At 39.5% G+C, this 136,542-nt stretch overlaps 4 protein-coding genes across 6 annotated transcripts; 2 read left to right on the forward strand and 2 right to left on the reverse strand.

The window, feature by feature from the left end:
- Nucleotides 1-4,164: 4,164 nt before the first annotated feature.
- On the forward strand, nt 4,165-33,820 carry gad3 (glutamate decarboxylase 3). Its single transcript, XM_017705980.1, has 15 exons — nt 4,165-4,251; nt 7,014-7,155; nt 11,360-11,602; nt 13,457-13,547; nt 14,083-14,195; nt 16,968-17,083; nt 17,288-17,367; nt 17,448-17,502; nt 20,434-20,550; nt 20,665-20,729; nt 22,090-22,168; nt 22,266-22,415; nt 29,854-29,961; nt 31,001-31,090; nt 32,723-33,820. Exons 2-15 carry the CDS (start codon nt 7,029-7,031, stop codon nt 32,900-32,902), a joined length of 1,614 nt encoding a protein of 537 aa, XP_017561469.1. The 5' UTR covers nt 4,165-4,251; nt 7,014-7,028; the 3' UTR covers nt 32,903-33,820.
- Nucleotides 33,821-49,758: 15,938 nt separating this feature from the next.
- rnf152 (ring finger protein 152) lies at nt 49,759-65,139 on the reverse strand. 2 transcript variants are annotated; one of them, XM_017705981.2, is made up of 3 exons: nt 64,900-65,139; nt 54,988-55,075; nt 49,759-53,538 (listed from the first exon to the last, which is right to left on the reverse strand). In XM_017705981.2, exon 3 carries the CDS (start codon nt 52,025-52,027, stop codon nt 51,449-51,451), a length of 579 nt encoding a protein of 192 aa, XP_017561470.1. In that variant the 5' UTR covers nt 52,028-53,538; nt 54,988-55,075; nt 64,900-65,139; the 3' UTR covers nt 49,759-51,448. The 2 variants fall into 2 exon arrangements, with proteins under 2 accessions (XP_017561470.1, XP_017561471.1); XM_017705982.2 differs by having other exon boundaries at nt 65,032-65,134.
- A 9,055-nt stretch (nt 65,140-74,194) lies between these two features.
- buc (bucky ball) lies at nt 74,195-81,544 on the reverse strand. Its single transcript, XM_017705983.2, has 7 exons — nt 81,427-81,544; nt 81,276-81,332; nt 79,164-79,319; nt 76,063-77,607; nt 75,826-75,942; nt 74,859-74,972; nt 74,195-74,784 (listed from the first exon to the last, which is right to left on the reverse strand). Exons 2-7 carry the CDS (start codon nt 81,280-81,282, stop codon nt 74,753-74,755), a joined length of 1,971 nt encoding a protein of 656 aa, XP_017561472.2. The 5' UTR covers nt 81,283-81,332; nt 81,427-81,544; the 3' UTR covers nt 74,195-74,752.
- A 1,529-nt stretch (nt 81,545-83,073) lies between these two features.
- LOC108432260 (E3 ubiquitin-protein ligase RNF31) lies at nt 83,074-120,545 on the forward strand. 2 transcript variants are annotated; one of them, XM_017705984.2, is made up of 23 exons: nt 83,074-83,218; nt 90,249-90,449; nt 91,412-91,558; nt 92,095-92,250; nt 92,956-93,012; nt 93,111-93,258; nt 96,658-96,829; nt 96,952-97,097; nt 98,681-98,823; nt 99,967-100,200; nt 101,044-101,376; nt 104,186-104,371; nt 105,273-105,479; nt 106,118-106,291; nt 106,977-107,075; nt 108,399-108,488; nt 109,975-110,089; nt 111,093-111,205; nt 111,731-111,841; nt 114,060-114,108; nt 116,186-116,282; nt 117,831-117,996; nt 118,347-120,545. In XM_017705984.2, the coding sequence occupies exons 2-23, from the start codon at nt 90,252-90,254 to the stop codon at nt 118,395-118,397; spliced, it is 3,192 nt and encodes a 1,063-aa protein (XP_017561473.2). In that variant the 5' UTR covers nt 83,074-83,218; nt 90,249-90,251; the 3' UTR covers nt 118,398-120,545. The 2 variants fall into 2 exon arrangements, with proteins under 2 accessions (XP_017561473.2, XP_017561474.2); XM_017705985.2 differs by having other exon boundaries at nt 93,114-93,258.
- The last annotated feature ends 15,997 nt before the right edge of the window (nt 120,546-136,542 follow it).

The raw sequence follows: 136,542 nt of genomic DNA on the forward strand, positions 1-136,542 counted from the left end.
TTTGTCTGATTTTTTTTGCGTAACTCGTTCCCAGTTTTCAAATTATTAACACCTGTTCAGTTTCCAGATTGTCCAGTGTAATTGTGTGATTCAGGCTTGTATTCCGCTTTTTGACGGGATGCATGGATTTCATACATTCTTCATTAAATACTGTTTTTTTTCCCTCAGGAATGAATGGGGTGAAAAATTACACAACCATCTATTGTACTTCTGCTAGACCAAGAGCAGGGTTCTGATAGCTACTGAAAAATTTGTGGTTAGCTACTTTGTAGCTATTTTCCCAAAAGTTGTAGCTGCTACAATGTAGAAAGTCAATCATTCCAGGTTTTTCCTAACAAAAATCAACAAAAATAACAATACAAACCAGAGAATTTTGTGCAAAACATTGTCAACTGTTGAAATAAAACTGCTCCAATTTAACACACAGTGTTACTGCAGTGCTGAGAATGATCCACCACCCAAATAGTACTTGCTCTCCATGGGGGTCCATGGGGGTCCTGACCACTTAAGATCAGGATAAAAGGGGGCTAACAAAGTTTTAGAGAAACAGATGGACTACAGTCTGTAGCTGTAGAACTACAAAGTGCAGCTATACAGTAAGTGGAGCTGACAAAATGGACAATGAGCGTAGAAACAAGGATGATAATGTTATGTAGGATTGGTTTATGTACAGACATGACATTCAGAGTCTTTATTAAACTTCAGCCACACTTTAGCCTCAAAATCCTCATCAGTGACTTTGGCTCTGTTTGGGTTGAGAATCAGGCCTGAATAATCACTCCACTGCTACAGAGCTGCTGCAGCTCCACAGCAGAACTAGATTTCTAGGTAAAATAACAATAAATGGTCTTAAAAGCTGGAGTTAATGCATCACTGCTAATTCACCCTTTAATGCTGAAGACTGACGTGCAGACTGCTTGTCACCATAGCAACGGAGATAATGAAACTGCAAAGAGAAAAAAGACGAACATTGATAATTTGGAGATTAATGGACTTATTTACATTTATAATCACTCAGCTGGTTTCCTGATATGTTTAATCTGCAACAATGCGAAACTGTCGCTTCTCCTTCTCCTGCTTCTCGTTCAAATTCTCCCGTTCCACCTTAAATGATCCAGCAGGACAATCTGGCCTCCATTTAAGGTGGAACAGGACAATTTGAACAAAAAACAGGAGAATGAGAAGCAACTTCAACCTCATAAAAATTCAAACAATGAGAGACATTTTACAAGAAGGGCGCAGAGAAGTTTCCTGAGATGCGAGAAAAATGGCTACAGCTGAGTTAAAGTATAAAGCAGAGCAAAGTGAGTTGCGTTGATATTTCTAGCCTGTATCAGCACATCTTGAAATATACAGCTTCTTCTTCTTCTTTCGGCTGCTCCCTTTAGGGGTCGCCACAACGGATCATCTGCCTCCATCTTGCCCTATCCACTGCCTCCTCTACTTTTACACCAACCATCTCCATGTCCACCTTCACTACATACATAAACCTTCTCTGAGGTCTACCTCTTCTCCCTCTACCCGGCAGCTCCATCTCCAACATTCTTTGACCAATATATCCACTATTCCTCCTCAACACATGTCCAAACCATCTCAACCTAGCCTCTCTGGCTTTATCTCCAAACTGCTCCACCTTCACTGTCCCACTGATCTGCTCATTTCTAATCTTGTCCAGCCTGGTCACTCCCAACGAAAATCTCAGCATCTTCATCTCCGCCACCTCCAGCTCAGCCTCCTGTCTTTTAGACAGAGCCACAGTCTCCAAACCATACATCATAGCAGCACTACTGTCTTGTAAACCTTCCCTTTCACTCTTGCTGCTATCCTTCTGTCACACATCAGCCCTGACACCCGTCTCCACCCACTCCATCCTGCCTGCACTCTCTACTTCACCTCTTTTCTACACAGCCAAGACGGTAAAACAAACAGAAAATGTCATGCCTGCCAAAGTTGTTTAATTATTGTTTAAATGACAAAATGGCCCTTCTTAACATTTCGGTTATGACCCCTGAGTTAAGGCCGCTAGTAAGGGGTGATCAGCGCATGGGACCCACATGCCCATCTGCTTGAGCTGGCCCTCAGTCAGGTTTGCACAGTTGCCACCAGCCCAGTTACCGACTGCATTCTATGGTTCATTTGTCCTGCATTGACTAAAGCATACCAACCACCTAGCAACCAACACCTAAAAATTTCGTTATAGCCATGCAAAAATTTGTAGCAGCTACAGCTACTAAAATGTGTCGTTAGCTACAGAAAAGTAGCGCTCTACTTACCTACTCCCCCATCCCTGACCATAACACATAATTTCATACATCCTATCTCAGGGCTGGCACCCAAGCACAAATTAAATTTTGATCTGTTTCTCTTTTGTTTTTCTCTCCCTCATTACTCCCACTGAATCCCATTTATTTTTGCCACCACACAAACTTTGTTATTTAATTTCCCTATAGCCTCCAAACTAACTGTAATCACTAAAGGTTAGACTTCAAACTGTACTGCACAGCCATACTGACCCGTACTCCTCTATGTGTCATTTTTTCATCCCTCGTTCCGGTCACAGAGTCCCATTTATTTTCACCCAAACCCCAGCCCAGTTTTTGCCTTTGCCCAACAGATTGCAAAATGCATGTACTCACTCAGGGCAGGTCCCCTAGCTCTACTCCACATCCATCCTTACCTGCACTCATTTTTTCATCTCTCATTCATCACATAGACTCTCATTCATTTACAACACTTTGCAACTCCCTACAAACAGCTAAATAAACCCCAATCTAGCAAGAAGTGGGAACCATTTAGGCTGTGCAACCATTCTGTGTTTTCTTCTGAAAATATATGTTTCTAGTTTTATTTGACTGTTTATTACAGTAGTGAACAAATGTGTGCAATGACTACATATTTTCTTATCCAATTCTTCATACAACCAGACATCTCTGAGAACTCATCTTACTTCATGTATCTTGCCACTCTACTCAGAAACATGCTTGGGGTGGGGGGGTTGGTGCTATTTACTGACTGACAGCAGTCCTGGCTACAAGCTGAACTGGTAAACCTGGACACACAACATCATGGTGCGTATAACAAAAACACATAAAATACAGCCAGCCTGAAATTCGAGCATGAGAACATGCTTTGGCACAAAAATAACATTACACAATGAGAATTAATGAAAAAAGTAAGAATTCACAGAGCTCAGTAAAACCGTTAAGAATGCTGAGAAGCTTTTTGGGCAAAAGAATCTTCAGTGTGTAGGACCAAATTCATTTACCTCAACTAGATTTACTTGGGATTCTATAAGAAATTGTGTGTTGCTAGATTTGCATTAGTAATCTTAAGAAAGCAACCAAAGTAACCAAAAAAAATGTTTAAAAATGATGTTACATTGTTACGTTTTACAGTGAAAGTGTTTAAAACAGTGTAATCTATCTGTAATTTTTTGCACAGAATTCAACACTGGATGCTGTATAAAACTGTAAAAAAACAAAAATGTATCATACCAGCTTGAACACATCACATTATTGCAGAAAAAGCAGAAATTCTGAATGATGTGCTTAAGTGGTTTGTTTCGTCAATATTGTTTTGATGTCGGCTGGTTGCCCAGAGTCAATGCACATCTTCTAGTGCTCCAAAACAAATTCATAAATATGTATAAGCTAATGTGTGCCAAAATAATGTTTATTTTTCATGTGCTGTTTGCCTTTTATTCATTCATTATTTATTTAATTATTTGTTTTTTTGTATTTGATTGTTCTCAGCTTGGTTGGCCCGTCAATACACCACTCCTAGCCCCTTTAAACACATCCATAAATGCTTTTTGAACTCTTTTCTTCAGGATATAGACTGTAAAATATGCAAGGAGTGATTTTCTGCAATGAATAGAGAAGAACACTTTGATCCTACCAGGGAATAACAAAGCTGATAAAAGCATCTTTTGACTTTCAGCTACGCTCCTTTTTCATTGCTCTTAGTCATCTGTCTGTAGTGAGGAAGGACAGAATATGTACACAAACCCCACATACAAACAAAAGGACAAAACGATGCGCAGGCTGGGGATGCGTTCGGTCTTACGTCAGAACCTGTTTGAGCTTCACATACCAGGTGAAGGCCACGCCCCATTCTACTGCTAACTAAGGTCTCAGGTCCATCCCAGACGAAAAGGCATAAAGGTGTAACCACAGACAAGCATGATCACTTTTACCTTCGCCCAGCTGTAAAAGGTGAGAGAATATTCAGGAGGTGCTTTCAGCTGACGAGGTAAGTAGCACAACGATCTTGCTGATTTACTTCTGTGTTTATTTATTCATCTGATTCTTAGAATTCCTTATTTGTCCTTGGGCAGGATGTGAGATAAGCCTGGGCATTCGCTTACTAACTTATTACTCACTCCTAGAGCTATTACTGCCGTTTTGCTGTAAAAGTACAATTAATCGTGTGATTACAAGTTAATTACACAGTAGTTTCATTTTAATTACATTTACATTCAATTATATTTTAAAAACTTTAAAAAAAAAGTTAGGTACGGGGCTGCTGTAAAACATTTAAGGCAATCCAGATATTAACTTTTTAAAGTTTTTTTAAGGTGTATTGACAGGTTCAAATACGTACTTTCATGCTTTTGTATTTGGTTCAAAAAATAAACAATAGATATAGAAAAAAAAGCTATAAATGATCAAAACAAGCTATAAGTGATACTAATATTAAGTTACAATGCATCATGTCAAATCACATCGACTGGGACTCCTGCTGGTGAAATTGTATTTCAAGGTCATTAAGTGTACAGGCTACAATGAAACTTATATAAAATGCTTAAGTACTAAATATTACTATTTTTTAGAATTGACTTTCCTTTACACTGTAAAGATATTGCTTCTTTTCCTGGGTGCCTAGAATTTCCACAATGTAATAAATAATAAAGAATTACCTTGACTTATTTTGTCTTCTCTACCAACAAATATTATCTAGCACCTGTGAGACTCTAAAAGAGTATCAGGGCTGCAGTGCTGTTGAAACACTGGTGAGGAACATGCTGTAACCTGCACTGTAGTCAGAGGAAAACTCTACGTGGGTTCAGGATAAGCTGCAAAGATTCCTCAGATCACATGTTTGATTTGAATCTCACAGGAGCAATAAGTTTTTAGTTTTTTTGGGTTTTTTTTTTTGCCATTTTTGAAATTAAAAAGTGGATTTTGTTCTAAAACATTTCCACATAGCAGTTACAGCTGAGAAATGCACTGTCACTGCTGTCAAAACAAAACCTTGTATCTTTAAAATCGTAACTGTACAGAAGAAAGAATAAACCTACTTTACTTTTCATGGAAGTCAATGGAATCGGGTGTTTTTCAAAGCATATTTTGGCCAATTCCTTTGGTCCATTCTTCTTTAAATTTATACACAATGTAAAGGGCAACAGGTATTTTTGAATGACGTCAAAAGCTGAAACCAACAAAAATGGACATTTTGTTCCGACAGCAGCATTATGTAAGAGATGGGAGCTGTAGACCTTTTCTTGCTCCATCCACAGTCGTTTTTAGAAATGTTTTTCTATTATTTTTGTGCAACAGTGTCACACTATGAGGATAGAATGAGTGTAGATTATTGCCACATTATCAAAAAAGCATTAGTATATTGCCAAATTCATTGTTACTTCCAGTCTGTCTGGTTTCACTTGGCTATAATAATGTAATCTAGCTTGGTCAGGCATTTGATGGGTCTCATTGCAAAACATATCTTGGACCCCTTTTTTTCATTCTATATGAGTGGGCTTAACACATGCAGTTGAAAGGTCATGATTAAACCACCTTTATTAGAGAAATCCACAAGAAGATGAGGTAATAAAGGAAAAATGGAGCTGCACATTTAAACAGTTGAAAACAGTGGAACTAGTAAAATTATTACTGAGACCAAGGAATGCAAATTAATACTGTTGACACTTCAGAGCACACAACAAAGGAAGAGCTATAGACACACCAAAAATAAACAACATATAGGTACAGGTGGTTAGGAGGGGGTAGGATCAAGGGCCAGAGCAATAACCAATCAGGAGGACATTTGGAGTGTTTTAGGACAGAGACAAGATATGAACTTAGATTAAACGAAACTGCTATGTAGTTTTTCCTATGTGCTCTTACCAGAGATGTTTATGGGATTCTGCGTCAAGTCTCGAGTCTGTGGGGTTTTTAGTAGAAGTTTTAGTCCTTTTTTAGCTACAGGCACTGCGTCTACTGCAAACCTGTCAGATTTGACATGGCCTTAAATAATGAGCCTATTACTAAAGAAAATCCCTCAGGCTGAAGGAAAGAAATGAAGCTCTGTGCATTCAGTACTTAAAGGAAACAGCTCAGAGCAGCTGGTTAGCGTACTTGCTATCCAAACTACATGGTAGCAAGTTCTTTGCCTCTTTTAACAATGCATTTACTGCATCTAGTACTTTGTTCTGTGCAAGTCTAAGTCAGATCATGAGTCAGTTAAATATGAGTTCATTAGAGTCATGAGTCTTTTAAGCACAAGTCACTTATGGGTGAGTTTGAGTCAAATCACAAGTCAGTTAGGGGTGAGTTCAAGTCATGAGTGAATTAAGGGCAAGAAGAAGTCAGTTCACAAGTCAGTTAAGGGCAAGTCGAAGTAACAATCAGTTAAGAGTGAGTCCAAATTCAATCGCAAGTCAGTTAAGGGTGTGTCCAGTTGTGGTCCTTAAGGGGAGCCGCAAGCGACTTGAGGATGAGACTGAATTTTCACTCAAACCAGTCATTGAGTACTTTGACTTGCAAAGTTTCTTCTTTTCTTGGTTATTCACTTCTTTTCCTTTTACATTCCTCTTCTTTGTGTACATGTATTATCTTACATCTAATCTAATCAGAGGTATCTCCTGAAAATGAGTAAATTGTGGATAATATCCTTTAGTCTGGCAGTTAAATAAGTAATGGGGGGTGAGAGTAACTTTACCACTACTGTATAGATTATGTTACATATGCTATAGTACTACAGTGTGTATTGTGTGTCTGTATATTTCTATGCAGATTGCAGTGAATTCAATGGAAATCAAGCAGGATGACAGGCAGCTGATTAGCTGGAGCAAACAGGACGGAGGTTCTTTTGAAAATGCTGACAAACCCAATGGACAGCACTTAGCCAGTGACTTCAGCAGCCTCCACAGCAAAGGTGAGGCACTGTGCCAAATTCGGAGATGAAAAGGTGTTGAAATCTCAAAGCCTTTCCTATTCAGCATTCAGCAGCAAAACAGAACACACGTCTGCCCAGAAATCCCTCTCCTCCACCATAATTATGCTTTTTCTAACTCAGAGACATGCGGTTGTTCCCAGTAGAGATGCTTCACGAGGTTGCAGGAGGATTCACATAAATCATTTGGACATAAACAATGTTTCATAGTTTTGACAGAGAAATGCACTTTTTACTGGGCTGCAGTGGTGGACAGTGACAAAGTAAATATAGTCCGTTACTGTACTTAAGTAGTTTTTTTGGTGTATCTGTACTGAAGTTTCTCCATTCTGGGCGCCTTTTTCCTTTCACTCCACTACATTTCAGAGTCTAATATCAGACTTTTTCCTCCTACATTTTGAGAAATCTGTCCTTCCTTTTGGTTTCTGTGTGTATAAAAACGTAACGTCAAAACGAAAGAAGCGCAAAGCCAGAGCACCAATCAGGGCCCAGCGGTCACTTTGTTTAGAGCTTGTTTTGACCTGTTGGTCATACCGACCCAGTGCAGCACACGGTTCAACGTCAGCGCAGCAGCGTCAAACTTTGGGAGAGTCTGTTCAACATAAATGATGAACTAACCTAACTTTGTGTAAATAGAGCACAATATAGAAATATGTCCACATATGCAGTCGAGACTGACGCGGCTTTTTTCTGAATTTCTACAAACACCATTTCATTTTATAGTAAATTAGTTTGGGCTGGTTTATGTTTCTGAACAGAGGCCTACAGATCAACATAGTAAAGGAGCTCATCTGTGATCCTGAGTTTAAAGCCAGTTTTTATTCAACTTAAACTTGGAACTAAGTTGCAAAAACCTCTTGAACTGAAACTTTGCTTGTCTGTAAAAAGTGATTTCAGAGCCACTCAGATCTACCTGATGGAAATTACCAAGTGTTTTGTGTTGTTTTAATAGACATCAGCACCAGACTAATTAATGACATTCTATTAAAAGATTTGGTTTACCAAGAGTGACACTAGAGTTAATGAAGCAAGAGTATTTTTACAAAAACAGTAATGGGACATTAGTCATAATTAATATTTTGGTACTTTTACTTTTGATACTTAAGTACATTTGAAGACAAATAATTTTGTGCTTTTATTCAAGTGGAGGTCTAAACGGAGGAATGTTTACTTTAACTGGAGTAATATTTTACCTCAAGTATCTTTACTTTAACTCAAGTACATGATTTGTGTACTTTGCCCACCACTGCTCGGCTGGTTTCTCTCTAAACAGTTGTTCAGTCCACTCTGAAGCCAAACAGCAGGCCTTATGAACACCCTCAGTGATTTTTCTGTTCATGCACAGTTGCTCTAAAATGTACTTTACAGGCTATTGAAAATCTAGATAGCATAATACAAATGAAAGCATCATTTTTTTGTTAACAACCAAAGACAATTCCTTTGCTGTCTCTATTCCTTTTTAACTAACACTTGCACTTGAGAAGCTTTTATTGCTGAGTCACTTTTAATAAACAACATTGCATTGCGTGTGGGTGCATTTCAGAGAATGGGCAGCACTTTCCACCAACTTCTGGTCACTAATTCAATTAAATTATTTTAAATTTTATATATATATATATATATATATATATATATATATATATATATATATATATATATATATATATATTGCGCTATCTGTGTCAAACATTGACTCCCTGTTTATGCGGAAGAAACACTGAGAGGAAGAAAAGTTTGAAAGAAACCCTGTGCAAAAAAACGTGAGAAAAAAAAGCTGAGAGGAACCAAGACCCAAAAGAAAAACTCCCCAAAAACTTGAGGAAGAACCATAGACAAGAGCCTGGACTCAAAAGGGAACTCTCTAACCACTGAGGGAGGAACCGAGATTCAAACGGATACACTTCGCAGGAGAACGCAGAGGAACCAGTAAAAGGAACCAAGACTCAAAAGGGTAAACTGACTAAGGACATGAAGACGAACCACTGAGAGAAACCAAGACTCAAAAGGGTAAACTGACTAAGAACATGAAGAAGAACCACTGAGAGAAACCAAGACTCAAAACTCCCTAAGATGGTGAAGAAGAAGCACTCAGGGAGGAAAAAAAACTTCCCAAGAGAATGTGGAAGAACCCACAAAAGGAACCAGGACTCAAAAGGTAAAAATCCCTCAGGATATGAGCAAGAACCACTGAGACACCAAGACTCAAAAGGGGAAACTTCCTAAGAGAATAAGGAAGAATGCACGAAAGGAACCAGGACTCAAAGGGAAAACCTCCTGAAAGTATGAGGAAAAAAAAGCCAGTAGAGGAACCAAGACTTAAAAGGAAAAATTTCCTAACCATTGCGGGAGGAACCGAGACTCAAACGGAAACACTTCCCAGAAGAATGCAGCGGAACCACCAAAAGAAACCAAGAGGGAAAAACAACCACAAAAAGAACTCAAAAGTGTAAACTTCCCAAGAACATGACGAAGAACCACTGAGTCTCGCCTGGCTAGTAGCTAACGATAAGGCAAAGAGAGAAGTCTAAGATGAACATTTGAAGACGAATGGACTTATTCGCATTTATAAGCAGTGCATTTGTTTTCCTGGAACATTAAACCTGCAATGAGAGGCTTTCAAACACTAAAACATGGCAAAGGTGAAGTAAAATGTAGAGTTTTTCTGTTCCAACTTGTTGCGGCATTTACATTCTAGCACCTCAGGCAGAATTTAAGTTGGAACGGGAAATTTTGAACAAGAAGCTGGGAAATGAGAAGTGACTTCAGCCTCATAAAACAGTTGAGAGACATTTTACAGAAACGGTTCTACTTTTGAGGAAAAGTTTTCTGGTGGAGAAGGGAGGAAAGCGGTTATAGCTAAAACTTAAAGCAGAGTGAAGTAAGTCTGCATTTTCATTTATATTGTTTATCCTATACTAGGACATTAACACATACTGAGACATACTAATGTTGTGGCTCCCAAGGTGGTTTGATCTTTCTTGAAAGGACAAAATGACTCTTCTAAACATTTGGGTTGTGACTCCTGACCTAACCTGGCTTTTAATGCAGATGGTGCCGGTCGGATTTCTCACTCATTCAGTTGTGTTTTGGTTATGTGGCGTCACAGACTGTCCGTGTGCTACACTTCCACACGTCCAAGTTCCGCCTTTTGTGTTGCGTCAACATTACGCTAAAAATAAAAATTTAGAAAATCGATTTTTGACAGGGCGGCACGGTGGCGTGGTGGGTAGCGCTGTTGCCTCACAGTAAGGAGGGCCTGGGTTCGATTCCCTGGCCGGGTGACCGGGGTCCTCTCTGTGTGGAGTTTGCATGTTCTCCCCGTGTCTGCGTGGGTTTCCTCCCACAGTCCAAGACATGCAGTCAGGCCAATTGGACATGCTAAATTGCCCCTGGGTGTGAATGACTGTCTGTCTGTCTGCCCTGCGATGGACTGGCGACCTGTCCAGGGTGTTTCCTGCCTTCCAACCAGACTGCTGGGATAGGCTCCAGCACCCCCGCGACCCTGACGGAGAAGCGGCTTAGAAAATGCATGGATGGATTTTTGACATTTGTGAAATGATTCAAAATCATCCACGTCTGCATCGAGATGCAACAAGAATCATACCCCCCCCATCCCCCATGCTATGTGGATGCTGTGGTGTAGTTAGGTGTATGTTGTGTGGTTGCCATAGCATCCCATATGGTTAGTAAGGTGCTGCTAGTGTACTTGAATCATTGTGATATATGTGGGGTTCCCACTATTCAATCTTATGGAGGAAAAAGGTCATTTAACGATCATTATAATATGATAATGAACGAAATGGTTCTTTATCACTAGTGACTGTGTGAGGAGCCCTAATGAATTGACACCGGAGTTATGAGCTCTAGCAGCATTAGGACACAATTACTTGGAAAATGCTGTTATGTAATAGCTACTGACCTAAATTCAATCTTATCTGAAGTTGTCATGGTGATTAAACAGATTATAGATTTCTGTAATGCGCCTCCTGATCTTCTTCCTTTATTACGAAAACCACTGGGGTGGTGGGGGGGTGGGGTGGGGTGGGATGGGTTTACACAGCACAAACATTGGCTTTAAGTCTTCATCTATCTGCAGACAGATCCAGCAAGCACTTGGAATATTCAAAATGGAAAAGGAGCCCTTATAAACATCAATCAAACGTAATCTGTTCTTTTCTTCGTCTAGATCTTCTTCCTGCAAAGAACGGGGAGGAGGTGACCAAGCACTTCCTGCAGGAGCTGCTCAACATTCTGCTGGCGTACATCAGCAAGTCTTTGAACCGCAGCTCCAAAGTGCTCGACTTCCACCATCCCCACCAGCTGAAGGAAGGTCTAGAGGGCTTCAGCCTGGAGCTCCAGGACCAGCCAGACAACCTGGAACAGCTGCTAGTAGACTGCCAGGACACCCTGAAATATGGAGTCAAGACCGGTTAGCATTAAAATGCAGCATAATAATAACAATGATAGCTTAAAGGGGAATATCACAGACCACAATCTCTGCAGATGTAAACAAACTCTACATTTTACAGAGACTAATCAACTCTGATTTCATTACAGTGGTGGTGACAGGAACCAGAGGTTGTGATGTCCACAGCACAAACATATCCATTTTATGTATGAACCACAACAATCAGTGAACCTACATGTCTTCTGAGTGTTATATTGTAATGTTAATAATGGCAAAATGCTGGTAAAACTGAAAAAAAATATGTTACCTTTAGGGATTATGTTGCCTTGTAACACCTTGTTTGTACCTCTCCACCCTGCATACATTTTAAAAGTATGTTCTAGGTCAAAAACCTCTCCTCTCAAAAAATGTGTCTGACATTAAGCACTATATAGCTAACCATTATTTGTACTAACATTCTGTGAGATAGCTATTAGACACCCTTTGGATGTCTGGTTCCTATCACCACCACTGTGAACAAGTTTCTCTAGAATGAAGCAATTCACAATAAACACACTTCAAATCACTTTGTTTACATCTTAATAATTTACTCAGTTAGAAATTTCCCTTTAATTACAAGATTGCTTCAAATGCTCACATCATAGAAATCCAGTTTTACTTTACTTTACAAAGACACCATTCAATATAGTCCATACAGTCCAAATATGGAAAATATGGAAAAATATGCAATATCACCTTGCTCTGAATTAATCATAGGCTTCGTTTACACAGCAGGTAAAAGTGGTCCAAATCTGATTTTCTCACCAAAGCCGAGTTTTTTTTATTTTACTGTTCATATTATCTTTTAAATGTGATCTGTCTGAACAGATCATCTCCTAAACTGACCCGTTTGCACAAAAAAACAGTGCTTCACGTGGCTCGTCCAGAGGTAAACAATCGTGATGGCCAGCGAACGCCTGTCGCTCCCAGAGGGTTCAGTGTCGTCTTCACCAGCATCACATGAACGATTAGTTCCAATGGATGACAGCTGGGCTGATCACCCAGAACGTGTTTGAATTCGCCCCTAAAGAGGTCACGTTATTCGGCCTTGGCAACTTCTTTGGCTCGTGTCCTCTTTCTTTAAACTGTTCTTTGACACTGTGGCCTCGGTCTTCTTAGGCCATGTTCAGCTGTTTCATTCGAAACGTCTTTGAACACTTTGAGTCTCTTCAAATTTTTTGGTACAGAAACATCAGCCTAAATGTTTATGAGTCTCAGCAGCGTGAAATGATGACGAATGTCAAGTTGGGCTGTCACATTGCAGATTGGATACATATCAAATTTAAGTACCACTCAAATTGGAATTGAAAACGTCAGATTCAATGCGTTTTTTGTCATATATGGAGAAAAGGATCGGACTTGGGCCACTTTTACCTGCTGTGTAAACGTAGCTTTGGTTGTGATGTCACATATGATGGTCTTACTGTCTATAGCAGTTTAGCCCCACCCATTGACGTTGTAGTGATGCAGAGTGTTGTTACTGCAGACAATTTGTAGCAAAGTTATTTCAGCGAAATATGTGGTGAAAGCAGTCAAACGTTGCGCTGTTCTTAGCTGTCAGGATGCAAGTACATCACTGCAACCTTCCACTCATCTGAGGCACGATACAGACCAGCCAATTAAAATAGAAAGGATTCGGTCTTCAAGGCACAGTAACAAGAACAGCCTGCTTAATTTTAAGGGATAAAGAAAGGTTGGAAATGTAAAAATGAATTACAAAGAAAAAAAAATACAAGCACAAAGTAACCCATGGGCTTTTTTTTAAGTTTTTGTTTGTTCCATTTGTTAGATTGAAGTATAGAGGCCTGTCTTGACCTTTTTGTTCTCAACCACCAGCTCACCCATGCTTCTTCAACCAGCTGTCAACTGGACTGGACATCATTGGACTAGCAGGGGAATGGGTCACGTCAACTGCGAATACAAACATGTCAGTAGATGCTTAGATGCAAGGCTTCCCTAATTGTTTTACACCACTTGAGCAGGTGGTCTATGTCTTGTCTTTCTGTCTGTTGCTTGAAATAATTTAGATCAAATCAAAATTGACATAAAATGAGTTAAAGGTAGTTAAAGGTAGCAATCATCACTGAATATTAGGCAAATACTAACCGCATGCATCGTACATCTGTAGACTACAACCTTAAAAACGATGCACAGAAAATGGTTCTATATAGACCCATGAACACTCAAAAGAACCTTTGCATGATTAAAGGGTGCTTTGCATTGTGAAAGGGTTCTTCAGATTGATGGAGAATGTGATGGTTCTATACAGAGCCTTTTTGAAAGGGGTTTTTGCTTTGAAAAGGATTCTTCTACTGTGACCAGACTGACATCGTAATAATAGAAAACCCCTTTTTGGTGCTATATAGAACCATTTTCTTTTCTAAAGAACCCTTGAAGAACCATCATTGTTTAAATGTGTGCATAAACATGTTTCTTTAACGAACAAATGTGTGCGCTGGCAGATTCACCTATGAGATTGCACCAGTGTTCATCCTCATGGAAGACATCATCTTCAAGAAAATGCATTCTATTATTGGCTGGTCTGAAAAGGAGGGAGATGGCATCTTCTGCCCAGGTAATATACTCATAACATCCAAGCGATGGTTATGATAAAAATCTAATTCACACACATTTTTCCCCTCACTGTAAAAGTCTTTAGTTTTGTGCCTGGGCTGTGAGGTTAATGTAGCTAACAAGTAATACAATATAACCACAGGCAACCCTAGCTCATTCCGACTCCCATACCATCAAGGACTACAGAATCCCTCTGTCAGTCACAAGACTCTTCCAACCAATCACAAACCAGCGAGCAGATCACAGTCGCCTGAGTACTAATCATCACCACCTGTTTTGCTTTGTATGTACATGTGTGTTTGAACTTTGTTTTTGCAAAGTATTGTCCTTGCTTAGTCAATGCATACCAAGCCGTTTGTTTGTTCCGTGTTTGGACTTGCTTGTTTTTTTCCCGTTTACGATTCTTGCTCCTGTTTCGTTTCTGTGGATGTGTTTTCTCTGGTTAAGACCCTCACCTGTTTTGTCGACTATGCTTTCATCTATTTTTGAATGCTATGACGTAAATTATTGAAACATTCCATTTCATCACTACCGAAACTTTACCAAGTGTTTTGGTTGTGACTGTTGATAGTCAGAATTTTGGCTAAATTTGAACTCAAAAACATGACTAGCAAACTCAGCTTTGAACAGTTATACACACATAAAACAGAATAATTTACATTAAAACACAAACGGTTTACTTAAATACAGAAAGTGTGTTTCAGTAGTGACAATTCTTAAATGTTCCAAACTGATTTTCAGACTTTGGGACATGTTTACTTCAAAACAGTACTGCTCACCATGTGACTTCCTGCTCTAAAATGAAGGGGCATGGCTAAAATAGGGTCCTGCCTATGAAATAAAACTCATGTTTCTCCAATGATGGAAAACACATTGTGAGACAGAATTTTCTAAATTATTATTATTATTTTTTTACAAAATGAAGGTCATGATAAATCTAAATGCTTTGGAAAAAAGTGCAAAAATAAATGTAAGTACTTTTTTCACAAGTTGAAATTTAGGGGTTTGGGTTTGGACAGACAGTTCCAGACAGTGCGCTATAAATAGTCAGTCATTCTACACACTATATTGCCAAAAGTATATGTATATAACAATCATGTTGGAACAGGAAGGGGCCATCAGTAAACTGTTCCCACAAAATTGGGAGCATGAAATTGTCCAAAATCTCTTGGTGCTGAAGCTTTAAGAGTTCCTTTCACTGGAACTAAGGGGCCGAGCCCAACTCCTGAAAAGCAACCCCACACATAATCCCCCCTCCACCAAACTTTACACTTGGCACAATGCAGTCAGACAAGTACTGTCTCCTGGCAACCGCCAAACCCAGACTCGTCCATCAGATTGCCAGACGGAGAAGCCCCGCTCTGTCATTTCACATGGCCTACAACTTCATGACTGAGTTGCTGTTGTTCCCACTCGCTTCCACTTTGTTATAATCCCACTGACCATGGACTGTGTTAGTAGTGAGGAAATTTCATGACTGGACTTGCTGCACAGGTGGCGTCCGATCACGTTACCACGCTCGAATTCACTGAGCTCCTGAGAGCGACCCATTCTTTCACTAATGTCTGTAGAAGCAGTCTGCAGGCCTAGGGGCTCGGCTTTATACACCTGTGGCCATGGAAGTGACTGGAACACCTGAATTCAATGATTTGGATGAGTGAGTGAAAACTTTTAGCAATGTAGTGTATTTAGTCTATTACTGTTCCACTTAATGCCCTGAGTTCGATCCATATCAATAGTATTTTAAGGTAGTTGCTATGGCATTGCCACAAGGTATCCTAGCTTCTTGTTACGTCATAGCATGGTGGTTGTTAGGTTGTTGCTAAGGTGTTGCTAGGCCCTTGCTATGCTATCCCAGGTAGTTGCCAGGCCATTGTTATGTTATTCAAGGTGGTTACTAAAGTGTTACTAGGCCATTACTACAGTTTTCCAGGTGGTTGTTAAGGTGTTGCTAGGCCTCTGCTATGGTAGCTCAAGTGGTTAAGGTGTTTTTAGGCCATTACTACGGAAGCCAAGGTGGTTACTAAGGAGTTGCGAGGCCACTACTGTGCCATCCCAGATGGTTTCTGTTGGTTGTGTTGTTTGTCCATTGCTATAAATGACGACTGAAAACATTAGGCCTCCTGTAAAGATCTAAGATGCCCAGAGGGTTCCTTTCTGTTTGATTAAAGAACGTCACACAGTATGTGAACCTCTGTTTGAAGATATTTGAGTCTATATGATGTATTTTGAGTCAAGCGTGTGATGATTTTATCATACAGTTTGCACAATGCTAACTGTTATAGGCTTTGTTTACTTGTTTGCTATGTTATGCTTGTAATTCCAGTGCAAAATTAAACTCTTAGTTGATTCATTACATTTGAGGTGAGGGGAAATTTATGTACATTTTATTTATTTATTTATTTTGCCATATAAATTGTCTATTTTAATTGGAAAATTACATTTTGTCATATCGCTGCTGTCACAAGAAAACCTCATATCTCCATTTTTTGTCGGTTTTCAGTTTTTGACATAATTTGAAAAGTCCTATTGCCCTTCACATTGTGTGTAAATTTCATTCTGAAAGGATGAAAAGAAATAGCCTAAAATGACTTGGAGAGAGGTCTGGTTCCATTGACTTACATTAAAAGTAAAGCAGGTTTTTTCCTTCTCCTGTAAAGTTAACATTTTGGAGATACAAGTTTTTTTTTTCCAACAACAGTGATGTTCTTTGCTAAACTGTGGGAAAGTTCCTTTTTCACCCCTTTCTATTTTACCCATTTTATTTCGTCAGGAGGCACAATGTCTAATCTTTACAGTGTGTTGCTGGCCAGATATCATTTCTTCCCAAGGGTGAAAACTGCAGGGATGCTTGCCCTGCCGCCTCTCGCCCTCCTCACCTCCACACATGTGAGCTCACTCCTTCATTATCACTGCCACGCAATTATCTTTACCCTGCTGACGCACAATGAAGCATATTGTGCATCTGTGCCTTTTATTCAAATATTATACAACACTAATCTGCTCTCTTTGATGTGAAAGGTGGGGGTCTCTAAGTGGCATTATTAATATTTCCCAGCTGAATAACATTTTTGATGTCTGCCCTATTTCCAGAGTCATTTTTCGATCAAGAAGTCTGCGGCTGTCCTCGGGATTGGCTCTGAAAGTGTGTTTTTAGTGAAGTGTGATGAAAGGTAAAAATGAGAACAGTGTTTGCAACATTGTGAGGTTATCAGCATTGCATTAATCCTAATGAGTTGTTTTTTTTTGTAAGGGGTAAAATGATTCCAAAAGAACTAGAATCCAGTATCAGAACAGCAAAGTCCAAGGTGGGTCAAATATCCAATAAAGAGTTTCATATTAGTTCTCATACCATACCTTAAAGGGACACATCACAGTGCTAATATGGCTAAGTAGAAAGATGGGAGTCCAGTTAGCAGTAATTATTCAGGTTAAAAATCAATAGACAAAAATCACTCACGGAAAATCAGTGTACTGTTGAACTCAACATAAACTGGAAGCTCATTTTCCATAACATATACACTGACCAGGCATAACTTGTTTCTATGCTTACTGTCCACTTTATCAGCTCCACTTACTGGATAGCTGCACTCTGTAGTTCTACAGTTACAGACTGTAGTCCATCTGTTTCTCTGATACTCTGTTACCCTGTTCTTCAGTGGTCAGCACCCCCATGGACCCTCACAGAGCAGGTGCTATTTGGGTGGTGGATCATTCTCAGCACTGCAGCAACACTGACGTGGTGGTGGTGTGTTAGAGTGTGTTGCGCTGGTCTGAGTGGATCAGACACAGCAGTGCTGCTGGAGTATTTAAACACCTCAGTGTCGCTGCTGGACTGAGAATAGTCCACCAACCAAAAATATCCATTCAACAGCGTCCTGTGCGCAGCATCCTGTGATCACTGATGAGGGACTAGAGGATGACCAACACAAACTGTGCAGCAGCAGATGAGCTGTCGTCTCTGACTTTACATCTACAAGGTGGATTGACAGGGTAGGAGTGTCTAATAGAGTGGACAGTGAGTGGACACAGTGTTTAAAAACTCCAGCAGCACTGCTGTGTCTGATCCGCTCAGACTATCATAACACACACGAACACACCACCACCACATCAGTGTTACTGCAGTGCCCTCCGTGAGGGTCCATGGGGGTCCTGTTCACTGAAGAACAGGGTAACAAAGTATCAGAGAAACAGATGGACTACAACAAGATGGTCTGTAACTGTAGAACTACAAAGTGCAGCTATACAGTGAGTGGAGCTGATAAACTGGACAGTGAGCGCAGAAACAAGGAGGTGGGCATGATGTTAGTGGTGTGTCTAGTAGGAGGGGAAACATATTATTAATTTATATGAAATATTCCTTTCTATCCAGTACATGGTGTCATAATCAAAAGTCAGAAAATGTTTTAGTGACAGACAAAAGTATATTTTGATGGACATTTTCTGTTTTATTTTTTTGGTATCAGCTCAGTGACACATAATGGTACTCCACAGTGTTCTCCTCTGTTTCCCCTAACACTTACAGCTGTAACCAGTGACAATTTAGCAAATTCTTTACTCTTCTTGGTAAAGATAAAGTCACCAAGCACCACTGCACCAGCAATAACAGCACCCGATTATCAAGTAGAGTATGCTGATGTGTCAATTGATTATCAATTGAAATGATTACTTTTTAAATAGCTCTGCTATTCCGTAATGTGAACTAGTTATTTAACCATGTTTATGCAATATTAGTTTGATTCTACACATGATTATCCGTAGTTGTTGACATATGCATCAGTTTAAGTGCCAAACATGTTATTTCATATCAGCACAACTAATCTTATGCTGTCTATCCTGCTATAAAAAAACAGCACAGGCCAGTATGGAATTGAAAAGCTGGTCTGGTGCTGGTTTAGCTAGTCACCTAGCATGGTCATACTAGTTGACCAGCATACCAGCATCCAAAACACAAGATATCGCTGCTGTCAGAAGAAAACCTTGTATCTCCATTTTTGTTGCTTTTTCGGTTTTAGACATAATTTGAAAATGCTGGTTGCTCTTTATATTGTGTTTAAATATGATAAAGAATGGACCAAAAGAAATGGACCAAAATGACTTGGAAGAAATTCTGGTTCCATTGACTTACATTTAAAGTAAAGTAGGTTTTTTCCTTCTGCTGTAAAGTTACCATTTTGGAGATACAAGGTTTTCTTCCGACAACAGCGATATTCTGGTTTTACTAATGACCAGCTATGCTTGTCAGGGTAGTCATGGGCTGGAGGTTAGGGAACCAGCCTCATGACCGGAAGGTCGCCAGTTCGATCCCCAGAGCCAACAGCACATGAGGTGTCCTTGAGCAAGACACCTAACCCCCAACTGCTCCCTGGGCACTGTGGATAGGGCTGGGGGCAGCTCTATCCATGGCACCCGGGGAGCAAAAAACAGTAATTGCATAATTAATTGTGATTATGAACAAGGATAGGAACCGTTCCTGTTTGGGTTAGTTCTTGTTTTTGAATGTGCAGTGGAAAAATGTCAGGTTGACTTCACTTTGCCCCGGATGCTAACATGGCTTACTCTGGAGTTAAACTGAAGCATTAGCTAAGTCATGCTAAATGGCACTTCAGATCAGTGGCTCTCCGTACTGCGCTAAGGCATCCACTTCAGCTCAGGAACTGCTTACTGATGAGCTGATGAGTTGAATGAGGTCTGTTGCAGGCAAAACATCAGAGTGTGCAGAGAGGTGGAAGCATAGGACAAGAATTATGATCCTCTGATCTGAAGGGCCAGTCAATGTTATACTACTGGGCTCATCTTTTTATTCTATAGTTAGCCATATTAGTATTTTCTTTTGTAAAGTACTGCTTTGATCTCTAAGGTATATATAAAACATTATGACCACCTCCTTGTTTCTATACTCATTGTCCATCTTATCAGCTCCACTTACTGTATAGCTGCACTTTGTAGTTCTACAGTTACAGACTGTAGTCCATCTGTTTCTCTGATACTCTGTTACCCTGTTCTTCAGTGGTCAGGACCCCCAGGCGGTCCTATTGTTATGCCTAATCGGTGTATACTCCCGTCTTATCCCTAGGTTTTTTTACTTTTTTTACACAATTGGGCCTTAAAACAATTATTTTACACGGTACATTTACATTGTTTGTGTCTTGATGAATGAAAAATGTACCTGCATAGACACTTTTCAGACAGTATGTAGTAACTACATTGGAGAATATAACCTTGTTTTGTATCCACAGGGTCTGGTTCCATTCTATGTAAACGCCACTGCAGGGACCACCGTGTATGGAGCCATTGACCCTCTCAATGACATAGCAGACATCTGTGAGAGATTTGGCCTGTGGATGCATGTGGATGTATTTACTCATTCTATATTATTCTCTATTCATACACACTGTGCCAGACTGTATGCATAACAACTATGAAGACTATGAAGTGTGGATTTCAGGCTGGCTTTCATCTTCTCACAGGCAGCTTGGGGAGGTGGCCTGCTCTTGTCTAAGAGGCACCGGATGAAACTGCAAGGCATAGATAGGTAAGTGAACTCAACAGTACCACTAATTAGAGATGGACTTTTAAAAATTATCTTTGCTATTTAAACCTCCACATTTTTAAGGAACCAATATTTGAATAGCCAGCAAGATAATGCTTTACACTGTTTATGCTAGCCAGGTTAGTCCTTTAAGAGACAACCTGTGCTAATATTGGCAGAAATGAATAAAGCTTATTAATTATTATTAATCAACCTAACAAAATTAAAATATTCTATTTTCAAATGACATTGAGGCCTTCATCACTTAATGTCTCAGTGATTCCGCTGTTTTCAGTAAGCTATTACAACGTACATCAGTAAAACAGTAAAATAGAAGCACTTGAACTTTTGAATGTGTTTAATGAAATAGCTTTTATATTATATTAAGTCTAATCACAATTGCTTATTGTGAATGTAATTAATATGTAAATTCATATTACTGTAACACTACAATACATACATTCAAATTACATTTATTATTATCGTTATGGGTAGTAGAAGTATCAATAGTAGCAATAGAAATAGTAATAGAAGTCATAATAATAGTAGTAGTTACGGTAGTAATAGTATTAGTACTAATGAAAATATTAGTAGTAATATTAAAAGCAGTAGTTGTGATAATAATAGTAGCAGTAATACTAGTTGTAATAATACTAGTAGTAGTAGTAATAATAGTAGCAAAATTAATAGTAGTGGTAATAGTACTGCTAATAATAGTAGTAAAGGCCATAATAACATTAGTAGTAATAGTAATAGTGGTAATAATAGTAGAAATAGTATTTGTAGTAGTAACAGTAAAAGTTGTAGAAATAATAATAATAGCACTAATAAAATTAGTAGTAATTGTACTAGTATAAAAAACAGCAGCATTTAACATTTAACTAATAATTACAAATAATTGGTGTGTATTAAAAAAATAAATCAGATGTGGATGTAACAAAAATCTGCAAACCCAACTCCAACAAAAATAGTACCTAATTCTGGCTAACAGTCATTATATCTAGCATGTATCCAGCCAGCAAGTGAGTAGTATTTTAAATGTAATATGCTTGAGGAGGCTTTTCCTCAAAACTAAAGGTATTGCTCATTCTACTCACATCATAATGAAAACTCTGATATGACATATATAGCGTAAATGCATAAATCGCTATTATCCGATGTCAGAAAGGAATGCCATAGTCCATAGTCTTTAGATTTGGTGCTATCAATTGATCAGTAGAAAAACTAAGAGCGTGGGAGTCTTCTTCCCTAAGGCTACTCCATATGTGGTCATGCAAATTGGTGTCTACAAGATTTTACTCATTTTTATGCAAAGTTAGTGACTCTGGAGTGAGGAATTCCATTATTTTCCATTCCACTCCAGGGCCTCATCCATCACCTGGAATCCCCACAAGATGATGGGCGTCCCTTTGCAGTGTTCAGTCATTCTAGTGCAAAAGAAGGTCAGTGAAATCACAATAACTCAAAATGCATGCAGTGAAAACAACACATATGGATCCAGCTGTGGGTAAAGCTGCCGACTGTTTGTGTGGCTGTCAGGGTCTGCTTCAGGAGTGCAATCAACTGTGTGCCGAGTATCTTTTCCAGCCTGATAAACACTATGATGTGTCCTATGACACTGGAGACAAGAGCATCCAGTGTGGGAGGCATGTGGACATCTTCAAGCTGTGGCTCATGTGGAAGGCCAAGGTAATTTGCAGATGTATATTGTAGTAATTCTCTTATTTCAATGTTAAGTTTTGGTTGGAAACAAAAGGGTTAAAATTTTGAAGCAGTCTGTGGAAGACAGTCCAATCAGGACTTTTTTAACATACTGGAAAAAATTAAATGTGCACCACCGTTAGCTTAGCACTAACATACCATTTGAACTCTCATAGGGGGGCTAGCAGAAATTAGTATTAAAGTCCTAACTCTCTTAGTCAGGATTTGACTCAGTATACACTATGGTTCAAAAACGTGGAATCTCTTGTCACAGTTTTTTTTGTTAATTAATGTTAATACTATATTATAGTATATACAACGTTCAATTAAATGTTATATGCTAGACACCAACAGCTATTTTTTAGGTAATTTCTACAATATTTTAAGTATTTTTAAAGCATCCATCCATCCATCCATCCATCCATCCATCCATTATCTTCCGCTTCTCCGGGGTTCGGGTCGTGGGGGCAGCATCCTAAGCAATGAAGCCCAGACCTCCCTTTCCCCAGCCACTTCCACCAGCTCTCCAAGGGGGATTCCGAGGCGCTCCCAGGCCAGCTGGGCGATATAGTCGCGCCAGCATGTCCTGGGTCTTCCCCGGGGTCTCCTCCCAGGTGGACTCGCCTGTGACACCTCCTGAGGGAGGCGTCCAGGAGGCATCCTAACCAGATGCCCGAACCACCTCAGCTGGCTCCTCTCGACGCGAAGAAGCAGCGGCTCTACTCCGAGTCCCTCCCGGATGACTGAACTTCTCACCCTATCTCTAAGGGAGAGTCCAGACACCCTGCGGAGGAAACTCATTTCGGCCGCTTGTATTCGCGATCTTATTCTTTCGGTCATTACCCAAAGCTCATGACCATAGGTGAGGGTGGGAACGTAGATCGACCGGTAAATCGAGAGCCTTGCCTTATGGCTCAGCTCTTTCTTTACCACAACAGACCGGTAAAGAGCTCGCATCACTGCTGACCCAGCACCAATCCGCCTGTCAATCTCCCGCTCCCTTGTACCATCACTCGTGAACAAGACCCCGAGATACTTGAACTCCTCCACTTGAGGCAAGAGCCTATCCCCGACCCAGAGAGGGCTCTCCACCCTTTTCCGCCTGAGAACCATGGTCTCGGATTTAGAGGTACTGATTCTCATCCCAGCCGCTTCACACTCGGCTGCAAACTGATCCAGCGAAAGCTGAAGTTCGCGGCCTGATGTCCCCAATAGGACCACATCATCTGCAAACAGCAGCGATGTGACACTGAGGTCACCAAACCGGACACCCTCCATCCCTTGACTGCGCCTAGAAATTCTATCCATAAAAATTATGAATAGAATCGGTGACAAAGGGCAGCCCTGACGGAGTCCAACTCTCACTGGGAACTAGTCTGACTTACTGCCGGCTATGCGAACCAAACTCCAGCTTTGTTTGTACAGGGCCTGAATGGCTCGTAGCAAAGAGCCATGTACCCCGTACTCCCGAAGCACCTCCCACAGAATACCCCGGGGAACACAGTCGAATGCCTTCTCCAGATCCACAAAGCACATGTGGACTGGTTGGGCAAACTCCCATGAACCCTCCAGAATCCTGGAGAGGGTGAAGAGTTGGTCCAGTGTTCCACGACCAGGGCGGAACCCGCACTGTTCCTCCTGGATCCGAGGTTCGACTATAAGCCGGACTCTCTTCTCCAGTACCCCTGCATAGACCTTGCCAGGGAGGCTGAGGAGTGTGATTCCCCTGTAGTTGGAACACACCCTCCGGTCCCCTTTTTTAAAAAGAGGCACCACCACCCCAGTCTGCCAATCCAGTGGCACTGCCCCCGATGTCCACGCAATGTTGAAAAGGCGTGTCAGCCAAGACAGCCCCACAACATCCAGAGCCTTGAGGAACTCAGGGCGGATCTCATCCACCCCTGGAGCCTTGCCACCAAGGAGCTTCTTAACTACCTTAGCGACTTCAGCCTCAGTAATGGACAAGCCTATTCCCATGTCCCCAGACTCAGCCTCCTCACTGGAGAACGTGTCGGTGGGATTGAGAAGGTCCTCAAAGTATTAGTTCCACCGCCCAATGACGTCTTCAGTCGAAGTCAGCAGCACACCATCTCCACTATATACAGTGCTAGTGGCACACTGCTTTCCCCTTCTGAGTCGCCTGACGGTTTGCCAGAATCTTTTCGGAGCCGACTTAAAGTCACTTTCCAAGGCCTCACCAAACTCCTCCCAGACACGGGTTTTTGCCTTGGCGACAACTGAAGCCGCAGATCGCTTGGCCTGTCGATACCTGCCAGCTGCCTCTGGTGTCCCACAGGCCAACCATGCCCGGTAGGACTCCTTCTTCAGCTTGACGGCATCTCTCACCTGGGGTGTCCATCACCGGGTTCGAGGATTACCGCCCCGACAGGCACCAACTACCTTACGGCCACAGCTACAGTCAACCGCTTCAGCAATGGAGGAACGGAACATGGCCCATTCTGAGTCAATGTCCCCCACCTCCCCCGATATCTGGTCAAAGTTCTGACGGAGGTGTGAGTTGAAGATCAATCTGACAGGTTCTTCTGGTAGACGTTCCCAGCAAACCCTCACTATACGTTTGGGCTTGCCTGGTCTGACCAGCATCTTCCCCCACCACCTGATCCAACTCACCACCAGGTGGTGATCAGTTGACAGCTCAGCTCCTCTATTTACCCGAGTGTCCAAAACACATGGCCGCAAGTCCGATGACACGACTACAAAGTCAATCATTGAACTGCGGCCTAGGGTGTCCTGGTGCCATGTGCACTTATGGACATCCTTGTGTTCAAACATGGTGTTCGTGATGGACAAACTGTGGTTTGCGCAGAAGTCCAAAAACTGAACACCACTCGGGTTCAGATCAGAGAGGCCATTCCTCCCAATCACACCCCTCCAGGTCTCACTGTCATTGCCCACGTGAGCATTGAAGTCCCCCAGTAGGACAATAGAGTCTCCAGGAGGAGCACTTTCAAGCACCCTTCCCAAGGACTCTAAGAAGGCTGGGTACTCTGAACTGCTGTTCGGTGCATAAGCACAGACAACAGTCAGGACCCGTTCCCCAACCCGAAGGCGTAGGGAAGCTACCCTCTCGTCCACCGGAGAAAACCCCAACATACAGGCGAGGGGCTATGAGAAAGCCCACAGCTGCCCGCCGCCTCTCACCATGGGCAACTCCAGAAAAGTATAAAGTCCAACCCCTCTCAAGGAGATTGGACCCAGAGCCCAAGCTATGTGTTGAGGTGAGCCCGACTATATCTAGCCGGTATCTCTCAACCTCGCGCACCAACTGAGGCTCCTTCCCCGCCAGTGAGGTAACGTTCCAAGTTCCAAAAGCCAGTTTCAGCAACCGAGGATCAGAACGCCAAGGCCCACGCCTTCGGACACTGCCCGATCCACAACGCACCGAACCCCTACTACTGCCCCTCCCATTGGTGGTGGGTCGATGGGAGGGGGGACTCATGTAACTCCTTCGGGCTGGGCCCGGCCGGGCACCATGAGTAAATGCCCGGCCACCAGACGCTCGCTGGTGAGCCCCTCCCCCAGGCCTGGCTCCAGGGTGGGGCCCCGGTAACCCTGTTCCGGGCAGGGTACACAAGTCCCGTTTTTGTGTTTTCATAGGGGTTATTATGGATCACACTTTGTCTGACCTGTCACCTAGGACCAGTTTGCCATGGGAGACCCTACCAGGAGCTTTTGCTCCAGACAACATAGCTCCTAAGATCATTCAAGCACGCAAACCCCTCCACCACAATAAGGTGGTGATCCAAGGAGAGGTTTTTTAAAGCAAGAAGATTAAATAATACATAGTGTAATTATCTATAACTTTTTGTCAAGATATCAACCCTAAGATGTGACCCCAATTTTTGATATATGTAGATTTTTTGGATCATAACTTTGTTATAACTTCATTGGTGATGATATAGAGCTTTATTTTTATTTTAGAATCATGTACAGCTCTGTTCAACATTCTGGAAGCATCTAAAATTACTTTATTTAAAGCTTCCTACACATTTTGTTTAAAGCCATGACATTTTTGCAAGAATCGTTTTGTATCTGCAACTGCAAACAAAATGATATAATTGAAAACACTAATTGCAAACTTTAGAGTTTTCAAAAAACGGTTTAAAAATCAAAAGAGAATGTACTGCAGCATATTTCATTTCACGAGGGTTGATAATAACAAATATATTGATGTCAATGGTTGACATAGTCCTTGTCCCACTTTAAAATCCTGTATAAGTTCTCAAATTCTGCATAAAGTATGACATTGTTGAAGCACAATGGCAAGTCAAGGCGTACGTCAGAGGCCAAAGATCAGAGCAGTCAAGGTCTTGAGAGAAAGCTTAACAATTTCCAAGGGGAAAAATATTAATGTGGTACTTCTCTGACTTTATTGCTATGATTTGAAATGAACCAATCAGATATTTTTACTGCAGTATCTAGGAAGGTAGCCGTTAGTTAGGACTTCAGGAGCTGAACTGAAGGCCTTATATGGGTTAACTGCCAACATAATGAAGACATCAGTGGTTACAGTGGAGTAAACCCTTCACATTTTGATATCCAATGGGTGACAAACAGTGACAACTCTATGTCACGGCTCTTTACTATCACTGTAAACTGCAACATATAAGGAAGAACACTTGGTAATGTTTTGTTACAAGCCTCATATAAAACACATGCAATGTCTTTTACAAGACTCAGATGTCCATGTTTGATCTAGAAAGGCCAAAAAGCAGTCATGTGCACCACCATGAGCTTAGAGAAGAGTCAGCGCATATGGACTTACATGTGGACATAAGGACATTTTTTTTATATTGACATATTTTGCCAGTCAAATTTGAGGTTTTTAAGTGGAGAAAAAAAGAAAAACATAATGAGACTATAAGGGGTCGCTGGTGCAGTGATGTTTTCAATGCTGCTTTACACATCACACGCAAAGTGTTTTGTCCTCAAGCAGTTTGCTGTGAAAGAATTACTTTGAATATTTAGAGCTGATAGCTATGTTTTACATAGGACCCCAGTAAGGTTATACTAATGTTTACCAGTTTAACTTTACAAGCTCCACCTACAGCTGTATGTAAAGTTTTAGTCAAATTACATGTGTCCTGTACAGTTAGTTATTAATGATAGGCTTAAAATGAGGAAAGAAATAGTAATTGTGTCTTGTGAAAAAGTTTGGACACCCTTACGATTGTAACAAAGCATTAACTTAGGCCTTGACTGACTATTTTGGACTGTTCAGGAAGGTCAGGAATTGTAAGTAGGAATTACCCGCTGATGACAATTCCCGAGCACACAACATTCTCTGACTCTTCATGCCTTGTGCTAATATTCAACAATCAAGGGCTCCTGTAGGCAGTTGGCTGAGGATCTGAAAATAAATGAGGCCTATAAAGCAGGAGGAAGCTCCCAATTTACACTGCTATAAATATAATTTAAACAGATTGTTAAAGGGGATTGTGGAAGTCAAGGACAAAACCTCTCACACAGAACTACACATATGCCAGCTAGAAAGGCAAACCCCCCATATGACAGCAAAATATCGCAGGAAAGTTAAGCTGACACATGAGTGGTGGTCCACCGTTCTGCTGTTCTGTGCTGTTTGCACATGATGTACATAGAATGGTCATTTAATGAAAACCCCACCTGTGAACTTAAAGTATGCAAAACAACATCTCGATAGCACAGAGACATTTTGGAAACAAGAGCTATGGAGTTTTAAGGTAAAACGTGAAATTCACACTTCACCAAGGGTAGGTTTGGAGGAAAAAAGGAGCAGCATGTGATGAAAAGAACACCTTGCCCAGTCAGTTAAGAAACTGAAGCTAAAGAAGCTGACACTTATCCACAACATACATCCAAATGTACAACGAACTACTTCAAGAAATGCAAGCTAAAACTTTTAGAATGGTCCCCTGACATTATGACTTAGAATTAGACTTTATTGTCATTCACATTAACACCGTACAGTGCGCATTAGAACGAAATTTCGTTGCCTTGGCTCAGAGTAGTGTCGGGACCAAAGAGCTCCCCGTCCTCCGCTCCGAAGTTCCCGACGATGTGAAAAAACTTTACTAATTAATTAAAGTCAAATCAAAGTTTTACTTTTAATTTAATCTGTTTTTTAATTTGAAAAGAGCAGCAAAGTAAAAGAATTGGAAAATTGTTCTTGCAAACGTTAAAGAAAAGTGAAAAATCAATCTTGCAAAAAAAAATCAAAGTCAAATGAAAAAACTTCAAAACTTCAGCCGCAGGTTCGGTTTGAAGGAAAGAAAAGGCATCTTTATTAGTTCCAGTGTGACAGAATGGCGCCCCGAAAGCCAAAATATACAGACACTTCAAAAACCATACATTTTATACCACTTATGAGCGGAGCCATCACCCCTCCCTAGGGTGAGAAGGATGACATCATCGCTCCACCTATTCTTGATACATCCTGAAATCACCAATCAATAGAACTGTTTTTCTAGCTTTCTTAGGAACCCTTGTTTCCTATATTTTATGTAATTCCCTTATCCTGGCATATGAGGTCATCTTAACCAAGTGTTGGGTGCTCTCCTCATTAGTTTTGATTGATGGGTTAGTTTCTACCGGTTCTTATCTATTTTCTCACTAACGGCAGACTTGTTTTTGCTGAATGGGCAACACTTCTCAAGGCTCCTAGGCCAGGTGCACTCACTGTCAAAGATCTCTTTCATAGCCTATCTGTTCATGGAGCGGAAAATCCATATTGGGAAGTTTTGGGCCTGCTGTTCTGGTCCCAGTTAAATGCTTATAGGCCTGTCTGTCTCTGTTTTATGCTCATAACTCTGTCTTTAATAATTTCTAAGGTAATGATTATTACAAAACGTTTATTAAAAGGTGATTTAAGGACATATTTCTTCAAAAATCCCACAGTAGATTGGTGATACAGTAATACAATGTAGTGCGAGGTACAACGTAATGCAAAGTATATTAAAAGCATTATTAAAAATCTGTGAATCATAAGCATGCTATTACACGCAAGACTATTGCAGCACTGGAAGTGTTCTGAAAGGAATATTGGGAGAAGATTCCTGAAGCAAGAATAGGAGGTGCTATTACGTACTAACTTAGAAGGGTCTCCAAAACCACAATGAAGTCCCTACATTTACTGAATAACAAGCTTTAGTATGTAATAAGCCTGGTATTTTAAGGGGTTAATCAAATGTAAAGTTACTGTACATTAACATTTGCAGAAAATTACATCTCAAAAATTAAATTATGTGGAAATGTTTGGTGGAATTCTGCTTTAACAGATAGGCTATAATTGCTAACTGTACACCTGCCTGGTGGAGCTATATGGTAAGCGTCTCTCTCCAAGGTCCAATGAAGGATGGCTAACAATTACTATAGAGAGGTGTCCTTATAGTTGTTTTTGTCTCACATTTGAATGAATGCTTTCCAGGGCTCAGAAGGATTCGAATCACAGGTCAACCACTGCCTAGAAAACGCAGAGTACCTTTACTACAAGCTAAAGAGCAGAAAGGACTTCCAGTTGGTCTTCCAAAGCCAAGTAAGCAACCCGATCTTGCACAGGTACCACACAAACTCTGTTGCTGTTCTATCAAAACCTCAGAGCTCCTTAAAACAATTACCATTTCCCTTTAGGTGTGTAAACATTTCATGCTGATTGGACCAATATAAATGGTTTAAAACCAGAAAGCTTGGAATCCAATCTTATTCCATTAACATACATATAAGTTCTGAATACTTTTGTTGTTGTTGTTGTATTTTTTTACTTTTCCAGTACAGTTATCATATTAGAGATACAATATTGAGCAAAAGCCATAGACCATCCTCAATTTATTTGATTGCCAGTCGAAAGTACAAGTTTCAGTGGAAACTTGTTTCAGAAAACGTACATTTAACAGAAAATTACAAAGAAGACATAATAATATATAATATTAATGTTTTCAGTATTTAGTATTTCCCCTTTTACCTTTTAGCAGCTTCTATTCTTGCTTTTTAGTTTTTCAAGGAATAGGATAGAATATTTTCCCACACCTTTAAAGTTAAGTCTTAGAGGTTGGTTGCATTTACTGCTTGTCACCATCCAAGTTAACGCATTCAGTGAGGACTGGACTCTGAAGTGGACAGTCCATTGTTCTGAGAACACCAGCAGCTTCTTTATTTCTTTATTTATTCTTCATTGTGATTTTTTTTTCTATTTTTCTGTCTCGGTAACAGCTTCTTGTCAGTTAGGCGTTCTTTCATACCCGCATTCTTGGGCTCTCACTGAAAGTGTTTCTAGAACTTTGTCTTGCACTTTTGTTAGGAGAATTTTTTGAACCACAGTTTTGAAAAGTCTTGTTTTTTTGCTACTAGTCCTTTAAATTTTTTTTAAGAAAAAAATCTTAAAAATTAATAACTTGTAGTGAAAGGGCACTTTGACTAGGGACAATATAAAGGGTATGGTTTCCTTACAAGAGTGATGATTTATTATGTTTTTCATAGCCATAATTTATTAAAGTGGGGTCAGTGTCTCCACACCATTCCTTTACTTTACTTCTGATGTGCTTTCCATACTAACTTCATCCCGTATGTCACTTCAGCCAGAACACAGTAACGTCTGCTTCTGGTACCTTCCAACCAGCGTGAGGAACATGCCTCCAGGTCCAGAGAGAGACAGGGAGCTTCACATGGTGAGGGCCACTTGACCTACTATCAGAAATGTCCAAAACAAAAACAAACACAACCTGTTTACTGGCTAACAGCTGCAAAATGACGAAATATAAGCCTTACCCAGTGTCCAAACATCTAGCACCCCGCAGAATTTAGTTTCAACCATGATCTCGTATTTGATAAAGGTTTTATTTTTATTGCTAATGTCTACATTTCGTGAAATTACACTGATATAAACAAGATATAAGCCATGATATTAAGTGACTTGCATAGGTAATGTGACAAAGTGACTTTTCCCAAATTTTATACTAAAATGAACAAACATTTAAAAGAAATTTGTGCTATTAGACATTGGTGACTCAAAAATACTGAAGAAAATTGAAAAAATGTAGAATTGGCAGAGCATTCTGTCTTAACAGTAGAATTTGATTTTATTTCATTATCTCCTTCAGCTTCATCAGTAAAACATCATTTATGAATTTATATTGCTCATGAACGTTCTTTCATTACAAAGCCCAGCATGCATTGCAAAAAAACATCATGCATACATTGAGAATCCCTGTGGTGGACAGCTAGCCTTACCACTGACCTATAGGCTAATAAATACAACTAAGCTAGCTGTGGTTTGACTCTCAGTCATAAAACACAATTGTAAGAAAAAAAATCAGTTTTACTTTATTCAGCGCAAAGTCTACAAATGGACAAGTTTTTCAGAGAAAAGAAGCCAAATTGAGACAAGCTATCTAGAAAACCATGTAGCTACCTTGCTAATATTAGCTTTTAGCTTGTTGTCCTCATTTTATGAGTCGTTTCTACAATTTGATTAATCATGCTCTCCATAATGATGGTCAAATACAGTTTTATGACTGAAATGACATATTTAGCTTCCTAGCACTGCAGTTAGCTCTCCAATTCCCTTCTGTAATCAACAGCTAACTAAAAACTACCAAAAAAATAAATAAATAAATAATTCAAAACAGGCCACACCTAAAATTCCACCACAAAGTAGGTGTGGGTTTTCAAAAGTTTCTCCCACATTCAAGATACGTCATCAGAAGGAGATTTTCCTTGTCTTTAAGATGGACAATCTCACTTCAGAGACCATTGTGGCATCCCCGAGGGACGTATGTAAGAATGGACAGATGCTGGAAAGGTTACACTTTTCATATTGTCCCTTTTATATTATGTTATATTATATTATATTGAATTATATTCAGAACCACTAGCCAACTGTGTTTGCACACAGAAGAATTAGACCTCTGCATTTAACCCATCCATGCAGTGAAAATCACAGGGGGCAGTGAGCACACTTGCCTGGAGCAGTGGGCAGCCCTCTCCATGGTGCCCGGGGAGCAGTTGGGGGTTAGGTGGCTAGCTCAAGGGCACTTCAGTCACGTACTGTGAGCCGAGGGGATTGAACCAGAGACCTTCTGGGTCACAAGGCTAGTTTCCTAACCTTCAGCCCACGACTGCCCCTTTGACCAATTGTGAATCAATGCTGCAATGAACCAATACTGCAATGCTCATACTCTTTGCATAGCTAATCAGTGAGTCCTTAGAGCCAGGAATGTTAGATTGAGGTTTGAACTTATCTCTGCTGGAGCGTAGCTGGATGTTCTTTGATGACTAAAACACATCACCCTCTCTCTAAGGTGGCTCCAAAAATCAAGGCGAAGATGATGGAGGAAGGAATGACTATGATTGGCTACCAGCCTCTCGGAGACAAGGTGAATTTCTTCCGCTGTGTGTTCTCCAACCCAGCCACGCAGAAAGAAGATGTTGACTTCCTCCTGGATGAAATCACCCGTCTGGGCCGTGAGCTTTACAGTTGAATAAATACGGGGCTTACTAAGTCTGAGGATATGAGCCATTTTCTGTCATAGCTTGACTTACACTTTCCCTAAACCTGTAAGCTACACTGTGTTGATTTATTCTGTAGCTGAATTCATTCTTAGTCTTTACTGAAAAGGACAGAATTGACGTGATGTTCCGGCCAAAATTTAAATGTACAGTTTCCCCCTTTTCTCTCAGTGTAGTCAATCAGCCAAGACATGCTTGGTGTCTGAAGTTTCCTTCTTTAGTTTTGCACTTTAACAAGGAGGCAAATGTAGCTATTAAATAATGGAAGCTTATTATCATTGTAATTTTGCCTCAAGTTGCACTGATTTGTTAAGTAGTCTCAATTAGACTTATGTGGTTTCTGACACTGTTTGATGTACTGTTGTCTATAACAATGATCAAAAGTACATCGAATAAAAAGAAGCACTAGCAGCAACATTAAAGCTGAAATGAATGGAAACCTGTTCTATCACCTGGAAAAAAGGCCATATAGTAGAAGATTCCTCATAATTATGACTTAATATTACATAGTTATGTATAACTATGTCTCTTAATTATGTTTTAGTATGTGTTAATCATGGCTCAGTGTCACAATAATGAAAAGGTATCTCATAAATATGACTTACGATCTCATAATGACTTACAATTTCATAATAATGAGCAACATTATGGGATGCTAAGTTATTATTATGATTCTAAGGAGACCCCTTGTTTTTAAGTGTAGATATTTGGAACTGAGTTAAGAACATTATTTAACAGGCTACTAGCGCTGCTCTGTAGGCGATCTTGTCAGAGGGTGAAGTTCAGGGACCTCACTGGGAAAAATATGCCTTCAAAGGGGTGCAGTTATTTATTATTGCCCACCAATTCTTCAGTGATATGAAGCTGAACTCAGGTATTTGGGAGCTTCTTGCTCAAATTTTCCCATTCCACCTTAAATGGGGCAGTAGTTACATTCTGGCACCTCAGGCATCAGAAGTGCTGCATTTAAAGTGGAATGGCAAATGTAGCTACTGAGACATGTGCAATGTTTTATGGTTTTTATAAAAGAAAGGACAATAATGCATTGAAACCACATCAGACTAATAATACAATCATTATTGTAATTTTTTAACAGAGAAAATTTTCACATTTGTGGGCTTCTTTGCTCTCTTGTGAAGCCATCTTGCTGGTTTTCCGGATTTTTTCTTATAACACTATGCTTGGAGTGTGTCTCTGAAAAACGTCCGTTTGGAGGGCCGTGTACCCCCAACACTCCACCCTACCCTATCTCAACAAAAATCGGGACACCCTACCCCTGCGAACGCGCAAAACAGAGGGATAAGGGCTCAGTGTTAGGACAACTGTAATCATGATCCTCGACTCTTAATTTTAACAAAGACAGCAACTACCTTAATGGTGCGCAGGCACCAGAATGTGCCTGTAGGACCAATTGAGGTGGAACTGAACATCTGAATAAGAAGCTTTCAGATTTGTTCAGCTTTACATACATTTCCATAATGTTCTCTGAGAAACTGCAAGCAGAGTTTGCAGAGGCTGAGCAGCAACATTGGCATTGTTTAAAACTGCCACTTAAACAAACTCAAACGCTTATTCAAACTTCTCCATCAAACTGGCCCTCAAGCCAGTTATAGCAGAGTTGACTCCAAGCATTTTGACTCTCAGAGTCACTGGCCAACAGTCAACCACAACTCCCAGACATGCTGGAGTCAAAGAACCGACTCTTTTGCAATCAACTCCCCATCACTACCTTACATTACTAAACGGTAACTATATTAGCAGTATAGCAGTTCTTCTGTTACTGTTACTTCTCTCACTGTCATTGAGGTCAGTTGGAATTGATCAGCATTTTCAGACAAGACACATAGCAAGATTGGATGTTAACAGTTTAATTTTATACAACAGCTATTTCCGGCCATGCAAGCTGATTGAGAGGCGTTCTAACCGTGCTGATGTTTTGCCATAACATTGTTTATTTTTTCACAAACACTGTATCACTACGCTAAGACGCTGTTTCTAAGCAAGTGCTGTAGGAAGCCTTTCAACAGCCTTTCATCAGCCTTTGTACTTCTTACTTTGCCACAAACAGAAAACGGACACTTTTATCACTGAAGATGAGACTACACTAAATTCCCAAACTGTCATCACCACTGAGCAGCTTTTCAGAAGAACAGCTAAAGAACCTGGAATAAGCCAAAAATGTACCCAATACCATTCGCCAAACAAAATGGGCTGTAAGATACTTTACAGACTGGCTGGAACAAAACAATATTAATACTGATCTGGCAAAAATGACAAAACTGAGCTAAACTTGATATTGTGGCAGTCGTGGGCTGGAGTTTAGGGAACTGGCCCTGTGACCGGAAGGTTGCAGGTTCGATCCCCAGTGCCGACAGTCCATGACTGAGGCGTCCTTGAGCAAGACACCTAACCCCCAATTGCTCCCTGGGCGCTGCGGAATGGGCTGCCCACCACTCTGGGCAAGTGTGCTCACTGCCCCCTAGTGTGTGTGTATTCACTAGTGTGTATGTGGTGTTTCACTTCACGGATGGGTCAAATGCGGAGGTGGAATTCCCCCGTTTGTGGGGTTAAAAAAGTATCACTTAACTTTTATGGCTCAGTTTGATTTGGTCAGACTCTGAAGATCCTGCGACATGTTTGGGGAATGGTGTCCAGTTAATTTCTGGCTGATTCCAGGTTGTTTAGCTGTTCTTCCGTCACAGCTGCCTCTGATGTAGCAACAAGCTGCTCGTTAAGGAGCTATAATTTGGAACTGAATATTAAAACATATTAAATGCCGCGTTCACAGCCAGTTTATTCATTTCTTACTGTATTTATTGAACCGTTGTATAAAAGCAATAGAGACACTCGAGGTCATGTGTTATCACGAATAACAATAAGTGTAGATGCAAAATAACATCACGGCTGTGATTTGGTGGCAAGCCGAAGGTCGAATGCAGTAAATCATCACAGCCATAATGTTATTTCACATCTACATCTTGTTCAGGTTTTTCCTTAAAATTTTTGGACATTCAACATGTCTTGGTTGTAGGAACATAGAAAATGGGAACATTGAAAATCATGCAAATTTAATTTTTGGCTGAATCAGTGCTTTGAGTTTTAGTTGATTTTATTTTTATATATCTTACCTGTATGTTGTTGAATCAGTTTTGTTCTACTCCTGTGTACATAATCCTATGTATTTAAATATTTGTATCAGTCATTTTGTCTGTAATTGCTGTAGCTGGGGGAATGTTGTAAATGTTTTCCAAAACCTCTGAAATAAAAAAGAAAATGAATGAATTCATAAATGTATCTGTAGGAAGGTTTATGATGCATGATACATGGAGCAAAAAATAAATAAACAACTGAATGAACACCTGTGTACTGCAAACATCTGAAGCTGAAACGCTGAATCATCTTGCAGAAAGCACACAGCTGCACGCTCGTCCACCAACTGCTGCTTCAGCAAATGTCTCAGTTATTGTAACAGGATCTTGATGTTGAAACCAGAAGGACAGTTTTCGGTCCTGCAGAAACAAGGTTGAGCAGAATCCTATCCTATTCTAAATAACATAATACGTCATTTTAATTCATTAATTTATTTATTTTAACTGGGCATTATATAATACTATGTGTCCAGCATACTGTATATAAGCTACATTAAATATTATTTGTTTCTATTGTCAGAAGAAAACCTCGTATCTCCAAAATGGTAACTTTACAGGAGAAGGAAAAAAACTACTTTACTTTTAATGTAAGTCAATGGAACCAGAATTTTTTCCAAGTCATTTTGGGATGTTTCTTTTGGTCCATTCATCATGAAATTTGCCCAAAATATAAAGAGCAACAGGTATTTTCAAATTATGGCAAAAATTGAAAAACGACAAAAATGGACATACAAGGTTTCAAAAACTGCAATAGGCTATACAGGAATTATAGAACTGCCTTATTCAAATATAATGTCATTATATTACAAAAAAATCCTGAAACACAGGAAATGTTACATTTTTAGTTTGGGTCTGTTATTTTGATGATAATAAATATGTCAATTTCATTTGCCTCATTACAATGTCCAGTAAAGCAAACAGTGAAATCCTTAAAAAATAACATTGTCCTCAAATTCATAGAACATCACCTACAATAACCCTCAAATAGACATAAGATTCTACTTTTAACCAACAAACAAAGATTTTTGATGATGGTGTTTTGTAGTCCGTCAGTCTGTTACACTAACCAAAGTGTAATTTACATCACTACTGGAGATTACTGGACATAACTGGACATTAAAATGTATCTTAAAATTTGTTTGTAGAAATGAATATTGACTTTTTTCTTGTTGTAATTTCATATGAGAATGTAACAGGTTGATTAGCTGGAGCAGGTGTGGCAGATTGTGTATGAAGGTAGAACACAGGATTATTCAGAAACAGTGTTTCATTTGGTCTTGGAGGTTTTACATATATATACATAAATATTTTATCATGTTATGATACATTTACAAGCTTATCCTTCTTTTAAATGGATGACATAATAATAATAATAATAATAATAATAATAATAATAATAATAATAATAATAATAATAATAATAATAATGTGGCTAACCTTAAAATGCCATAAATTCCCAATAACATTATAAGGTATTACATTATTCTCATATGTCTTATCATATTATTAGTTTAGATATGTATAACATTACTGCGGAAGGTATTTATTACATTTTTGACCAAGTTAAGTGCAAATTTCAATGACATTTCAGGGCAAAATTACATTACTGGGACATTAATTATAGTATTGGGTGCTACAAAGCACAAGGAGAGGTTTGTTTAGTCTGCCACTGCCATCTGCTGGTAAAAGTAGGATATGTTTATGGTTATTGATGACGGGTGATGGAACAGGGTGAGTCAAAAGTCACAGGACAGGTTTTATTTTATTTTATTTTTTTATTTTTTTATCAACTTTTATCTCTTATTGGTCAAAGAATGTTGGAGATGGAGCTGCCGGGTAGAAGGATAAGAGGTAGACCTCAGAGAAGGTTTATGGATGTAGTGAAGGTGGACATGGAGATGGTTGGTGTGAAAGTAGAGGAGGCAGTGGATAGGGCAAGATGGAGGCAGATGATCCGCTGTGGAGACCCCTAAAGGGAGCAGCCGAAAGAAGAAGAAGATCAGCTTTTATCTCTGGGGTCATCTCAAACAAATTGTGTATGCTGAGAAAATCCTCAACAAACACTACCCTCAGCACCGCATTGTGGAGGCTTGTGACAGCATAAAAAATAAAATAAAATAAAACTTTGTCCTGTGACTTTTGACTCACCCTGTAGTTTAATAATGATCAGAAGTTTCTGTTTTGCCTACATTAGGACTAGATACCTGACGTGTAGTCCCAAACCTTTCACTGATCATTTTGGAAAGCAAATAAAATGGCTATATTTGTGTTACAGAAATTGTGACCCCTGGTTCCAATCAACACCACTGTAATCAGAATTTACATATCTGCTGAAACAGACGTTCATCCTCTTCATAGAAAAGCACTGGCAATAGAATGGGACACTCTGGAGTGGTCAGACATGAGCCTAAGGTCACAGTGCCCATGAAGCCCCCCACCATTGCCTGGAGTGATGGAGCTCCGTCCAAGTTTAGGACGATTTGTAGTGAACTGACCAATCGACATCAGGAGCATGCGGCCTCATACTTTTGAACAATATATTCTACATTACATCATACTTTGGAGCTGCACTGACAACATATCTCAATATATAATATTTTGGTGTTGATCATGTTCTTCCTCAGGTTGGTCAGCAGAGGGAAATCTTGTTTAGCGTTCTTCTGGCTAACACGTAAATATCCACTGAAAAATACTTTCGAACATCTTTGTTTACATCTTAATGATCTAATTATGCAATTATAGAAAATCTATGGATTTTTTCTTTAATGTGCTATGTAGTAGAATAGAATAAACAGTCATATTGTGTGTGTGTGTGTGTGTGTGTGTGTGTGTGTGTGTGTGTGTGTGTGTGTGTGTAAAAAAACCCACACATATTCAAACAAATTCCAAATGCACACATATTATTTATTATATTATTTATTTATGTTCTGGAACATGGCACACTTTGTGCTTGCTTGTGCCCAGAGGACAGATTGTTTTTGTGTGTTGTGTTAATGGTCTGTTTAAGGAGCCTTCATACAGGTGATTTAGCACTGTTAGCACAGAAAATGACACATGCTACACCCTGACAACGCCATCAATCACTTCCACTGCTGCCTGCCACTTCTGCATGAATTTGTGCGAATGTGTGCAGTTTAGTACGTAGAAAAAAAAATAACAACACATGCATATGTCCGGATCATCAATTTATCGGCCCCTGGGCATATCTGGTGGACCCATGCCTGACTATGGCTATTGATGGTCAGGGTTTTTTTTTTCTTGAGTGTCAGGCAACACTACGATGGTAGCATACTAAGCGCAGTGTTCTCTATGTCACAGCTATAAAAGTGAATGAAAATATGTTTTCCCAATTAAGACGAAACAATACCAAGACAACACATATATTAATGAGGTCATGCAACATTTCACAATGTGTCCACTCTTCTCAAGCACAGCATTAAACCCTATGAAAACATCATAAATTAAAATCCAAAATATGCATAACAGAGATGGAAGAAAGCCCAAAACCCCAACTGTGCACTGCAGGGCAGGTGTAGAATTTTGTTTCATTTATATCTTACCTCTGATGACTTGTGTGTGCAACCAACAAAGACAATGCATCTTTCTTCCTTAACTTTGGCTCACAATATTCAAACTCAATTTCCAAAAAAGGTTGAATGCTGTGCAAAACGTAAATAAAAAAATGCAATGATATGCAAATCATTTAAACCCTATATTTAATTAAAAATAGTGCAAAGACAACATATCAGATGTTGAAACTGAGAAATTATTGTTGTTTTTTAAAAAAAAATGCCCATGTTGAATTTGATGCCAACAACACATTCCAAAAAAGTTGGGACGGGGGGCAACAAAAGGCTGGTAAAGTTGTGTAATGCTAAAAAAAAACACCTGGTGGTTGATTGGCAACAGGTCAGTAACATGATTGGGTATAAAAAGCATCTCAGAGAGGTGGAGTCTTTCAGAATTCAAGATGAGGAGGGGTTCACTACTCTGTGAAAGACTGCATGATCAAATGCAACAATTAAAGAATAACATTTCTCAACATAAAATAGCAAAGAACTTTTGCCTTTTATCATCTACAGTACATAATAACATTAAATGATTCAGAAAGTATGGAGAAATCTCTGTGCGCAAGGGACAAGGCCAAAAACCAGTATTTGCTGGCTGTGAATTTTGGGCCTTCAGGCTGCACTGCATTAAATACAGATATGATTTTGTAGTGGAAATCATTGCATGTGCTCAGAAACACTTCTGAAACTTCTGTTCACTGTCTGTGCATTCACAAATGCTAATTAACACTCTGAAATGCAAGGAGGAAACCAAATAGAAACAGGATCCAGAAACTCTGCCACCTTCTCTGGGCCAGAGCTTATTTAAAACGGAGTGAGGGGAAGCGGAAGTGTTCTGTGGTCCAATAAGTTAACATTTGAAATTCTTTTTGGAAATCATGGACACTGCGTCCTCTGTGCTAGACCACTCAACTTGCCAAACCACATTCTGCCTGTATTACAACAGCATTGCACCATATTAAAAGAGTCCTGGTACTAAACTGACCCGCCTGCAGTCCAGTACACTGAAAACATTTGGCGCATCATGAAAAGAATACAATAAAGGAGTCCCCAAACTGTTGAGCTGCTGTTAAAAGAAGAGGTGATGAAACACAGGGGTAAACATGCCCCTGTCCCAACTTTTGTGGAACAAGTTGTTGGCATCGAATTCAAAATGTGCATACATTTTTCAAAAAACACCAAAACTTCAACTCTTGATATGTTGTATTTGTAGTATTTTTACTTTTAAAAATATGGTTCATGTCATTGCATCGTATTTTTATTTACGTTCTGCACCGTGTCCCAATTTTTGTATTTGGTGTTGTAATTTGTATTTTGCTTTGGAAGGAGGGCTTCCTCTACCACGAATTACTGTCACGGAATTAGGTCTTTAATATTCGAAACATATTTTTAATCCTAGCTCACTACTAAAAAGCTTGACCAAGGCAATGGCAGACAGTATAATGATGCTAAACAGTGATTGGAGTACAAAAGGAGGCAGACTTTCAGGACATTTGCCCGCATATAAAGAAGATTTATTGTTGCAAATGATACCCAATATTAGTCATTTTTAAAAGTATGTTTGATAAGAATGACTTTATTTCAATGGTTTTTGTAGTTAGTCAAAAAACCAATCACCGTGGGCCCCCTAGCAGTACCACCACGTCCCATGTCCCACGGTCTAAAGGTGAAAAACCTTTTTATTTTTTACATAAAAATAGAGAAAGAATTCCGAATTTCATTTTCAGCCAAAAATGAGTGCATCCTTTATTAGATGTCAATTGTAATTAAGCATGTTTGATTCTATCATTCCAAATTTGACCCTTTACTGTAGTTGTGACCCGTGATGAGATATCAAATCAACCATTTGTCTCATCTTTAGAAGTTCAGGTAGATATACTACTACTACTAATACTAATAATAATAATTATATTTATATAGCACTTTTCATGCCGGTGGCAGCTCAAAGTGCTTTACAGACAGGTGATAAAACATGGTTACACAAGAAACCATTAGCATTTATATAGAATCAGAAGAAAATGAAAGATCAAATTAGAAAATAAAAATCAGGAAATGTAGAGTTTTAATTAAATGCTGAGTTAAAGAGATACATTTTTAGGTGCTTCTTAAAAGTGAGCACTGAGCTTGACTGTCTAATAAAAGGTGGGACTGGGTTACACGGTCTAGAAGCAGAATAACTGCTCCATGTTTCCTGTGTTTTACAGAGAGTATTTGTTGAAGGCCACTATCTGCAGATCTTAGATTACATGCCGGAACATAAACAGACAGACACTCTGTGATGTAAGCAATGCTTTAAGGTCATCTTGAGCTTTAAAACCCAGCAGCAGAGCTTTAAAACCTATCCCGAATGATACAGGGACCCGGTGCGCTTCTTTCAAAACAGGAGTGATGAGGTCCTTAAAAGTGTTTTAAAAGGTTTTTGTAAGGATGCTGACGCATTTTGTCCACGTTATAAAGGATATATCATTTTCTTAGGAAGTCCAGTAAGAAGATCATTACAGTGATCAACTCTGCTGGTACCAAATGCATATACAAGTTTCTTTGTGTCAATCTGATAGAAAAGGCCAAACTTGATTTTTCTCAAATGATAAAAAGCTACTTTAGTGACTGTGTTTACATGCAGGATAAAACAGAGCTCAGAGCATGGGCAAGATCACACCCAGGTTTCTGTACCAATGATGATTTTTTCATTTTTTTCATGATTTAATTGTAGAAAATTTTGAGACATCCACTGAGAAACATCTGACACACAGCTGGCTAGAGAGTCTTGATCTTCAGAAGGAATAGAAATGTATAACTGGGTGTGAACAGTGACCTTGAAATGTCTCCTTGAACGGTCTCCAAATAAACTCTTTGTGAGGAAACAAGAGAAAGAAAATCTTCGCTTCATCCAGCCAGGATCACCAGAGAACTGCTGATAAATCCACCCGTTATATTTCTGTTTCATTTGTGCAGATTTTTGGAAATGGGTTCCAGGCCATGGAGATTGCACCAGTACAGTGTAATAGAGACAGGCTATTTTTAAGGTTCTCCAGTGGGAGAGATTTGTGCATGAAATTTCCCTTCAGAAGCACTGAGGTGAGAACATTAGCCAGTGTGCAAGGAGGCAGGGGTGTGTGTCATGTGATGCCACTGACAGCCCCTCATGCGGGCGGAGGAGGGGGGTTGCTAATTAATTTTTCTTGGTTTTTGCCATGCACCTCAGGCCTCCAGCCCTCACAGGCAACCGCTGAGGTCTATTTTTATAAAAACCATATAATTAATATGATTGTTTTCATATTATTCAGTTTTATGGTGTATGCAAAACTGGTTCAACACTTTCAAATGCTACTAACATAGTCAAGCAGCTGAGACTGTGTGTAGTTTGTTTCTTTAGTTTTGCAATAAAGCTAAAATAATGGGATAATGGGATGCGATTGCACCAGCTCCGGAGAATTTAATATTAGCTCGTTAAATGAATGCAATACAGTTATTCTCAACTGCTGTGACAGCGACTCTATCTGGGCTTTTATTGACTGTAATTTTGACTGTTCTTATTAATTTCTGTCTGCATTCGAAAGACCTTGATACACTTGGTTTCTTGAACAACAAAGAAGTTGGTTAATAGAGCGCAGATTTTCTTATAATGAAGAATATCTGATCGTGATATTCCAAAATTGATGCAGTTGACCCCTGCTGTTTATGGCAAGGTCAGACAAAACATTGATTTTGTTGGAAGAAAACCCTCATATTTCCAAAACTTCACAGGAGAAGCATAAAGCATACTATACTTTGAATGTAAGTCAATAGAACCAGAATTTCTACCATGTCATTTTGGGCTGTTTCTTTTGCTCCATTCATCAAGACATTTGCACACAATGTAAAGAGTAACTGGTATTTTCAAATTATGTCAAAAAATGAAAAAAAAACACAAAAGTGGAGATGTGAGGTTTTCTTCCGACAGCAGTGATGTGCTACTGTGCAGAAGTCAGACAACACCCATAATTTCTTTAATTTCCAGTCAAAACAATCATTAGATATTTTGTGGTTTGTGGTTACTAATTATTGCTATTTATATTTATATTATTTATATATTTATGTTTAGCATCAGGAAAAAAAGCTGAACACATATTTACGTGATTTGCTAAGAAGCCTGAACAACTAAATATAACATCATTTTTTTTCAGTATATCTTATGACCTTTATTACAGCTTCTTTTAGCTTTTAAAGAAATCTGCAGGGACATTATTCCACACCTCCAAAATTCAGTCTTTTACTTTCAGCATCTCAAAATCTACATAATCCAAAATACATTCAGTGATGTTGAGGCCTGGATTCTAGGGCTCCTGTTATTTTTCATTTGGCACTAACCCTCTTTACACAATTGGATTCTATTATATCTAATGGAAAATTACTATACTGTATGTTATTGTTGCTTGGACTGGAAATAAAATGAATGAACAGTGGTCTCTGACTTTTTTAGTTCAGTCAAATCTTATCAAACATGTGTCTCTTATAGTGACCTTGAAACATAATGCACCCTTCATAAGGAATTAGAAGAACCCAAATCAAACAGGCCCTGCGATGGACTGGCGACCTGTCCAGGGTGTATCCTGCCTTCCGCCCGAAGACTGCTGGGATAGGCTCCAGCTCCCCCCCGTGGCCCTGACGGAGAAGCGGCTTAGAAAATGGATGGATGGATGGATGGATAGAAATCAAACAGATGCAAATTCCTCACTTTATCCAGTCAGACCATGATAGAACTGATAGGAAATCAATTAAATCTACATGATTTTTTTATTGTACAGACCTTGTTTTCAGAAATGTTTGCTGTCTAAAGATTTGCTATTTATATTTTGCACCAGAACTATGAGGCTAATGTAGGTAATAAGCAATAAATGCCAAGTAAATCTGAAGCAGTCCAAAAACTTTGGGACACTAGAAAATATTGTGATTTATAAATCCACTTTGATTGCATTTAAACAAAAATAGTATGCATTAGATACTCAAGGCTTTATCTTCTCATCTTATTTGTAAATTCTGGAGCTGATACCTGCATCATATTCCTAAAGTGATGGGACAGGAGTAATTTAAAACTAGGAACATTGAAAAATACAAGCAAACAAGCAAACAAACAAACAAAAAAAACTCATACAGGTGATGCAATCATGCTTGGCTATAAACACAAATATCCAGAAAAAGCCTAGACCTTTATGAGCAAAGATTGTGTCTCGCCGCTTTGCAAAATCAGAAAAGAATGCAACAAATAGGGAACAGCGTTGCTCTATTGCAAGGATTTTTGGTATTCCACCCCCTCTCAGTGCATAATATCATCAAAGGATTCAGGATAGCTGGAGAAATACATTTGTGTAAAGGGAAAAACCCAAAACCAACTGAATGCCTGTCACCTGTTATTACTTAGACGGTACTGCATTACAAACCTGCATGCTTTTGTAATGGAAATCACTGCATGGGCCCAGGAATACTTAGACAAACTGATGTTAAAACATAGTTTGGCACTTCATCCACAAATGCAAGTTAAGGCAGTACTAAACACAGTGTAAACTACATGCAAACAATGTACAACATCCAGAAACACTGCTGATTCTCTGGGCTCAAACCCATCTGAAATGTGTACTGTGGTCTGACGAGTCAACCTTTTAAATTTTGGAATCTTTTTTTAATGGAAAGAACGAACAGAAAAAAGACTATGCAGATTGTTACCAGCGTAAAGTTAAAAAATCAGGGTGTGTCGTGGTTTGATGGGGTATTAGTGAAGAAATTCACACATCTGTGAAAGCAGTATTAATGCTGCAAGATATATACCCACTTTGGAGCAGCATATGCCACTTTTAAATGCTGTTTTTTCCTGAGTGACCATGCGTATTTCAACATGACCATGGCAGGAAACACGTTACAACATCACGGCTGCGTAATCAGATTGCAGATGCTAGCCTGGCCTTTTGAAAACGCATGATGTATTAAGAAGTGCAAAATAAGACAACAAAGAGCATGTATGGTTGTACGACTGAAGACTTGCGTAGCTAAAGAATGGCAAAAAAATTCACTTTCAAAACTGGATCAGTTTGTATCTTTAGTGTCCGAATGTTTATCAAGTGTTGTATAAAGGAAAGGTGATGTGACACAGTGGGAAAGATGTTCCTGTCCCATATTTGCAATGTTCATAAGATGAAATTTCAATGTTAATAAATAAAAAAAATGTCTCGTTTTCCCTGAAAATGCTGAAAAATTACACTCTGGTTTGCAAACTAGTATTGCTGGCCTGTGTAATCAAGCCTGTCAAGGGATGAATGAGTCATGGCAGAGTTAAAAAACACTGAGGTGTGATGAATCACCCTTAAGTGAAAAGGTGAGCTGCACTTCCTTTGACAGTTCATGTTGCTGTGCAGTACCTTGCATGTTCTCTGTTTGTAAGGACAGCGCTGCGTAATCTGACTTTGATCAGATGTCAAGCAGTCAAACAGGGTGCAGATAGCATCTTTAATAATGTCTTGGACACAACAATTTGACGGAAAGGCTTTTAATTGAACATTTCACCACCGAGACGTCCTGCTGGGCCTGAGACGTGACCTTGGCTCTTGCGTGCCTTTTAGCTAGTGAAGATGCATTACAACATGCTGTCGTTCTGCTGTTTTCCTGAAATGTTTGCCAGTAGCAGTAGCATACACCAATCAGGCACAACATGATGACCACCTCCTTGTTTCTACACTCACTGTCCACTTTATCAGCTCCACTTACTGTATAGCTGCACTTTGTAGTTCTACAGTTATAGACTGTAGTCCATCTGTTTCTCTGATACTCTGTTACCCTGTTCTTCAGTGGTCAGGACCTCCGTGGACCCTCACAGAGCAGGTCCTAGTTGGATGGTGGATCATTCTCAGCACTGCAGTAAGACTGACATGGTGGTGTGTTAGTGTGTGTTGTGCTGGTCTGAGTGGATCAGACACTCTATTAGACACTTCTAGTCTAGGTCAGTCCACCTTGTAGATGTAAAGTTGTTGGCTGGATATTTTTGGTTGGTGGACTATTCTCAGTCCAGCAGCGACGCTGAGGTGTTTTAAAAACTCCAGCAGCACTGCTGCGTCTGATCTACCCACAAAAAAAAAGAAAAAAATGAATAATTTATAAAATGTTTTGTTCAGACAGAGAAGGAATTCTGGGTTATGTGTGTTGTAGCCTGACCCTCCCCCACCTGCTAAACAGACTGTTTACATTCTTATGTAATGCTGTTATGTTGTTGTTCTTCAGTTACAGTGTGTCTGTGTGTTTACTGTGTTATTTCGTGAGCAGCTCAGAGTTAGTTAGAGTGTGTTTGTGTTTGGTGACCGTCAGAAGAAAGAGTCAGGCCAGGAGTGACCTACCTGAATTTTCAGTGTATACTTACTGGTCACCTTCTCAGAATTACCTTCCTTCAAGCTCTGCCTGGAGCTCGTTAATGCCCATTTATTGATGCACAGTTTTTGTTGGCCAACCTCAACCCTTCAACAGCAACTTTCATTCAATATATATCAGTGTTCATTGTATATTTATCAATGTTCATGAAATACTTTCTGTTTCTGTTCTGACTTGCCATTTTATATATACACTCACCGGCCACTTTATTAGGTACATGTTCAGTTGCTTGTTAACACAAATAGCTAATCAGCCAATCACACGGCCGCAACTCAGTGCTTTTAGGCATGTAGAGGTGGTCAAGACAACCTGCTGAAGTGTAGGCCGAGCATCAGAATGGGGAAGAAAGGGGATTTAAGTGACTTTGAACATGGCGTGGTTGTTGGTGCCAGACGGGCTGGTCTGAGTATTTCAGAAACTACTGATCTACTGGGATTTTCACACACAACCATCTCTAGGGTTCACAGAGAACGGTCCGAAAAAGAGGAAATATCCAGTGAGCGGTCAGTTGTGTGGATGAAAATGCCTTGTTGATGTGAGAGGTCAGAGGAGAATGGGCAGACTGGTTCCAGATGATAGAATAGCCATGAAGAATTAAGGCAGTTCTGAAGGCAAAAGGGGTCCAACCTTTTACTAGCAAAATATTATACTATACTATATTATACTATATATTATTATATATTATAAAATATTATATATTTTATAGTAAAATATTATATTTTACTATAAAGCATTCATTCTAATTATAATTAATGTTCCATAAATATTGTTTATTGAAATATTAACACTTTTCTCAGCAAATAAACACAAACTACATAAATAAATAGATTTTGAAAATGTGTCTTGGGTGTTTGAATGGTGTGGTTGAAATGTATTTTTACCAAGTCATTTTGGGCCATTTTTTTTTCTTTTTTTCTTTTAGGTCCGTTCATCATTTACATGAAATTTACAGAAAATGTAAAGGACAACAAGCATTTTCAATTTATGTCATAAACTGAAAAACAACCTAAAAGGATATGCGGGGATCTGTTCTGACAGCAGCGAGATATATACATATATATATGTGTGTGTGTGTGTGTGTGTGTGTGTGTGTGTGTGTGTGTGTGTGCTAGAAATTTTAAATAAGCCAGTGTTTTTTAGCATTCTTTACAGTTTTTTTTACAACTGCTTATAAGCATTTTCACTGTTCACTACTGAGATCTTTTTCAAAACGTTTCACACAGTAAGTGCAACACCACTGTTTTCTTTAATCCATCCAATGGTCGTCCCTTACAAACATCTGTAATTCACTTCTCGTTCTGTCCAGTCTGTGTATTTCTGAAGCTCCGTTTGCGAATGTTTATACAGTGTTATGAAACTCTTTCACTTCACTACTGAACATGAAAATAAACCACGTCAATTGGTTCAATCATAAAGCTCAAATTCGTATAAATGGTTACAAAGACAAACTGTTGACTGTGTGTAAACAGGCCAATCATGACTGTTGTGCATCTGTGCTGAGGTCCTGCCCAAGTGCTGACCATCCATTAAAAGATCATTCCTGGAGTCATTTTACTGGAATGAATAGAGCAAATACTAATCGCTGGAGTGCACATTTCTGGTTGTGATCCACTGCATTCTTATCGTGTGACCAATCATGCAAATGCCGGCACCTCAGAAAAAGACATGATATAATTTTGAAAGTTAGAGAAGGAGAAACCTCATTGGGGGTGGGGGATGGGGGCATGATAAAAGATGCAAACAAATGATGAAGTGAAATAACATTATTTGTTTGTATACCAGAGCAAGGAGCCGCAGGACCGAAGTGCAGAAAGGGTGAGGTGGTCAGTTCATCCAGTCTACTTGTATGGTAGGATTACAGATCACTCCAGTTCTCAGCCAAGACATGTTCACACTGATGCAGTTTAAGGATCTAAACTCTTTTTAGTGTTATGCTGATGTTATAACTATGCTTATAACTATAAGTTATAGCTATATCGAGCTTAGCTGTTGGGGAATGCATTTTTTGGGGTCATGTAAACTGTGGGCCTGTCTCTACTGAGGCAGGATTTCCTTACTTAGCCAGCTAATTTCAAGCATAGTTCAAGCTAACTCTGGATATTTTTTTTTTTTGTCTTATGACAGTTGATGGGCGGCACAGTGGCGTGGTGGGTAGCGCTGTCGCCTCACAGCAAGGAGGGCCTGGGTTCGGTTCCCCGGCCGGGTGATCAGGGTCCTCTCTGTGTGGAGTTTGCATGTTCTCCCCGTGTCTGCGTGGGTTTCCTCCGGGTTCTCTGGTTTCCTCCCACAGTCCAAAGACACGCGGTCAGGCCAACTGGACATGCTAAATTGCCCCTGTAAGTGAGTGACTGTCTGTGTCTGTCTGTCTGCCCTGCGATGGACTGGTGACCTGTCCTGGGTGTATCCTGCCTTCCGCCCGAAGACTGCTGGGATAGCACCCCCGCCCCCCACCCCCCCCGCGACCCTGACGGAGAAGCGGCTTAGAAAATGGATGTATGGATGGATGGATGGACAATTGATGCCTTTTTTACTGGGGTACATCATCATGGCAACTCATGCTGCACAACGTACCTGCTCCAGGGAGGACAGCTTAAGGTTGAGAATACCAATGGTCAACAGCTCTAAGACCATTCAGGGCTTAGCTTCTGACAAAAAAGCACCCCCGTTTGGTCCTTTTCAGGTCACTTCTCAGAATATATTATTCTCGTCCAAAAAAAAAAAATTTTGTCAGATTTTATTTTTCTACATTTTTTACATTGATTTTAACATGACACAATTTTCACAATGAACAGATCAATAGAAAATCACTTGGAGTAAAAAAAAAAAAACGTTTTATTAAATTACATTTTAATGTAATTCAGCCCGTGCCTCCAAAATATGGTGGTAGTATGAGGAGAGAATGGCTGAGGGAGAGAAGCAAAATCTAAGGGCTGGACATCTAGGTGGCTTCTGCTTGGAGCTAGAAGACTACACCACCTACCCCCCACCCACACAAACAGTATGACATATCAGAAATGTATAAGTTCCTAGGAATCACTTATAGGGACATCAAGCATGACGTGAAGCTATGTAGACATTAAACAGCCTATCAAATCAGAAATTCAGCCTCAGCACTCGCTCAATGTATAAATCCATTTATCTCAAGAAATGATATAGAATTAAAAATGCTTATAAATAAGGCATGGTTTCTAGATACATTAAATAAACAATCCAACATATTAAAAACCCATATATTTCCATGTCCTTCTGTTGGAGAAAAGGAAATGAGAGATTCCATATTAGTCCAAGTCTCTCTTTTGATTCCCATCTGTAAACAAACCTGGCGAATCACAAATAAACAGTTTATCCAAAATTCGTACGTGGCCATGTTTCTACTTCACTTGCGGACAGTGTTAACACTGGTCTGCTGTACCAACCTGGCCTAACCGTTCATCCACATTAATAAACTGCCCTTTAGAAATCCAAGTGACTTCATACATTCAGTATGTAGAAATCATATAAAAACTGTTTCATCTTTATGTGTCCATGTCTGTCCACAGTGTTTCCTGCCAGCTTCAGCGCTGGGCAAATGGTAAAATGTACAAAACCCAGTCTAGTCAATCGTTTGCAAGAAAAGATGATGAAAGAAACAAATCATAAATAAAGAGTCAAAAATCCATATATGTCGACCTCAGTGCATCTTGATTCCCATATTGGGTGAACACACATTCGGTCCAGAAAATCATAAATAAACTGTCTATCAGAAATTAAGTTCATGTCTGTTTTGCTTCCCGTCAACTCCAGCACTGAACACATGGGCACTGTATGTCTAATAGTCTGTACACACCTGCTTCTGAAATCAATGGTAATAATAAGACGTTTGTCCCCTTTTTGCTGCAGTGACAGCCTCTACTCTCCTGATAAGGCTTCACACTTAGATGCTGGATGTTGGAACATTGTTGTGAGGAACTGCATTCAGCCACAAGAGCATTAGCGAGGCCAGGGACTAATGGTGGATGATTAGTTCTGGATCACTCCAACTTATCTCAACTCATTCGAAGGTAGTGGATGGAGCTCCATCACAGTTCCGCTGCTCCACAGCCAGATACTGGGATGACTTTACACCCCTCTAGCCAATGCTTGGCTTTGACCATGGTGACCTTAGATCATTCGCAGCTGCTCCAGAGTGTCCCCTTCTATGGGAAATGCTTTTCCATGGATATTATACGCTGTGAGCGTGCAACTGAATGTTTGTGTCACTAATGCACTTTGAATTGATCAATGTCTGTGATTAGAAAGGGTGTCTGAATACTTTCGGAAATATAGTCTATGTCTATCTCCCTTTTCCATGGCTCACCGTCATTCCCCATTCAATTTACTACATGGCAAACGTGAATAGTGCATGAGTTCCAGACGCAAAGTAGGTCTTTCATCCACAAGAAATGATGCTGAACCGTTTGGAGACGCAGGACATGTTGTGCAGGACGATGCCCAACAGGAAAATGAGGATGACCGCCACTAGAAGAACGGTGCAGAAACCAGTCCAGGCCGAACTCTTTAGCACCCCGACTTCCTCCTCCTCCACCACCTCCACTTCCAGGCTCTGCCCTGGCAGAGCCATGTCATTGCCGCCTTTGAAGTCAAAGCGGTAGGTGGTTTCCTCGGGCAACAGTGCCTGCTCAACATCTCCCGGTAGAGGCAGCAGGTAGCAGCCGTTACCAGGCAACCGGATATAAACAGGCACATGCTCAGAGGACTGCATTACGGAGATGACGGACAGTGCTTCCAGGTCGTCGGGTAGCTGGGAGACGGACAGGCTGCTGGGCAGGGGAGTGACGCTCCGACACCATGGGCAGCGAATCTCTCGATGATTCAGCCTCATCTGGCTCAGGCACACAGAGCAGCATGTGTGCCGGCATTGGAGCATTTTGGGCCGCCGCCGCTGCAAGCTGAAAGGGTTAAAGCAGATCTGGCACTCCAGTCTGGAGCTCTGGGACAGTGTCTCCATTATGGTCTACTGAATGTGCTTCTTCAAGGAAAGCCAAGTTACAGATTCTGTATGTTCTTTTATTATTGTCTACTTTTATTTGGGTTCCAATTATTTCAATGCAGTATTAAAAACGTATTAAAATGTAAAACTATAACCGAATTATAATATAAACTTCTGTAAAGTGGAAGAAGAGGGGATGGAGCTTGGGTTACAGATTATGAATTTGAGTGGTTGTGAATTTTGGGGTTTATTTTGTTAGAGGGTGGCACAGCACGCACTGAAAAGTTCTACTGGAAAACTGTTGTTCACTTAAACCAAACCAATCTGTGTAGTATCTGTAAAACCAAAACTATTGAAAATCGAATCAAATCTTGACCTCAGAATTGAGAATCACTTTAAACCTCAAAAAAATCTGTATACCTCTAGAATTCACTGATCTTCATGATATTCTCTCGGTCTCACTTGACTTCCTTCTTCTATTATCTACAGAGTTTGACTAGCATCTCCATTGTGAAGCTGAAACTTTCTTCTCAGAAAACTTCGTTATGGAGTTATGGAACCGGCATCTACTATTTCTATTACAAATTGCTTTTATTTAGATTCACTCATACTCCTGATATTATTATTATTATTATTATTATTATTATGTCTATCTCTCGCTTTCTTTTCAGCTATCATCTACCTTTTCTACAGAAGCTCCACTTCAGGCCTTGACAGTGTCTCTAATATGAAGCTGAAACTGACACATTATTCCAGTTCTTTTAACTTGGAGTCATTTTACGGGCTACAATTTCCTAGAGAGGTTTTATGGTTATAAAGTGGGTATAAGCCTGTTGTCATTTGGGGATGTGGTGTTGAATTTATTCTATTTCTATGGTGTTTCTATCCACTTATGTTTGCACAGATGTAGAACTGTATCTGCAGAATAAGATGACTACTGGATTGAATTCCAAGTTTCTTTCACATTTCTGGCAATCAGAAAAGAAAAGCTTCAATCTGATTATATTTATTGTAGTATACTGTTCACAGCGCTTCTTAAGTAAAAATAAGGTGCTGAAATCAGACAATAATCATATCCTTGGTGTGCAGGTACTTTTCAATAGGACATGCAAAGGAAGCACAGTGGAAATGTCTGGAATTTGAAATTGTTCCCTGACTTTGTGGAATCATGCATCGACAGCTGAATGTACTCGAAATATAATCTGGCTTTGAGAAATAAAAAGGCTGTTTCTGCAAGTTTTGTATCTGTCGATGGCAACGATGAAAGATACAAACGTGGATTGTTGATTGTTTTTCCTTTTTTTTGCTTTTTTAACTTGTGAATCCGTTTCCGAAACGGTGCTGAAATAAAGGGGATTTTAAACTCTCTGTTTCTCGTTATGGTGGAATCTCCAACGTGATCTTATTTTAGGAGCATAAAAACATGTAGGCTGCTCTGTCGATGGTGGTCAGTGCGTTCTTTTCCCTCTCTTCCTCTCTGCTGGGTCCTCTGCTAGCTCGTCAGAGTTTTAATCCATATCTGGCTGGATCTGTGGAACGAAGCACAAGGAGGTTAACATCTAAACAGACTGTCATTGCTTAATCCAATCTAAATCTCACACAGCCGTGCATGCAGAGGCAGAAGGGGGCTTTTATCGTGCTGTAACAGAAAGGTCGGTGTGGACGCTGTCTGCCTCTTGTCACACGCTCAAGTTTGGGACGGGTAAACAAATCAGCAGGGATTAAAGCTGCGTGTCATGTCACCTCCAGCTTAAACAGCAGTGCAGCAGCCAGCGGAGCCCGAGTCAGCAACCAAGAGGAGCCAAGAACTGTGTTGAAAGAGTTTGACAAATAATGAAATTACACAAGTGTCCTCTGACTCCAAGATGTTTGGTCTTTTACACTGGAGCTCTGAGGCTGACGTGCCTAAAAGCAATGCCACTCAAACAGACTTGCGTGTGGTTTGATGCTGCATGGCAAATAAAGAAGCCTATAAAAATGGAAAGAAGTGTGATGCACTATTTTACACAGCTAAAACAGCAGTAGGAGTGATCTGCATTAAGCTGTTTAGTTGTCACAAGCTCACATTAGTTTCCATAAGACACCAAACAAGTCTCGGCTGGTTAGCTACATTTGGGACAGTGGGAAAACCATGTAACTTTAACAATGGAAGAGCCACCGTTCAGGCCGTGACGCTGTGCCTTTTTCTGCAGGCTCCCTAGTGGCCATTCCACCATAGGAAGGAAAATCAACTTAAGTAATACAATCAAATACATTAACCTCTTCAACTGCTTGGTGGTTCCAAAACGCGCTTTGTCATATTCGTCATCGCTTTCATATTTCATAAGCTACATTCAGATGCTGGGCATCGTATGAGGCTGTAACTGTTTTCTTTCCAGTCTAATAGACGGTGATGTCATTTTAAACCCTTATAATAAAAGAAGCTGAACTCTGTTTTTCTACTGAAAGTCGACCATTTAAGGGGTTAATGTGCCCCAAAATCTGAAGATCAGTGTGTGACCTGTCACTACCAAAAGACATATTTTCTGAAATGAAGTAAACTTTTTGTGTTTTAATGTGAACTACTTTGATTTTATGTGTGTGCAGCTGTTCAAAGCTGTGTTTACTAGTCATGCACTGACTAGTGTTTCTGAATTATGTTTAAAGCTCACAAAAATTGTGACTACCAAAACAGTCACCAGTACTATTTCAGTAGAACAGTCCACATACATGCCTGGATCAAGTTTTTAGACCCCTGGGCACAAATGTTTGGTATTGTGGCCATCTTTTTTGGTGGTCACAATTTTTTTAATTATATGATAGCAGGTTACAAGAGAGCTGCACGGCATACTAACTACTATAAATACACCTTTACATTGTGGAATATTCTGACCCTACTACATAGCCTGGGGCCCAAAAGACACCAGTGTTCAAGGAGACCAGTGGGCAGACGCACAAGGTGGACAGTGGGTGCAGAACAGTGTCAAAATTATTCTTACCAATGAGTTGAGCCACAGCTGATCAGGGCATTAGCTTCCAGTAAAGCCAGAGTCTTAGCAAAGAGTTGGAAGAGATTCCATAAGTATTCTGAAAAAGATATGACATTATCTTATGACATAAGACATTTTATCAGCTCCACTTACTCTATAGGTGCACTTTGTAGTTCTACATTGATCCACCACCCAAATAGTACCTGCTTTGTGGCGGCACTGTGAGGGTCCTGACCACTGATTAACAGGGTAGCTAATAAAGTATTGAGAGAATCAGGTGGACTACAGTCTGAAACTGCAGCATTATAAAGCTATATATTATGTTAAGCCGATAAAATGGACAATGAGGGTAGAAACAGGAAGGTGGTTTTAATATTATGGCTGATCATTGTACTTTCTCAAATCTTCTGAAAATGAAAGGGCTTCTCCACAGCAATGCATTTATGTAGTTATCACAGAAGGAAAGCTAGTGAGGAGTACTTGCACAAGGCTATCTAGATCTCAACAGCATTCATTTGGACTGAAGATCACAAGAGATGATCTATAGCTCAACCCAGCATACAGTTTGTGGGGTCAATTGAAATCTCTAACTTGTACAGTCCAAGTTTTGCTGGCACTAACATACTTTGTACATGTTCTGTTAACAGCTACTATTCTGACTGCTCCTGTTAATGACCTTTAACACATGAACAGTGGTGGACAGTAACTAAGTAAATGTAATTCATTTCTATACTTAAGTCGTTTTTTTGAGTATCTGTACTTTACTGATGCTTTTCCACTTTGGGGCGACTTTTCCTTTCACTCCACTACATTTCAGAGTGTAATATCCGACTTTTTCCTCCTACATTTTAAGAAATCTGTCGTTCCTTTTGGTTTCTGTGTGTATAAAAACGTAACATGTCAAAGCGAAAGAAGCACAAAGCCAGAGCACCAATCAGGGCCCAGCGGTCACTTTGTTTAGAGCTGGTTTTGACCTGTTGGTCATACCGACCCAGTGCAGCACACAGTTCAACGTCAGCGCAGCAGCGTAAAACTTTGGGAGAGTCTGTTCAACATAAATGATGAACTAACCTAACTTTGTGTAAATAGAGCACAATATAGAAATATGTCCACATATGCAGTCGAGACTGACGCGGCTTTTTTCTGAATTTCTACAAACACCATTTCATTTTATAGTAAATTAGTTTGGGCTGGTTTATGTTTATGAACAGACGCCTACAGATCAACATAGTAAAGGAGCTCATCTGTGATCCTGAGTTTAAAGCCAGTTTTTATTCAACTTAAACTTGGAACTAAGTTGTAAATAAATCTGAAACTGAAACTTTGCTTGTGTGTAAAAAGTGATTTCAGAGCCACTCGGTTCTCCCTGATGGAAACTGTTTACCTTCAGTGTTTTGTGCTTATGATCATTTTAATAGACGTCAGCGTCACTAATTAATGACGTTCTATTAAAAGACTGGTTTACCAAGAGAGACGCTGGAGGACTTTCACCTGAAATGAGTTCATGAAGCCAGTCTGGTTCTAAAAATGATAACAGGACATCAGAGCCAGAATTACTCTTTTAGTACTTTTACTTTATACTTAAGTACATTTGAAGGTAAATACTTTAGTACTTTTACATAAGTGGAGGTCTAAAGGGAGGAACTTCTACTTTTACTGGAGTGATATTTTACCTCATGTATCTCTACTTTAACTCAAGTACATGATTTGTGTACTTTGTCCAGCACTGCAGATGAATAAATAATGTATGCAAGAAGTTAACCAGAGAGTCAGAGTACATATGTCCACTATGGACCACATTCCCTTTAGTGTACTTGAAACATGGTTAGGGTAATTTCCTAGCTCCATGTAAATTTGATTTAAGGTCGTACGTTGCCTTGAGGTACTGCACGGCTATTATGTATGTTAATTGCTTAGCTTAATGCATGTCAATATGTGACAATTATTCATGCAAATGAAGTCTGTCGGTGACACAATTGCCAATCAGGGAGTCCACGGTGTTCATGTTGATATGATAACGACATATGCTTAGGTCATAAATTAGACGAAAATGACGCGTCTCCATTATCACATTATTGCACTTTACTTTCTAATGGTGTGGCAGGAATGCAACGTACAGTCAATGCAATGTAATAACATGCTCAAGTAGCCATGACATAACATAATGAGAAGAAAGGAGTTGAAAGAGCTGTTGTTCCAATAACAGTCCATAAATTGCGTTCTCCTGAATCGAACTGAAGGAGTGGCCCTTCATCAAGAATTATTCTGCTCCCATCCCCTGAGAGAAAAGTAATTAATAATGTAATTAAACTTGCGACTGTCTCGTAAATGGACGAACTCCCCCAAGGGTCCTCCGGTTATTAGACACAGAGCATCCAGCGTAAAGAAAGCATAAATAATCCACTTTTCATTGAGTTTTTTCGGTCTAAAGGCAACAGACCATGCATCTCGATCACATGGAAAGGTAGCAAGGTGTAGAAAAAAATAAGTATATTTTTCCAACCTGGATAGTTCATTTCATTTTACTGAGTTATTCCGATGATTTACAAGCCTCATCAAGTCAAACCTGATAAAATATCAGGACTCGCCGAGCAGGCTTATTAAGATATATGGACCACTTATATTCTGATCACATTACAATCTGTCCCTTCGATACTGTACCCAAAGAGAGGGGGGGTGGGTGTCTACCATGGTCTGTCAAATGGTCCTGTGGGTAAACTTACTAAATCATTCTAAATCTTTGACAAGGGCTAACCTTGATAAAATGCCCTTGGAGGTCTCACTTTTCTAATAACATCAATCTCTCATTTTATGCTGAGTAAGGCAGCTTTCAGCACAAAAGCCTGCTGTCTTTCTTCACCCTGGACTCGACAGCGGCCTGCTACTGAAACTCTCTGGAGCAGTTACCCGTTATGGTAATTTCTGCCTTTTTTTTTTCTGCTCACCATCTGTGAAAAGCACCGGTAACACCAGACACACAGCTAATGAAAGGCATTCACCGTGGAATTACTCTATTAATTGGTTCCTAAAAGTGCATAACTGATGCCACGTTGCAACACTAGGACCTATTTTAAATAACGGAGTATGTGCATGAGGCAATTTACCAAACTGGGCTTTGTGGGGGAAGTGAAAGAAGTGTAAATGCTCCCCTACGATATCAAGTGTTATTTGTCATCCTGATAGAACTGGTGCAAAAGACAATAAAACAGCTCGCAGACTATCAGCTGTATGCTACAAGAGCCCATCAGCTGGATAAATGAAGCAGCAGCAGCAGGGGATTTGTCAACACCAGATGAGAAGCGAAGGGGTGAAATGGGGGAAAAGTCACTTAAAGACACGTGCGTCCTCAAGGGCGATGGATCTTACTAACCAGGTGCAGCAGGACGGGGGTGTGGAGACGGGGGGGGTGCTGAGCCCAGGAGCGTACTCATGCATGTCCTTGGTGACATGGGCTCTTCATTCAAGTGCTAGAAGAAAACCGGACCTAAAGCCATATTTTTCTCCAGCAGAGCTGAGCAAACACATGCTGCAACCATCAATAACCTGAAGGTGTTTACATCACAATGATGGTGAAAAGGAGCAGCAGAGCATGTTCGACCTTGAGGTGTCAGAAACAAGGACATCTTCCCAAACTCAAGCGTTGGACATGAGGGTCCATCAGCGACACAAATCGAGGGACTTATATCATCGCATTCTGGTGACTTATGTCTCAAAGATGTCTGCAGAAAGCCAACAGCAACAGATTTTATTATAGTCATTTTGGACCATTTCTATGGGGTTCAATTCATTACAAGCACACAATAAAAAAGGCACATGGTCCAAAATTACATCTAATACTTTGCCTTTAGCTTTTTTGTGTCATAAGAGCAGTGATACATCTACAGTTATATGCAAATGACTGTACAACCTTAAGAATTTTTAATGCGCAGTTTCTGTTTAACATATTGAGAGAAAAAAACATAAAATATAAATTGTGCCATAACTTTTGCACAGGCCACTTTTGGTTTATTAATTTATTTTTCCAATAAGTTAAATTCAGCAAATAAATTGTGAGTTAAAATGTGCAGAGTATGTTCTCTGTAGAGGATGCGTTCACTTACTTTCTCATAGAAACTCAACAAAATATGGAATCTAACAAGGGCGCCCACATTTTTGCACACTGTAAGGACAGTACTGTTCAAAGGTTTAGCATCACTGCTTTGAGTAGTATTATACCAATTGTGTTGCAGATCCATATACAAAATGACTTTAACCTCTTCAAACTCCTTGAGACCACCAGTGGTTCCAAAATGTCCTTCATCATGTTCTTCATAACGTTCATATTCCATAAGCTCCATTCAGAAGCTGGGCATCGTATGAGGCTGTAGCTCTTCTCTCCAGTCTAATAGACGGTGATGTCATTTTAAACCTTTATAATAAAAGTAGCTGAACTCAGTGTTTTTTCTACTGAAAGTCGACCCGTTTTTCCCCAAATCTGGGCTCTAAACTATAAACAGACGGCGTCTCTTCAGTGATCTGCTCTGGAAACATCACTTTTAGAAAATAACACAAAGAGCGTCGGAGATTTTTGGCTTTCTGCAGTAAATTGTAAGCATATAGCGATATGTGTGATCATGACACACACGCTCTGTTAATTTGAGGGGAGCTTTTACAAAAAATAAATAAACAAAAATGTATATTTATTTCATGCAGTAAAATCTACATTTTTCATTAAAACACATAAATGTTCACTTAATTGCGGAAAATATGTGTTTCAGTCGTGATATTTCTTAATTTTCTCTTACGGTTACACTGATTTTCAGACTTTGGGACACATTTACTTCAAAACAATGGAATCAAGATGCTCACTACATGGCCACAAGGGTGCTTCCTGCTCTAAAATGCGGTTTTTAAAAAAAGTTATTTTATATTTAAAAATGAAACTTATTATAAGTCTAAATCTTTCAGCAAAATCAGTTTTGATCTGTATATATTTAGCTTTCATATTTAGCCCTACTAATGCTTTTGAGTATCAATACACAGCGACATAATCCTTGTAAATATTTAAGGTTTTAATATTGTTTTTTTTCTGTGGGTACAGTTATTACAGTGTAACAACAATTGTATAGCAAGTAAGTCTCAACCCTTGTACTGTATAATGTGTATAATGTACTTTGTACTTTTTCCTGCCTCCTGCTTTTTTCTTCCGTTAGCTCCATCACTAAATGAAAATACTGTAACGCTGTTCAAGAGCCGCACATCAGAGCCTGATGGTGCTGTCATGATGGAATAATTTACTTGTTGTTGTTTACTTTGTGCCCCTCCTAGCTGGAGGCATCTGGATGATCAAAGCAAGAGTGCTGACCTCCACAGATAATCTTGTATTGACCTTGACATTGAACCTAAAATGGCTTTCCGCTCTCGATCAAACCACGATTAGCTTCACGCAGCCGACTGAGCCAACAGAAAGACGCCCTAAAAGAGAAGGAAATGCCCAGGGAGAACACCAGACGAGGTCAATGGAAATAGAGACTCTCCCTGGAGAGCCAGGAGAGTTGGCGAGTGTGTCAGACACACGGAGTCTCATTTCCATACCACAGAGCCCTGCGACCCTGTAAAAGAGCACAGCCAGCTCGCTTTCTGTACAAGCCATCCAGAACACAAATAACAGGTTCTTTGGAGTGATATCACTTTTAAATCCCTCCTTTTTAAAGATTAAACAGCAATGGTTCTGTATCAGTTAAAGGGCCAATATCCTACTGATTTTATTGTGTTTTATTTCTATTGTTCAGGTCTGCTTACAACTTTGCATGGCAACAGTCTTCATTTTTACAGGACCATTTCCCAACCTCTCCTTATTAAAATTAAACAGGTTGTTTTTTTTCTGCTGTATTTTGAAACATGTAAATTGACCTCTGTTGTGATTGGCCTGCATTGTGCCTTGTTCAAAATGCAGCGTAGGCTGAAACACTCCTTATAACTTCATTGTGGACAGGCTAAACTGCTTCTTTGTGATGTACCTTTAGGCAGGGACCAGAGACAAACCATGAAAACATGCCCCATTACCATGCAGGCATAAACGTTTCAGGGCTTCTTGCACACAAACTTTTAAATATAGAAAACTGCTATGAATGTAATAAAAGTTATGCAACAGACTAGTTATCAAGTACCAAACTTTGATCATGTTTATCACTCTAGTTGCCCTGAGGCTACAGTACACAGCCCGGATCATTACCTCACTAGCAGTGCAGTCTGATCAGGCTGAAGCAAAAGTGCTGATTCTCTCAATCAGCATCTGATAAGGTGGCTTTCACTGCAGATAATGTAAGTTAATATCTGTGGAATTTACTGATTAAACCCCAGAGTGACACCCGGCCACTGTACTCAAACAGTCCACCCTTATAGACAAAAGGAGTTCAGCTAAAGCAGCTCTACACTATGAAAATAAAGGTTCCTGCTTAGTTTTGGGCTCTTTTAAATTCAGTGTTGTTATGATGTAACAAAAACCATCTCATTTACATATATCTGCCTATTTAGCCTACAACAGTTAAGCTACCTTTGCTCCATTCAACTGAAGTCAGTAGGAGTGTTTGAGCTTTGAATGCTTTTTGAATGAGGCCCAATACAGGGCAGCCAATCAGAACAAAGGTTATTTACATATTATGATCATATAAAAGATAAAGTGAGGCTTGAAAATGGTTTGGGAAAAATAAATGATGATTGTTTTCATGCAAATTTATAAGTCGACCTCAAGGATACAAAACATAAGAAAATGTAGGATACGGGCCCTTTAATTGATAAAGAACCTTTGTTATTTGGAGCCTTATACATTAAAGAGCCCATGTCATGGGAAAGTGAATTTTCCTCACTCCATGAAGAGAGTTTAATATAAAAGTAAATACTATAGTTTAAGAATATACTATATATGGAAACTAAGGTGTAAAAATAACCTGCTTTGAAGACACACAAATGTCACACAAAAACAACTCATTTACATATACATGCCTACCGAGCACTTTAGCCCTGCTCACGTTAAAGTTGCAAGAAGCATTTCAGCTTGGAATGCATTTTAAATGAGGCACAACACAGGACAGCCAATCATGTAAATACAAAAACTCCTGGCATAAAACGTTATTATTAGACTTTTGGTATGAGAATAAAACACAAAAAATGTAGGATATGGGCCCTTTAACTGACCTGGAACCTTTAAATTATGTGAAACCTTACTCATTAAAGCACCCATATCATGGAAAAATGGATTTCTCACTTTTTGAAACAGAAGAGTTTGATAAAGATTGCAAACACTGTAGTTTCAGAATATACAATGTATACAAATTAAGCTGCAAAAACAGACTCTTAGTTTTATTTTAATGCATAAATTGCTTGGCAAATGGTCAAAAAAGTTATTAGTAGACCCCCAGGATAAAAATAAAGCGCAAGCAAAATGCAGGATATGGGCCCTTTAATTGACATAGAACCTTTACATCATATTGAGTCTTTTTAAGCTTTAAAAAGCTTCTTTGCAGTTTCACATAAAAAAGATCCAACCAGTGAAACCTTCCTTAGGGACCCACAGCCCCTTTTATTTGTGCCCTGTATGGATTGCATAGGAAGAGCTGTTTCAATAGAGGTGAGGATCCGGGTGCTTCTCTCCTCTTAACATTCCTGCAGTGCCCAATCCAGTTTGTCTGGATGTGTTTAGGCAGGGTTTTGTAAAGCTTCTCCGAAACAGTCCACACAAAAACACTTTAATCAGTCCAATCTGGGCGGTATCTGCAGGGCTTCACATCATTTAAAGTCTCCAAGACAGTTAAAGGGCCCTTATACGACATTTTCTTGTGTTTTGTTCTTATCCCTAAGGTCTATTTACAATTTTGCATGCCAGGAGTTTTTGTTTTTACCTGACCTTTTCTGCCTCCTAGAATTGTGCCTTTGAGAAATGGCATATGTAAATGACCTCTGCTCTGATTGGCTATCCTGAGTCGTGCTTCATTTAAAAGCAGTCCAAGCTGAAACACTCCTTTCACTTTAATGTGGGCAAGGTTAGCACTTAGTAGGCTTGCATATGCAAATGAATTGTTTTTGTGTGACATCACAAAAACACTGACTTCAAAGCAGGCTTTTTTTTTTGCACCTTAGTTTCCACACATGGTATATTCTACTACAGTGTACATTTTATGTTAAACTCTCCTGCTTTCCTGCTTCGAAAAGTGAGGAAAATTCACATTTCAACCATATGAGCCCTTTAATGTGTAATGCTCCAAATAATATAAAGGTTCTTTATCAATTGAAGGGCCCACATCCTACATTTTCTTATGTTTCATATCATTGATACACCTTTGCATGAAAACATTTTCAAGCCTCTCTTTATCTTTTTGTATGATCATAATATGTAAATACCCTTTGTTCTGATTGGCTGCCCTGTATTGGGCCTCATTCAAAAAGCAGTCCAGACTCAAACACAACACAAACCACAACCACAACAAAAAAAGACACAGTCCTCACAAAAACACTTAATCAGTCCAATCTGGGCTGAGGGCTGGATAGCTTTCATGTCTAATCCTTGCACCCTGAGTACAAAGTCCTGCTCTACAATAAAAGCTTGCAGACTAGGGCATCAACACCAGACTTCCGTATTTGTTCATGTTTCCTCTTTTTGGTGCCTTTTAAGTAAAAAAGGAAACTAATACCACCAGAAGCTTCTATCAGTGGCCACTGACTTCAGTCAGTAACAGTACCGCATTAATGTGTCCCAAACCCCTAGAGATAAAGGGGAATTCTATAGAATTTCCAAAATTCAGAATTTCTGCATAATTCAGTGGTTAAGATATAAACACAGACATGCAGAGAGGTTGGAGGTGAAGTAATTCATTTAACTTTGATTTCCTCACACTGGTGGTGATAGGAACCAGGGGTCAAGATGTCTACAGTGCAGACACAGCCAATTTATTTACTATCCAGGAACCATCATTGAACCTAGCCAGGTACCCTGAGGTCATATATCTAATTATCATGGTAAAATAAGAGTCAATGTGGAAAGAGAAGGCTTACCTTAGAACACTTCATGAATCAGTCTACAGTGAACGGATTAAAAAATGAAGCTAACTTTAACTGTAGGGTGCTGTTCATAAGGCTACACGACGCCTACATAAGCTTGTCTTGACAAATGACATAATCCTTCATAAAAGTTTAGAAATGCTTATTCCAATAGGTGTCATTTCCGATAAACGTCACATTTACTATTTATCAACAAAGTTAGGCAAAGTAGCCTTTATGACAGACAATGCCTACCGGAACAGGCATTTATAAACAGCTACGTAGGGCTATGTCACTTTTCAGGACAGACCTATGTGGACATCAAGTCATACTTTTTTAATCCCACAAACAGGGAAATTCCACCCTGGCATTTAACCCATCCGTGAAGTGAAACACCACATACACACTAGTGAATACACACACACTAGGGGGCAGTGAGCACACTTGCCCGGAGCGGTGGGCAGCCTTCGAACCGGCAACCTTCCGGTTACAGTTTCCAGCCCATGACTGCCCACATGTAGCCTTATGAACAGCAATTACCAACATTAAAAATACAAAAAAAACCCAAAAACTATCAAAAGAGAGTCTCAGACATCAGTCAGTGTATTCAAAACCATTTTCTATGAGGGAGCTTTTAGAGGTGGACGTCTGGTTCCTATCACCCCCACTGTGAGTCGGTAGGTTTCTGTATATCAGTGCACTTCACATCAAACCACTCCTTTTGACTTTCAGTGACTTTTTTACTTCATTTACACCACAGCCGTTTACTAATATAGAAAGATTTAGAAAAGTCGGTGGAGTTTCCCTTTAAACGGACACGCTTTACCTGCGTAACATCCTACAAAACACGAAAAATACAGTTGTTTACAATTAAAAGACGCTAAAATAGCAGCACGAGCAGCTCACCTCTCCTTCCCCTGCGGAGGTTTGGCCACTGTCTGGTAGAGAGAGCCGAATAAAGGCGCTCAAACTTCGTGACGAGCGCAACAAACGGAGAGTTCAGCTCAGAAACTGCCCCTGAGGTAGAAACTGCCTCACCTCGTCTCGCGCAGACGTCCCACGCCTCCGTCTCGCTGTAGCCCCCGCGCTAGAACGGCTCGCGTGCTTGCTTTGTTCTCGCAGCGCGCGGAGTGTTTTGACAGTTCAGCCGATCAGCGCCTCCCCACCATCCGCCACACTCCCAGTGACCAATGACCAACAGCTGTGGCCACTGCAGCCAATAGTCTGTAGCCCAAGGCAATTTCGTAGTCATAGCCAGTGGAGTAACTCACTGCAATCAATCACAGGCTGTAGGTCCAATATCCAATAATCAATAATCTAATTCAAATAAAACAATAATTAGAGCCACCAGATCTGGTCAATAGACAATAAACAATAGACAATAGCCACAATCAATGAATATGATTATCTAATAGTCATGGCCAGTAATGTAATTAATTCAGATATATATCATAACCAATACATGTGGCCAACACCCAATGGTGACCTCCAATAAGGTAACTAAGGGTAATAATCATGGCTATAGGTCCAATATCCAATAGCCATAGCCAATCAGAGAACTTACAGCAAATAGTCAAAATCAATAGTTTTGACCACTATTAAATAGTCAAGTAGGGGCCAATTAAACTGCCCGAGGTCCGATACTCAGAGCCAATAGGGCAACTATAAACAAATAACTGTAGTCAATAAACACTCAACACTCAACACACACAGCCAACAAGATAATAGGACATAATCACAATGAATCTATATGGCCAATTTCCAATACTCATAGCAAATGGGATGTAACCAAATGATCATAGCCAAAACGTATGGCCAGAATCCAATGTTAAGCCACAATAACCCCACCCACTCAAGCAATGAGAGAAAAAAACATATATTTATATATTTATATATAATTAGTAACTTCTTATTTTCTTTTTAAATGTGTACTTTTGAGGTGTTGTACTAACAAAATGTAATGTATCATTATAAAATGCACTTTATTTGCCTATTACTTACCTTCTTTATTTGCATGCTGTCTTTTCTGCCTTTGCACACCCACCCCCCACCCCCACCCCCTACACCCCAAGGCAAATAGTATGGACAAACCCTGATCTTATGTAAGTTGGGGGAGGGGCTGTGGGGTGTGTAACAGCAAAATTTCAAAGAACACAAACAAGCGTGTGATTCAAGTAGACCAGCACAGAGGAGGTGGACTACATGGTTAAAACATCTGGCACGGTTTGCCTTAATTGTGTCCATGTGTGGTGTTAAACAGAAAGAAATGCACATTCTTCTCACAGTCAGAGCAACATCACTACATGGCTTGATCATGTCTGTTTGTCCAAATTATATCGCATTCGCTTTCAGTAAAGATCACATCAACCCAAAATCAGAAACCTATTTTGTCTGCTATTGGCCTAATGGCTGTGGTGGACAGTAACTAAGTAAGTCTAATTGATTACTGTATTTAAGTAGTTTTTTGAGTATCTGTACTTTACTGAAGTTTTTCCATTCTGGGCGACTTTTTCCTTTCACTCCACTACATTTCAGAGTCTAATATCCGACTTTTTCCTCCGCTACATTTTGAGAAATCTGTCGTTCCTTTTGGTTTCTGTGTGTATAAAAACGTAACATGTCAAAACGAAAGAAGCGCAAAGCCAGAGCACCAATCAGGGCCCAGCGGTCACTTTGTTTAGAGCTGGTTTTGACCTGTTGGTCATACCGACCCAGTGCAGCACACGGTTCAACGTCAGCGCAGCAGCGTAAAACTTTGGGAGAGTCTGTTCAACATAAATGATGAACTAACCTAACTTTGTGTAAATAGAGCACAATATAGAAATATGTCCACATATGCAGTCGAGACTGACGCGGCTTTTTTCTGAATTTCTACAAACACCATTTCATTTTATAGTAAATTAGTTTGGGCTGGTTTATGTTTATGAACAGAGGCCTACAGATCAACATAGTAAAGGAGCTCATCTGTGATCCTGAGTTTAAAGCCAGTTTTTATTCAACTTAAACTTGGAACTAAGTTGTAAATAAATCTGAAACTGAAACTTTGCTTGTGTGTAAAAAGTGATTTCAGAGCCACTCGGTTCTCCCTGATGGAAACTGTTTACCTTCAGTGTTTTGTGCTTATGATCATTTTAATAGACGTCAGCGTCACTAATTAATGACGTTCTATTAAAAGACTGGTTTAGCAAGAGAGACGCTGGAGGACTTTCACCTGAAATGAGTTCATGAAGCCAGTCTGGTTCTAAAAATGATAACAGGAAATCAGAACCAGAATTACTCTTTTAGTACTTTTACTTTATACTTAAGTACATTTGAAGGTAAATACTTTAGTACTTTTACTCAAGTGGAGGTCTAAAGGGAGGAACTTCTACTTTTACTGGAGTGATATTTTACCTTGGGGGTCTCTGCTTTAACTTAAGTATGATCTGTGTACTTCGTCCACCTCTGAGAAAGGGTCTAACCTTTTACCTTGGGTATCTCTACTTTAACTCAAGTACATGATTTGTGTACACCACTGCCTAATGCAACAGTACAAAATCAGTAGCTTTTGGGTCTTAATAAAGATAGATTTTCCCTGCAAAGATGGCTTAATTATTTAAAGTATTCAACATATCTCTATTATTACATGCTGCAATAAATGGACTCACCAGCCTTGTTGTTTGTCAAGCCTATTATATGGCACTGTAGAATAAGCGCATTTCAAACGGTTCTCAAGCTGCCCAGCTCTGTGCAGCAGGAGCCTCAGAGCAAAATGGCGATTATATTTAGAGAAAACAGTCAAACATAGATTCCCCAGACGTCAAAGCTGTCGCTCAAAGTGACACGCCACATACTGTGATGTTGAAACATGACACGATCAGACAGCCGTTCGCTGGGCTGTTGTATTTTAGGTTGCTGCTGTGATGCAGGTACCTCCCAGTGTTTACACCTTCAACTTAATGCAAATGCACTTCTTGCTTGAAGAAGCAAACAGCTTGACTCTTGCTTGAAGTTAACACCTATGAAATGGGGTTATTATCTTTACATTAGGACGTTAACAATACATAACATGGTCAAATGTATGTGGACCCATATGTGCAGGACGAACATCTCATTTAAAAACAATGGGCCTTAACATGGAGTCGATCCCATTTCACTGCTATAAAAGGCTCCACTCTTCTGGAAAGGATTTCTAGTAGATTTTAGAACATTCACTTCCATCTAGCCGTGACAGCATTAGTGAAATCTGGCACTGATGATGAGCAAAAAGTTCTGAGTCGGCCTTCTAATTCATCCTGAAGTCTGAGGTTGAGGTCAGGCCTCTACAGAGACAAGATACGTAAAACTCACATGGTGCTGGTGTGTTAGTGTGTCTTGCGCTGGTCTGAGTGGATCAGACACTTTTTCAACATCTCAGTGTCACTGCTGGACTGAGAACAGTCCACCAACCAAAAATGTCCAGTCAACAGCGTCCTGTGGGCAGTGTCCTGTGACCACTGATGACCAACACAAACTGTGCAGAAGCAGATGAGCTACTGTCTCTGACTTTATATCTAGAAGATGGTCCAACAACACAGGTGCATCTAATATAGCGGACAGAGAGAACTCCAGCAGCATTTCTGTGTCTAATCCACTCATACCAGCACAACACAGTCTTATTCCTGCATTCACCAAGCCTATATTAGTTTGTCCGACTGCTAGATGGTCAAGATTAGGTTCATCACTACAACAGTAACTGTGTTCATATTGCTTCTGTAACTCAGTGATCATTACAACCAGTGACAGAACAGATTTTTATGCACTCAGCAATGGTGTTCTGAGAGGTAGTGTGGCTTACCTGAGCTGTTGTTACTTCTAGATGTTTCCAATTCAATACTACAGCACTTACAGTTGACTGTGGCAGCTCTAGGAGGACAGAAATTTGATAAACTGGCTTGTTTGGAAAGGTAGCACCCTATGACTGTGCCACAGTGGGAGTCATTGAGCTCTTTAATATGGCCTAGTCTACTGCCAGTGTTTGTCTATGGACAAATATAAGCCTATGATACTTTATTGTATGCACCTGTTAATAATAAGTGTGGCTAAAATAGCCAAACTCATTAATAAGAGGCATGTGCATGTTTTTGGAAGTGTACCCCTGGAAACAGCCTGATGCTGTTTGAAGTTATGTTCAACGAACAGAGAGTACATTCATCTCATATCCAAGACTGAATGATTTAATTGCTCAGATAACACTACGTCTTATTACCCAGCTCAGAGGTGGCTGAGATATGTGTAAAATGTAATGACACCTGCTAAAGCACCAACATGCGTCATTCTATGGCACCAGTGCTCATTATGTGGCTGCGATACCATCTGATAACATAGCATTTAAAGCTCTTAACGTTACACTCTTAAAATGCATGTTTGAAAAAAGCGCCCCAGGTCAAACATTCCTGCCACCAAGGACATCGACACCAAATGCATTTAAGGAAGGCCTGCAGCCTCAATGAAGATTCCTCACACACTTCCGGAATGGAAGAAGGTTTCTGAGCCAACGCCAAACCCTCCAGATTCACAGGCCTCTTTTCCACTGAAGGGCACCAGTGGTATTTCCATTTGATGGGATTATGTAATGATATAGCTATTTGTTGACTGGTTCCACACTAAGTTGGTATTATGCTGCCTCACCCTGCATTATTTCACAAACAAAAACAATAAAATATGTTTAGTTCACTTAAACAGTCACCAAATAAATGGAAACAGTGCACATCTTTTAATCCATCTTTCATCCATCCATCCATCCTCAACCGCTTATCCAGGCCCGGGTCATGGGGGCAGCAGCCTAAGCAAAGAGGCCCAGGCCTCTCTCTCCCCTCGCCACCTCCTCCAGCTCTTCCGGAGGGATACCGAGGCGTTCAAGACAGTCAAGAGATATAATCCCTCCAGTGTGTCCTGGATCTGATTCCAGGATCTGATTTAGCAGCACAGCAGATGGAAAACGATCCCATCCCATGGTCACGTTATGGCCCTGGGAACTCTTCGGTTCTGAGGCCGCTGTTACTTCCCACAGGACGTCAGACTATTAAACAGTGCCCAGCTTCCCAAAAGCATTGTAGTGTTACAGTCATCTTAACTGGAATAGTGTGCTCAGTTTGGGATACTTGCTTTAGAATTTAGGGATTATTTTCATGCTAAGACTTTTTTGGAAGACTCAGCCCAGATCTGCCTCAGGGTCCTTCACACGTACGTCGGTCAGCCATGACATTAAAACACATCCTTTTTTCACTGGTGTGGCAGAGGATCATTCTCAACAACTGCAGTGACACTTATGTGGTGGTGGAGTGTTAATATGTGTTGCACTGGCACGAGTGGATCAGACACAGCAAGGCCGCTGGTGCTTTTGAACACAGTGTCCACTCACTGTCCGCTCAATTAGGCACACAAACCTTGGAGACGAAGTCAGAAACAGTGTCTGACCTCATCTGTTGCTGCACAGTTTGTGTTGGTCATCCTCTGGTCCAGGGTTGTCCAGCCTTATCAAAAGACGGCTGGTGAGGCTGCAGGTTTTCACTCCAACAAAGCAGGAGGTCACCTGATGAAATGTTTGAAGATGAACGCTGTTGGTGGACTATTCTCAATGATACTGAGGTGTTTACAAACACCAGCAACACTGAAGTGTCTGATCCACTCATACCAGTGTAACACACACTAAAAGACCATCGCTTGACCATTGAAAAAAGCAGGGAAAAAGGGGGCTAACAAAGCATGCATAGAAACAGATGGACTACAGTCTGTAATTGTAGAATTCAGCATTTATACAGCTTCTCGGAGCGGCAACGTTGATCTATACGTGCTGCAGTAAGATCGTCATACATGAGATCCTAGAATGGCCCTCCTACTCTGAGCAGCTCTATGAACACAGGCCTGCTTAGCACTGAACATTCTCAAGAGGACGCGACTCAAACGCAGCCATTTGGTCACATTTAGAAAATGGAAAGAGAGCCATCTGCTGGAAAACTCAAGTGGGCAGTCTCATTTATGTGCAGTTTAAAATGAATGTCCCTGGACGTCCGTACATTAACTAGCAGCTCTCCACTGTTTGACTGGGGCCTTGAAGATCTTGAATGGCTACAGCTTTAGCAGCCCGATGCAGATAAAACACATTTTGCAATATGTACTATATGGCCAAAACTTTATGGACATCTGCTCATCCAATCTGTCTGAAATCAAGGATATTAATAGCTTGTTTGTCCCGCTGTGCTACAGTAACAGCCCATACTGTTCTAAGAAGGCTACACAAGAAGTGAGGATTTGATTGCATTCAGGCACAAGGTCACATACTGGATCACAAACACCAAGTTCCTGGATGGAAGGGCTTCTTATCCCTCTAGCTAACGCATAGCACAGGGCATGGTGATCTTATACTCATGTGCAGCTGCTATAGAGTGTTCTGTTTTATTGGCTGTATTTGTCTATGGAGATTATACAAGCTGTGTGTGCATAATTGAACATCTGTCAGCAACGTGTGCTCCTTAAAGCCGCTAAATTCCCTAATTAGAATGGGCGTCTGGATGATTTTTGGAAATCGTGTACTAAAACCACACAAACCAACACTATGTCAGCCTTCATCATTTTGACTAAACCTCATGTGTTCTGATCATGTGCATAAATTTGATTCGCTCACATATGTACAGGATGCTGAAGATCGCTCAGGATGCTCAAAGACTTCGGACTGGTTATAGTGCTCATTTGCATGACAGCTTCCTGCAGTCTCAGCATTGCAGGGGCCAATACTGCTGCAACAATTAACATACGGGTCAGCCTCACGAAACAAAGCATGACCGTTAATTCTTGTTTACATGTTAATCACACACAAATTATTCAAATCATTTAGACAAACTGCAGCAACATAGCACAGAAAAAAAGTCTTTTAGGCCGAATTCTCACTACTGCAGTGTGTACAATGACCCGTTTCTCAACACTGATATTTAACATTTAGAAAAAAATAAAAAGCTATTTTAACCTGAATGTTTAATACTTTCTTTGCAAATGTTAATATGGAGCCCCTGATGTTCTGCGTCGTCACAAACCTTTTCCATTATAACGCAAAGGTTTTGCATTCGCATGCAAATGCTGTGCTTTGCTTAAGCTCAGAGGTGAAGCAGCTCACTGAATTTTACGTTGATCTTGGATTGAATTATAAAAGACAGGCTTCCCAAAATCAAACATGATTGTTTAGTGACTCAAACTGAAACTGAGAGTTTCCTCATACAGTAAAAGCTACATTTACAGAGACTGTAGGTAACAATCGCTGAATAAACTCCGCAGACTGGGGAAACGGCTTTTAAATGTTAGCTATGCCAAAAACAAGGCTCTACTGTAGGCGGTGTCTTTGGGCACCTCGTCCTACATTTGTTTGCTGTCTGATGAGCATGTATTTTGCAAGGGAATGCAAAACATTTGCGAGGGAACAATGTCATTAACTTTTTTTTTTTTTCCTCAAAACCACGGCCCCTTAGGAGCGCCGTACATTAATGAAGTAAACTAAAAAGAAAAAAAAAAAGAAAAAATTAACAGCACAAATAAAGACAAACCTCTGGCTGTCGATGTGTTGGAGCAATGAGAAAACTGCGCGCTACCCTGCAGGTTGAAGCCATATGACGAACACACACTGATAAACCAAACCATTAAAACCACTTCCTTGTTTCTACACTGACTGCCCATTTTATCGGCTCCATGTACCAAATAGGAGTACATGCACTTTAGTTCTACAGTTCTGTTTTTATCTGAATACTTCATTAACCCCTTTCCACCCTGTTCAACGGTCAGAACCCTCAGAGAGCAAGTATTATTTGGGTGGGGTACAGTTCTCAGCCCTGCAGAACTGGGGATAGTCCCAACAAAATATCCAGCAAACAGCTTCTTGAAACCATTGATGAAGGATGACCAAGACAAACTGTGCAGCAACAGACACACCGCTGACTTTACATCTACAAGATGCATCAAGAAGGTAGGCGTGCATAAACAGTGGTTATATAATTATATAAACACAGCAGCACTGCTGTGTCTGATCCACTCATACCAGCACACCACAGTGTCACTGCAATCTGAAATGATCTACCACCCAAATTATACCTGCTATGCATTAGCAGAACAGGGTAAAAGGGGGGGGTAACAAAGCATCAGAGAAACAGATGGACTACAGTCTGTAATTGTAGAACTACAAAAGTGCCCCTATAGAGTAAGTGGAGCTGAGAAGATGGACAGTGAGGGTAGAAGCAAGGCGGTGATTTAAAATGTTATGGCTGATCATACAATAAATGCTCGACCAAATCAAGCCTCACTGCTCACCTGAAGCCCAGATAACTTAAATGAAGCTCTTATTTTGAAAATATGCTTGGAAGAGGAACAAGCCATTTAGAAGCCTAAAGACCCAAAAAGAAGACATTCTGGAGAAATACAACCCAATTTGATCACCAGGAGTCATGCGCACACGCGCACACACACACACACACACACACACACACACGTGTATATAAAAATAAAGGGAGAGAAGCATGGACAAGAACTTGGAGGTTGCAAGTTCCATGCATTCCTCTGTGTCTGTATGCACGCTAAACTGTTGACCTTTCAGGTAAAACTTGAACGTATGCTGTTATTAATGACAACCAAGGGAATATAGCCAGGAAATAAATCAAACCAGGCTGAATCAGTAAATGAGTCACTGGAAATATTCTACATGGGTAGGACTCAATTTACACAGTTCAGAAGCTATAAATAAGATTTACTATTTCTAGATGCTGACACCTACAAATTTACTGCATGCTGACCACCTTAATGCAAAACAAATGGCAGCAATGACCTGCTCCAAGTTGTTCTACAGTGGACCAGGCAAATGCACCTTAAAAGCTAAATTTGTATGCCATAGGGTTATGAAAGAAATATAAGTTTTATATATACACACACACACACACAAGTTATGAGAGAACTTTATCTAAAAGTTTATATACGAGAGATTTTATTTATGTATGCATGCGAGAATTTTTATTTTAGTAATTAGGTTTAAAAATACTTTCTGCAACAGCTTACACGTTATAAAGTGAAAAGCTGGGAACCCTTCGATTTCACTCAAGTTCAGAAAGTAACGTTTTTGAGTTATTCTCCCACGGTGCAGTCCAACCCAGCATAGACAGACAAATATCCAAAGCCATAAAGAATTGTACCACAGGCTTGAGTGCAATGCAAAGACTTTAATGACACCTCTGTGCAAGTAAATGCATGTTTTCTGCACGTCGACATTACACTGCAAGTTTAAAACTGTACATTAAAAAGAGACGCGTCTGGACTAGGCTCGGCCAGAGCGCCTGCTTATTTTCTCTTCCTTCTTCGGTCTTCTGCAAGACACATTCCTACTGCATTTCCAGTGCCCAGAGTTTTGGAAAGCTGAGTATGGTTTCAATGGACCGTACCTTGACACAGCTAAGCAAAGCCCCCTGGCAAAGGCTGGGTCCACACCTCCCAGATCCAGCCACAGCCTGGGCATGAGCGAACATGTCAAAACACGGTCCAGAGACGACATCTTCAGATAAGATTAAGGATGAATGCACAGCATTCAAAATTAAGTACTGTGAGCTCTGGAAATGCAGTCATGTGCTGCAAGATGTACCAAATTACCCATTACAACCCACAAAAATACCAGTGTTCATTTATTATAGTAGCATGCTTTTGTCTACGTGTTCCACAGTGTTAAGTGCATTTAAATATTAAGCAATACTTTGAGCGCAGTGCATAAATAGTCTTAGTATCTTGTGCCTCTTCTTTTCGTAGATCCTGGCAAAGAAAGATAATCCAGTAAACAGCTAGGTGCAACAAGCAAGAATTGGTACTAAAAATTTAGTGCTTACCTCTGCCCCTTTGGCAGTGGGAAAACTCTGCCTCATCATTGTCATCATATTCATTTCGTTTGGGCCTCTGCTGAGCAAACATCTTGCAGTAAGACCTTCTTCGCCCAGGTCTCCCTTTAGGCACAGGGACAAAGACAAGCTTAACACATGCTGAGCGGACTCAGACCTTCGAGCCTGAAGCAAAAAGAAAAAGCTGCCTTTGGATGGTCCTCAGGAACTTGTAAACTCAATCTGCTGACTACAAGGAAGTTACAACAGTGGTCATGATGGCAAGTGATAAGCTTACAAGTTGTAACATCACCAGCCAGAACATGCACACACATGTTCATGTGGTGTCTAAGTAAATTAGACATCTTTCAAAAGCTGCATTAGTTAAGCTATAGAACATAAGAGGGAGTTATCGTGAAATATGGCTGCGATTTTGGTCACCAATAGTTCACAGCCGTGATGTTATAGCGATAACATGACAGAGTGTACTATTGCTTTTATACAACAGTTAAAGTAATAAATGAATAAACTGGCCGTGAACACGGCGTTTAATATGTTTTAATGTTCAGATCCTTCCTCCTAATTATAGCGCCTTAACTAGCAGCTTGTAGCTACATCAGAGTAACGAACTCTGCCCACTCGCTGCTCAGCCGGCAGTTCTACTCCTTATATACTCCTTGTTCCAAAAGGGGTCAACCCATACAGTTTACCAGTATAAAAACGCACTTGAGGCAAACACTCAAGATCCAGTACAACGAAGTTTTCTGTGCTTTATTGAACTTAATAGGCCAAGTCCTTGCCCTGAAGGTGAACCCCCCCCCCCCCCCCCTAAACTAAATTTACCATATGCTGACCATCTGAACAACAAATGCCAGTAATGACGTAATGACGTGGCAGTAAAGTTGTTCTGCAGTGGACCAGACAAATGCACCTTAATTACTATAAAATAAAAAGTGGGGAAAAAAGCTGTAAACACCACCTTTTTCTTGAAGCCCATTGGCTGGCCTACAGGACCGTGACTTCTGTTTGCCACTACAGCTGGTCCAGCTATCCTGATCCAATACATCTCCTTGTCGGCCTTCTCTGCACTGATGTTCTGAAGAAAGATAAATAAATAAAAAATAACCCTCAGAAACAAGCCAATGTGGCAACTGTGGAACCTACCAAGCTATACAGAACACGGGACCAAGATTGATCAGCCCAAATAACTGCTTACCTGAGTAAGACCTGGACTGGCCACCCTTTTGTCCTTTACCCTTGACCCTGTCTACTTTAGCAGGAGCATGGAGCAGCTCTCCACATTCTACTGTGCCATGTCCCCGGTCCTGTTCACTCAACTCTGCTCCATCCTGCACCTTCCTGGTTTTGTGCTTGGCAGTCTGCCAACCACAAGGGGTCAGTGCAGGCCTAGGAGCTTGCTGCCTCAATGCTAACTTCTGAGATTCAAAGGTGCCTGGCACTTGTCCATGTTCCTCTAGCTCACACTCACAGTCTTGATCGGAGAGCTCCTGCACTACGTCCTTCTCCAGATAGCCATAGCGCTCCGCAAGGATTGTTTCATCCTCATCCGGTAGGCTTACTCCACAGCAAGCACATGTTTTGGCACAAACCGAGCAAGCATCATCTATGTGCTCCTCATCAGAGTGGGTGGGAACAGCACTGGTTTCAGCCAATTTGCCACCACCCATGTAGACTTGCCCGGCCACAAGTTCATCTTCCATGTCGGTGGAGAACATCTCGTCCCTGGAAGAAAGCTCATCTAAGGAAGGACTGAGGACACTTTGACGCTCCTGGGCAACTTGAGGGTAATAGCTGTAAGGGTATGCATTGCCCAAGGAGTGTCGTATAGGAGGCAGCAGAGGAGTTGTAGTATCCAAATACACCATGGGATTGACCTCTTTCTGAAGCACCAAGCCAGTGGTGGTCTTATTGCAGGGCAAGCGGAGGATTTGATACGCAAGGTCATGGTCTACAGCAGTCTGCACCGGAGGCTCAACAACCCCTACAGACTTGGGAGACGAATTCCCTGATTGCTTGCCTTGGTCTGAGGCCTCGCCCTCAAACGGATAAGACTTCTCACTTATCTCAGAAACGCAGGCTCCAGAGTCTTGGCCCACAGCCAAATTCAAACTCTTCATATTAGTCAAAGTGTTGGGATCATTATTTCCATCAGATTTCGCACTTTGCAAGCATGCCGTCTCTGTATCTCTCAGCTGGTCGTGAATTCCCTGACCCTCCTCATGGACAGAAGAGCTGTCCAGAGGAAGCACACCTGACAGCGCACACTCTTCTAGTCGACCGTGGCTTGACTCTGCATCGTACACAGCCGAATCACAAAAGGTCACTGGCTTCGCCCCTTCATCTTGCTCTGACTTGGCAAGCTCAGGAGCAGGCTTAGCATCTCCATAGCTCAGCTTCTCCACCTCTTGAGTATAGCAGATTATGGCAGGAGTTGAGGAAAGCATCACATTGGATTCTTTGACAGCTCCAGACTTTTCAGTGTCTTGGAGACCATCCAAGCTGTCTGCAAGTTTGCTGATTGGATCTCCAGGCTCTGTCTGGGCTTCAGAGGATGTAGTGTCTCGATGCACACTCATCTGCTGGAAGTGCTGACGGAAGCGTAGGTCATATGAGGCAACTGAGGGAAAGAGGGGTGCCATCCTTCTGTAATCAGTCGGCTGCATGGGTGCATGTGGGACCACGTAACCAGGGTACTGCATATATTGATACGGAGCCATAAAGGGACGTCCAAAAGGGAAAACTAAAAATAAATATAAATAAAAAAAAGCCATCAGATGAAAACACCACCACATCACTTGGCAATAATGGACAGAGTAGTCCTATGGGACCAGAGATGGTCTTGTAATGAGAACATCTGGACACTAGAGCTAGGCGATATGGCCAAAAATGTTCACAAAACTTCATATACAAATCTGATACATCTTGCTATAAATATCAAAATCATTTCTTTCAAGTTTGAAGGCTGACTTCTGCTCCTGGGTGGTTAACTGCCATTTTAAACTATCCTTTATGGTCAGAACATGACGGACACTCACCAAACAGTGGAACAATTCACAAATCTCATGGGAGAGTTTCTGGTTAGCCATTTTTACCAGCTGGAAAAAAAAAAAAAAAAAAAAACACAGCCGCAACTTTTTATACTAAACAACTTAAAGAAAACATTAAGCTATCTGGTACTGAAGTTGACTGTAGCTTCTCAACAACGTTAGCTTAATATGAACAGCAAACCGTGGCTCAGTAAGTCAGCGACAGATCACACCGCCTCACTGCCATCAGTCCTACCACATCCATATCAAACCACATCACAGTATTCAAACACCAGCTAGCAGACGACTGGATTTCTCTATTCTATTCTAGTAGTTTGAGGGGTGTATCACAACATGTCTGATGCTCACTGTGTAAAAGCATCAACTTCAGTTTGATTCTCTAAAGCCAAACAGTCCTCCTTTTAGGTACGTTTAAACTGAAATCTGTGCTTGTGTCTCATTCGACCTACAGTGACATCAATTCACCATGCTGAGAGAATGACCGAGCACTACTTCAAGTTAGCCAGCTGCTAAAAACAGCTAGCCTTGAAAGATAGCACTCTACCACTCCAATGCCAAAAACAATCTTCAGTTTACTTTGTTAAATCAGGGCTGTAACTTGCATGAACCTACTTTCACTTTCATTCCCAAGCAATGCACCAATAGTAAAATATGAGTGAGTTCTGTAACAGTGCTGTAGTTGTGAGGAGCAGACATGATTTAACGCCACTAAAACTTGTTAGCATGTAAGAAAAGAGGCGAGTTCAATGTAGGACGGAGGAGTTACGCCATTTCTCATCACTTACACTTGGCTACCGGAGAGGTAACTCGACTCAAACGGGATATATATAATACTCCATGTTTCAGACCTTGCCCAAGTATATTTGGCAACTCATTTTACCCCCTCCCCCCCTCCCTCCCTCCCTCCCTCCCTCCCTCTAAATGTCAAAAAGATCAGAAGTGCGCCCTCTTGTGGCAACAGTAGGGTCACTTTCCTTGCAGTAGAAAACACCTCCAGGGCTGTCGCTAAAAAACAAAAGGTGAGAATGACCCATTATATCGAACGTTTATTGAACCCCTCATTTCTATCAAGGAATGTTATACGTTTTGCTTGTGATTGCACTCAACACAAATGTGGGGGTGTGTTGTAAAGGTTAAAGCTGATTTCTCCACAATCCAGCAACAAAAGTTTAAAAAGTTGCCCGTGTTCTCATCACAAGGTCACGTCTACCAAAGCAAGACCACCGAGAAACAAGACCGATATTCTTACCTGGCCCTGGGAAGCCATATTGTCCAAATGGATCCATAGGCCATTGACACATGAAATAAGGTTGAGATGGTGGTTGAACATAGAAAAATGGTCTGCTGTGGTTAACTGGGTGGTGAGGCTGTTCAACATCTGTTGATTGTGAGGTACTGTTAACATCTAAGTTAGAAGACAAAAAGTGCATATCACAAAAATCTGAAGACATCAAGAAACCATTAGAGGAGATCAGGCACAACCCAACACCTAAGCTAAATAACAAAGGATTTGAGCAAAATTTATTGTTGTACATACAAAACGGCCACAGATTAAGACATCTCTGCCATCTAATAAAAACTACTGGGCCAGTTACACCAGTAACAGCTAGCACCCCTGAGAGCCCATAATCATAATAAAGGCAGGCCTATGAAACTTGTGAATTGTGAAAAGATTGTGAAGTCAATGCTTAATATTACACAAATGCACTGGTCTCCAACACATTTCAAAGCAAATTTAGGATTTATCCATGTCCTTTTTTACTATATATAAGCAGCTTAGAAAATGGATGGATGGAGATATATATATATATATATATATATATATATATATATATATATATATATATATATATATATATATATATATATATATATATATATATATATATATATATATATATATATATACAAATAAATAAAGTACTACATACAAGAAGGAAAAGCCAACTTAATTTTGTTCAGTTCCATTTATCCCCATTCATTCAAGACTGGCTTGTGGGCACCCTCTGGGGTTCTGCAGTGATTTTTTTTGTTGTGAGCTAGTTGATCATCTAATCCCAATTTTTCTAACTAATACAGATTCATTTCCTAATTAGTTTCTGTAAGTGAAGGTACAGGCCTGCTTTTGTGGCCAAGACCAGCAGTGAACCCACTTTTTCTGGCTTGAAGCTTGAATCCTGAATGTAGTGTGCAAGACTACTAGTATGGTGTGGTTGTGATGTCACAACATACGGTGCACAAGCTCCGTTTTATTAGGCTAAATCTCCCCACTTAAGATACTGATCATGTGAGCTACGGTTTTATAGAAGTACACTCAACTGCAATTTAGATATAAAAGTGATTCATCTTTCAGCCCAATTCAAAACACCACGGTACAGGCACCAGGAGGGCGATTCACATACTACCGGAGAAAATCCTGTAACTTAAGCAGTGTGATTAAAAACCATTATTAAAAAAAGTTGCATTTATGGTACAAAAACAGGGTTTTAGCTGTTAAGATTATTATGACCACCTCTTTTTCTACACTAATTGTCCATTTTATCAGCTCCACTTACTGTATAGGTGCATTTTGTAGCTCTACAGTTACAGACTGTAGATCATCTGTTTCTCTGATACTTTAGTAGACCCATTCTACCCTGTTCTTCAGTGGTCTGGACCCCATAGACCCTCACACTGCAGGTACTATTTGGGTGGTGGATCATTCTCAGCACTGCAGTAACGCTGACGTGGTGGTGGTGTGTTAGTGTGTTGTGCTGCTTTGTGTGGATCAGTCACAGCAGTCCTGCTGGAGTTTTTAAACACTGTGTCCACTCAATTAGAAGCACCTGTGTTGTTGGTCCACCCTGCAGAGGTAAAGCCAGAGATGATGGTATGAGCTAATCATCCTCTGGTCCTTCATTGGTGGTCACAGGACGCTGTGGGCTGGATATTTTTGCTTGGTGGACTACTCTCAGTCTGAAGTGTTCACAAACTCCAGCAGGACTGCCGTTTGATCCACTCAGACCAGCACCACATCAGTCTCACTGCAGTGTTGAGGATGATCCACCACCCAAATAGTACCTCTGTGAGGGTCCATGGCAGTCCCGACCACTGAAGAACAGGGTAACAAATTATCAGAGAAACAGATGGACTACAGTCTGTAACTGTAGAACTACAAAGTGCAGCTATACAGTAAGTGGAGCTGATAAAGTAGACAATGAGCGTAGAAACGAGGAGGTGGTCATGAGATTAGGCCTGATCGGTGTACATGGTTCCATAATATGGCTGCAAAAAGGGGTTTTCTCTCACAGTGTTGGAGGCCCCTTTACTAAAGAACATCTTTAAACACACACTCCCTTAACTTTGACCACAGCACACTAACCTTCCATTTTCAGTGAAGGGGCAGAAACCTCTACACAGGATACCAAACACCGCAATACTAACAAGGGGAAACACAAAGCAGGTGAAAAAGTGAACCGAGGACACTGAACAGCGACACCAAACGCGGCAGGTTTGTGGATGAGAACACCGACCTTAAACGTGAAAGGTGACGATTCAAAGTGGGAATAGAAGTGAACAAAGCCAGAGTAACAAACTCTGATCCAACACACGCGATCTAACACATTTATAACTTCCATCCACGCCAGCCCGTCTGCCCGGCCGCAGCAGCTGCACTCCATCATAAAACCTCAATTAGCCGCTTCAATTAGCGCGCCTGTTCACACCGGCGCTGACTGGCTGTGCCGCCGCGTTGGGTTGAATTAGGCACGTCAACGGCGCCGCCATCTTGGGGAGGTCAACATTCAGTACCATTACAGAGCGGTAGTTTAAGAAAGATCCTGTCGAAAATTCCACTATTCCAGGAATAATGCTCTCAGAAAGTGGGACAGGATTATATAACGGAGGAATCGCAGTGATCCACGCTCATGTCTGTGTGATCCGTACTGTTTGTGTGATGTTTATGTGCGGATATGGTCGCGTGGTTGCTGAGGCACAAAGAACCTGTTGATGTGATTGGTTTTATATTAAGTTTATTTCATTTAATAGTCTATTCAGGGGATCTTTGTAGCTAAGTAAGTCATACCATTTCTTAATCTGTATAGAGATTCATACTAGATTAAGGTTAGACCCTTTCTCAGAGGTGGATGAAGTACACAGATCATGTACTTGAGTTAAAGTCGAGACACCCAAGGTAAAATATGACTCCAGTAAAAGAAGAAGTTCCTCCCTTTAGACCTCCACTTGAGTAAAAGTACTAAAGTATTTCCCTTCAAATGTACTTAAGTATAAAGTAAAAGTACTAAAAGAGTAATTCTGGCTCTGATGTCCTGTTATCATTTTTATAACCAGACTGGCTTCATGAACTCATTTCAGGTGAAAGTCCTCCAGCGTCTCTCTTGGTAAACCAGTCTTTTAATAGAACGTCATTAATTAGTGACGCTGACGTCTATTAAAATGATCAGAAGCACAAAACACTGAAGGTAAACAGTTTCCATCAGGGAGAACCGAGTGGCTCTGAAATCACTTTTTACACACAAGCAAAGTTTCAGTTTCAGATTTATTTACAACTTAGTTCCAAGTTTAAGTTGAATAAAAACTGGCTTTAAACTCAGGATCACAGATGAGCTCCTTTACTATGTTGATCTGTAGGCCTCTGTTCATAAACATAAACCAGCCCAAACTAATTTACTATAAAATGAAACGGTGTTTGTAGAAATTCAGAAAAAAGCCGCGTCAGTCACGACTGCATATGTGGACATATGATAGATAGATAGATAGATAGATAGATAGATAGATAGATAGATAGATAGATAGATAGATAGATAGATAGTGAGTGAAGAAATCTGACTGTGAGTCTGCTTCTTAAATTCAAATATAACGTGGTGAAAATAACATAAACTCCTTTTACACGCTCGTTTATGCCGAATATGCCAAATATCACGTGAGTGACGCACAAGCGGATTTTCTGCCGCCGGGGGATTCCCAGTCGTTGTATCGCGGGTGGTGCACGAGGTGTTTGCGTGATGCATGCTGGGTATTGTAGTGAAAGCGTTGAGGGGAGAAAACCACTAACGTGATACCAAACAGTGAATTCCGTCTAATCGAAGAGGCTAAAGGAGGCAGTGCTGTGCTGCGAAATACTAACACAACCTGACAATAACACATTAGATACACGTTTTGAGCCCCTTTAAAAACACAACGCGTACGTTCTTTACGGGCCACGTCCAGAAGTGGGCGCCAAAACGACACGGGTTGGCTTTGGTCTTACGGGCCACCGTACTAGTTCTGGATTCAAGCTAACAGCTCGCTGGCAAGACCCGGGCAGTAAGTGTATAAAGTCTCTAAATAACGGCAGCGTATCGGTCATTTGGTGTTCAGCGGGTCAGTGTTAGTAGTATTTCTTACCGTACTCGTAGCTGTCAGTGTCTGTCTGTGTGTTAATGAAGCTGTTTTGGCAGCTGAAGGTGGACTGTAGCAAAGTTAGCCAGCTGTGCTAACTAGCTAGCTACCTGAGTAAATGCCTGAAAAGCTGTGAGGGATTCAGTGGCTAAAGCTAACGCGGTAAATTATTCTTTATTTCGGGTATTTTGTTCTGTTTTGAGTGTTTTGGCCACGAACTAAAGTAGGTTAATAATGTGTCGGTGAGCGTTTGGTCAGTTTTGGCGTTTCCATCGCCGTTTAGTGTTTCGGGAAAGCTGAAATGTTCGTATTTCGCCTGTTTTGAGTGTTTACTGTGTGGGTTTGAGGCGAGGTTGTTGGAGAGAAGCCGTATAAACGGCTCCGTTTGTCTGAAATAAATGTCTTAATGCCGTTTGTTTAAAAGCGTCGACACTTTCAGTTTCAGTTCCTTGCTTGCTAAACACCGCTGGCCGAATGCGGAACCGAGTGAAGCGGCTGTCAAGCGCCCGTTTTTATCGAGCGTTTCAAATGGAGAAAACTTCACTGACCAGATCAGCGTTAGGAGTTAATCTATAGGAGTTAATCTATAGGGGTTATTCTATAAGAGTTATTCTGTAAGAGTTGATCTATAAGAGTTATTCAATAAGAGTTATTCTGTAAGAGTTATTCTGTAAGAGTTATTCTGTAAGAGTTAATCTGTAAGAGTTATTCTGTAAGAGTTATTCTATAAGAGTTATTCTGTAAGAGTTATTCTGTAAGAGTTAATCTATAAGAGTTAATCTATAAGAGTTAATCTATAAGAGTTATTCTATAAGAGTTAATCTGTAACAGTTATTCTGTAAGAGTTAATCTATAAGAGTTATTCTGTAAGAGTTAATCTGTAAGAGTTAATCTGTAAGAGTTATTCTGTAAGAGTTAATCTATAAGAGTTAATCTATAAGAGTTATTCTGTAAGAGTTATTCTGTAAGAGTTATTCTGTAAGAGTTAATCTGTAAGAGTTAATCTGTAAGAGTTATTCTATAAGAGTTATTCTGTAAGAGTTATTCTGTAAGAGTTAATCTATAAATTATTCTGTAAGAGTTATTCTATAAGAGTTAATCTATGAGTTATTCTGTAAGAGTTATTCTGTAAGAGTTATTCTATAAGAGTTATTCTGTAAGAGTTAATCTATAAGAGTTATTCTGTAAGAGTTATTCTGTAAGAGTTATTCTGTAAGAGTTATTCTATAAGAGTTATTCTGTAAGAGTTATTCTATAAGAGTTATTCTGTAAGAGTTATTCTGTAAGAGTTATTCTGTAAGAGTTAATCTATAAGAGTTAATCTATAAGAGTTATTCTATAAGAGTTATTCTATAAGAGTTCATCTATAAGAGTTCATCTATAAGAGTTCATCTATAAGAGTTCATCTATAAGAGTTCATCTATAAGTTATTCTATAAGAGTTATTCTGTAATAGTTAATCTATAAGAGTTATTCTGTAAGAGCTATTCTATAAGAGTTAATCTATAAATTATTCTGTAAGAGTTATTCTATAAGAGTTAATCTATAAGTTATTCTGTAAGAGTTATTCTGTAAGAGTTATTCTGTAAGAGTTATTCTATAAGAGTTATTCTATAAGAGTTATTCTGTAAGAGTTATTCTGTAAGAGTTATTCTGTAAGAGTTATTCTATAAGAGTTATTCTATAAGAGTTATTCTGTAAGAGTTATTCTGTAAGAGTTATTCTGTAAGAGTTAATCTATAAGAGTTAATCTATAAGAGTTATTCTATAAGAGTTATTCTATAAGAGTTCATCTATAAGAGTTCATCTATAAGAGTTCATCTATAAGTTATTCTATAAGAGTTATTCTGTAATAGTTAATCTATAAGAGTTATTCTGTAAGAGCTATTCTATAAGAGTTATTCTATAAGAGTTATTCTGTAAGAGTTAATCTATAAGAGTTATTCTATAAGAGTTATTCTGTAAGAGTTAATCTGTAAGAGTTATTCTATAAGAGTTATTCTGTAAGAGTTATTCTGTAAGGGTTATTCTGTAAGAGTTATTCTATAAGAGTTAATCTGTAAGAGTTATTCTATAAGAGTTATTCTATAAGAGTTAATCTATAAATTATTCTGTAAGAGTTATTCTGTAAGAGTTAATCTATAAGTTATTCTGTAAGAGTTATTCTGTAAGAGTTATTCTGTAAGAGTTATTCTGTAAGAGTTAATCTATAAATTATTCTGTAAGAGTTATTCTGTAAGAGTTAATCTATAAGTTATTCTGTAAGAGTTATTCTGTAAGAGTTATTCTGTAAGAGTTATTCTATAAGAGTTATTCTGTAAGAGTTAATCTATAAGAGTTATTCTGTAAGAGTTAATCTATAAGAGTTATTCTGTAAGAGTTATTCTATAAGAGTTATTCTGTAAGAGTTAATCTATAAATTATTCTGTAAGAGTTATTCTGTAAGAGTTAATCTATAAGTTATTCTGTAAGAGTTATTCTGTAAGAGTTATTCTATAAGAGTTATTCTGTAAGAGTTAATCTATAAATTATTCTGTAAGAGTTATTCTGTAAGAGTTAATCTATAAGTTATTCTGTAAGAGTTATTCTGTAAGAGTTATTCTATAAGAGTTATTCTGTAAGAGTTAATCTATAAATTATTCTGTAAGAGTTATTCTGTAAGAGTTAATCTATAAGTTATTCTGTAAGAGTTATTCTGTAAGAGTTATTCTGTAAGAGTTATTCTATAAGAGTTATTCTGTAAGAGTTATTCTGTAAGAGTTATTCTATAAGAGTTATTCTGTAAGAGTTATTCTGTAAGAGTTATTCTGTAAGAGTTAATCTATAAGAGTTCATCTATAAGAGTTCATCTATAAGTTATTCTATAAGAGTTATTCTATAAGAGTTATTCTGTAAGAGTTATTCTGTAAGAGTTAATCTGTAAGAGTTAATCTATAAGAGTTATTCTGTAAGAGTTATTCTGTAAGAGTTATTCTGTAAGAGTTAATCTGTAAGAGTTATTCTATAAGAGTTATTCTGTAAGAGTTAATCTATAAATTATTCTGTAAGAGTTATTCTGTAAGAGTTAATCTATAAGTTATTCTGTAAGAGTTATTCTGTAAGAGTTATTCTGTAAAAGTTATTCTATAAGAGTTATTCTGTAAGAGTTAATCTATAAGAGTTATTCTGTAAGAGTTATTCTGTAAGAGTTATTCTATAAGAGTTATTCTGTAAGAGTTAATCTATAAATTATTCTGTAAGAGTTATTCTGTAAGAGTTAATCTATAAGTTATTCTGTAAGAGTTATTCTGTAAGAGTTATTCTGTAAGAGTTATTCTATAAGAGTTATTCTGTAAGAGTTATTCTGTAAGAGTTATTCTATAAGAGTTATTCTGTAAGAGTTATTCTGTAAGAGTTATTCTGTAAGAGTTAATCTATAAGAGTTCATCTATAAGAGTTCATCTATAAGTTATTCTATAAGAGTTATTCTATAAGAGTTATTCTGTAAGAGTTATTCTGTAAGAGTTAATCTGTAAGAGTTAATCTATAAGAGTTATTCTGTAAGAGTTATTCTGTAAGAGTTATTCTGTAAGAGTTAATCTGTAAGAGTTATTCTATAAGAGTTATTCTGTAAGAGTTAATCTATAAATTATTCTGTAAGAGTTATTCTGTAAGAGTTAATCTATAAGTTATTCTGTAAGAGTTATTCTGTAAGAGTTATTCTGTAAAAGTTATTCTATAAGAGTTATTCTGTAAGAGTTAATCTATAAGAGTTATTCTGTAAGAGTTATTCTGTAAGAGTTATTCTATAAGAGTTATTCTGTAAGAGTTATTCTGTAAGAGTTAATCTATAAGAGTTAATCTATAAGAGTTAATCTATAAGAGTTATTCTGTAAGAGTTATTCTATAAGAGTTATTCTATAAGAGTTCATCTATAAGAGTTCATCTATAAGAGTTCATCTATAAGTTATTCTATAAGAGTTATTCTGTAAGAGTTAATCTATAAGAGTTATTCTATAAGAGTTATTCTATAAGAGTTATTCTATAAGAGTTATTCTGTAAGAGTTAATCTATAAGAGTTATTCTATAAGAGTTATTCTGTAAGAGTTAATGTATAAGAGTTAATCTGTAAGAGTTAATCTATAAGAGTTAATCTATAAGAGTTAATCTATAAGAGTTATTCTATAAGGTATTCTGTAAGAGTTATTCTGTAAGAGTTATTCTGTAAGAGTTAATCTATAAGAGTTATTCTGTAAGAGTTAATCTATAAGAGTTATTCTGTAAGAGTTATTCTGTAAGAGTTATTCTATAAGAGTTATTCTATAAGAGTTATTCTGTAAGGGTTAATCTATAAGAGTTATTCTGTAAGAGTTAATCTATAAGAGTTAATCTATAAGAGTTATTCTGTAAGAGTTAATCTATAAGAGTTAATCTATAAGAGTTAATCTATAAGAGTTAATCTATAAGAGTTCATCTATAAGAGTTATTCTATAAGAGTTATTCTATAAGTTATTCTATAAGAGTTATTCTATAAGAGTTATTCTATAAGTCATTCTATAAGTCATTCTATAAGAGTTATTCTATAAGAGTTATTCTATAAGTCATTCTATAAGAGTTATTCTATAAGAGTTATTCTATAAGATTTATTCTATAAGAGTTATTCTATAAGAGTTCATCTATAAGAGTTATTCTATAAGAGTTATTCTGTAAGAGTTATTCTGTAAGAGTTAATCTATAAGAGTTAATCTATAAGAGTTAATCTATAAGAGTTCATCTATAAGAGTTATTCTATAAGTTATTCTATAAGAGTTATTCTATAAGAGTTATTCTATAAGTCATTCTATAAGAGTTATTCTATAAGAGTTATTCTATAAGTCATTCTATAAGAGTTATTCTATAAGTTATTCTATAAGATTTATTCTATAAGAGTTATTCTATAAGAGTTCATCTATAAGAGTTATTCTGTAAGAGTTATTCTATAAGAGTTAATCTATAAGAGTTCATCTATAAGAGTTCATCTATAAGAGTTCATCTATAAGAGTTATTCTGTAAGAGTTATTCTATAAGAGTTAATCTATAAGAGTTAATCTATAAGAGTTCATCTATAAGAGTTCATCTATAAGAGTTCATCTATAAGAGTTCATCTATAAGAGTTCATCTATAAGAGTTATTCTGTAAGAGTTAATCTATAAGAGTTAATCTATGAGTTAATCTATAAGAGTTAATCTATAAGAGTTATTCTATAAGTTATTCTATAAGAGTTATTCTGTAAGAGTTTTTCTATAAGAGTTATTCTATAAGAGTTCATCTATAAGAGTTCATCTATAAGAGTTCATCTATAAGAGTTATTCTATAAGAGTTATTCTGTAAGAGTTAATCTATAAGAGTTATTCTGTAAGAGTTATTCTGTAAGAGTTATTCTATAAGAGTTATTCTATAAGAGTTAATCTATAAGAGTTAATCTATAAGAGTTCATCTATAAGAGTTCATCTATAAGAGTTCATCTATAAGAGTTATTCTGTAAGAGTTATTCTATAAGAGTTATTCTATAAGAGTTCATCTATAAGAGTTCATCTATAAGTCATTCTATAAGTCATTCTATAAGAGTTATTCTATAAGAGTTCATCTATAAGAGTTCATCTATAAGAGTTCATCTGTAAGAGTTAATCTATAAGAGTTAATCTATAAGAGTTCATCTATAAGAGTTAATCTATAAGAGTTATTCTATAAGTTATTCTATAAGAGTTATTCTATAAGAGTTATTCTGTAAGAGTTATTCTGTAAGAGTTATTCTGTAAGAGTTATTCTATAAGAGTTATTCTATAAGAGTTATTCTGTAAGAGTTAATCTATAAGAGTTATTCTGTAAGAGTTAATCTATAAGAGTTAATCTATAAGAGTTAATCTATAAGAGTTAATCTATAAGAGTTCATCTATAAGAGTTCATCTATAAGAGTTCATCTATAAGAGTTATTCTATAAGTCATTCTATAAGAGTTATTCTATAAGAGTTATTCTATAAGAGTTCATCTATAAGAGTTCATCTATAAGAGTTATTCTGTAAGAGTTATTCTATTAGAGTTCATCTATAAGAGTTCATCTATAAGAGTTCATCTATAAGAGTTCATCTATAAGAGTTATTCTGTAAGAGTTATTCTGTAAGAGTTATTCTATAAGAGTTAATCTATAAGAGTTCATCTATAAGAGTTCATCTATAAGAGTTCATCTATAAGAGTTCATCTATAAGAGTTATTCTATAAGTCATTCTATAAGTCATTCTATAAGAGTTCATCTATAAGAGTTCATCTATAAGAGTTATTCTGTAAGAGTTAATCTATAAGAGTTCATCTATAAGTTATTCTATAAGAGTTATTCTATAAGTCATTCTATAAGAGTTATTCTATAAGAGTTATTCTATAAGAGTTCGTCTATAAGAGTTAATCTATAAGAGTTATTCTCTACCTGTGACCTGAAAGTTGCCGGTTCAATCCCCAGTACCGACAGCACATGACTGAGGTGTCCTTGAGGAAGACGCCTAACCCCCAATTGCTCCCTGGGCGCTGCGGATTGGGCTGCCCACCACTCCGGGCAAGTGTGCTCACTGCCCCCTAGTGTGTGTGCATTCACTAGTGTGTATGTGGTGTTTCACTTCACGGATGGGTTAAATATGGAGGTGTAATTTCCCCGTTTGTGGGGTTAAAAAAGTATCACTTAACTTATTTAGGCTGAGGAAGATGCTGTATGAATAAAACTTATCACCAGATTACCAAAACCTGTCACAACAGTTGAGAAACTGCACTTTTGTAGACTTTTCATAATCCTCATCTACCACCTTTCCATGGCTATAATATATTGCTAGCAAGGTAACTATCTAGTCACAACAAGTCACTGTAACCTCAGTGCCTCAGATCAACTCACTTCTGTAATATTTTTGATAATCATTATGTGCAACTATCTCGGTTGGTCTGTTAACGTTTAGGCGATGGCCATGCTGTCGGCACAGTTAGAAGAAGTGAGGAGCCAGGCGGAGAAGAGCTTATTCATGCCTGGTTCTGCGCAGGAGGTCAGGACAGGTGTGTATGCCATGGCCAACATCCCACTCCCACCGTCAGCCAAGTACCGGTACATTGCCGCTGAAGCCATGGTGATCGAGAACAGTGGTGGAAGTAACAAGAATGAGGTGAGCTGAACAGTGCAGAGCAGAGCGTTGGGGCTGTCTCTTTTACTCAGTTAAAAATAATTTATTAAAATCTACTTTTTTTGATGAATTAGCAATGATTATGATTAGTTGGTACGTAATGCATATTTTAAATGGGTGCACCCTTGTGTTTAACCCTTTACTACGAAGTGTTTGTTTATTTCTTTATATTTTAATAAACTCCTTGCTTATCATTTTAGAGAATTTGAAACTATTTTAGAATTTATGACTGGCCGTAAATGGTTCGTTATTGTTTACTTGTTATTGTGAGGTCTCTGATTACTCATTGGCTCATCAGAATTATGTAAGCAATAGAACACGAGAGGGAGTGTTTATCACGAAACACCACAGCTGTGATTTGGTCACTGTAGATCATCACAGCTGTGATGTTATAGCGATAACACGTGACCTCGAGTGCTCTACTGCTTTTATACAACAGTTAAATAAATACAGTAAGAAATGAATAAACTGGCCGTGAACGCGGCGTTTAATATGTTTTAATGTTCAGTTCCTTCCTCCAAATTATAGCTCCTTAACGAGCAGTCAGAGTAACGAGCTCCGCCCACTTGCTGCTCAGCCGGAAGTTCGTTCTCCAGCTCCACACAGACCAACTGACAGTTTGGGAATTTAGTGTAGTCTCATCGTCAAAGTCTGACCAAATTGGCTGTCGGTCAAATGTGCTATTAAAAATATCCAGTAGAACGCCTCTCAACCAATCAGCTTGCATGGCCGGAACTATCTGTTGTATAATATCCGATACCATATATAAACAACGCTGACAGTCCTACAGTAGATTGTTATGTATAAATATGGTATTTCTCTCATTACTTACTTACTAGCTTTCTAGGCAGTGTGTTCAGTACAGATGAATCTATTCATAGGAAATCCAGGTTCAAGTAGGTGCCATTCACAGTGCAGTGTATTTCATTCTCTCCTGCTGTCAGACCATAGCCTCTTTGCAGAAGCTGTCCACAGCTCTCAACATCTTGGAGAAATATGGCTCCAACTTGACCAGCTCTAACAGACCCAAGTACTGGCGCACAGTGAAACACAACAACCCGGTGTTCAGAGCCACAGTGGATGCCATTCACGTGAGTGATGCTTAGAGTTTGGAGTAGATTTTATACCTTTCTCAGTACGAGGCTTGCAAGTCGATCTGAATTTAGCTTAGTTAGACTTTGTGATATCAAACATGCACCATGATATCAACTATAAAGAGGAAAGCAATTATAAAAACAGTTTACATCTATTTAAATTAACTTATTTACACACAGTTTAAAATGATGGCTCTTCAAGGGTTCTTTACTGAATAAAATGGTTCTCTACACTCATAAAAAGGGGTTCTTTAATAAAGAAAATAGTTCTTTATAGAACCATGAACACTCGAACCCTTTGCAATGGTTAAAGGGTTCTTTGCATCGTGGAAGGTTGTTCAGATTGATAGGTAATGTGTTGTACATGGTTCTATGCAGAACCTTTTTGAAAGCAGGTGGTTCTGTTTAGATCCTTTTTGAAAAGGGACTTCTAAAGTACGGGGTTAATAACCTGGGGTTATTTCTACGGTTAGATTATTTATTTATTCAGCCGCGGTTTTATAACATACATAATTACCGCTGCTCTCTGCCAGGGTGGTCGAGCTGTGCTGTGTCTTTATGGTTACACCAATCAGCAGCCAGATGGCCTTAGCTTTCCAGATGAAGTCATAGAGCCAGACATCGCAAAGGTGGCATCAGTGACCCTCGAGGTCATGAGTCTGCGCATGGAACTGGACATGCTTGTTAAGGTTAGTGGTACACTACCAGCATTCTCAGTAATATAAAACAATCTGATGTTGAGTAAATGCTTAAAGGTTTCAGATAATTAGTAGGATTAATCTCCTGAATTCCCCTATTGGATGTTGTGATCTGATTGAGAAGGAATGATTAACTTAACTCTACAATTGACTGGCAACCTGTCCAGGGTTTTTCTGCCTTCCGTCCAAAGACGTTTCTGCCTTCCGTTTTCACTTTGACATTGAACTCTGTCAGTTGACAAAGAACATAATTCACTGTGATTTAGTCTGTTAAAACAATAAACCGTGAAATTGTCCATGGGGAGTGAATATTTTTTGTAGGTCTTACTCCTCACACATGGTTCATAAGTGGCGTTAGCATGCATATGATGTAAACCACCCAAAACCATGTTTAACATTTTCTTCTTAAGAATATATTCGTTAATAAATTGATGGAACATGTAATGTGGGGCTACTGACGTTTCTCTGTTTTAATGTTCTGAAGTTATTTATCATTAGTTACTCAATTTTAAATGAATATACACCAATCAGGCCTAACATTATGACCACCTCCTTGTTTCTGCGCTCTTTGTCAATTTTCTCAGCTCAACTTACTGTATAGCTGCACTTTGTAGTTCTACAGTTACAGACTGTAGTCCATCTGTTTCTCTGATACTCTGTTACCCTGTTCTTCAGTATATTTATTTCTATTTATAGGATGTTCATCCTCATCCTGAGTTCTTTGAGAGAATTATCCACTCACTCACTCGGAAGGTAATGTGTTTTTTTTTCTGTGTTTTGTTGTCTTTATGATGTCTATATTAATTTCTCTCCATTTCCTGTCCTCACTCACGCGTTATGTCCTGACCCAGCAGGATGATGAAGAAGTCAGCACAGATTCGGCAGCTGTATCTCCGGTTAGTGATAGACCATGGCAGAGAATGTCTCTGCCTATGAACTCTCTCTCCCAACCCAAAGGCCTGCTGTCTCTCTCCTCCCTCACCTCTGCCAAGCAAACAGGTCAGCTCCTCTCTTTCAGAACCTGCTTAACCTGCAACCGGCTGCACCAGCTTTTCAGTTTTAGCCTAGTTACAAGTTTTAACTACTCAAGTCTTACAAATCAAAATGGGTTGAGCCACAGGCTGGCCTTTACGTAGAGCCCAGTAGCCATTAAATACTGCTGTTGTCGAAAGAAAACCTTGTATCTCCAAAATGGTAACTTTACAGGAGAAAGATAAAATCTACTTTACTTTTAATGTAAGTCACTGGAACTAGAATTTTTTTAATTTTTTTTTCCCAAGTAATTTTGGGCCATTTCTTTTGGTCCATTCATCATGAAATTACCACACAATGTTAACAACATTTTCAAATTATATCATAAACTGAAAATCATCAAAAATGGAGATACAAGGTTTTCTTCCGACAACATACCCTATATTTCCAAAAGTATTCACTCACTGAATTCAGGTGTTCCAGTCACTTCTATGGCCACAGGTGTATAAAGCCGAGCCCCTAGGCCTGCAGACTGCTTCTACAGACATTAGTGAAAGAATGGGTCGCTCTCAGGAGCTCAGTTAATTCCAGCGTGGTACCGTGATCGGACGCCACCTGTGGAACAAGTCCAGTCGTGAAATTTCCTCACTACTAAATATTCCACAGTCGACTGTCAGTGGGATTATAACAAAGTGGAAGCGATTGGGAACGACAGCGACTCAGCCTTGAAGTGGTCGGCCACGTAAAATGACAGAGCGGGGTCAGCGGATGCTGAGGGGCTAGAGCACAGAGGTCACAAACTTTCTGCAGAGTCAATCACTACAGACCTCCAAACTTCATGTGGCCTTCACATCAGCTCAAGAACAGCATAGAGAGCTTCATGGAATGGGTTTCCATGGTCGAGCAGCTGCATCCAAGCCTTACATCACCAAGAGCAACGTAAAGCGTGGAATGCAGCGGTGCAAAGCGCCGCCACTGGACTCTAGAGCAGTGGAGATGTGTTCTCTGGAGTGACAAATCACGCTTCTCCATCTGGCAATCCGATGGACAAGCCTGGGTTTGGCAGTTGCCAGGAGACGGTACTTGTCTGGCTGCATTGTGCCAAGTGTAAAGTTTGGTGGAGGGGGGTTCATGGTGTGGGGTTGTTAGTTGGGCTCGGCCCCTTAGTTCCAGCGAAAGGAACTCTTAAAGCTTCAGCACCAAGAGATTTTGGACAATTTCATGCTCCCAACTTTGTGGGAACAGTTTGGGGACGGCCCCTTCCTGTTCCAACATGACTGCCTGTTCCTGACCTCAACCCAACAGAGCACCTTTGAGATGAATTAGAGTGGAGACTGTGAGCCAGACCTTCTCATCCAACATCAGTGTCTGACCTCAAAAATTAGTTTCTATAAGAACGGTCAGAAATTCCCATAAACACACTCCTAAACCTTGTGGAAAGCCTTCCCAGAAGAGTTGAAGCTGTTACAGCTGCAAAGGGTGGGCCAACATCATATTAAACCCTATGGATTAAGAATGGGATGTTCATATGTGTGTGAAGACAGACAAGCGAATGCTTTTGGACATATAGTGTGTATATATGTGTGTATTAAATATATATCCCAAATAGTGCAGGAAACATATGAAATCATATGAATTAACACTATTAAGAATGTTTTTAATTATGTTATTCACTACCAGCATTTAAGGATTGATTGGATTTGGCTAATTTTATTCTTTTTATTTTGGTATATCTGTATTGCTTAGTTATGATGTAAGTGCCATGAGGCTGGTACAGTCCTATGCAAAAGTTTATACATGCCCATTTAAATTACATGTTTTGTTGATTTTCTAAGTGAACATAAGTGAATATTCATCTGCCCATTTTAATACACAGTTACTGGTGATTTTCTAAATTTAACATTTTTTAACAAATTTGTGGCACTTTTAATATTATGTTTTATTTGTTCCAATATGTTAAAGTGAGCAAATAAATAGAAGCAGTGTAGTAAAAGGTGCAGAAAATGGCATACGTAAGTTTTTTCCAGTAGAGAGCGTGTTCATTTATTTTCAGAAATTCAATAAAACATGTCATTTGACCAGGGATGTTAAAACTTTCTCAAACTGTATTTGAATTCTGCTGCCACACCTATAGAAAGGTGTTGTAGCATACGTATACATAAGTCATTGTGCTAACTAGTCAGCTGCCTTTCATTCATGTTTTTAATAGGGAACAGATTTTTCATTTACAATTTAAAACATCAGTTTCAGCAAATAACATTATTGATTTAGCAAACAGAAATATATAACTAATAGAAAGTCTAATAGAATGAATGTGATGTGACACAGATATGTGTCTGTGTGTCGGTGTGACCAGCAAAAAAAACACATTGAATCTGACATTTTCAATTCCTGTTTGAGGCACTTTCATATGTGGTACTGAAATCCGATATGTATCCGATTTACGGCAATGCGACTCAGTCTGAACAGCCAGATCAGAATTCATGTGACTTTTACGTCAGTCCAACTTGACATTTGGCATAATTTCATACTGCTGAGAACATTTAGGCTGATGTTTCTGTACCAGAACAATACAAGAGACGTATCGCAGCTGCTCTGTTTGAAGAGGGGAGCGAGGCTGCAGTGTCAAAGAACAGTTTAAAGAATCTGAGGACACAAACCAAAGAAGTGGCCGTGGCCGATTAACATGCCCCCTTTATGCAAAAACGAACACATTCTGGGTGATAAGCCCAGATTTCAACCATTGGTACCATCATTCATAATTGCTCGTGATGCTGGCGAAGACGAAACTAAGACTGGCGCTCGCTGGCCATCATGATTGTTTACCTCTGGACGAGCCATGTGAAGCTCTGTTCTTTTGTGCATGCGGGTCAGTTTAGGACCTGATCTGTTCAGACTGATGTTGCATAAAGACCACATTTAAAAGGTAATGGGAACAGTCAAACAAAAAAAAATCAGATTTAGTGAGAAAACGAAGCTTCCGTTTGAGCTTGCAGTCAGCCTCTTTTCCACAAGAGCTCTAAAGCTGCAATTTGAGCTGTTTGTCTCAGAAGGTTATGAGGAAAACTGTTACCGCTTACATTATTTGGTCTGCTCCTGTTAAAATAAGGATTTCTTTAGTCACTAATGGGATGCAATATTCAGTAGCACATGCGTAGGGCAAAACAATTAAACTAATGTAGATAAATAAAAAAATAAATAAAAAAATTATAATCAATGAAATAATAATAAGAAGAGGCTGATATATGCTTTAGTGCAGCTCTGCTGAAGTTTATTGAGGAAATGCCCAGTCTAGTTCATTTGTTTATGTGCACATGTGGGGACCTGTCCTTGTTGTTTGGTAACTGCCAAAGGTGTTAACGATTTAATGCTGGTTGGATGTTGCCAGTGCTGTAATTATTCATACTTTCAGTATGGCTTCCCCAGCTCTCTCTACAGATTATTGTGGCATATGTAGAATATTCCCAGTGGCGTCCCACTGCAACACGTGTGCCCAGAGCTTATGCTCAGAATGTGACCGACTGTACCACTCACCCTCAGGACGAGCCATGCACATCAGGGTCCCAGTGGCACCCTCTAGACCATCAAAGACGGTCAGGTGGGAATAATATTTCGGCTGAACAACCTTAGAATTAACCGTGACAAAAGCAAGGAAAGGAAAACTTTCATTCTTCTCTCATGTCTTCTTATGTCTCCTTTTCTATTCATGGTCCCACATAGCGCATCACTGGCCACATGGCAGTGTTCATGCACTACAGTGAATACAATGCAGCAGGTGCTGTGTGACACCTGTGAACGCCCCCGTCTGGCGGCTGCTGCTGCCCCAACCATGCACGAAGAACCACAGCAACCCTCTACCATAACTGGTCAGTCATCAGTGTGTTGTTCATGTACTCTTCATTTCCATTAGTTTTTTACCCTTTCATACAGTTTGTGGTATGAATATAAACGTGTAAACATGAATACAGCATCAGCTGTGGTATTTTAGTTGAGGTCGAACTAGGGCTGCGCGATACAACTATAAAAATAATTATCGCGATATAAATTTTCTCGATAGAGCGACAAGAAAGATTCGCTAAATTTCCGATATTATACACCATTCTCACACTTTCACGTTCCAGTGAAAGCCCTGGTTTTCGACTCCCAGGAGAGGGCGCACTTACAAGTTTTTCGACATGATTAGAGAGGAAGGGGCGACGAGTAAAATCAATCTGCTTTAGCAACGGCTGAAACGTGGAGTTATACATTCCCTGTTTGCGAATGTATGGAGCAACCAGCAATCTGTTCTCCTGTGACAAGATAAGTGGTATAATAGTAGTGTCCTACAGTGAACTCACCTCTTTCTGTACATCCTAACAAGGTTTAGCAGCGTTAAATCACATCATCTCCTCTCAACTAAAGTACTGTTACAGCGCTAAAAATTTAAATTTAAGTATTAGTGCGTTCCCTGTCAACGAAAGTGATTGAAAGAACTGGGTTCATGCGAGTTACAGCTCTGATTTAAACTAAAGTAAACCGAGGAAGCTGTGAGGTATTAGAGAGTGGGAGAACGCTGTCTTTCCAGGCTGGCTGTTTTTAGCAGCTGGCTAACTTGAAGCAGCTCTCTGTCACTCTCACAACTCAGTGAAGTGATGATACTGTAGATCAAACACAACACAAAAGCACCAATTTCAGTTAAAACATATCTAAAAGGAGGACTCTCTTGGTCTGGTGTTGATATGTTGTGGTTCACCCCTCAAACTACTACAGTAGAATAGAGAAATCCAGTCATCTCCTAGCTGGAGTTTGAATACTGTGATACGCTCTGATATGGCTGTGTTAAGAGTGATGGCAGTAAGGCGGTGTGATCCATCACTGACCTACCGAGCCAGCTATCGTTTGCTGTTCATACTAAACTGATGTTGTTGAGAAACCAAACAGTTTAGCACTGTTGTTGGCCAGTTGTTAAGCATTTGTAACGGGGTAGCCGAGCGCCCGTCACCAGACTGCTAAAACTGATCTTTTCTTTCTTAAATTATGACTATTACAAAAACTGTGGCCGCGCTTTTCCAGCTGGTGAAAACAGCTCACCAGACACTTTCTCCCACTGTCCCATGACTGATTTGTGAAATGTTCTACTGTTTGGTGAGTGTTTGTCATTTTCCGACCATAAAGGATGCAATTAACCACCCAGGAGCTAAAAAATCCAAGCCATGGTGTCCCTCAAAAATGATGCATAGCCCTTCACTTTATTACACTGATACAATCAATCACATAGTGACTTGAGATGGCAGAGGTATAATTTGAACCCACACCATGACAGAAGCTGAAGTCCAGCACGTTACTGCGTCTAAAAGTTCACTCACGCGCACACAGGCGCTCTTTGAACGCTGCATATATTGAATTCATTCATAACTGATTGACATATTATGTGTTATTTTGTGAGCTGTGTTCTTTCTCTGCACCACAGAGTGGCAGTGTAAGAGCTGCACAGTGGTGAACACTGGCAGCAGTGTTTTGTGCGAGGTCTGTGAGCGCCCTCGTCTGGCCACACGTCCTCCAGTCACCCCTTCACGACCCACACCGTCCACTGCAGTGCTGTTGGACAGTCAGGTAAGTGCACAAACGGGCCACACAGTGAACAAACCAATAGGCCGCACAAAGTATATGCAAAATCAGCGTTTACATTTTCTGTTTCAGACTTTGCTAGAATAGCATTTATAACATTATTTGTAATTAAATTAAAATTAAATTAGAAATGAATAGTCTCAAATTTTTAAACCCCACTGTATTTGATTCCCAATACAATTCAGCAGTTTTAAAGTTGTGCTATGAATTGCACTGTGACCTATTGCCATTTTATTATGCTTGACAGCAAAATATCCCTCAAAAAGAGGACTTTGTGATTTGTTTAATAAACAGAGAAAACATAATTAGTAAACAAAGCAACATTCAAAAAAGCCCTTTGCTTTTACATATTTATTAGAAGTGGTAGATGTGTAGTAGATGTGTTCATATCCAGAGAGATTTACAGAGATGAACATAGCGTTGGAGTTCTATGGAATAAGAACATAATGGGTAAGCTAGTAATTTAAAAATATTAATGAGTAAACTATAAATATTAATACTTTTTCACACTAAGAATTGTTTTGCTCTAAAGAACATTTTTGTAGTGTTTTTCATTTTTTAGTGTATGAAGAAATAAACTAACCAAAATATAGAGTCTAATTGGGTTTATGCAGTAATTAATTATGCTTATTATTAGGGGGGCAGGCATATGTGGATATCATCAGTACTTAAAGGATGCTGACCAACTGCATGTTTAACCTTGATTAAATTATTATTTAGATTTAGTTCAGCACACTAATGTAAAACGCTGTATAAAAATAATTGTGTTCATAGTTTTTGATAGTATGTTTCAAATGTGCTACTGCTGGTTCTTTTTTCTCTATTTCAACTTAACAAGCCCCCGTAAAACAAAGTATTGAGAGATGTGCAAGTCTTTAAGTGTTGATGTTACATTTTTGCCATATCACCCAACCATACTTATTATTAAGTACTTAACTTTTTTGGGAGCAGAATTGATTGTGTACAAAGTATAGCACCTCTTCAAAAAAGTAATAAAGCATAGTAATAATAATATGGTAATATATATTTTGCATATTCATTTTAGTCATTCAAGTGATCAAATAAGAATCTTAATATAGAAGCGGTGATCATTGTGAATGACAGGGCATTTCTCTTGTTTTCTTTCAGTGGATCTGTCAGGTCTGCACGTACGCCAACCACGCGTCGTCCTTACGCTGCGAAATGTGTGACTTCTTGAGGTCCGACCCTGTCCCTTCGCCTTCCAAACCCCTCCCACCTTCCCCGGTCATCGACTTCACACCGCTGTCCATCAGACCCAAACTCACACCCACAGAAGACCCAGATTTGAAGAGACAAAGATTAATGCGAGAGGAGGGGCTTAAACTGATTCAGCTGATCCGAGTATGAATTACTTCATTGTAACACTTTAAATTGTCCATATTGTACGTTATTTATTACCCCCCCCCCCCACCAGCCGATATACACATATAACATTCATGTGGTTTCACATACCTAAAAAAAAAAACTTTTCCAGTCTTTTATTATCTTATAGATTTAAACAGACTGCTTTTGTTATTGTGACTTTAAAACATGCATATGTTAATGAGCTCTGTTCTGATTGGCTGCTCTGTATTGCGCCTCATTCAAAAAGCTGTCCAGGCTGTAACACTCCTTATATCTTCAGCATAAATGGGCAGAGCTAAACTACTGTAGGCTGAATAGGCAGATAAATGCAAATAAGTTATGGTTACAGTTTTTATAGTTTGGCAAAAAGTCTAATGTACACAGTTTTCCCTTATTCCGAATGTAGTTGGTCAGTCAAGACATGTTCAGTGTTTGAAACTGGACAAAAGCACAGACAAAATTCTGGCTTCAGTATGCTACTGTTTTTTTTTTTTTTCTGTATGTCATACAGTGTCAGAAATTACATAAGTAAGTCTATTTAATGTTTCTCAGCAGCTAAATGGGGTTTGATGTAGGTGCATGATGATTAAGGCTGTAAGCTTGTTAGCTACATCAGCCGTGTTTCAGTGTAAAGCTATAGAAGCAGACTTCAGACACATAACATTATCTTGGCCAATGATAGTTGATTTTTTATCATTTTAAGATGCTATTATGTATTGTTTATTTTATCAGTTTAGTGCAGCCTTGCACTGTAAGTTACACTTTGTTTATCTGTTTATTTATTGTTCCTATTTGTTCATTTATAACTGGCCTGTTTTTCAATCGCTTCCTCTTTTTCAGGAGGGTGAAATCAAAGGTGTGAGCCCAGAGGAGGTGTACACGAGCCTGCGGGTTTCAGGCAGCGGCAGCCTTAGTGGATCGCCCTGTGACTGGGTGAAAACTGAGCTTCCCCTCAGACTGGATGAAATCTGTGCCATAGCTGCCTCTTTCCAGCACAGCCCCAAACCACTGCACTCCACGCTGTTCAACTGCACTGGCGAGGAGAGCGGCCTGGAGGGCTTAAAGAGCGGCACTGTGCCTTTATCCAGAGCCGAGGCCAAGCAGGCCTGGCTGACAGCAGGGGGTGACAGTGAGAAAGCTGCGAGACAGGCGCTGAGAGACCGATGGGCTAAAGTGAGTTTTGGCATGTAGTTCAAAGACAACAAAATCTGTTTTTCTGTTTGTTTATTTATTTATTTGTTATGATTATTTTTTAAATTGATGGACTAAAATAGGTCAAACCTAATATGACTCGGAAAAACTTTAACATTTTAACGTGTGTGATATAAGTGACATATTTATGTGAAATAAGAGATGATTTTCTGTGCCATTTGATATTAAGAGTGGTTTCTGTTTGGTGTAGTGTGCTCAGGATCATGGCTTTGTAGTGCTAAAGGACCAGGGCTAAAGAGAACTCGTGCTCCTGATTTGAAATTAGCACTCAGAAATCTTTTCCCAGCTTTGGCCAAGCCCTTAAGGATTACATGAACAACTTTATGAGCTACCATTTTCAGTCATGCAGCATGTATCATGTTCTTCATTTACAGTTTTTCTTGTTTTATCTGTGTTTCTGAATGAATTTCTACCAGCAGTTCTTATACATTACCAGCTTGTCTCACTGTAACATCTTGATAATTTGACATTTACTGAAAGTGTTTTATAATATTAGGCAGTTTTTAGACAACTTATTAAAAGTTTAATTAATATTTGCTATGATAATATTGCTAATTTAGCTCATTTTGGCTGAAAAAGTGGTTTGTTACTGATGAGCTGAGCCGATTGAAGTGGATCATTGAGAAACTGGAATGCCCATCAGTAGTCGTGCGAGTGTGCTAGCTGCGTTCATCTTCATTTTAATGCCAAATTATTGCTTAGTTTTCTAGTTTTAACTAATCAGTGCAGACAAACACTACACTTAGGAGGTTCTTCTGTTGTGTAATAGATCTGTTTAGCTGCTAGTTGTTTACTTAACGTCTGCTTCGGTAGCTTGGTTTAAGTTTAATCAAGTGACCCTTGATTAACAAGGGCACACGCACACACGCTAGGGGGCAGTGAGCACAAAGCGGGGGGCAGCCCAATCCGCAGCACCCGGGGAGCAGTTGGGGGTTAGGCGTCTTGCTCAAGGACACCTCAGTCATGTGCTATCGGCTCTGGGGATCGAACCGGCGACCTTCCGGCCACGAGGCTGGTTCCCTAACCTCCAGCCCATGACTGCCCCAAGTTAGTACACAAAATGAACAAACTTGGCTTTGATTACTACTGAACACCGCTCACACAGCTTTATCATGTGATAAAAAAAAAAATCACCGACATTTATATGAACTGCTATGAGATCACAGCAAAGGCAGGTTCTCAACCGTGAGACTTGACAGCTACACAGGTTAGTTATTTGTCATGTTAGTTGGAATGCTTGTGACATGCATGATTAGCCAAGAGACTCTTTTTTTTTTTGTCATGCCCTGTAAATATAGCAGCATTCAAGGCCAGTGGTACAAATCATTGAGAAAAATCTGCACATTTGCATTCATGCATAAAAAAGTGTATGGCTATTTACGTCAGAATCTGCTGCTAAATCAGGAATCTGGTTGTGTTTTAAGAAAAAGTGGATCAAATGTGAGCAGAACCTTGCCTGGTTTTTGTGTCATGAGTAGTGCTGGACAAAGTACACAAACCATGTACTTGAGTTAAAGTAGAGATACTCGAGGTAAAATATTCCTCCAGTAAAAGTAGAAGATCCTCCCTTTAGACCTCCACTCGAGTAAAAGTACAAGAGTATTTGCCTTCAAATGTTCATAAGTATTGAAAGTAAAATTACTAAAAGATTAATTATGACTTTAGTGTCCTGTTACCATTTTTGGAACAAGGCTCTAGCTTTATCAACTAATTTCAGGTGAAAGTCCTCCAGCGTCTCTCTTGGTAAACCAGTCTTTTAATAGAACGTCATTAATTAGTGACGCTGACGTCTATTAAAATGATCATAAGCACAAAACACTGAAGGTAAACAGTTTCCATCAGGGAGAACCGAGTGGCTCTGAAATCACTTTTTACACACAAGCAAAGTTTCAGTTTCAGATTTATTTACAACTTAGTTCCAAGTTTAAGTTGAATAAAAACTTGGCTTTAAACTCAGGATCACAAATGAGCTCCTTTACTATGTTGATCTGTAGGCCTCTGTTCATAAACATAAACCAGCCCAAACTAATTTACTATAAAATGAAATGGTGTTTGTAGAAATTCAGAAAAAAGCCGCGTCAGTCACGACTGCATATGTGGACATATTTCTATATTGTGCTCTATTTACACAAAGTTAGGTTAGTTCATCATTTATGTTGAACAGACTCTCCCAAAGTTTTACGCTGCTGCGCTGACGTTGAACCGCGTGCTGCACTGGGTCGGTATGACCAACAGGTCAAAACCAGCTCTAAACAAAGTGACCGCTGGGCCCTGATTGGTGCTCTGGCTTTGCGCTTCTTTCGTTTTGACATGTTACGATTTTTATACACCAAAATATATAAGCCAAAATGAACGACAGATTGTAGTATGATATGATGTATGATAGTATGAGAGATGTAGTAGAGTAAAGAGTAAGATATTTGACGTTGAAATGTAGTGGAGTGAAAGTCAAAAGTCACCCAAAATGGAAAAACTTCAATAAAGTACAGATACATGAAAAAACTACTTAAGTACAGAAATGAATTACATTTACTTTGTTCCTGTACACTACTGGTCACGAGTAGTGGATTGTTTTGACTCTAGACTGAATTACTGTTATGTTTATATTTCTTGTTACACCAGAACAAACTGGATGCAATATGCAATTTCAAATCACAGTGAATGATTCAGTATATCGATAAAAGTAGCGAGGCTAAATATAGCCTAACCAATAACAGTAAGTGGATATGTTTATTGTAATGTCATTTTAATGTGTGTGTGTGTGTTATAGGTAAAGGAGCTGGCCTCTTTGGGCTTTACTGACACAGCTGCCTGTGAGGAGGCCTTGAGGCAGAGTGGAGGGGAGGTCAGGGGGGCTCTTGTCTTGCTGCAGCGCCCCCTGTTAGAGCCCTTCCATAAGCACATGTGGAGCGATGAACCTGAGCAACCCATCGACATCAACCACCCAGACAAACAAGTTAGTGCCATACACCTTGAAACAGGGGGTTGCAGGTACATTATCGCAGGAATTTAGGTCATCAGGTCTAATCGTGTCTAAAATTAATCATATTACATGAACAAATCAACAGAAATGAACAAATATCAGATAATATTTTTAATTATGGATCCCAAAATTTAACTGGACTGACTATGCCAAGGCAATACGTTGCTTTGCATACAATGTAAAGCCTTTAACACTCTAGCATGAGCTGGAACTCTTTCACTAAGCTGGTTACAGATGCCTTAAAAGGGAATTCCACAGATTTTTCAAAATTTCTGTGTAATCCAGTCTTCGAGAATGGATTACACAATGCTTTTTTGCCCCCATCCCAAATTTTTTGAAACATGTTGTTGGCATCAGATTCTTTGTATTATTTTCAATGGAATATATATAGGGTTTAAATGATTTGCACATTTATTGTATTTTGTTTTTATTTACCTTTTTGCACAGCATCCCAACTTTTTTGGAAATGGGATTGTAATAAAATTACTATATTTGCATTATAGACAGTGCAATCCCTGCTCTGTGGTTCCTCCACCACTGTAAAGAAAGTCTGTAAGTTTCTCTACAATGAACCAGTTGACATCAAACCAGTCTGAATGACTTTTGTTGGCATCGTAATGATTGGATTTTGCAAAAAGTTTTAAAAATGAATGGAATTCCTCTTTTAATGGTTTGACTTAAGAGCTTTGAGAGCTGAGATCAAAAAAGAGCAAAAATGTCAACAGAAATTGTAATGTGACTGACAATTACTGAAAGCTGCTAGTGCCAAGTTAGCATGATCTCCTTTACATAATTTGGATAATTGTTGTTACCGTTTAATGTGTAGTACTTTTCATCATTTCTGTTCCTTAAACTATTTGTCCGTGTGTATCAGCGAGTGTGTCGGAGGCTGCTTGCTACATATGATCTGCCCAGCTGGGGGCGCTGTGAATTGGTTCTGTCTTTGCTTCGCGACCCTGCTGCCCCATACACGCTGGAGGATGTGGTACAGGCCGTGCGGGAGTCACATGACCGCGACTTCATACGCCGTGTGCTGACCAAAGAGTGCCCAATCTGCCTGTCCGTCTTTCCCCACAGCAAGGTACTAAACACACACACATTCACACAAAATCAAATGTGTTTCTCTTCCTCTTAACTCAAGAAATTTTGGCAAAGCATTTAAATCTTTTTATTATGCCTCTATTATTCTTATGCAGTGTCATTGTTGTTTAAAATAAAACATTGTGTCTCCAAATGGGTAAAAAAAACCTTCTCAATCAAAAAGAGTGGATGCTGTTAAGATTAAGTGACCCTTATTAGACCCACAATGGGGAAATTTCACCTTCGCATTTGACCCATCCGTGAAGTGAAACACCACATACACTCTAGTGAGCACACACTCACACACTAGGGGACAGTGAGCACACTTGCCCGGAGCAGTGGGCAGCCCAATCCGCAGCACCCAGGGAGCAATTGGGGGTTAGGTGTCTTGCTCAAGGACACCTCAGTCATGGACTGTCGGCTCTGGGGATCGAACCGACGACCTTCTAGTCACGAGGCTGGTTCCCTAACCTCCAGCCCATGACTGCAGTCGCAGCTGCAAAGGGGCGCCAACTCCATATTAATGCCTATAGATTTAGAATGGGATGTCATTTGGGTGTAATGTGTAGGTGTCCCAATACTTTTGTCCATGTAATGTTTTTATCTCTGATATTCTTCCTCTTTTCTTCTTCGCGTCAGATGCAGTCGCTGACATCATGTCAGTGCTCCGTCTGCAGTGGCTGCTTTAAGCAGCACTTCACCATCGCTGTCAGGGATAAACATATCAGAGACATGGTGTGTCCTGTGTGCTGGGAGCCTGACATCAACGACCCTGAGCACCTCAACAGCTACTTCTCCACACTGGACATTCAGGTGAGAGTGAGAGATGAACAGGAATAAGATTTTTTTTTTTTATGAGCGACATAAAGGAATAAGTAGAGTAGAGATGCAGTAGAGATGCAACTGATGTTTTTTGAACTGATTACTCTATGAATTATGATTTGATCAATCACATTAAAATAGGAAATCTCCTTTGGTTCCTCTCTTTATTGCTGCCAGCATTCCGTCTGTGCAGCAAGAGAGTTCTTCTTTTCTGGTGCAACAAAACCAGTAAAAGTCATATCTCCTCTATGCTTTCTGCAGCGTGCTGCAAACTGACTGAATGACCACATGTATCATATAAATGTTGTTTAGTGCTATAGAATATTACACACCAACATTGTAGTGCTGCAGTACACCAGTACAGATTTTTGTCTGCTAACTCATTCTGCAGTTTTTATGATCTCCAGAACGTTCATTCTGGTCAGAAATGGTGTGCTTATATGCTTGTATGCAGCTTTTTGATTAGACGTTTTACACTGCACTTTAGCATTAATATGGGATCCCATAGAACCTGCCTCGCGACATCCTAGCAACCACTGGGAACACCAGTTTTGTAATTTCAAGAATGTATTTGTACCACAGTGCTTTTGTAAAATTCACTTTGGATTTTGTGTGTGTGTGTGTGTGTGTGTGTGTGTGTGTGTGTGTGCACGAACGTGTGTGTGCATGCATCCAGCTGAGAGACTGTTTGGAGCCTGATGTGTACGAGCTTTTCCATAAGAAGCTGACTGAACAGGCTCTCATTAAAGACCCAAAGTTCCTCTGGTGCAGCCATGTGAGTATGTGATCCAAACACACTGCCATACACACACTGCTGCTGATACACTTAGGACCAGATGTACTAAGACTGTTTGTGCCAGTGTCTGATCATGAGCCTTAGAGCATACTCAGATCTGCATGGGTGGTAAAATGCAAAATGTCCTTCTCTTCTTTGTGCGTATCATGTCCAAAATAAAATGATAACTTTACAGGAGAAGGCAAAAGCATTATTTGCTTTTAAGTTAATGTATGAGATTTTATTCCAAAACATTTTGGATGATTTTTATTTGTCTGTTTGTCATATATACTATATATTCAAATATCAAAGATGACAGTTTTTTGACAGTGCTAACATATATTTGAGGGAGGGCCTACTCACAGCTCAAGCTTTGTCTCGAAAGACTTGAATGCCAACAGACACAAAAGTTAGACGAAGATACAAGCCTCAGACACATGCAGAAATAATGTTTACCATCAAAGAAACACATGCCGTGATGTGGCTGTAACATGCTTGTGCAGTCTGTGTTACCATTTTACGAACTGTTTTCTTAGCCAGAGTAGAATTAAACACATGATACTTTTTGCAGTGTGCTGTGTGCAGTGTTTAAATGTGGCAAGGATGCTTTTTTTGTCTTTTTCAACTTACTAAATCTTAGAAAAACGAAATATTGTGATTTATGTACTATATCATGAAAATGGCTTCAAGAATTGTGCTTTCTTTATGTTTGCCCACATTTAGTGTAACATATATACAGTTGCAGTATGCAATAAAGAGTATACAGTATGCATCTTCAAACCAGGAGTTTGAACATCAGTTACAAAATTGAATAAAAAATCAACCATTTCTTGTTTTTGTTTTGTTCCCCCCAAGGCTTGAATCTTTGTTTATGACATTTCTGCTTTTATTTTCATAGAAAACAGATCATGGTTTGCATAGTCTATGCAAGTGGATAAGCATACAGAACAGATGGAAAATGCTTCAAAAAATACTTTTTATTTTTTTGTACAGTCCTTATGAGGCACTGCGTTCATGTTTTGTTTGGATAATATGAGGCCATCAGTATTTTAAGCAGTAGTTAAAGTCTAATGTTCTAAATAGCCTCGGTGCTCTGGTAAAATTGGCTCGTCCTGAGGGCTAAATGGACCCCAAAACCCACCTCGGTCCTGGCCTTTCCTGAACTAATGCAGTGCTTTAATGGCATCAGATATAAGGCAACTCTTCAAAGTAATTGTAGTTGGGGTTACAGTGACCTTCTAAGTGCTGAGTGCAGAGAACAGTATTACTTTTTTTCCCCCTCACAACTTTATCTCTCGCTCTCTCTCTTCCTTTCTCTCTCAGTGCTCATACGGCTTCATCTACGATGGTGATCAGCTCAAGGTCACTTGTCTGCAGTGCAGGAACAGCTTCTGTGCTCAGTGTAAGAAACCTGTGAGTATTAACACAGAGTGGACACATGCACTTAAACGAGAAGGTCAGTGTTGACAGCTTTTGCTTTCACTGACTTGCTGTTTCTTTTTACTCCCTCTCTTCCTTTCAGTTCAGTTGAAAACAGCTTTACTGGCAAGACTATAGTAAATAGAGGCGTATGATAAGTTGTCTTTGTATCAGTATTGCAATGCATGTTTCTGCGCCACAGTGACATAATTTGAATGACAGAAATGTAGATTTAGAGGCCTATCAAGTGCTTCCCTGTGCTGGGCTTGAACCCTGCTGTCCTGTGTGGACAGTGAGTGACTTAACCATTCAGTTAAACATCCAATTACAAAACACACATGCAGGGCTGTCACAATCATGAAATTTTGTCTGTACATTTATTGTCATTGCCAGTTGCTATGGAAACTGATTAGAGTCGGCTTAAATGATTGTGATCACAACTGAAAAAACTCATTCACTTATATCTGTAGATGTACATAGTAAATAAATAAAATATTATATAAATAAATAATATGTAAATAAATAAATAATAATAAGCCCTTTTGTTAGTTTGTGTAGCCTTTATAGAAAATATTCATATAGTGCAGCCCTAGTAAAAACACCATTGCTAACGTGTGATGACACAGTTTCAGTAACACATTGTAACTATAACAATATAAACAACGCAACAATAAAACTAATAATAGCTGTAGTCATAATAGTAATGACGGTTAGAAAAGCAGCTTGATGTATTTATTTTAATAATTTTTTTAAACATGGTCATATGCAAGCACTTGAGCACCCCTGGTCAGTTTATGTTATGTTGATTTAAAAAGGAGTACACATCCTCTGTAGAGATCACAATAAAAAAAATAAAACATAAAATGTGGCCTGTGCAATAGTTCAATATTTTATCTTTTTCCAGTATGTTAAACGTAGCAAATAAATAGAAATTGAGAACTACAATTTGCTTTAAAATACCATGTATAAGTTTGCTCTGTGTAGGGAATGTTAATTTATTTTCACTTAGAAAATCAACAAAGCATGCTATTTGACCAGGGTTGTTTAAACCTTTGCATATGACCATGTGCTGGTTACTGGTAAGGGTCAGTAGGATAGAAGAGGATAGTTTGTCACACCTGGTCTCTCAGGTGAGGACATATTGCTCTGTATCGATATACACATTACCATGCACAAAAGTCTTATGCGCAAATCTAACTATTTATCTCAACAATAAGATAGTTGTCTTTAACAGGTAAAACACCATATTTACATTGAATACAAATAAACAGCAATACAGCTAAAATAATAATTTCTCTTTTTTTACTTTTTTTTTTTTCCAATTATTAATATGTGCTCCAGCCATTGCATGGATTTCTTTAATTCCATCCATCAGCAGCACACCTGATTTAATTAATAAAGGACTGATTGCACAATCCAGTATTTGGAATGAGGTGTTAAATTTTTTTTGCGAAAACCTTTTGTCTTTTTCTCTCTGTAGTGGGAGGCTCAGCACGCCGGTCTGTCCTGTGAGCAGTTTCAGTTGTGGAAGCGAGAGAATGACCCAGAGTATCAGCGGCAAGGCCTGGCGGGATACCTGCGTGACAACGGCATCAGTGAGTCATCTCAAACCCCCCATAGCTGCTCACAAACCTGCATTAAAACTGTTCTAATCCAGCTCTAATGAAGCTAACAGCAGGGCTTCCACCACAGAACCCGCCCTCACTGCCCTGGAGGGGACCCCGTTTCAAACAGTGTGCTATCAAAGCACAACCTTTACTGTTTTACACACACACACCAGTGATGCTCTGAGCAGGATTAGCCACCTGATAGTGTCAGACAACATACTGTTTTTGTCAGGTGCTGAGGGAAAACCCCACCACTGTACTGTAGTGTATTTTAACGATTGTGTTAACAGTTTTTGTCACAAGGAATGATTATATATGTAGTTACCTAAGAAGTTTCTTAAGATCCCTTGCACTCAAAAATGTGCTATTTTGTCTCTTCTTGGATGGCTTATTATGATTATATAGAATGATATTTATTTCAAATGTGTTGCTATAGTACAGAGTAGGGGTGGGTGAGGTGGGGAAAAATATTATGATACTTGAAGCCATTTCTATAATATATATAATATTACACATTTATTGAATAATGTGTGAGAGTTTGAGTTGGGTGCTCACTGGACTTTTCATGAGCTCTGTATGTTTGGGATTAGCTGGATTGTAATAAACAGAAAATGCAACCAGCTGCTAAGTCTGAACTGTGGAGGTGTGGAAAAATATTCCTGCAGATTTCTTTGAAACTGGAAACTGGAAGCAAGTCTCCTGAAAAGAATGAAAGCTTTAATAAAGGGGGTTATTTTGTGCATATATATTCAGATGTTTGTGTAGTTTTTTGTTTTTCTGAAAATATTTTTTTATTTGATAACAATTTTGACTGGAAATTAAATAAATTAAGCATTGGTCTCCAAAATCTGCACAGTACTGTACTAACAGTCATTGGCGGCAGCCCTGGTGTGATGAGACGGTATTGAAGTACAGTGGAGTGAAGGTGCATGTACTTCACACTAGACAGTGAAGACAGTGAAGTCTTTCTCTCCCTCTCTTTTTCCTTCAGCCTGCCCTAACTGTAGGTTCCAGTACGCTCTGGCCCGTGGGGGCTGCATGCACTTCAGCTGTTCTCAGTGCCGATATCAGTTTTGCAGTGGCTGCAACAACCCGTTCCACACGGTGAGTTCCTCTGTGCTGTAGCAGTCTTTTAAATGTATGTTGTGCTGCTGTGCTATTATGCTGGTTCCCAACATTACAGGGATTCAAACTCATAATCTTCTGACAATTTGGCAAAATGTTTGACAGCTATATTATTTGTCAGGCTCTGTATGAATCTCTTTTTAATGAAATATGCAGCTGGTAGTGTAGTGGAAGTACAACAACGTCCATAATATACTCAAAAAAAGTTTAGTGTGACTGTTATGTTATCTAACGCTATTATATCATTATATCACCACCTTCACTCTCCTCCACTCTTTCTCTATGCATCTCCAGACCAGGTTTATTTCCGTTGTTTTGCTTCGCCTGTTTGTTTATCGTGTCACAAGTGTATTTTTGTGCACATTTGTTTGTGTATCAGGCATTTAGGCCGAACTATTGGCTAGAAGTAGCACCCGTTAGAAGAGCGCTGTTTCTTCATCTGTGTTTTATTTTTATTTTTCTGTCTCCTTTTTCTTTATTTATTCTTTTTCTGCCTTACGACAGACCTGTGCAGTGGCCCAGTGTAGTGTGACAGGTCTTCATGCCCATCACCCCAGAGACTGCCTCTTCTACCTCAGAGACTGGGAGCCTTCCAGACTTCAGGCTTTACTGCAGGTGTGTGTACAGGCACACACAAACAGCCACACACACATACATTTTCGTACAACAACATGCGATCATTCAGTCATAAGGAAAAAGTTCAACAGCCCGAAAATTAAACGTTTTGTTGATTTTATAAGTGAAAATAAGTTAACATATCCTCTACAGGGCACAAATATAAAATATATCTTTTTTTTTTTTGCAAATTTGCTGAGCTTAACATAATGGAAAAGAAACAGAACTAATAAAATGTGCCTAACGTCTGGACAGGCCACATTATTATTTATTTTATTTATTTATTTTTTCGAATATCTTGTTTTCAGCAAACAGTAACTGTGCATTGAAACAACCTATAGAGCTTGTTTACTTCATTTTTAATTGGAAAGTCAACCAGGGACAGGTATAAAAAATATATTTAAAAAGCCATTTAACTGGTCAGTGAGCAGGTACAGCACTGTGTGAAAGTTTTAGGCATCTAAGTAAATTTTTAAACAGTTTACCTCAGCAGTGAGTTTATCACAGTATACATTAGAAGAAAGTCATATTCATAATTCAAATAAACAGCAAAACAATAAAAAGTAACAAGAATTTCTTGGGTCCATATATTTCCTTGACACCTTCACAGCCGCCAGAGAGACTCATTAATATCATCAATGACATCATGAGCTCAATTTACTGAGCACTGATTGGTCAAACCAGGAGCTGCTTTTTAACTACATATAATACTGGGCTTCCTCGAGGAGAGGCTTGGAAATGGGTAAACAAACACACAAACTCACTATAAAGAAAATCACTATATATTGTTTATATTTATATATATTATTTTTAATCATTATTAATTTTCTATAAACTATAAATAAAAACTATAAAATCTATAAATATTCAATAAACTACACAAATAAATAGATTTCGAAAATGTGTCTTGGGTGCCTAAGACTTTCGCACAGTACTGTATTTGCTCAGAAACACACACACACACATCCTGAGGCGCTAATCCTTCTGGGTCATGGGGGGAACTGGAGTCTATCCCAGCAGTCATTAGGTGGACGGCAGGATACAACCTGGACAGGTCACCAGTCCATCACAGGGCAGACAGACAGACATATACATTCACTCACACACTCACACCTAGGGCCAATTTAGCACGTCCAGTTAACGTGACTGCATGTCTTTGGACTGTGGAAGGAAACCGGAGCACCCGGAGGAAACCCACACAGACACGGGGAGAACATGCAAACTCCTCACAGAGAGGACCCTGGTCGCCTGGCCGGGAATTGAACCCTCAGGCCCTTCTTGCTGTGAGGCGACAGCGCTACCTACTGTGCCACCATGCTGCCTAGAAAAACACTAATATTAAAATAAAAACAAATCTAATACAGTAATAAAAATTCCTGGTGGAAAATGGAAAAAAAAACATTTATGCTTCATGCTGCAAAGTTATGAAGAAATACTTTTGTTCCTGATCAAATCTACACTGAGCAGAGCAAAACTGAGCTGACAATAGACTGATTTCCTAAAATTACAGTATTTAAGCTACAGTATGTGCCACATGTTGTGCCATCGTTCTCTTGAACATGCCTATTTTTAGCTGTGCTCTTCATTGTTCAGCGTATTCAGCAGAACAGGTTGCCCGTTTAGGCCTTGTGTACAAATTAGACTGCAGTGATAAACCTGCTTATTCTGATAGAAAGTTGTTTATTGAAAATTAAATACATTTAAATTAACCAACTAACCTCTATCTCTTAATGTCTGTGCTGATGCCTCTGTGGAGTAATATGTTCCGTATACAGTCGCAAGCAAATGTTTAGGCACCCAAATGACGTTTTGTTGGTGAAAAAGGAAAATCGGATACTCTACAAAGAGCCCACCTGTACGTTTTACTGTTTGTTAAGTTTGATATATTGGGGGGAAAAATGCAAATTCAAAACATTTTTTCTGAAAATGTTCAAAGATAAATGCACACAATAAGTGCACTCTCACACACACACACACACACACACGTAGACCTGGATGTGCACACACACGCACACACAGGTGCATTTGCAAACATGTTCACCCACATCAACACACACACACCAGCATTCTCACAAACTGAATGTGGCACTTTAGCACAACACGCATTGTCCTCCCACACACACAGCTTGAGAAGATTCCAAAAGCTGCCTGTTTTTGTTCTGTGCCATCTCACATTTTGATTTCACAGTTATTCTTGGTTTTGCTTGTTTCTTTTCAGAAAAATGGTGTGGCCTATAACACTGACACTGCTCCAGGAACACAAACAGGTATGCACTTCAGCTGGCATGGGAGCACAAGGACTGCCACTGTGAACCCTAAGAAGTCCGAGTCTTGTCTACTTGGCTAGTGAAAACAAAACAGGACGTCATTCCTTGTTAATTGTTTGTCACTCATAGCTCGTTGAAGCAGGAGGAGAAAATCTCTGCAAAGCACAGATTTAACCCTTTAAGATTTGAAAAAGTGGCTCTTACTGCTTTCTTAATTTACTCTTTGCCGTTATTAATGTACTTTTAATGCTGTAATTGCTTTTGCTTAATGTGTAAGGAGTGTGACCTAACAAAGCCAACTTTTTACTCAGTTTTTATCACAAACTACCAGTTTGAAGAGGAATATGACTCTTTATTTTACTGTGATGAAGCCACATATATAAAAACAAATTACATATGTGAATTGATTTAAATGAGCTCACAAGCTTGATTCCAACAATAAAGGAAGCCGATATTTACATCATGATAGAAAACACAGTAAAACACACTGAAAGCTCTGGTTCTCTGGTCAATCCCTATGGCATTTGTTTTTCTGAGTGGAAGAGGAGAGACTTTATGATGATTTGAATTTGAGGAAAGCTTATTATTGTCGTTTTGTATTGTTGAAAGAAAGAAACATCCTTTACGTTTTGACTAAACTTTGTCATTTCTTGACATTGACAAATCATTGAAAAGTACATTGGAAGTGTGGGTTCAATTTTTGAGTTTAAATGTCAATTATTATGTAGCTAATTGTATAAATAGATGAACAGTTGCCTAAATAGTGTAACAGATTTGTAATATTATTAATCCTGTGTTTGAATTTTGTCCTGTTTCTATTTCATGTCTATTTCTCATTCTCTGTTTTAATCAGTTAAGGATTTTCAGTGTTTCTGTCTGTCTGCAAGTCTAATCTGAGTCTAATTATAGCCATGCACTATTTGTCCATTTCATGGGCAGTGCAACTAATTATTATTGTTATTATATTATATTATTATGTTATATATATATATATATATATATATATATATATATATATATATATATATAATATTATTATATTATTTCACCTGTAATGAAAGTCTAAAAGTAGACATTATGAAGCACTATTTTCCACTTAGAACCCATGTCCAGTTATTCTCTGAGTCTATATTAGGTCCACAAACACAAACTCCCTGAAACAAATGCACACACAAACACCTACAGATTCACAGGACTATTTTCACACATTATCCCACTTCCTCCTCATCCTTGTGGTTTCTCTCCCAAGCATTCTATCAATATACACACACAAACTAAAGGTCTGCTGCCTGACCCAAGTCCAACAGGGCCTGACAAAGCATTGGGTTTTGGGTTGAGTTTGGGGCTATTTTTCATGTACAGCATTGATCTCGGGTTCAGGTTTGCAATTTTCTTTCATGCAGGCTTGAATCTTATTATGGGTTAATGGGTGCGTGGCAAGGGGCATGAGCCCTTAGGGGCCTCCGTGAGCAATTATGAAAAATTCTAAACAGCTGTTTTGACTCACTGTGGAAAAAAATAATAATATAAGGCTTGTTGTGTTACAACAGACCATAATCCTGATGCTTTCTGTGTTTTTATAGAATGTCTCCCAATCAGTTTCTGTTATTATATCAGCCAAACTTTGTATTTTGTAGCAGTCAGCTAGTATGTGAATGTAGGTAACATGAGTGTAGCCTTGCTTTTGTTTTGTTTGTTTTGTTTTGTACCCCATTAGGATGTTAGATGGTGTGATATGATAACCTCACTGCCAGTAATAGGCTATAACCTCACAGCCCATTTGGCAAATGTAATGTTTGGTTGCTGTTCATGCTACCAGGGCAAGTCAGCATATTTCCTCCTGGGTAATAACAAATAAATGACTATCATGTATCGTATTCTAACAGAAATATTTAATTGAAGAACCACTTAGATAACCTGACTATGGTTTTGTACGCCACAAGCCCCAGACCATTCAGCTTTGTTAAAACAATTAAAAACGTACAAACAAATAAAATTTTTGGCCTGGTCTTGTAGGGTCAGGTACGAGCTTCAATTTCATACAGATCACTAACACAGATTCTCTCTCTCTGCTTAGGTGTGTGTGGTGTGATTGAGCAGAAGGATGAAGGTGCTCATCAGACAGACTCTGCTTGTGGAGCTCAAACCCAGCCTGGCCAGGCAGGACTGTGCGAGTAAGCGACATCTTCACCTTGCTTTTAGAGCTGATTTCTTTTTCCTTTCATTTTCATGCTTTTTTTTTCCTTTCATGCTTTCATACATCAGTCTTACTGACTCAGCGTGTTTAAATGTGAGGGATAAAGAGAGTAAATGGTGAATAACCTGAATTGGTTTGGCACATGCAAGCATGATAAGTGGACCTTAAGGGAAAAATGAAATGTACATCACCGCTAGCTTTGGCACTAACATCATTACAAAGCCTTCGGAGACGGATTAGTGGAATTTACCATTATTATAGACACTTTGTAGAGGCTAGTTGCTAGTTTATCTTTCTCCATAGTTATTGTTCAGTTATGTGCATCTTTATTGGCCTTTTGACAGAAAATTTGATCACTTGATCGTACTTATTGCTCATTACTTGATTACTAATGACAGCATTAATAATGGCAATACAGTGAAAACAGAAAGCACAACAATGTTTTAAACTCTATATGTATATCAGGGAGAGACAAAGGCTGAGTGAGCTGGCAACGTTAAAGCAGCCCTGTTTTGAATACATGATGCATGATTTATTTTTATTCTAATTTATACAAGTTAGTTCCGGCCATGCAAGCTGATTGGTTGAGAGATGTTATAACCGTGCTGTTAATTTGCCGTAACATCACAGCTTTTTCATAAACACTGTATCACTCTGCTGAGACGCTGTTGCTAAGCAACGACTCTGACAGCTGTGGGAGACCCTCAAGTTATTTGAACGTTTTTACTTCTTACTTTGTGCAGAAACAGAAAACGGACACTTTTAATATCACATTTGACCGACAGCCCATTTGGTCCGACTCTGAAGACGAGACGACACTAAATTCCCAAACTGTCGTCACCACTGAGCAGCTTTTCAGTCAGCAGCTGTGACAGAAGAACAGCTGAACAACCTGGAATCAGCCAGAAATTAACTCAACACCATTCGCCAAACAAATATGCTTTACAGACTGACTGGAACAAAACCACATTAATATTGATCTGGCAAAAATTGACAAAACTGAGCTAAACCTGATATTGTGGCAGCTTTATGGCTCAATCTGATTTGATTAGACTCTGAAAATTAGACGACACATTTAGTGAATGGTATTCGGTTCATTTCTGGCTGATTCCAGGTTGTCTAAATGTTCTTTTATCACAGCTGCTGCCTGAAAAGCTGCTCAGTGGTGACGACAGTTTGGGAATTTAGTGTAAGGAGCTGGAGAACGAACTGCCAGCTGTGCAGTGAGTGGGCGGAGCGCGTTACTCTGACGTAGCTACAAGCTGCTCGTTAAGGAGCTATAATTAGGAGGAAGGAACTGAACATTAAAACATATTAAACGCAGCGTTTATGGCCAGTTTATTAATTTCTTACTGTATTTATTAGATTGTTGTATAACAGCAATAGAAAACTCGGGGTCGTGTGTTATCGCTATATATCTGTGATGATCTATGGCGACCAAATCACAGCCGTGATGTTATTTTGCGATAAGACACTCCCTCTTGTCTGTTGCTTAAATGTAACATGAGGTTTTATTTGATTTTAGGAAACATTACCGTGAGTACCTGGTTAGCCTCATCAATGGCTACTCTATCGACCCTGCACCTCTTTTCAACTTCAATGAGCTCCTCCTCGCCTGCAGGAGATACCAAGTGGAGCTCGCTCGAGGGGAGGGGGAAGACGACAGGCCATACTACAATCGGCTAATGAAGGTTGGTCAAGCTTAACTTGAACATGTTTCTGTAGCTAACTAACCTAAAAACTACGTATATATCCAAAAGACTCACTTGGTGTTCCTAACAAACACATCTGCTATATTCCTTTATTTGCAAAGGGTCCTTCATAGTACTAGTTATAAATGGAAAATATATTGATGTAAAGGCGCTTTACGTCAGTACAGTGTCATTTGCTTTGTAAAACATAACGTCATGTGATGACTGATGTAAGCTGTTCATAAACTTCAAGTGAATTTAACATTTATGTATGCGCTGTAAAATTCCCAAGAAGGTAGCCTTCAAAAATCTTACTAGATTGTTGATTATTTTTTCTCTTTTTTTGGTAGAAACTTCTAGAAGACGTTCCTCTGGGTGACAAGGTGCCTCGAAAGAAGTGAAGAAGGATTTTACTCAAACAGCTTTTACCACTGGATTTTTTTGTAATTGTTCGTGTGGCTGCACATCGTTGGTCTTTGAGTAAAACAGTGACAACTCCCTGCTTTAAAACCCGAACGGTTTGCCTATGGACTTGCTGACATCAGAGGGAGGAACGCAGCTCAACATAGACGCAATGTCGAGGCAGTTTAATGTGTTTTAGTTGTAAGGCAGCCGATATAAACAGCACACCAGCATGATTTTACCCTTGTGTTCTCAGACTATTTTCATGTGCACTTTAAGTTTCTTGTCTCAGCAAGACAAGGCTGGCATAACGGCAATCTACAAAGAAGGTAATTAATGATTCTTTGTTTACAATTAATTATCAATGTCATATTTTCTAAGCTTCTACTGACTACTCATGCGTACGTTGCAGACAGAATTAGTGCCAACGGGGACTGTTGGCATTGCTTGCTAGCTTATGGAGGGTATTGTTCCTCTTGTGTTCCTAGCTTAGTTTACATGGTGTGTACATTGATCATATCACTGTGATTCTGTATTTTGCTTGTCTATGCATTCAATAAGCTGAAAAGAAGTCCAGCTTCCAAAAGACTGCCACAGTAAACGTGTGCCGTCTGCATGAACGTGGCTCATGAATGCATGTCTTCCTTCTGTATGCATTATATATGACAGGACATACCGAACCATTAAGTCTGTTACAGTTTGCTTGTTGTTGGAACGTGAGCATCTAATGACGCAGATTGAGGACGTCGGGGGGAAAAGAAGGTAGCCTGTGAAATCACTTGCTAATAAAACCAAACAGTTCTCTTACTTCTGAAGGTTGCATGCTGAATAACCACTTGCAGTTGTACAATATAAGTTGCCACTGGAAACATGAGGTTTAAAGCGCATTATAAATAAAGCATAATTGTCCTTCCCTCAGTGCCGGTTTTCCTCTGTCTTGATGCTGGATACGCCGAGGGCCTGTAGTCAGGGAAACCACCGTTTAGGGCACTATTTTAGACTGAGGCAGCCTTCAGAGCCAGATTTTTCCTGAATTTATGAATTCTGCCCCTGACATTTATGATCACATGAGAGAGTAATCAATTTCTAGAACTATAAAACTCATAAAGGCTGAAATAATGGCAGAGTCGATGGCATTCAGGGTTGGGAAGGTTATGTGTGAAATGCTTTCTTTTACTGATTCTCTGATTGAAGGTGCATGGTCACACTAACATGCTGTTGCTTTTGAACTGCTTTTGAAAGGCCGTATGCTGATTCTGATTGTCTCTGATTACATGTTTGCTTTATTTCAGTGCACTGAAAAATACACAGTAACCTTTAATCAGCGTAACTGGGAAAAAAGTGCCTCCGATTCTTTTAGCGATGCCAGAGGAAGGGCTTTTTGTTCCTTAAGGCAACGTATTTGAAATGTAAAATAATCTAAGCTTATCTATGTCAATTTAAGGGTTCGTCCTGGGACTTCTGCTCAGATGGGATTCCGCTGCGATTAGCCTATTTCCATGCATTCAATCACCAGTTTGTTTCTGTAACCATTATAATTTTTTTGGGATTTGATTGTTGTCCAGTATAATATTTAAAGAGTTTGGACCGTGCCTGGTGGTGGGGAAACCACCTTTCAATTGAAGAAGGGAGGTGAACTCTGAGAAATTAGGCTTGATTACTGAATGGCTTCTGCCTGGTGTTTGAAGGCTGGAAACCTTCCACCCCTCACCCCCCGGGAAGGAGATAGGGTGGTGAGAAGGAACTTTATCACAGAAGTCAGAAAGTAGAGACAGGAATTTTAAGGGCTAGTTAGATTGGGGGTGGTGCTACAGGTGTGGTCACTCCCAAATTTCAGTTATTACATTTAGCAAATTGATATGCTGTTATATTCATGTTCAGCTATGGTGGTCAGTGTAAAAGTTCTGAAACAGTTAACGCAGGCATTTGCAAATCGAGCTACAGTTTTGTTGAGACTGGCTGAGACTGACCGAGAAGTAAATTACAATGCTTCTTGGTAATAATTGTGATAATTAAAAAATGCAAAAAATTTTTATGAATAGTCCATTTTCAGTCTATAATTTGACTAACAGGGTTGTTCTTTTACCGTGTCCCCTTGAATATCACATCATCACTGAAAATAAAGAAAAAACGTGTCTTCTTTTCAAGATTTTGAAAGAAAAAGACGTGTCTTCTTCATAATTTTCATGAGATTCAAGTTTCTGTTCAGTGTGTAAATATGTAGAATATTCCAGATATTTCATTTGAGTGAATGCGTGACATTAACAGGATTAAGTGAATGCTGTGGATCTAAAATTATACAGTGTTCATAACCCGCACTGGATGATTCATGAAAAAATGGAAGTATGAAATGTTTTCACACATGAAAGTCTTTTGAAGTATTTTAATGATTCAATTTCAAGGTAAAGTGTTATTTTGCTGTGACAGGCAAAAATGCTATTTATACTGTTTTGTGCTGTGTTACGTACCTGAAACATGCACATTTTTATGAAGGACACTACCTGCAGACTCCTGTCAGTGCAAAAGTTCAAATGCCTTGGTCAGATTGGACAATTGGACAATTTTCTAAGTGAAAAAACGCATCCTGTACAGAGAATGCTTCTAAATGTGGTATTGTTCTGTTCTTTTATTGCGCAACATTTATGTATGTTGTATGTAAATGTTTATATATATATATATATATATATATATATATATATATATATATCCTGTGGAGGATGTGTAATTATTTTGATTTATTTACAGCTGTATGTTTATAATTTACAACCATGTTTCAAAAAAGTTAAGATGCTGACAGAATGTAGTGATCAATGTGCAATGATGCAAATCATTTTAACTGTATGTTTAATTGAAAATAACTTTTTTTTAATAGCAAAGAACTCGTTGATTTCATCATCTACAGTACATAAAATCATTAAAAGGTGTAGACAATCCAGAGAAATCTCTGTACGCAATACAAGGAAAATGAACAATATTGGCTGATCGTGATCTTCAGGCCCTCAGACGGCACTACATTAAAAACAGACATGATTCTTTAGCGTAAAGCACTTCATGGGGCTCAGAAACCACCCTTGAAAACCACTGTCTCCGAACACAGTTCATCACTGCATCTCATGCAAAAGCAAGTTAAAACTCTACAACGTCAAAAGGTTCCAGAAACGCCACAGCTTTCTCTGGGCCTAAGGAGGACTGAGGCAAAAGGAAAGTGTCCGGTGGTTCATCTAAATAAATAGATGCACTGTTCAAAAGCCAGTGTGAGGGTTCAGCAGAATTCAGACGAATGTGGATGTTAGTTAAAGGATTGGTTTTATTTACATGAGGCAATGTCAAAGTACAAGTGCAGGCGTGGGTCAAAACCAGTAAAGCATAGATGATCACATATGTGATCATCTCCACAGGCAGACAAAAGTAAGAGGCCAATCCAAAAAAACAAAGTCGGGTAAACAAGCAGAGTGGTCAAAAACACAAATCCAAGATCAGGCAACCAGAACCAAAAGGGCAAGGCAAAAATCAGAGTCGAGATAAACAAGTATGAGGTCAGAACCAAGCGGCACTCAGAAAAAAACGCTCAAGTTCATAGGAGAAACAATACTTCGCAAAGAATACTAGCTAAAGCCCGGGCTTATAAACTAGTCTAACCAAGTCATGTGATAACATAGCACAGGTGAAATGAGTCAGTAATCCTGTGACTGTGATCACTGATTGTCACCGGTCATGTGATCTCCCATAGGCTCCTTTGAAGTGGAGTCTGTTATGGACTCTGAAGTCTGAAGTCACGTGTTCTCCCAAGGAATCTTGGAAGATGGAGTTCGCAACACTGAGAGAGTCTGTCTGAGGTGTGACAGCCAGGATCAGTGATGGTATAGGAGTGCATTAGTGCACATGGCATGGGTGACTTGCACACCTAGGAATTCACCATTAATGCTAAACAATATATTACAGGTTTTGGATCAACAAATGCTGCCATCCAGACGACGTCTTTTTCATAGAAGGCCTTGCTTATTTCAGCAAGACAGAGTAAAAGAGTCCTGGTGCAAAACAGGCCTGCTTGCGGTCTAGATATTTCACCATTTGAAATTTGGGTCTCCAACTGTTGAGCAGCTGAAATATATATCAAGCAAGAATAGTAAAGCATTTTACTGTCAAATCCATAGCAACTGATCTCATCAGTTTTCAGAGTGTTGTTAAAAGAGGATGTGATGCAACACAGCGGTAAACATTTCCCCGACCCAACTTTTTTTAAACCGTGACGCTGACAGTTCAAAATAGGAATATATTTTTCAAAATAAATAAAATAACACTTCTTAGTTTCTACATTTGATATGTTATCATTGTGCTATTTTAAATGAAATATAGAGTTTAAATGATTTGCACAGCAGTGCATTCTGTTACTTTGGTAATATGGCTGTATTTTATCTTTTACTTTACATGCATATTTGTAAATGTCACATCAGTGGGCCATAAATGAAACTCTGTTTTTGGAGTCGCTTGCTTGCTTTTAAAACCACAGTGCTGTTCGCTCAGCTCCATTGTATCCAGCCTTAATGGGATTGTGGTGTTTTTCGCTCCCCATAAGGGGTAAAATAACATTTATTTTTGCAGTTGTTCAAACTGCTGCTGTTCGTTTGGGTTCCAGAGAGTGGCATTTAATTCCTTTAAATTATTTTGACAAAATGCTGCCGTGTGTTTGGCAGCAGAGACGCATTTCACTTGGAAAATGTCACAGCTTGCATTATTTTCATGCTACGTTTGCACTTACTGAGCTCCACCTTTGCAGAAGCGCACACGCAACCTTTTCAGCGGGAAGAAGTCTCCGTCTTTTAAGGGGAAATCTGAGATTTTCCCTCCTGGAAGACGTACCACAGGAAGGCAGAGGAACTATGAGCATGAATCCAGCATTTTGCATTGATCCTAACAATAAAGGCGCCAAAATGGGTTCTCTGAAGTGATGCCTTCGGAGAACCACTTTAGGTTCCCTAAAGAACCTTTCAGTGGATGAATCTTGAAGTGCCACACATGTAAAGTGAGTGAGAGTGAAGTTTGTCATTTATATGCCCCGCAGAATGTAAAGATTTTATACTAACGAGAAATAAACATCCATCTATGAAAGATTTATTTTTAAGAAAGTGAAGAAAGTGATTGTGCAGTTAAGTAATTTTCTAATTAGTCTTTTTTCTAAGTGGTATGCTGGGACTGTGTAAAATCTAAATAAATGTAAATAAAACCAGAATACAATGATTTGCAAATTTCATAGACCCGTATTATTCACAATAGAACATAGAACACATATCAGATGTTGAAATTGAGACATTTCACCATTTCATGAAAAACGTTAACTTATTTTGAACTTGACAGCAATGCATCTCAAGTTGGAACAGGGCCGTACCCACCATTGTGTAGTACCCCCTCTTCTTTAACAACACACGTGAGGAGACCAACTGCTTGAGTTTGGGAGAGAAATGTCCCATTTTTGTCTGATGTAGGATTCTAGCACCTGGACTCTCCTTCTGCAAAGCCATGCTGCTGCACTTAATGTAGTATTGTCACGATTGGCCCCTCCCAGTCCTGTCCATGTGCTTTTTGTTTAATTTTTCATCCATGTGCGTTTGTTTTGTGAGTCCGCCCGTGATTGTCGCCACCTGTTTTCCGCCTGTCCCTCGTTATCCCTGTGTTTTATAAGCCCCGTGTTTGCCCTATGTATTCGCTGGTCTTTGTACTGTTTGTTGTTTGATGTGCTGTTTGTATGTACTGTGTGCAGTTTGACGTTTTGGCATTGTTTGGATTCCGTGTTTCTGTTCGTCATGTCTAACTTTCATTCTGTTCGTGTTGGCTATTTGAACCTGGACCGTACTGACCATGACCCTGGATTTGCCCATAATAAAAGTTGCTTATCTCAGCACATGTATCCGCTTCCTCGCTCCCCATTACAAGTATGTGGTTTAGCATTGTCTTGCCGAAATATACAAGGCCTTCACTGAAAGAGATGTTGTTTGGATGGGAGCATATGTTGTTCTAGAGCCTTTCCAGATGTGTAAGCCGCCTGCGCCATAGGCGCTAATGTAACCCCAAACCATCAGAGATGCAGGCTTTTAAACGCTGGATGGTCCCTCTCCTCTTGAGTCTGCAGGACACGGAGTCCGTGGTTTCCAAAAAGAGCTTCAAATTTTGATTCATCTGACCACAGAACATTTTTCCATTATGCCTCAGTCCATTTTCAAGGAGCTTTGGCCCAGAGAAGGCGGCGGCGTTTCTGGATTGTGTTGACATATGGCTTCTTCTTTGCATGTTACAGCTTTAAAACACATTTGTGGATTGCACATCGATCAGTGTTCACAATGATTTCTGGAGAATGTGTTATGTATAGTTCTAAATGAAAATGGTTCTATTGAGCACAAATAGGGTTCTTCTTTTGTTACAATGTCAAAATTGTAACAATAGTAGAACCTTTTTTGGTGCTACATAGAACTACATAAAACATATATTCCAAATAAAGAGCTATTTAAATAAAAAATGTTCTAAATCAATCTAATGGCTCTAAAAAGAACGATTTCCTTTATTTGGAATATATGTTTTATGTAGTTCTATGTAGCACCAAAAAAGGTTCTACTATTGTTACAATTTTGACATTGTAACAAAAGAAGAACCCTATTTGTGCTCAATAGAACCATTTTCATTTAGAACTATACATAACACATTCTCCAGAAATCATTGTGAACACTGATCGATGTGCAATCCACAAATGTGTTTTAAAGCTGTAACATGCAAAGAAGAAGAACCCCCATCTTTTATTAAGAGTGTAGGTCGTGCGTAGGCAGTTCCTTTGGATTGCAAAGTGGTTGCTAATGTGTTGCTAGGTGGTTGCTATGGTATCCCACATGGTTGCAAAGTTGTTGCTAATGTACTTGTATCATGGTGACACAAGAAGGGTGCACAAACTCTTGACCACAAAGTTCCTCCATTCATTGCTATAAGACGAAAAAATCTGACTTTTAATGGTTGCTATGGAATATAAAGCTTTGTAAAGGGAAAGGGTGTCTAGCCACACCCTAGCAACCACCTGAAACACTGTGGCAGCAACCTAAATACTGAAAACACCTGATGTAGCTATAGCTTCAGCAAAAATGCTGTAGTGGCTTTTTTCCCCTTCATTTTCTGACCAGAGGCTGCTGCGGCAGGTCCAGACATGATGCCAAACATGTTTTGACAGCTGAATCTGTGTGTGTGTGTCTCCAGGGAGGGTGTGTCCAGTCTGTTGGCTGTGATACAGAAGGGGGATGATGGGAAGGAGCCCTCCAACACTTCATTTTTTTTCCACCAATAGTTCAAATACTCCACCTCCTGCACAGTGACTGGTCAGTAACACAGATGTGGCAAGCCTTGTTAAGAACATTCCAATGTTTTTAAACCCATACAATCGCAGGTTTATTTAAGCAATAGAACACAAAGGGAGTGTGTTATAATGAAATAATATAACATAGATCATCACAGCCGTGGTGTTACAGCAATAACACACGACCTCCTGTGTCTCTATTGCTTTTATTCAACAGTTAAATAAATACAGTAAGAAATGAATAAACTGGCAGTGAACGCGGCTTTTAATATGTTTTAATGTTCAGCTCCTTCCTCCTAATTATAGCTCCTTAACGAGCAGCTTGTTGCTACGTCAGAGTAACGAGCTCCGCCCACTCGCTGCATGGTCAGCAGTTCGTCCTCCAGCTCCTTACAACTGACAGTTTGGGAATTTAGTGTCGTCTCATCTTCAGAATCTAACCAAATCAGCTGTCGGTCAAATGTGATATTAAAAATATCCATTTTCTTTTTGTGGCAAACTAAGTAAAAGTGTTCAAATAGCTTGAGCGTCTCCTACAGCTGTCAGAGTCGTTGCTTAGCAACAGTATCTCAGCGGAGTGATAGAGTGTTTGTGAAAAACCTGTGATGTTATGGTGAAATAACAACACAGTTAGAACACCTCTCAACCAATCAGCTTGCATGGCCAGAACTAAGTGTTGTATAATACATATTAAGGCTTATTATGTAGTAACCACAGAGACTTCAGTGCAAACTAGCTGAGTTATTTGTAAGCTGTAGAAGTGTGTAACGAAACTTTTGAGCCACCAGTTGGCCGTGACCATGTAAGGAGTTAAACCTCCATTCCATTTACTGCAACTGTAGCATTTGGTCAATTACCACGCATTTCTCTGAACAAACTCAAAACTCACCTATAGTGGATGCCAGAAACCAGCTGAAGCAAAGGTCCATTGGTTTCTACTATCAGTGTGTTATGAGTCAACAGCTTTTCTGCTTTTTAAAAACATTTTATGTTTAAGTCCTACTGAGGCACAGGACTGTCACATTAAATTGCAGTGTTGATTATAATAGGTTTCGATTTAATGTGATAGTGAAAAAGGTTTTATAATTTTCATAATTCAATATTAAACCAAGCACCACATATGATGTGCAGTGGACAAGTGTAGAGAATGCCCTGTGGTCAGGAAGAAATATGCTTTGACGAATTTGAAGTTCACAGTGCCCTCACAATCATGCAGTCAGCTGTCGCAAGTAGATCATGTACCTGCAAGTTCTGTACAAAGACATGCGTGGATAATCTATACAGAGACAATTTAGAATATGTAATTTAAAAGCTTTGCATATTGTCCACTTACAGACGACGCAAGTAACATAATTCTTGTTAAGTCAGTAACGCTAATGTGATTAGAAGTATTACGTTGGCTTGACTAAGCCTATTTATTTTTAATTTCCTTAATCCGGGCTGGTATTTACATTTTTTTTTTTTGAGCTGGAACCACAAACCTTTCAGGGATCATAGAGCCAATACAGGAATAGTTCACTCAAGCTTTTGGAGCAGATTATACATACGTTTTTTGTACAGCGTTCATTTAAATGCACTCTATTTTCCACATAGGAAAAAATATTGAGAAAATTAAAAACTGCCACAAGCGATATCACAAAGGACATCTCTCACACAGACCCTCATAGACATTACATAAAGACCCCCATGCATACTAGCTTACAAACCTGGGGTACCATAGCAACAGTCTAGCAAAACGCTGACCACCACCTGGGTACTATAACAACGTCCTAGCAAAACCCTAGTGACCCCTTGGGATAACCTAACAAAGGCCTTGTAACACCTTAGCATCCATCTGGCACACCATAGCAGCAACCACCTAGCAACACCTTATACCACCTGGAATAACATAGCAACACCTTAGCAACCACCTGGCATAGGATAGCAACCTTAGCAACCATCTGGGATAGCATAGCAACACCTTAGCAACTACTTGGCATGCCATAGTGACCAACCAGTGTGGTTGGGATAGTGTAGTGGGTACACCTCTGCCTTCTACACTGTAGACTGGGGTTCAATCCCCACTTGGGTAAGCGCCCTACACTATACTAATAAGAATCCTTGGGCAAGACTCCTAACACCACCTTCGCCTACCTGTGTAAATGAGCAAAACTGTAAGTCGCTCTGGATAAGAGTGTCTGCCAAATGCCGTAAATATAAATAAATAAATATAAATAAAACTAGCAACACCTTAGCAACCACCTGGTATAGCATAGCAACACCTTAGCAACCACCTGGCATACAATAGGGACCATCTAGCAGCACCAAAGCAACCACCTGGCATACGATAGTAGCTGTCTAGCAACACCTTAATAATCACATGGAATTTAATAATCACAAAGCCTTCATCAAGCCAACCTAAATTTGTTCACAAACCTTCCCTTTCTTATTTAAGCTGTAGTGCATTAGGGCTCCTTTGCTGCAGAAAAGGTAATCACATTAATGTGACTTTGTACTGCGTCTTGTTTAGTATAATCCTAATTCCTGAACTCTGCATGCATCACTCTAAATCCATTGTTAAGTTTTGGTTGCAAATAAAATGAACACATCCTTGAAATTGTTTTTTTCCTTTGTGATACACAGTCAAGCCAGCTTTCCCATTGGTTAGGCCTTCAGGAGCTGAACAGAAGGCATGAGGCTGCTTTTAGATGATTAGTGGCAAACCCACTTTGTGCAGTCAGTGCTTACAGATAGAGCAGCGCTCCAGCGGTGTTGGAGATGAACTCTATTAGTTAGTTCTAATTTTTGGACAGGCTAGGAAACACCCCTCACTGCCGAATGTGCGCAACATGAGTCAGCGGGAACACGAGCAACTGAGTGAGGATCATAAAGTGCTTTTCATCAAAAAAAAAAAAATGGCAGAGTTGGAGACTCTGTAATGGCCAAGGCTAACATGATCTGGGCTCAGTGCCGCTTGTGTGGGTGTGTGGTGTTGTCCAAGTGGCCAGATGGCAACAGTGGCCCCGGGAAATGGGTTAGATATCACTGGGGTCAGTGATGTGTCCATGGCCCTTTACTCCCCATCCGCCGCAGTGCAGTGACATGAGGGAGATGGCTTTTAGAGCTGGACGTTTCACAACAGATTAGCAAAGCATGGCCTGGTTAATGCTATCGCTTGTAAACTTAAAACATAGCTCATAAAACCAATAAATGTAGTTTGTTTTTACTACACTCTCAACAAAGATGGTTCTTTAGCAAAGTAATAGGCAATGGCTCTATTTATAATTGCATTTCATTCTATCATCATCAGCATCATTAACCGCTTAGTCCAGACAGTGTCGACCCTGTTCCCCCTGCAACTTCCTCCAGCTAATTCCCAGGGACCCCTAGCTGCTCCCAGGACAACTTGGAGATATAATCCCTCCAGCAGGTCCTAGGACGACTCTGGGGTCTTGTCCCAGTAGGCCATGCCTGGTACATCCCCACCGGGAGGCGTCCAGGGGGCATCTCAGTGCGGAGGAGTAGCAGCTCTACTCCGAGCTCCTCCTGGATGGCCGAGCTCCTCACCCTATCAAAAAGAGTGTAGCCCACCGCCCTATGAAGAGGCTCATTTCTGCCTCTTGTATTCGCGATCTCATTCTTTCGGTCATTACCCACAGCTCATGACCGTAGGTGAGGGTCGGGAAATAGACAGAACGGTAAACTAGAGAGCATCGTCTTATGGCTCAGCTCCCTCTTCACTACTACAGTCCAGTACAGTGATCGCATTACTGCTGCCGCCTGTGCCAGCCTGTGGCTGATCTCACCATCTCATCATTCCCTCATTCAGGGAAAATGTTTACAGTACAGGTGGATTGTACTTGTGCCGTAATATTACTGTAACAAAAGGTCAAAACATACACTGCACGGTGAAATGGTTCTTCTGATGGATGGAGAATGTGGTGGGTAAAGGTTCCAAAAAGAGTTTTATTACAAGCTTGACATCCTAACAAAACCAGAACCCTTTTTGGTACTGTACAAAACATTACACAACAGTTCTGGCCACATACGCTGATTGGTTGAGAGGCGATTGGTTGAACTGTGCTGATATTTCACAAACACTATCACTCCGCTGAGATGCCGTTGCTAGGCAACGACTTTGACAGCTGTAGGAAACGCTCAAGCCATTTGAATGTTTTCACTTCTTACTTTGCCACAAACAGAAAACGGACACTGTTAAGACCACATCTGACCGACAGCCGATTTGGTCCGACTCTGAAGATGAGACGACACTAAATTCCCAAACTGTCGTCACCACTGAGCAGCTTTTCAGTCGGCAGCTGTGACAGAAGAACAGCTGAACAACCTGGAATCAGCCAGAAATGAACCCAACACCATTCGCCAAATGTGTCTGATCTTCAGAGTCTGACCAAATCAGACTGAGCCATAAAACTGACCCAATAAAAAACAAAAGCTGCTCAGTGGTGACGACAGTTTGGGAATTTAGTGTAAGGAGCTGGAGAACGAACTGCGGGCTGAGCAGCGAGTGGGCGGAGCTCGTTACTCTGATGTAGCTACAAGCTGCTCATTAAGGAGCTATAATTAGGAGGAAGGAACTGAACATTAAAACATATTAAACGCCGCGTTCACGGCCAGTTTATTCATTTCTTACTGTGTTTATTTAACTGTTATATTAAAGCAGTAGAGCACTCGAGGAGTGAGTTATCACTATAACATCACAGCTGTGATGATCTACGGCCACCAAATCACAGCCATGATGTTATTTTGCGATAACACACTCCCTCTGAATTCTATTGCTTAAATATTGTCGCAGTTAAAATTTAATAATAGCTCAAGAGACCAGCTTTACTGTAAAATAGGTATTAACAGTACTTTCCAAAGTAGCTAAGACATCATTTTTTAACTGCAGTTTACTTCAGTTTTTTCAGTTATTCATTAAAATATTAAAGAGAAATATTTAATATCTGTTAACCAGAGTAAACGCAGCAAGTTTACACTTAACCAGTGATAGGGTGGTAAACCTCTCTGCTGGAGATGTATAATTACATGCAATTATACAAAGCTTCAGGGGCTAAGCTAATGGCAAGAAAGTACACTAATCGAGAGCAGTCCAATGTGGCCCAGGCCTCCTGGCCTGGTGAGGGTCAAGTCTTTCTGGCTGTGAGGGCTGTAGGAACAGGCGCTTTTTAGCATGCTCCTCATCTCTCCTTTGACCTTCATCAGCTTGCATAAGAAGCACAAGGCCAAACCCGTCGGCGGAATGCTGATCAACCGAGTGAATCCAAATAAATTGACAGAGGCAGACAAATGAAGACGAGTATATTCACTGCCTGCAAGAGTAAAAGCTGCTGCATGACAGGTGAATTTCAAATCTTTAAGCTTAATAGTGAAAGCTTCTCTGAAACTATTCAGTTATTTTCATATTCACACCATTATGTGGCTCTCTATGTTGACTGCGCTGATAAAGCGAATGCTTTTTCTTTGCGTCTGAAAATTAATTGCGATACTTTTGCACTAAGGAGGCCTGCTGAGCGCTCGTGGCTTCATGCTTGTCAACTTTTTGATTGACGTTCTCCACAGAACGCTGTACATGGAAATACTTTTTTCTTGACAATGATGCCTTTTCAACAGCTTATTCAAATGTTCTGTTCCGCAGCTATTCTCAGCCGAGTCTGGCAGTTCTCTATAGACTGCAAGTGCTTGCGAAAGCCAAGGCAGGAAATGTTACCATGAGCAACCAAAGCCCTGTTGCTGATGAAAATGACCACTTCTAGTAATCATCCCTAAAAACGGACAACTAGAGACTTGAGGATGAGAGGACTTCATGTTTTTCTCTGTGTGCATGATTTATCCATCACAATGGCTTTAGCACTACATTCCAGAGCTGTCCAATTTTAGAAGCAGGTCTACACCATGGACTGCTAGTTTTGTAATGTGGTCAGCCTAGAATTATTGCTGCAATGTGCTTTTCTTAACCAGTGACTTTAAATGTTACATCACAGCAAACCAAGTACAAAAACACTGACGGCAGCTCTGGTTTAAACTCTGGCATTTGAAGCCTGTAATGAGCTTTATTGTGTTTTAGTGTTTCAGTAAATCCTTCAGTAAATACTTTAACTTGAAGCCTCACTCTTAACCCTGGAGGAGGCTTTGGTACAGTACACTTCACTTTACTTAGAGTGGACAAATACAGTTTATGAGCTGTTATAATTTGTTATGAACAGTACTTATAATATATTATGTTAACAATTCATAATGCATAATAAGCATGGCTGTAACATCTAATGCATTTTTATAAATATGTATAGCCATGTTTATGATGCTTTATGAATGCATTATAACACGTTATAAGTTAAGTGATACTTTTTTAATCCCACAAACGGGGAAATTCCACCTCCGCATTTAACACATCCATGAAGTGAAACACCACATACACACTAGTGAATGCACACACACTAGGGGGCAGTGAGCACACTTGCCCAGAGCAGTGGGCAGCCCTATCCACGGCGCCCAGGGAGCAATTGGGGGTTAGGTGTTGGTGTCTTGCTCAAGGACACCTCAGTTATGGACTGTTGGGACTGGGGATCGAACCGGCAACCTTCCCGTCACAGAGCCAGTTCCTTAACCTCCAGCCCTCGACTGCCCATCTTATGAATGTGTTTATAGATGTGTACAAACGTGATGTTAAGTGTTGCTGTGTTTTTTAATGCTTTGAACTCTTTTAAAATTCTTTTTTTCTATGCTGTTTTCTGGTACGTGGTGGGTGTAAGCATCCATTGTTTTCTTGCTCCAGTGCAGAAACTAAAGAAACACATTTGTGCACATTTTAAAGTGTCTTTCAGTGATTGATGTTTTGTGGCCTTTATTATCATTTGATTACATTTCCTCTGTGCACTCCATTAAATCACACAGTCCTCTTCACTAACAGTAAGATGACCTGCATTCCCAAGGGTCTGAACTGTCGCAGCAGTCTTGAGCATCAGAGTGATGCCAGCAGCACTGCAACTGTGTCTAAATCAGGAGATGATGCGTGATGTTCCCCAGAAATCCAGCCATGCCTCTTCTCTCCCTGCGTGAACCCTGCTTCTGCCGCGGGGCTTCGGTCCAGTCAGGCGTATCAATCCCCTTCTCCAGCTCCTCAACTGTCACTGCTGGGGGGTGTAAGTGGCCAGAGGAAGTCATTATTTCCTCAAACACATACATACAGCTGTTTAAAGCTCTTCTGACACTGGAGCAGCAGAACATTTTACAGTGAGGGCATGTGCAGCGTTGGACTGTATTGGCAACTTCGAATTGCAGTAGCCATCTGTAGCCAGAGGTCTGAGAGAACACAACTGACCCTCCTTCTCCACCACTCACCGTATCGTGCACATCTTAACCATTGGAACAGAATTGGCAGTTAGTGTTCTCCTCCAAGCATGTTGAGCTGTGTGATGATGTTGCATTAACGGTGGCATGCAAAAAAAATGGGGTGGTGCTTCGCATCTCTCAAAGGAAGCATGTGCTAGCCTTCCTGTCTCCCAGCTTGATAGCATAATGTGCTAGCCACTAACTGGCTATGATTCTACTCTTTTGAATGGGAACAACACACCAAGACAGACAGACGGCAATGGCAAGCTGCAAAAGATATGCTCTGTTTGTTATGGAACTATTTGACAAAACTTTACCAGAGCTTAACTTTTAACAAAATTTATGACATAATCATGCGTCAGCCATTGGGAAGCTATTTAGGACAAGTTTCAATCAGTTACATGAATGCTCAGAACTGAGGAGAAAGTTTGTTACATTGTTCTAAATACACACTTTTTCCAAATTTGGTGTCTGCAACACTTTCCTAAAATGTTTGAACAGAGGCATGTTTGCCACTGTGTCTAATAATAACACCTAATAATAATTTGAGTATTGATTAAATTAGGTTTTCTGTTTTTTGGCCAGTATAAATCCTCAGCTTCGCAACCATATGAGTCTTCATTGTCATATTTTTTGCTTCAATGTATGCCATTGGGAAACAGATCTGTCCTGCAGGCAGGGCAGTCTAGCTCCTACATTCTCTGCAGCCATGTTGCAACATGTGCAGATTGTGGCTTGTGGTTGTCATGTTGGAATAAGCATGGATGTACTTGAAAAAGACGTCATCTAGAAGGCATCATATGTTGCACCAAAATTGTATCTAGAACTTTAAGTCTTCATGATATCTTAACAAATACACAAGCTATACATGCCATGAGCCTTAATACACTCCCATACAATGCCAAACCCTGGCTTTTGACCTATATGTTGGTAACAGTCTGAATGTTACTTTACCTCTTTAACCCAGAGAACACAATGGCCTTTATTTCCATAAACAATCTGAAAGGTTGGTCACAATATACATTTTTACTGGGCATCAGTTTACTTCAGATGAGCCTTAACCCAGAAAAGTCACTTTCTAAATTTTTGACATATAGCTTCTGTTGCATAGTCTTAAATTGCATTTATGATGTGTTTATTAAGAATGATTTGTCAATATATTGGACTATTTACTTACTTTAAGTTGCCATAGAATAGAAATTTATATTGAAATGGCATAGTTGAATAAAGAGAGTTCAGTACATGAAACTGACATACCATAAACCTCAAAAACTGTTGTTTCCTCCTTCAAATGCAAGTCCCGTGTTTGCAAAAGAGGTTGGTAAAACAAGCCAGTTCCAAAATCCTGAATTGTTATGTAACAGTCTTGACTAATTAATATTTACACCTGAAAATTGACATAAAACCAAGGTTCTAGCATAACAGGAAACAATAAAGACAGAGCAAAAGCAATGAAAATGGTAGACGGACATGTACTGGGGAACTGCATTACGTTGCGGGCTCACGAAAAGGAGCTATTCCCGTCGCTACTGTTTCCGGACTCAGACTCCAATTCCCAGAATCCTCTGCAAGATCACATGATTCTGGACATTTCTTCTAGATCATCAGTGATCTAGATCGCCTGAGTTCTAATGTTCCACAGCTGTGTGTATATCACGTGGCCTGTTTAGTTAGTGTATAAGCCCGGGCTTTGGCATAGGTTCCTTGGAGGTGTTGCTTTCCTCTCAGAAACTACTGAGCGTTATTCCTGTTCTGATCTTGTTCGTGTTTTGGCTTCCTGCCTGTCTTTCTGTTGACGCTGATTTTTGGACTTTCCCTTTTGTACTTTTGCCTGGTTGGTTGGATTCATGGTTTTGACTCATTGCATGTTTTGTGGACTATCCTGTCTTGCCCTTGTCTGTTATGGTCGCCTTTCTTGTTCTGCTGTGTTTCCTGGATTTGACCCATGCCTGTATCCTGACCACTCCCTGCATCTACGATTCACAAGTAAAGCTTCACTTTTGTTCTTAAGCCACTAGCATCAGCTTTCTGGTCTCACGTCACAGAATCCTATTCGCCAGCTTTTTAATCGCATGTTCTTTTCCACTTTAAATGTGCAGCTTGTACAAGCACCAGCTGTAACTGTGGCACTATTTAAGGTGGAACCGAAAATTAGCAAAACAAGGTGAATAGGAAGCCAATTTCAGCTCCCAAATCTTTAACAGGATCCCGGGCAACTTCAAAGTTGTTTCTCTGCACGTTTCACTCGGGACAGTTTCTCAAACCTTAGACAACGTTGAGCAATATCGACACTGAAGTGATGGAAGAGCAGTTCCAACTTTACTAGCATCCTAACCCCAACTGCAACCTATAAGTAGGCATGCTGTGTGATTTTATCCACGTTTTGGCAGTTGAAGCCAGGTCATCTTATATGGAAAGTTTCATAGTGAGATCATTTTTATTCACTTTGTGTTGATATGGAGATTGGAAGCAAGTAGCTAGTTTAGGGAATAATTAGCTTCCAGCAAGTTCCATGTAACTAGTATAGGTATCTAAATAGTATAACAACCTTAGCCTGTTTACATGGAGGTCCCTGCCTGTGTCTAATTCGACATGTTGCTTCTGTGTGAGCCATCGCGACGCCTCGCTGTAAACCAGCAAATGAAAGCTGAGCTCATCGGATTATTCATTCACTAAAAAATGGAAAACAGCTTGTTTCATACTAGGGCCAAATCATAGGCCTGTGAATAGGCGTATAAAACCACATCCCCCATTTTTCCAAGGACCAAAATAATATAGCTTCTATATAGACATCAGAGTACAATTTCAAATACTGAATACATGCTGTCTGTGGCACCTTTTGGTCAGGAGCCTCAAGCCACCCAGGACTAGGCCTTTCCTGGGTGCTCCTTTTATAATCAAAAGTTGATTACATCATCTGCGTAAGACATTTTTGAACATTTCAGAATGTCTGAAATTGCCCTTGCACCATTTTTTTGCAACATATTGCAGGCCTCAATGTCAAAATGGGCACAACAAACAATAAAGCTCATACAGTAAAACATGAAATATCTTGTCTTTGTGGTGTTTTTTTTAAATACAGGCCGAAGTGGATTTACGAAACACGGCTTTGCAACTTTTTTTGGAAAAGAGATCTATATTTGCTGCTGTCAGCTTACATCCAGAGCTGATCACTCCAACTCTACAGGTTTATTTCATACCCTTCATACGTCTTTTGATGGATTCCAAAACATCCTTCTGAACAGGGCCTTATTCAGACCGGTTTTGTTTGTCAGTTTGTTTGTTTCCACCACAGACCAGGCAGAAGCTTTTTTTAAATGAAGTTTTAATAGCTACTGCCTGGAATGTTGTGACTCTTCCCGTTTTCTTCCTGCAATAAATGCAAATGTGTTGCTTATTATGACTGTCTGCACAATGTCAATTTAATTTTCCACTGAATTAAGCCTCTGTGGATTACCATTCTCATTAGAGTGCATTCTCAACTC

Source organism: Pygocentrus nattereri, chromosome 19 (genome assembly GCF_015220715.1).
Source record: "Pygocentrus nattereri isolate fPygNat1 chromosome 19, fPygNat1.pri, whole genome shotgun sequence".
In the NCBI taxonomy this organism is placed as follows: Eukaryota; Metazoa; Chordata; class Actinopteri; order Characiformes; family Serrasalmidae; genus Pygocentrus; species Pygocentrus nattereri.

Coding starts and splice junctions, on each gene's coding strand:
- LOC108432260 (XM_017705984.2), top strand. CDS start 90,252: ATGGCCATGCTGTCGGCACAGTTAGAAGAAGTGAGGAGCCAGGCGGAG. Junction 105,480..106,117: donor CCGTCTTTCCCCACAGCAAG/GTACTAAACACA, acceptor TCTTCGCGTCAG/ATGCAGTCGCTGACATCATG. Junction 117,997..118,346: donor ACTACAATCGGCTAATGAAG/GTTGGTCAAGCT, acceptor TTTTTTTGGTAG/AAACTTCTAGAAGACGTTCC.
- gad3 (XM_017705980.1), top strand. CDS start 7,029: ATGGAAATCAAGCAGGATGACAGGCAGCTGATTAGCTGGAGCAAACAG. Junction 11,603..13,456: donor GAAATATGGAGTCAAGACCG/GTTAGCATTAAA, acceptor CTCAACCACCAG/CTCACCCATGCTTCTTCAAC. Junction 22,169..22,265: donor TCATTCTAGTGCAAAAGAAG/GTCAGTGAAATC, acceptor TGTGGCTGTCAG/GGTCTGCTTCAGGAGTGCAA.
- buc (XM_017705983.2), bottom strand. Junction 74,973..75,825: donor CAATGGGCTTCAAGAAAAAG/GTGGTGTTTACA, acceptor CTGTGCCTAAAG/GGAGACCTGGGCGAAGAAGG. Junction 74,785..74,858: donor CCACTGCCAAAGGGGCAGAG/GTAAGCACTAAA, acceptor TTTCTTTGCCAG/GATCTACGAAAAGAAGAGGC.
- rnf152 (XM_017705981.2), bottom strand. CDS start 52,027: ATGGAGACACTGTCCCAGAGCTCCAGACTGGAGTGCCAGATCTGCTTT.